General features: G+C 44.4%; 2 protein-coding genes across 7 annotated transcripts; one reads left to right on the top strand and one right to left on the bottom strand.

The window, feature by feature from the left end:
- Nucleotides 1-4804: 4804 nt before the first annotated feature.
- LOC139172110 (testis-expressed protein 47-like) lies at nt 4805-21869 on the top strand. Its single transcript, XM_070760875.1, has 7 exons — nt 4805-4882; nt 8544-8613; nt 11033-11136; nt 12271-12335; nt 14268-14463; nt 17405-17564; nt 21772-21869. Exons 1-7 carry the CDS (start codon nt 4805-4807, stop codon nt 21807-21809), a joined length of 711 nt encoding a protein of 236 aa, XP_070616976.1. The 3' UTR covers nt 21810-21869.
- Nucleotides 21870-22261: 392 nt separating this feature from the next.
- On the bottom strand, nt 22262-123240 carry ARHGAP17 (Rho GTPase activating protein 17). Of its 6 annotated transcripts, none has more exons than XM_070760870.1 (21): nt 123025-123240; nt 78498-78537; nt 62903-63007; nt 61489-61565; nt 58558-58669; nt 58326-58402; nt 56422-56533; nt 54227-54295; nt 54012-54093; nt 49523-49650; nt 47956-48067; nt 45342-45423; nt 44742-44822; nt 41637-41750; nt 39352-39443; nt 37200-37353; nt 33163-33405; nt 30026-30174; nt 28372-28968; nt 26370-26412; nt 22262-23212 (listed from the first exon to the last, which is right to left on the bottom strand). In XM_070760870.1, the coding sequence occupies exons 1-20, from the start codon at nt 123075-123077 to the stop codon at nt 26405-26407; spliced, it is 2487 nt and encodes an 828-aa protein (XP_070616971.1). In that variant the 5' UTR covers nt 123078-123240; the 3' UTR covers nt 22262-23212; nt 26370-26404. The 6 variants fall into 6 exon arrangements, with proteins under 6 accessions (XP_070616971.1, XP_070616974.1, XP_070616970.1 ...); XM_070760873.1 differs by having other exon boundaries at nt 123033-123203; XM_070760869.1 differs by lacking the exon at nt 26370-26412 and having other exon boundaries at nt 123025-123237.
- Nucleotides 123241-124171: the final 931 nt, after the last annotated feature.

Genomic DNA, 124171 nt, shown 5'->3' with positions numbered 1-124171 from the left:
AAAGGGGGGGGGGGGGGCGAGCTGCCTTCTCTTTGGGCTTCAGCCTCTGCTGCGCTGCTTTCACCGCATTGCCTTCTTTGCAGCCCTTCACACCTGCAGCCCCTTCCACAGGAAGGCCCCCCCTCAGCCTCTGTCCTCCCGGCTGCCGCGTGGTCATTGCCAGGGAGGGAGGGAAGAGGCTACTCCATGGCTGCTGCCCTGGTTGGCAAGACGTTCGCGCAGAGGGAGGAGAGGGCAGGCAGCACGTGCTCAGTCGGTGCCACCACCTGTCCCTCCTCCACCTGGCAGAGCAGCTGGGCAGTGGAGCTCATTGCCCACCTACTTTTTAAGCAGAGGTCTCGCAAGCCAAGGCTGCCTGGAGGGAGGGAACGAGAGGAGACCAAGGCGCCTCCAATTGGGAAGAGGAGAAAGCAGGGGTACGCAGAGAGCCTTCCGTGCCTACTGGAATCCCAGCGCGCCCCTTTGCAAGAGGGAACTTGGAAAAAAGAAGAAAAGAAAATTCGCTCATTTACAGATATCCCATCTTTAATATTTTCCCATCTCTTCTCCCGCGTTAGTCTTCAAAAATAATTTTTTTTGCTGTGAGCCGCCCAAGTCTTCGGAGAGGAGCAGCATACAAATCTAATAAACAAACATAAACAAACAAAAATAAAACATCAGGCCAGGCACTCCAGATGTTTACTCGGGATGCTTTTTCTGGTAGATGGGAGCAAGGAAATCCTAAAGCATACCTGGAGAAAGTGAAGTTCCAACTTCTTTAGGAGTTTCCACTTGTGGGCAACTCTGGCTCCTTTGTGACCTGTGGACTTCAATTCCCAGAATTCCTGAGCTAGCATGGCTGGCTTAGGAATTCGGGGAGTTGAAGTCCATGGGTCGTAAAGTTGCAATCCATAACAGTAGCCAAACTACAGTCGTGAAGTAGCAATGAAAATAATTTTATGTCACAACACGAGGAACTGTATTAAGGGGTCACGGGCTCATGGCATTAAAAAAAAAAGCTTTACAGACAATCGATAGAACTGCCCAGAATATCACCGGGCTCCAGCTACTAAACTTGGATGATATCTTCACATCTCACTGTTTTAGAAAGGTGCACAACTTTCTCAGAGACTCTTCTCATCCTGCTTACAATCTTCTGCCTTCGGACCACACATTTTCTGAACAGTTTTTATCCCAGAGCTATAATTGCACTTAACAATGTACTAGAGAACTGATGGCAAACCTATGGCATAGGTGCCATAGGTGGCACATGGAGCCATATCTGTTGCCCTAGCTCAGCTCCAACGTACATGTGTATGCTGTCCAGCTGATTTTTGGCTTGCACAAAGGCTCTGGAAGGACATTTTTGGCTTCCAGAGAGCCTCCAGGGGGATGGGGGGGAGGGCGTTTTTACCTTCCCCCAGCTCCAGGGAAGCCTTTGGAGCCTGGGGGGTGGTGGTGAAACACGAGCCTACTGGGCCCATCAGAAGTTGGGAAACAGGCCATTTACAGCTTCCAGAGGTCTTCCGAGGGGTCGGGGGAGCTGTCTTCCCCCTTTCCAGGCATTGAATTATTTATTTATTTATTTATTGGATTTGTATGCCACCCCTCTCCGTAGATGGATGTGGGCACTCTCGCATGTGCAACACACAGTCCCCACAGCACCCACAGGTTCGCCGTCACTGTACTAGGGGGGGTCACCCTCAATGAACTGCTGGACAATACTACTTGGTTTGTTCTGTGGGTGTTGGATGGTTCAGGTGGAAATTGTGGCGGGTTGAGCACTTTCTTTCGGATTGTTATGTATCTTGAGATTGGTCTTTGACTCTATATGTATTTTGTTGCATGGGTATACTGTGTACAGTATATACATACAATGACAATAAAGTATGTATGCATGTATTTATATATGTATTTATTTGAAAGACTTTTTCTTTTCAGGAGGGCATAACCAAATCACTGCTGCATTCATACATCGTTTTTTAAAAAAATTTCCAAGAAGACTTTGGCAGCCCTAAAAATGAAGCTAATTTTCAGTGCTGCAACTTTGTCTTGCAGTACTTTTGTTTAAGTTTTGTCTAATGATAAATACAGTGATACCTTGTCTTACAAACTTAATTGGTTCCGGGACGAGGTTCTTAAGGTGAAAACTTTGTAAGATGAAACAGTGTTTCCCATAGGAATCAGTGGAAAAGCGATTAATGCGTGCAAGCCCAGAATTCACCCCTTTTGCCAGCCAAAGTGTCCATTTCTGTGCTGCTGGGATTCCCCTGAGGCTACCCTCCATGGGAAACCCCACCTCCAGACTTCCGTTGCCAGCGAAGCGCCCGTTTTGCGCTGCTGGGATTCCCCTGCAGCATCACAAAAACACGGAAGTCCAGAGGTGGGGTTTCCCATGGAGGGGAGCCTCAGGGGAATCCCAGCAGCGCAAAAACGGGTGCTTCACTGGCAACGGAAGTCCAGAGGTGGGGCATCCAAGCGGCAGCGGTGGGTTTGTAAGGTGAAAATAGTTTGTAAGAAGAGGCAAAAAAATCTTAAACCCCGGGTTTGTATCTTGAAAAGTTTGTATGACAAGGCGTTTGTAAGACGAGGTACCACTGTACATCTTATTTTAAGATGAATAACCCAGGTAGGTCTGATCATCTGGACACCAAGGAAAGTAGATTAAGGAGTTTGAAATTTATGATCCCACCCCCAAGATTGCGCAATCCTGAATTTGAGAGCCTTTTTTTTTTTGCAAAGGGGTTGCTTTCCCCACCTCAAAATACAAATCATTCAGGCAAAGCAAAAATCATTTATTAAAAGTGGCAGTGGTTGTCTTTTTATAGGGTACAGAAACAAGCAATACATACATTTAGTGTATGTGCTATGTCAGAAGGCAAGAAATAAAACAATAAAAATATTGCCTATCTATCTATCATATCTAATCTACCTACCTACCTATTATCTATCTATCTATCTATCTATCTATCTATCTATCTATCTATCTATCTATCTATCTATGTATCTATCTATCTATCTATCTATCTATCTATCATCTATCTATCTATCTATCTATCTATCTATCTATCTCTATCTATCTATCTATCTATCTATCTATCTATCTATCTATCTATCTATCTATCTATCGGATTTCTATGCCGCCCCTCTCCGAAGACTCAAGGCGGCTATAATAAAAAACAATAAAATACAATGGTAAATCCAATTAATTAGCTAAATATCTAACCTAAAATCCCTAATATTTTAAAAATAAATTACTGTATTTAGATGTCTTAATTGTTTAAACAATAGAAAACATTGATCCTAGATAACACCCCATAAGTGGCAAATTGAGGAGTTATCCCAGCTACAGATGAAAGATCGGATGGAAAAATGGGGCCTTCTCCCAACTGGCACTATTCAAATCACTGTCCATCTTTTACAATGCCCCCTTGGACCGACATGCACACAGAATGACTTGCTGGTTGAACCTAGCCCTGTAATCAATGTGCCCCAGCACTGGGCTAGAGTTATATAAACTTAGGTTTTTATTTAAAAAATTAATCTTTTTAAAATTAATAATTTCCTCCTTCTAGTTCCTTTATTTCTGACGTGGGACAAGATGAGAGATTCCCCAGCTAGTTTCTATCTTTCTTAAAGCCTGCAAGGGCGTTCAAGGGCTTTCGGAATACATTGCCTCTGTCTTGAGTAGTTGTGGGAAAAGCCAGTTAGTAAATGAAAAGACAGGAGTCAGCGAGTTCAAGTCCCACCTTGGCCATTGAAAGCTGTAGGTGGACCTTGGGCCAGTTGCTCCCTCTCAGCCCAGTTCACCTCACAAGCGGATCGTTGTAGGGAAAGTAGGGGGTGGAAGGTGTGTTGGAGAAGTTTGTGATCTATTCTTACATCGGACCAGATTACCTCCGGAACCGCCTGCTACCGCACGAATCCCAGCGACCGATAAGGTCCCACAGAGTTGGCCTTCTCCGGGTCCCGTCGACTAAACAATGTCGTTTGGCGGGCCCCAGGGGAAGAGCCTTCTCTGTGGCGGCCCCGGCCCTCTGGAACCAACTCCCCCCGGAGATTAGAATTGCCCCCACCCTCCCTGTCTTTCGTAAACTACTCAAGACTCATTTATACCGCCAGTTGAGATATTCCTTCCCCCTAGGCCATTACAAGTTATGCATGGTATGTTTGTGTGTATGTTTGGTTTTATAATAAGGGGTTTTAGTTGTTTTATTATTGGATTGTCACATGCTGTTTTTATCATTGTTGTTAGCCGCCCCAAGTCTATGGAGAGGGGAGGCATACAAATGTAATAAATAAATAATAAAGAAAGAAAGAAAGAAAGAAAGAAAGAAGGAAAGAAAGAAATCAAAATAGAATAGAATAGAATAGAATTCTTTATTCAGACTTCAGAGGAGAGGCAGAACTGCAGAATCTGAGGACCTGTATACTGCACAAGTCAAAAAGAGGGCTGGGAAAATATTGTTTCAACTCCTACCCTCAAAACATCGCTAGAGCATTGCACACCAAGACAACTAGACACGAGGACAGTTTTTTCTCCGAACGCCATCACTCTGCTAAACAAATAATTCCTTCAACACTGTTAAGCTTTTTACTAAGTCTGCACTTCTATTTCTACTAGTTTTTTCTCATCATGGTGTTATTTTCTCATTTATGACGTGGTTGGTAAATCCACAGGATTCTATGTTTCTATGTTTCTAAGCCGCCCAGGCAAGATAGAAGCTCCCAACTGCCAGTTCCAAGGAAGTGCTTAGAGGGAAACTGCCAGGTCAGGCTGGCAGGTTGGCTCCTTGAATGTTCTGGAACAGTCTGCCACAGCAAGATGGCTGACGTGATGCCCACAGTGGCCAGAAACACCCTGCTTAGCGCTCTGGAGGAGAGGCGGCGGCAGCAGATGAAGGTACGAGGGGGCCAGTGGCCTTGGGGTGGGGCCTTCTGGGCATCAGGGGTTGGGTGGGTTTCGGTTTGGCATCTTGCTGAGTCAGTTAGTCACAGTTATTGAATCCCACAGCTTGGTGGGCTATCAAAACCTCACCAGTAGGTTATCTGCCTAACCCTAACCCTAACGTCCAAAGATACTTCACCAGAAGAGCCCTTCACTCCTCCTCTCGAAACAGAATACCTTACGAAAATAGACTAACAATCCTGGATCTAGAAAGCTTAGAACTACGACGCCTAAAACACGATTTAAGTATTGCCCACAAGATCATATGCTGCAACGTCCTGCCTGTCAATGACTACTTCAGCTTCAACCGCAACAACACAAGAGCACGCCACAGATTCAAACTTAATATTAATCGCTCCAAACTTGACTGTAAAAAATATGACTTTAGCAATCAATCAAGTTGTCGAAGCGTGGAACTCATTACTGGACTCAGTAGTGTCAACCCCTAACCTCCATCATTTCTCCCTTAGACTATCCACGATTGACCTCTCCAGGTTCCTAAGAGGTCAGTAAGGGGCGTACATAAGTGCACTAGTGTGCCTTTCATCCCCTGTCCAATTGTCTCTCCTTATCTTATATATCATATATCTTTTCTTCCTTTCATATGTCTTCGGAGAGGGGCGGCATACAAATCTAATAAATAATAATAATAATAATAATAATAATAATAATAATAATAATAATAAATCTTCTCCTCTATTTTTATATCTTTTCTTCTATCCTTTTCTTTATATACAATACTTCATGTCTATTCTCTTCAATATGTATTGTGTATTGGACAAAATAAATAAATAAAAATAAATGTTGTGGCTGCGAGAGTTGCCCCACAGAGTCTGTGGATGGGGTACCACTCGGAGATCCCAAGATTCTTGGCTAGACTGGAGATCCAATCCTGGAGGAAGGCCATGCCTGGATGTGTCTGGAAGTCAGGTTTCTTCTGGCTACCTCGCTCCCTGTTTTACTGCCACCTTGAAGGTTTTTTTCTGACCTCCTAAGGTTTGGATGGGTTTTTCTCTCTATTTGGAGGTTTCCGGGGAACCTTTTCTGCTGGTCAGGGGCCATCAGAAAGGCCGTTTGTTCCTTTTCGTTTCCTCTGCTCTGGCTCAAAACACAGATGGGTCTGACTACTTCTGCGCATGGGGGCTGTAATGTTTCCTGAGCATCTCTGGTTTGGTCTCCAGGCTCAAGTTAGAAGATGTTAGAGCAGGGATCTCCAAACTTGGCAAATTTAAGACTTGTGGACTTCAACTCCCAGAATTCCCCAGCCAGCCGCTTTAATGCCACAAGTCTTAAAAGTTGTCAGGTTTAGAGACTCCTGCATTAGAGCATGTAAAACTATATGTATAGAGCATGGTTTATAGCCTAGCACAGTGATGGCAAACATTTTTGGGTGTCAAAAGGGTGTGCGTACATATGCTAGTGAACATGCACTCAGGTCCCCACACTCATTCCTTCCCCCTTCACGCATGCGCACCTGCCCGTGCTGCCCATGAGCATGTGCACAATCGCCCCCATCCCTGTGCATGCGCACAGGCCTCACTGAAGCCTGAGATGGAGGATAAACAGTCAAACGAGCAAACAGGAAGTTCAGAAAAATGGACTTCCGTTTTGTCTGTTGTGCTGTTTCTCAAACTCCGGAGTCTCCATGGAAGCTTCCTGCGTAAAACAGCACAACAGGCAAACCGGAAGTCTCTATTTCCAAACTTCCTGTTGGGCAGTTTTTTGCACTCTTCTCTGAAGCCTCTGGAGCAGTGTTTCTCAACCTTGGCAACTTGAAGATATTTGGACTTCACCTCCCAGAATTCCCCAGCCAGCAAATGCTGGCTGGGGAATTCTGGAAGTTTAAGTCCAAATATCTTCAAGTTGCCAAGGTTGGGAAACACTGCTCTGGAGGGCGAAACAACCTTCCCCAAGGCCGAAAATCAACTGGCTAGCACACGTGTGCTGGAGGTTGACAAAGAGCAATGCCTCGCATGTCTTCACATATGGCTCCGTGTGCCACCTATGCACGCGTGCCATAGGTTCGCCATCATGGGCCTAGCATTTTGTCTGGATTCAGCCACTGGCTGAGTTTGACTCAGGTTAATCAGGGCACAGCCATCTACTCCAGTGTACAGGGACATCTGCAGAACATGAATCCTCCCACGCCCAAGATTATGGCTGCCATCTCTTGGGGCTTCATCCATGTGGTAGCAACCACCATCTTGAGTTTTTGGGCCCTCTCCTACTTAGACATGTCTGCCATTTGCTTGGATTTGCAGGATACACGGACCTAGAAACTCACCACAGATTGCTGTAATGTTAGGCTAAAATCCAACTGCTTTCTTGTTGATTCAGTGTTCTGAGGACAGAGGGATGAATCTCCAGACTCTGTCTCCCAAGCTGTTTGAGCACCCTTTTGAGCACCCTTTCTAGAGTTTTCTCTTTTGAGCACCCAAATTTTCTAGAGTTTTGCTTTAGTTTTTCTGTATCCTGTATCTTGATGGATTTTGGGGAGACCTACCAAAATACACTGCTCAAAAAAACAGAATATAACTCCCAAGTAAATCAAACTTCTGTGAAATCAAACTGTCCACTTAAGAAGCAACCCTGATTGACAGTCAATTTCACATGCTGTTGTGCAAATGGAATAGTTGTACAAATGAAATATTGAATGGGAATATTTCATTTATTCAGATCTAGGATGTGTCATTTTAGTGTTCCCTTTGTTTTTGTGAGCAGTATATTTATAAAGATAAATTTATAAAGATATTATTTATGTATGGTACGAGTGTACTAGAGGTATACTAGAGGTATAACAAGCAGGAAGATGGAGATTATGATCCCGCTATATAGAGTGCTGGTGAGACCCCATTTGGAATACTGTGTTCAGTTCTGGAGACCTCACCTACAAAAAGAGATTGATAAAATCAAACAGGTCCAAAGACGGGCTACAAGAATGGTGGAAGGTCTTAAGCATAAAACGTATCAGGAAAGACTTAATGAACTCAATCTGTATAGTCTGGAGGACAGAAGGAAAAGGGGGGACATGATCGAAACATTTAAATATGGTAAAGGGTTAAATAAGGTTCAGGAGGAAAGTGTTTTTAATAGGAAAGTGAACACAAGAACAAGGGGACACAATCTGAAGTTAGTTGGGGGAAAGATCAAAAGCAACATGAGAAAATATTATTTTACTGAAAGAGTAGTAGATGCTTGGAACAAACTTCCAGCAGACGTGGTTGGTAAATCCACAGTAACTGAATTTAAACATGCCTGGGATAAACATAGATCCACCCTAAGATAAAATACAGAAAATAGTATAAGGGCAGACTAGATGGACCATGAGGTCTTTTTCTGCCGTCAGTCTTCTATGTTTCTATGTGTGTTGTATGGTTTCTAAATAATGGGTTTTAGACTTCTTTTAATGTATTAGATTTGTTACATTGTTGTTATTGTTGTGAGCCGCCCCGAGTCTTCGGAGAGGGGCAGCATACAAATCTAATAAATAATAATAATAAAATAAAATGACAGATTATTTCTGCAACATTTATTGCACTGTTGACAGAGCTTCACATAGTGAAGGAAAAGCCCTGAAGCGCAGAGGCTAAATCTTCTGGTTGCTTTCCCCCCACAGAAGTATCTGCTTCAGCGGATGATCGTTGTTGCGATACTGCAAGAAAATGCCAGTGAGGATGAAATCACAGGTATCGCAGTCAGTCTCACCACGACCTCCGAAAGTCTGAGCTTCCTTGTGAAGGGCCACGAAGTCCCTGGATGCTCTCCCTGAGGGAAAGGTTCTAAGGTCTCCCTGAAATCTTTGCTTGCCCTGGGATGGTCCTCTTCCATGGCTCTCTGAAGCTTCCCAGCTGGTGAGATTTCCCCAAATGGGAGGGCTTTCACGAGCCTTGTCTGTAGGGCCGAGGTCTGCCTATCTCACTCTCACTCGCTCGGTGTTGGTCACCATGAAGACAATGCAGGTATTAACCTCAGTTTTGAATCCAGCCCAAACATGTAGACCAGATTAAGAAACAGACACCATGTAGACCTAATATTACTCGTATCAGAACAACTGTAGTAACGCCGCCTTGCAAGGTTGAAGTGTTTCTACAACACTCCGTGGCCTGCACTGGCTGCCGATCGGTTTCCGGTCACAATTCAAAGTGTTGGTAATGACCTTTAAAGCCCTTCATGGCATCGGACCAGAATACCTCCGGAACTGCCTTCTACCGCACGAATCCCAGCGGCCGATAAGGTCCCACAGAGTTGGCCTTCTCCGGGTCCCGGCGACCAAACAATGTCGTTTGGCGGGCCCCAGGGGAATAGCCTTCTCTGTGGCGGCCCCGGCCCTCTGGAATCAACTCTCCCCAGAGATTAGAATGGCCCCCACCCTCCTTGTCTTTCGCAAGTTACTCAAGACCCACCTATATCGCCAGGCATGGGGGAATTAAGACATCTCCCCCAGGCTTTCTTATATTTTATGTTTGGTATGTATGTGTTGTATGGTTTTGAAATTGTTGGGGTTTTTTAATGTAATTTTATTATTAGATTTGTTCCATTGTTATACTGTTTTTATTGTTGTTGTGAGCCGCCCCGAGTCTTCGGAGAGGGGCGGCATACAAATCTAATAAATTGAATTGAATTGAAGGGACTCTCTTTTTTATCTCCATAGGAATTGGAGTGGGTGGCTGTCCTAGGCATTTTTGTGATTCCCTTTTTGGCCTGGGCTCATCTTAGCCTTGCTGGTGGATCCTCCCTTTGTCCTTCAAGCCAATCCTCTCTCTTCTCTACAGGTGGCTTTTAGTCCAGATTTATCACGGGGTTAAAAAAAACCCATTTAAACCAATACTTAAGGTTTGCCACATCTATTTGTTCCAGTGCAGAGGTGGGGAACAATTGCTTGATCACAATGCCCAGAAGTCACTGCCAGCATTGCCCTTCTACTTCAGCAAGCTTACCTAATTCATAACTGGCCTTTTGCATCACATGCTCAATTGGGAAATTGTTTTTTGAGACAGGTTAATAATCCATTAGTATGATGGTGTATCTCTGAATCATCAGGCATGACACCCTGTCTCCTCCACAGCCTACAGGCCAGTGATGGCGAACCTATGGCATGGATGCCACAGGTGGCACACAGAGCCATATCTGCTGGCATGCGAGCCGTTGTCCTAGCTCAGCTCCAATGTGCATTGGTGTTCCAGCCAGCTGATTTTTGGCTCACACAGAGGCTCTGGGAGGGGTTTTTTGGCTTCCAGGGAGCTTCCAGGGGAATGGGGGAGGGCATTTTACCCTTCCCCAGCTGCAGGGTAGCCTTTGGCGCCTGGGGAGGGTGAAACATGAGCCTACTGGACCCATCAGAACTTGGGAAACAGAAGGCCTCCAGGGGGTGAGGGAAGTTGTTTTTGCCCTCCCCAGGCATTGAATTATGGGTGTGGGAACCCACGAATGCACGATAGCACGCACACACACTCTTTCAGCACCTGAGGAAAAAAAAGGTTCGCCATCACTGTTATAGGCAAATTTATTTATTTAATTGGATTTGTATGCTGCCCCTCTCCAAGGACTCGGGGCGGCTCACAGCATATACAAAAACAGAACAATAATATAAATCCAATTAATACTACATTAAAAACAACCATTAAATTCAATTAAAAGAAAGTAAAACCTATCAAACCAATCATTCAACACTCATACTGAAAATATTCATTGGTCAGGGGGAAGATCTAAAAGTCCCCAGCCTGGCGGCAAAGATGAGTTTTTAAGCTCTTTAGGAAGGCGAGGAGGGTGGGGGCAGTGCGAATCTCTGGGGGGAGCTAATTCCAGAGGGTCGGGGCTCCCACAGAGAAGGCTCTTCCCCTTGGTCCCATCAGCCAACATTGTTTTGTCGACAGGACCCTAAGGAGGCCAACTCTGTGGAACCTCACTGGTCGCTGGGATTCATGGGGCAGAAGGCGGTCTCGAAAATGAGGCAGGTCCCGCTGACACCAGTGAGAAAGCTGGGAACAAGCCCCATCCAGCAGGAACTGGCCTCCTACCCTTCCTCCTGCTCCCTCTGTTTTTTTTTTAGGGGGGGGGGATTCTGAGCTGATCTCTCTGTTGATCTTTCCCGCTTCCTTTTACAAGACTACCACGAACAGCTTTTCCAGAAGATTTCACGATCCCATTTGGGGGAAGGCGCCTCGGGGATCCTTCTCATCTACTCCCAGTGCATACTCCACATTCTGGAGGTAGGTCAAGCAACTATTTAAGAGCATCAGAAGAAAATGAAAAATCCTTTCGTTAAATTGCGGAGGGATTTATAACAAACGGTGACAAAACCTACATCCAATTTAAGCACCAGTCCGTAATCATACATACCGGTATTACGAGCCGCACAACGTAGTTTGGTCGCTTGCAGAATTAAGAAAACTCCCCAGCAGAAGTTTCTGAACACTTCCAATCAGGGGTGGGCTGCTAGCCAGAATGTTAAATTTTATTTATTTATTTATTTGTTTGTTTGTTTGTTTGTTTATTTATTTAATTTATTGGATTTGTATGCCGCCCCTCTCCGTAGACTCGGGGCGGCTAACAACAACAATAAAAAACAGCATGTAAATCCAATACTAAAACAACTAAAAAAACCTTATTGTAAAACTAATCATACATACAAACAAACAAACATAGCATGCGTAAATTGTAAAGGCCTAGGGGGAAAGAGTATCTCAGTTCCCCCATACTTGACGGCAGAAGTGAATTTTAAGAAGCTTAAGAAAGGCGAGGAGGGTGGGGGCAATTCTAATCTCCGGGGGGGGGGGGAGTTGGTTCCAGAGGGCCGGGGCCGCCACAGAGAAGGCTCTTCCCCTGGGCCCCACCAAACGACATTGTTTAGTTGAGGGGAGCCGGAGAAGGCCCACTCTGTGGGACCTAACTGGTCGCTGGGATTTGTGCAGCAGAAGGCGGTCTCTGAGATAATCTGGTCCGGTGCCATGGAGGACTTTATAGGTCATAACCAACATAACCAACCAAATTGTGCTCGCTGCGGCGGCTCGTGAGTGCTTGCAGGGCCAGCGCGATTTTGCCTCTGCGCCTGTGGAGGTAGCAAAATTGTGCACGGCGCCGCAGGGGCACTCGTGTTTCAGCAAGGCTTTTTTGCTTCCGTGCATGCCGAAACACGGGTGCACCTGCAGCTCCGTGCACGATTTTGCTACCTCCACAGGTGCAGAAGCAAAATCCGCTGGCCCCGCCAGCACTTGCAAGCCGTGGTGGCGAGCGCAATTTAGCGTTCCGGCTAGCAGCCCACCCCTGCTTCCAATGCAGAATAACAGAACTGAGTGAAAACGCTTGCAGAACTTCATATCCTGATGCTCTCCCCTTCCCCTCAGGCCTCCAGCGGCACCCTCTACAACATCCTCATGGACCTGAGCCTCTTTGAAAATCAGGGAACAGCGTAAGTCAAGCATTCCCTCCAGGGAAGAGAGCTGTGGGGAAGCAAGAGGGAGGCATCTCAGATTTATTTATTTATATTTATTTATTAGATTTGTATGCCGCCCCTCTCCGTAAACTTGGGGCGGCTCACAACAATAACAAAGACAATGTAAGAACAAATCTAATAATTTAAAAAACACTAAAAGCTCCATTATTAAAAGCAAACATACACACAAACATACCATGTATAAACTGTGTAGGCCCGGGGGAGATGTCTCAGTTCCACCATGCCTGACGGCAGAGATGGGTCTTAAGAACTTTACGAAAGGCAAGGAGGGTGGGGGCAGTTCTGATCTCCGGGGGGGAGCCGGTTCCAGAGGGTCGGGGCCGCCACAGAGAAGGCTCTTCTCCTGGGTCCCGCCAAACAACATTGTTTAGTCGATGGGACCCGGAGAAGGCCAACTCTGATCGTGCAGAATGCAGCTGCGAGAGCAATCATGGGCTTCCCTAAATATGCCCATGTCACACCAACACTCGGCAGTCTGCATTGGTTGCTGATCAGTTTCCGGTCACAATTTAAAGTGTTGGTTATGACCTATAAAGCCCTTCATGGCACCGGGCCAGGTTATCTCCGGGACCGCCTTCTGCCGCATGAATCCCAGCGACCAATTAGGTCCTACAGAGTTGGCCTTCTCCGGGTCCCGTCAACTAAACAATGTCGCTTGGCGGGGCCCAGGGGAAGAGCCTTCTCTGTGGCGGCCCCGGCCCTCTGGAACCAACTCCCCCCAGAGATTAGAATAGCCCCCACCCTTCTTGCCTTTCGTAAGCTTCTTAAAACCCACCTCTGTCATCAGGCATGGGGGAACTGAGATATTCTTTCCCCCTAGGCTTCTACAATTTATGTATGGTATGTTTGTATGTATGTATGATTGGTTTTAAAATAAGGGTTTTAAGCTGTTTTAGTATTGGATTGTCGCATGTTGTTTTTACCACTGTTGTTAGCCGCCCTGAGTCTATGGAGAGGGGCGGCATACAAATTCAATAAAACTAAACTAAACTAAACTAAACTCTGTGGGACCTAACCGGTCGCTGGGATTCGTGCGGCAGAAGGCAGTCCCGGAGATATGCCCAAGTTTCTCTGCACGGTTCCGTTGGAAAGGGGCTGTCTGAATATGATGCCCTTGGCTGAAAGACTGCACCTAATGATCTTGTACTATATTTGGTCTGTAACTTGGGTGTCTAATCCTGCGTTGAAGCTATCAAGGCTGACAGCTGTCACAACCTCTTCTGGAAGTGAATTCCATCAACCAAGGACCCTCTGGGTGAAGAAATATTTCCCTTTATTTGTCCTCACTTATGCAGGATGCCCTGCATTTTCTTTCAACATCTTCCAGTGCAAATTGGGTGCTCTGGGGTGGAGCTCCATTTTCTCTACCCCACTGCGTCGTCGTCCCCATCCGGGCAATAGCCCACCCCTGCTTGCAGAGGCCCATTAGATCGCACAGAATCGGCCTCCTCCAGATCCTGTCGATTACATTACATTATTTATATATTTTACCTGTGCTTTTGCTATTAAAAAAATGCAAGGTAAAAAGTTTAAAAAATACATCTGTATAGTAAGTTAAATGTAAGGTACAAATTGATAAACAGAACATCAGGTGTTTACACTTACCGTAGTTTTTTCTCCAGCTTTTACCTTGTTTTCATAATTATTGTAAACCCCCTCAGGGGTTTTAGAACAGGAAGCGCTATAAAAATACTTGGAAGGAAGGGAGGCAACCTCCCATGTCCATGGGCAATGTAACTAGTGCCTCTGATGTGAGTCATGTGACCCCTTCATTGGTAGGTAGCTGCAAGCCTTAAACATCTTGATTTGGATAGAACATGGATGCAAGTGTATGCATAATGGGCGTGCAGAGACCTATGGGTTTAATAGTTTCTCTCTTCCTTTTAGGGCTTTACTACAAGATATTAAGATATTGGTAATGTCTCATAACATCCCCACCAGACTTTTTCCTCAATGGAATGCCACCAAACTGGAAGTGCCTGTAACTTTGGAAGACGTTACCCAGACTCAGACCATAGAAGAGGTTATTAACGAGTGTCTTACACTCATTCTCAAGATGGGGGTGTATCTTGTAACCCTCAAGGTGAGTGAGAGCAGATTCCTTCAGCAGTTCTCTCGCTGGCATCAGGTTCATTTCCCCAGGACCAGCATCTGGTCCAAAATAGACATTATTATTATTATTATTATTATTATTATTATTATTATTATTATTATTGTGTTCCCTCTAATTTTTTTTGGGGGTGGGCGGAAAAGCATAGTGTCTGAGCGGCAGTCCCTTCGGGACTGGGCGGCACAGAAATAACAAACAAACAAACAAACAAACAAACAAACAAACAACCCACCCTGTTTTGCCTCAGAGAATTTCAAAATAAAATACTGTACTGTGTGTCTATAACAGTGAGCTCATAATAGGGCAACTCTATCAATATCAAAATGCCACTTAAATAGTTGAGCTAGTTTCAAACTAGATTTTGATTTTCTTTCTCTCTTCCTTACTCCCATTCTTTTTCTTTCTCTTTTCCTTCCTCTCTTTTTTCTATCTGTTTCTCTCTCTTCCTCTCTCTCTCCTTCCCTCTCATTCTTTCCCTCTCGGCTTCTGGGCAGGTTTGGAAAACTCTTGAGTTGATGATGATTTTTAAGTGAGCGATTGCTCACTGCTCAGCTTAGAGGGAACTATGATTATTATTATTATTATTATTATTATTATTATTATTATTATTATTATTATGTCAGTACAACACAGCAAACGAGATCACTATGCTGGATTTCGTATTTCATCACCAGTCGGGCGCTTCCCAAGCACCTAGGACTGTGTGATGTAGCGGTGAATTATGTTTGCCGATCCCAGTAAAGCGGCCTTTTGCAATTGACAGATGGAGATTTTGTCAATTCCGATGGTTTTCAAATGTCCGCTGAGATCCTTTGGCACTGCGCCCAGCGTGCCAAGTACCACTGGGACCACTTTCACTGGTTTATGCCAGAGTCATTGCAGCTCGATTTTTAGATCTTCGTATTTCACTAATTTCTCTAGCTGCTTCTCCACAATTCTGCTGTCGCCTGGAATTGCGATGTCGATGATCCATACTTTCTTTTTCTCCACGATCACAATGTCTGGTGTGTTATGCTTCAGAATTCGGTCAGTCTGAAGTCGGAAGTCCCACAGTAGTTTTGCTTGCTCATTTTCGACCACTTTTTCGGGCTTATGATCCCACCAGTTCTTTGCCACTGGTAAATGGTAGTTCCGGCACAAGTTCCAGTGGATCATCTGTGCCACAGCATCATGTCTATGCTTGTAATCAGTCTGTGCGATCTTTTTGCAGCATCGCACAGACTGACTACAAGCATAGACAAGCATATTATTATTATTATTATTATTATTATTATTATTATTATTATATTTTGTCCAATACATAATACACATTGAAGAGAATAGATATGTAATAATATAAAGAAAAGAATAGAAGAAAAGATATAAAAGTATAGATGAACACATTTGAAAGGAAGAAAAGATAAATGAGATAAGGAGAGACAATTGGACAGGGGACGGAAGGCACACTGGTGCACTTATGCACACCCCTTACTGACCTCTAAGGAACCTGGAGAGGTCAATCATGGATAGTCTAAGGGAAAAATGTTGGGAGTTAGGGGTTGACACTACTGAGTCAGGTAATTACTGTAGTTCCATGCTTTGACAACTCGGTTGCTGAAGTCATATTTTTTACAGTCAAGACTTGGCTGCATCTAAGGATAATACACTGCTCAAAAAAAATAAAAAATAAAGGGAACACTTAAACAACACCAAATAACTCCAAGTCAATCAAACTTCTGTGAAATCAAACTGTCCACTTAGGAAGCAACACTGATTGACAATCAATTTCACATGTTGTCAGCACATTCAACTTTGTACACAACAAAGTCCAGTATTCAATGAGAATATTTCCTTCATTCAGATCTAGGATGTATTATTTGAGTGTTACCTTTATTTATTTTTTAGCAGTATACATTTCAACCATGGATCTCCTTCATTTGGGACAAAGTTGGTAGAAATGTACACTTCTGTAGCCAGAACATTTCTCCAGTTTTTTGCTCAAGACTCTTAGATGTCTTCAGATAGCATAAGTATACCAAATCCTGATAGATCAAAAAATCTGGCATTTCAGTCGCTTACACCTCCTTACTTTGGTCACGATACTACTAAGTGTCTCCTCCATTTCTTCAGAAGTCTGTTCTTTCCTGGTCTTATGTCCAGGTAGGGGCTTACATTGTTTTGACATATTCTAGGTTAACAATGCCAGCATGTAGGGAACAATTTGGGGAGCCAGTGCTAAGGGCATGATGGGCTTCTAATGCATGAATGTGATTTACGTGAACATAACTAATGAAAAACAATTACTGATTCATTTATTTTTTAAGAGCAGTATCCTGGTCACGGAAATAAAGAATCTGGTTTCTCTTGGGTTAGAGTTCGGATTATTTTTAAAAATATATAAACAGAGGTACCTCTACTTATGAACTTAATGTATTCCAGGTTCTTGTGACCAGTAGAACAGCTTGTAAGAAGAAGCAAATTTTCCCATAGGAATCAATGTAAAAGCAAATAATGCGTGCGATTGGGGGAAACCACAGGGAGGGTGGAGGCCTTGTTTCCTCTCAGATTCCTAGAGAGGCCCCACAGAGGCTTCTCCCCGTCTTTTCCAGTTATAGTTTCGGAGGCTCAGGTTTGTAAGTGGAAAATGGTTCTTGAGAAGAGGCAAAAAAATCTTGAACATCCATTTATCTAGAAAAGTTCATAAGTAGAGGTGTTCTTAGGTAGAGGTATCACTGCATTGATGACTCATCTTATGTCAATTCTGCACAATCCGAATTGGGAGCTTCCTTTCAGCTCCCAGTCCCCAAGCTTTGAAAAGTCAGTTGCCTGAGCAGCATTGGCGGAAGTAGAAAAGCCTGACCAAGTCAACGTATACACTAAATCCAGAACAAACGCCACGGGATTAAATCCACCAGGCTTCCTTTCTCCTCTCAAGGTGGGCAACAAAGGCCTGGGCGAATGCCTCCAGACGGCTGTGCCGGAGCTGCTGATCCCAGCGGAAACCATACAGTATTTGTGCAGGAGCCAAGAATGTTTGAGCCCGGGGAAATTCCTGAAGATGTACAACAATCCTGTGCAGCCACAAATGGACGCAGGTACCTCTTTTGCTCAGAGAGGAACTCTCCCCCCAAGGCTGACCAGACAATTCGCAGCCCGAAAGGAAAGTCTCCCTCCTCAACCGGGCTCTAAGCCAGTGTTTCCCAACCGTGGCAACTTGAAGTCCAGATATCTTCAAGTTGCCAAGGTTGGGAAACACTGCTCTAAGCCACAGCCCCTGGTCCAATGGGAGCTTTTACAGGATTCCCCTGGAACCAAGCAAAACATTTTAAAAACGTTTTAAAATGTTTTTAGTAAAATTTCATATTTTATAGTTATTAAATTTCATATATATTGTCATATTTAATGTTGTACGCCCCACTGAGTCGCCTCGAGAAGGGCGGCATAGAAATCTAATAAATAAATAGATAAATAAAACCATTTTGGTAGAAAGCTGTAGGTTCTACTTGAAACGGAAAATGATTATAAACAGACCGTAGACATAGCTGCTTACGAAGCTGGTGCTACAAAATAGGTAACATTAAGGCTTGTGGACTTCAGCTCCCAGAATTCCTCACCCAGGATGAGTTTTCTTAATGGCTGGCTAAGGAATTCTGGGAATTGAAGTCCACAAGCCTTAAAGTTGTCAAGTTTGGAGATCTGTACTTTCAGCGGGGATGCAGTGGTTCAGTGGCTAAGATGCTGAGATTTATGATCAGAAAGGTCGGCAGGTCAGCGGTTTGAATCCCTAGCACCGCTTAACAGAGCAACCTCCTGTTAGTTGTCCCAGGTTCAGTGCCAAAATGTGGTTATGTGCTTATGTTCAAAAGCACATAAAATGCAAGTAGAAAAATAAGGACCACCTTTGGTGGGAAGGTAACAGCCTTCCACGTGCCTTCAGTGTTTAGTGATGGTCACACTAAACCACATGACCACGGACAGTGCTGGCTCTTCAGCTTTGAAGCGGAGATGAGCACTGCCTCCTAGAGTCGGGAACGACTAGCACATATGTGCAAGGGAAAGTTTACCTTCACTTTTTGTGAAATTAGATGACCTTGGCAATATATTCGATTTATCCTACCATCCCTACCCCATCTTGTTTTTAACACCCCAACACCTTTCGGTTAAAAGAGGTAGGTGAGTGGGGAACAGGGAGCCCCCAAAGAAATTGTTTGATGCAAAGAAAATGTCTGCATTGGTTGCCGATCAGTTTCCGGTCACAATTCAGTGTTGGTTATGACCTATAAAGCCCTTCATGGCACCGGACCGGAATATCTCCGGGACCACCTTCTGCCGCACAAATCCCAGCGACCGGTTAGGTCCCACAGAGTGGGTCTTCTCCGGGTCCCGTCAACTAAACAATGTCATTTGGCGGGAGCCAGGGGAAGAGCCTTCTCTGTGGCGGCCCCGACCCTTTGGAACCAACTCCCCCCAGATATCAGAGTTGCCCTCACCCTCCTTGCCTTTCATAAGCTCCTTAAAACCCACCTCTGTCATCAGGCATGGGGGAATTGAGACTTTCCCTCCCCCTAGGCTTATAAAATTTATGCATGGTATGTTAGTATGTATGATTGGTTTCTAAATTGGGGTTTTAAATTAACTTAAATATTAGATTTGTTTACATAGTATTATTATTGCTGTTAGCCACCCCGAGTCTGCGAAGAGGGGCGGCATACAAATCTTATTAATAAATAAATAAATAAATAAATAAATAAATAAATGAATGAATGAATGAATGAATGAATGAATAAATAAATAAAGGAGCGTATTGAAATAGTTAGCAAGAGTACTGATAGTTCTTGAGGGAGCACAGGTTGCTTAACAGTTACAAGAGATGCCCACAAATTACACGACCATTTCAAACTATGAGAGTTATCTGGAAATAGGTTACAAGGCATGTAGCTCTCATGGCGAATGTTCGCGGGGGAAGTTGGCATTACTATTGTGTAGTGGGAAGTGAGAGGAAGAGAACGAGCCGTGCCAGTGGTCAGTAGGTCATTGACTGGCGTTGTGGTGAAGGTAAGAGATGAGCGTCCTCATTCCGTTTCCCTCCAAGTGCGAACTGCAAAATGGGTATGGAATTTCAATTTCGGAAGGACGGAAATACACAATGAAGACAGAAGTGGATGGTCATCCACTGTGACTGATGATATGCTACAGAAAACTGACCTATTTTGTCACATTGCTGTCTTGACATTACATCCTCTCCATAAGCTGAAACTATTTCAAGATGATTCACAGTAGCATTCATGCCCTTAGCATTTGAGTAGTTGGTCATCACCTATAAAGCCCTTCATGGCACCGGACTAGGGTATCTATGAGACCGCCTTCTGCCACACGAATCCCAGCGACCGGTTAGGTCCCACAGAATTGGCCTTCTCCGGGTCCCGTCAACAAAACAATGTCGCTTGGCGGGGCCCAGGGGAAAAGCCTTCTCTGTGGCGGCCCCGGCCCTCTGGAACCAACTCTCCCCGGAGATTAGAATTGCCCCCACCCTCCTCGCCTTTCATAAGCTGCTTAAAACCCACCTCTGCCGTCAGGCATGGGGGAACTGAGATATTCTTTCTCCCTAGGCCTTTACAATTTATGCATGGTATGTTTGTTTGTATGGATGTTTAGTTTTACAATAAGGGTTTTTTAGTTGTTTTTAGTATTGGATTTACATGATGTTTTTTATTACTGCTGTTAGCCGCCCCGAGTCTACGGAGAGGGGCGGCATACAAATCCAATAAATAAATAAATAAATAAATTACAGCGCACACTTCACACTTGGTGGAAAACGGCGGGAAACGGAATGAGGATGCTCATCTCTAACCACAACGCCAGTTGATGATCTCCTGACCGCTGGCACTGCCCACTGCCTTCCTGCTACATGAGTCATACCAACCTCCCCCACGAACATTCCCCACAAAAGCTACATGCCTTGTAACCTTACTTTCCGGATAACCCTCACAGAATGGCTTCAGCAGCCCTGTGGCCATTTACCCTTCAGACCCACTACAGGGTCACTACAGCACCTCCCGTCCCCATCGCATTCCGCTTGGGCCTCCTCCAAATATGCCAATTGTGCCCCACCCTTGACTTCTTCACGCTGGGGGAGGAGGACGGGACAAAATGGCCGTCACTTCTGGAATTGTTCCCTCACGACCAGCTACAGGGGTGCTGCAGGGCTGCTCTCCCCCATTCCTATCCCATCTCACCAGGACTCCAGAGCGCTTGGCTCTCCTCCCCACACTCACCTTTCGAAGCTCTCCAGACCTTACGTCGTGGAAGGAGGGCAGCCCACGACCATACAGAGGAGATCCAAACGTGGCAGCCATTTTGTGCTGCCTGCTTATGGGTGGGGACAAAATGGCAGCTGCCAGAAAAACTGAATCTTTTTGCTGCCTTAACGACGCCTCCACAGCGGTGCCGAGGTTTCTGAACAAGCCTTGTGTAGACTTTGTAAAGGCAGTGAAACTAAGCAGTGTCCCCAGCCATACAGCCGGGACCCAAACACAGCTGCCATTCTGTCGCTGGGACAAAATGGCAGCCACTTCTAGAACTCTATCATGCAGCTTGCTTATTTATTTTATTTATTGGATTTATATGCAACTGTAATGGGCAGGCTCCATGAGCCTTACCTTGAAAGTAGAAACCTTGAAACCTATAATTAAGAAAGCTGATAAGCAAACCTTTAGCCCAACTATGTTGAAAAAAAAAAGCTGTGTGTAATACTGGTAATCCCCGCTTTAGGACCAGTCGCTCAGCAACCATTCAAAGCTAGGGTGGGCTTCCCAAAAGATCCTTATGACCCAGTTCCAAATTTTCAACATCTACTCCTCCTCCCTCAGTCATATGGCCAAATTTTGGGCACTCAGCAACCAGCTTGCATTTACGGCCAGCTGCAATATCCCACAGGTACATGACTGAAATTTATATTTCTGCTGAAAACAGGCATTTACGTCTTGGTTTTGGCATCCATGGCTTTGGGCAGGGACCAGGAAGCTTGGAGAGGCTCTACTCTCAGCCTCCTGGTCACATATGGCACACTACTAGAGTGTGCATGCACACTTGACATGCACATGAGACAACTCCATTTTAGCCAGCCCAAGATACAAAGGCAACATGTAAGCATTCTCTGATTATCCTTTGGGATAGATTGTACATGTACACACACAACATGGGTGCATGAAAGAAAATACAGATGCTCTTCTGGTTATTGCTTGTAAAAGCGTTGGAAAAATGATGTTTCCTTTTTCTTCCACTTTTCTCTCTCCTCCCCAGAAACAGTATGGCCTACTCCTATTCATATGTCTACATGAAACCCTACAGACAAGCTATCTACCAATGTGTCTACAGATGCATTTACAACTCCCAAAGCCCTGGGATAGAGTTGGCTTGAGAACTTTAATGTCCACCTCTTCACTCCTGCAAAAGGGGAAACAAAGCAAGCAATAAAGTTGTCAGGAAGACGAGAGAATGGTGTGCTAGCGTTCTTTCAAACCAGAACTAAGGGATTAGTGACTCTTTAGAAGTTGTTGAACTTCTCATTCGTTGGGACTTGACCCCTTGTGACTAAAAGTAGCTGGGAAGGGGATAAATTGGGGGCAAATGCTTATTGGTGGACTGCACAATCTAGCATTTTCCAGGTTCTTGCCAAACTATTCCCTTTTTCTATCTGGGGTGACTCTGCTTCAATTCTCAAGCAATTTTGTTCACTAGTGGATTAGGGGAAAAATACAGCTCTTTGGGTAAGAAAATTACAATAAATTGGTTTTACAGTGACAAAAAGAGAGAATAATTTTACTCGTAGATGAACCCAACACGATATCCAAAATAACTTTTCAAAGTTTAACTCATTTATAGCAATACACGTTTTCCAGAGTTCAGCTTGACAGCAGCTCCCTATGGAAGTTACAGAAACCAGAGCAGAAGGGTTAATACAAATATCTATGAAAAATAAAGGGGTAAAGAACCATATTTTAAAAAAGAATAGCACTGAAATGGTTATAGAGAGACAGTACGTTTCCTTCTACAGTGTCAAGTCCATCAAGGCACAAGAATACATCCACCGTTGAGAAAAGTGACCGATAACCAGCAGTCATCTTCTGCACCTGTAGCAATTTTTTGGTTCATACTTTTAACGAAGTCTGCAGCATGTCAGAGATAGCATGTCTCTTGCACACCTCTCTTTGATACGGACGACGAAGAAGAAGAGCTCCACAGAGGTCTTGAAAGGGTTATGATTTCCATTACACATGCATTGCTTTGGATTCTTCTCGGAACGCTCCGGCAAAGGCCGTCATGGTTAACAGCAGCAATCAAGCTTCTCATATAAGGTTTAGCAACAGCCAGAACACCCCAATGTTAGCTTAGGCAGCTTTGTCAGGATACAGGTCATCAAACTCTCCTTTCAAAGTTCACGTGTCTTCTCAGAAGACATGAGGCAGGCAGTGGTACCATTCCTACTTTGTCGTCTTCTTTGTTTTAAAGCTCCTCACTGAATCCTGGACTGGTTAGGTTTTCATTGGGATGGAACGGGCTGCTTTGGAGTGATTTTATTCTTTTGTTTTTATATTTTACAAAGCAGTGCTTTCAGTATCATGATCGAGATCAAGCACAAGGTGGTTGTGTGAATTCTGATTCGGCGAAGTCACCGATTCTGTGGCAGGCAGTTCCACGCCAGGGTTGCCCCGTGTTTGCTCTTTAACTTCGGAACTGGTATCTGTGCAGAAAAGACATCAAACACACACAATACAAATGCTGAAAGATGAACTCAGGGATGGCTGCTGATCCACAAGACTCCCTCTGTTGCCAATACTACGCTAAAATGTCTTACCCAAAATTTTTTAGGTGTTTCGTTTATTCATAGATTTATATCATTTCATCTTTGGTAGGGCATGAATTCTAGAACCAATTCTCCAAGGAGAGCAGGAATTATAATTCAGCGTTGGACTTCAGAATCCCCTACACAACGTACTTTATTCAGTCTATCATGTGAGCCAAAATGGCTAATAACTTTGTTGTGGAAGGAGCCTGACCTCCTCAGAGGTGACAGGATATGCTTTCACCTTAAAATTTGAAATTTGAGCAGCATACTGTGTTTCCCCAAAAATAAGACACTGTCTTATATTAATTTTTGCTCCAAAAGTTGTGCTAAGTCTTATTTTCGGGGGGTGCCTTATATTTCTCAAATAAGACAAATTCACAGGCAGAAAAGCTGACACCCCCAAAGAAAGTGTACCGTACGGTACACTGATTACGGTACGGTACCTGTCAGTATGGCACACGCACACACAAACGATGGCACTTATATGGTACAACAGTATACTCCCGCTATTGCAGCTTCCGGCCACCAGAGGAACTACAGTCTACGCACTGTAGTGGAGACTGTAATGGCGGTGAGACAGCAGCAGACTGTGTCTGCTGTACTGGACAGTACAAAGTGATGGTAGGGGCCAGCAGGGGACGCCACACTATTACCGTACCGCTATGAACAGCTTTGAATGGTACCGTATGTTTTTCCACCCTACCGTATGTAAACTTGACTACGCCTTATTTTCGGGGGGTGCCTTATATTAGCAAATTCTGCAAAACCTCTGACATGCCTTACTTTTGGGGTACGTCTTATTTTCGGGGAAACAGGGTAGCTCCTGAAAAACATGGAGAGTTATTCTCAGCCAAAGTTTCTCCATGTCATTCAGAGAAACTGATTTTGGCACAAGCTAGAAGTCCAACGGTCAGGACCCAGCTAGTGTAAGGTAATTCTGGAAAAGCACAAACTGCTTTAGTAAGAGAGCATAATTTGAAGAAACAGAATTTTCTTCGTTTGTCTGAACTTGCCACATTCTGGGCAAAGCAGATTGGGCCTGGGGCTTTAGTGCACCTGCAAAAGAGTAAAACTCCATGGTACCTGGAAGTGGGCAGAGAACCCATTAGCACAAACAATTATGTTGTAACTATTTGGGAGACTGGGAATTGCCTGTCGTGGCTACCTAGCTGTCTTCCCCATTTCAAAATCCAAAAAACATGAGATGCATGAGCTAGGCTGTTTCTACACTGGCAACCACACTCTCCTCCCCCCCCCCCCTTCCGATGAAAAGGTGAAAAGACACCTGACATGCAGGTGGGACTTCATTTCCACAGATGTGCAGCCCTGGTGGGATGGCTCAAACGTATCCTTTTCCTTTCAATGCAGAAGGACTGCAAAATGGAGCTGCACCTGCTCTTGGACATTTCCTCACCACTAGAGATGCAAATCTAGTCATGGCCCTCTGTACAGTGGTACCTCTACTTACGAACTGAATTCGTTCCGTGAGTAGAAAAGTTTGTAAGAAGAAGCAATTTTCCCCATAGGAATCAATGTAAAAGCAAATAATGCGTGCGATTGGGGAAACCACAGGGAGGATGGAGGCCCTGTTTCCTCCCAGGAGATTCCTAAAGAGGCCCCAGGGAGGCTTCTCCCCACCTTTTCCAGCCCTATTTCTTCCCAGGAGATGATGATGATGATGATTATTATTATTATTATTATTTATTAGACTTGTAGGCCGCCCCTCTACGAAGACTCGGAGGGAGGCCCCAAGGAGGCTTCTCCCTGCCTTTTCCGGTTAGTTTCAGAGGCTCGGGTTTGTAAGTGGAAAATGGTTCTTGAGAAGAGGCAAAAAAATCTTGAACATCCGGTTCTTATCTAGAAAAGTTCATAAGTAGAGGCACCACTGTACTACGTTCTGATCCTGTCTGACAATCACACACACAAAAGTTTAGATGGGCACTGGACAGGCCATCACTTGGCTCTAATGGTCCCAAACTTCCATAGGGTTGGATGAGGGTTGCTGCTAACGCACAATGGAGAATAAAGCAGAGCAGGAGATGGACCAGATTGCCTGCTTTTTAGCCTCTGTGGGTGTGGTGGAATGTTGTCTGGATCCCCAGGAGGGAGAGGCTGCAGGCCGGAGGACCAAGGGACAGGGACTATGTTTAGATACTCTGGTTGGGAGGAAGAGGACCAAGGCAGCTCCTCCCTAGATGTTCTCGAGTAGATCTTACATGATGCCAGCAGCTGCTTCAGTTTGGCAAGATTTCTGTCTGCAGGTGAGGAATGACAAAGTCTCCAGTCTGCTCTTCACCAGAAAGATGCTTTGGCTGCTGTATCTTCTAAGTCAAGGTCACCTCTAGCAAATTAGGCAAAATTTGGAGCTGAGTCTCTACCCATAAATTATTAGACATTGCTAGGCCAACAATACTGCAAAACTAGGGCAGAAGAATGCACAGCAACTTGCTTGGGGCAACGGCTGCTTATTCCAAGATTACGTACACTACCTTATATCAAGAATTCATATAATTCACGTGAGCTTCCAATCCATACAAGAGGCCTTTCTCTCAGATTCTTCTTACCCTGCATGTTAAAGCCCCATGCAGCAATGGGGGAGCCTTGTTCACACTATAAGGGAACAGCAACCAGTGCCAGGACCTGTAAGGTTGCCCTTAGCTCTCTGTGTGAGAGAACACAGGCTGCAAGTTCGTCAGCACAAGGATGGAGGGAAGAACACTTGTGACTCTCTATCTATGTGCACCTTTTACTTCTATCTGGACATGCTATGGAGCTCTGAAGATTTTGAAAAGCAGAAATTCATTCCAGTGTCTGCTGATGGAAGGTTGACAAGTATGGATCAGGGAGGGGCAGTAGACCAGAAGGCATTAAAATGGAGATCAAGATTACAAACGGTGACAAGAAAAGCATTGCTCCTTTCACATGCAGGGTTAGTCCAAGTGCAAGCAAGCCAGGTTAAGGTGCCCAGTTAGTAAGAAACAAAAGCAGCATCCATGATTATGCAACATTTGCAACATATCCGGCCAATCGGAAGGCCTCAATTTCCTCTTACCATTTCCAATTTCAGTTCCTATTGAATAAGGCAGCTCAAACATCTAGATTATTTAATAAAATTCCCAATTAGAATATTATTTGTAGGTACATTACAACCTAAAGATTCAAAGGGTTCTTTGGGCAGCTGAAACCTGCTTTGTTCCAGCAGCCGTTACAAATCTTCAAAGGTTCTGTGGATCAATATGTTAGAATCTGCTAAAATTAAGAGATGGGGGCATGCGCTATTTCATTCTGCCAGAAGTCAAGACTCCGTCCTGATATGCGGCTTAAAATTAACGTTAAGCGTTATTATAAAGCACCCAATCCAGATTAAGAAATAAAAAGAGCTTGTCAATATTGATGCAATCTGCAATAAATGAGGCATGTACACTGCACCAACAGGGAAATTACTTTGTTAGCTAGCAAGGGCTGAGGTTTAAATCAGAGAACAAATGGCTATTCCCCCTCTCTGCCATCTACAATAGGAGTAGGATAAAATTAAGCCAGTCTTCCCATCATCTAACGCAGTGTTTCCCAACCTTGGCAACTTGAAGATATTTGGACTTCAACTCCCAGAATTCCCCAGCCAGCATTCGCTGGCTGGGGAATTCTGGGAGTTGAAGTCCAAATATCTTCAAGTTGCCAAGGTTGGGAAACACTGATCTAACGAACAAGAGCACTGAGATTTTCTCAACGTTTCTGGATGCAGCCTGCGTGAAAAGGCCACCGGCACCCCGTCTGGGCAGCAAGAAAAGAAGAAAGCCCAGAGCGAAAGAGCTAAAACCTGCCTTTCCTCATTGGGCCTTTTATGATCATTGGCTGTGCCGCTACAACAGCCCAGGAAGGAAACCTGACATCTTGGAATATTCTTCAGTGTGAAGGAAAATCAGTTTGATGGCTGAAGAAAATCAGAAAGGAGGCTGTACTGCCACCATTGGTGCGAAGCAGAGGTGGGGTGCTAAGCTGGAACGGTGACGTGTGCTCGCCCCCGTGGCCCTGAGTCCTAGCGGAGTCCAGTGCAATTACGCTACTGCACCTGGACAAGTAGCAAAACTGCACGTGTAAATGAAGGGCCCTGCATTTCCGTGTGCAATTTTGCTACCTGCCCAGGTGGCCGTAGCGTAATTGCACTGGACTCCGCACACATCACCGTTCCACCTTAGCAGCCCCACCTCTGGTGGGAAGGAATGGGGAGTAGCAAAGGACGAGACCCAATAGCCCAGAACCCAAAATTAGGATTGCTGCGGTCCGACTCTCGAGGATGCCTTTGTTCTTCACCTAAAGGAAGCCAAAACCTTGATGTGAACACTGAAATGGGCTCACGTATTCCACATTGATCCCAGTGACCGGTTAGGTCCCACAGAGTTGGCCTTCTCCAGGTCCCGTAAGCCAGACAATGTCTGGAGGCGTCTAGGGGAAGAGCCTTCTCTGTGGCGGCCCCAGCCCTCTGGAATGAACTCCCTCCGGAGATATGTACTGCCCCACCCCTCCTGGTCTTTCGTAAAGTTTTGAAGACCCACCTCTGTCGGTGGGTGTTCAAAACTTTACAAGATTGTCCCCGGCCGACATGAATGATTAAATTAGATGAATGTGGATGATTGCGTAAGGGGTTTTAGATTTTTATTAGCTTTGTATATGTCTTGTAAAACAATTAGATTTCTCATGTATATTATGTTGTATGCCGCCCTGAGTCGCTTCGATAAGGGTGGCATAGAAATCTAATAAATGAATAAATAACAAATAAATTTGCTCCAATAAACGATGTGCTACGCTCCTACCTAGACTAGCTGCTGCTATGTATCCAGTTCATCTGCCTTCATCATCTCCTCCGCAGACTTTGCTAATCTCAAGGGGCAGAAACTGGGCCTTGCAATCTCCCACGGAGGGCTGGCCGACACCTGTACCTGGCTTGCCTGGGGAGGGGGGGGAGCTCCCTTTGCCGCCCCTGCTGGGAGAGAGAGCATTCCTCCACCCAAGCCCAGGCTCCAAGACAGGCCTGGGGAGGCCAAGAGCGTTCTTACCTGTCACAATATGGGATGCCGTTGCCGGAGAGCCCAGCAGAGAGCCGTTGGCAGACAGGTGAGGAGCAGGCGGGTGAGGCGGAGGAGGCACCGTGGGACGGTTGCGAGGTCTGGGCACTGGCCGGGGCCTCGGTAGCGTGCCGGACGAAGGAGGCGATTGAACCGGTGGAATGTCCTGGGCCGACGGCTGAGCGGATGGGGAGGTGGTGCTGTGCTTCTCCAGGGGGGGCGTGTCAGGCGGGGTAGGGGTGTGCGGAGGGGTAGGCGACAGTGGCTCTGAACCCCCCTCTGGGCCGGGCGGAGAGGCTCCAGCACTGCCAGCCTTGGTCTGTGGAGGTGGCGTGACGGACTGCATCGGGGGCTGGGGGGGCGGGTGGCTGGGGGCCTGAATCGTGGAGAGGCTGCTCGAGTATCTCCGGGGCGCAGAAATCTGGGGCAGGGCAGCAGAAGGCTGAGTGCCCCCTTGGTTGGATGGCTGGCTGGGAGGAGAAGGGCTCCTGGTGGGAGGCTTGGGGGCTGGAATGGGACTTGGGGTCCCTGGCTGTCCCGGTGGTGGGTTGGCTGGCTTTGGAGGGGCCGGCGCAGGTTTTTTGACAGCTGGAAGAGAGAGCAAAAGGAAGAAAAAGAAGTAAGATACCTAGTTATACATATACTAACAGCTGCCAGAATAGTATATGCCCAACAGTGGAAAACAGATAAAATACCGGAAGAAAACATAATAATTAAAAAAAATACTAGACTGTGCGGAGATGGACAGGCTATCCAAAAGATTAGAGGGAAAAGAAGAATCAGATTACTATAAAACATGGGCAAAATTTTATGATTGGCTAAAAGAAATAAATAAATAAAAACCTATGCAAAGCAACACGTCAAATAAAAGAATTCAAAAATTAATATTATGTAAAAGAAGTGTAATTCTCTGATCAAATATCCAAAAAAAAATAGTGGGGAAACTTTCATTTCCCAAATGTTGTATATATATATATATATATATATATATATATATATATATATATGTTTTTATGTATGTCTTTTTCCTTTGTCTTGTATATCACATTTGTAAAATTAAAAAAAATATTAAAAAGAAAAAAGAAAAAAAGGAAGACACGTGGCTGAGACTGTGATCAATATAACACAATATAACTCCAAGTGAATCAAACTTCTGTGAAATCAAACTGTCCACTTAGGAAGTGACACTGATGAATAATCAATTTCACATGCTGTTGTGCACATTCAACTTTGTACAGAACAAAGGATTCAATGAGAATGTTTCATTCATTCAGATCTAGTGTGTGTTCTTTGAGTGCTCCCTTTATTTTTTTGAGCGATATATTTTATCCCCCAGAGAACTGATCACAGGCAAATTTAACTGTCTGATTTCAGAGCAAGTTCTGGATTCTCTTGGAGGTGTGGAATAGCCAAAGTAGCCAATGCCGTGCCAAACATGCTCTCTGGCCCTCCTCATGGTGACCTAAACTGAAAAATGAGGCCAGTGTTGAAATCCCTTCCTCCCTGGTCTCTCTGCTGACCCAAAAGTGTTGAAAGGTTGTTCCCCAGGAAAGACCTGACGGCTTTCGTCTTGACTGACACCTCTCCCTCTCCCTCCCCCCACCCAAGCCCACCAGGCTGCCAATGTAGCTCCTGAAGGACCAACCTCGCCTGAGGGCGTGTGGGCTGGGCCCGGCGGTGCTCTGGGGCTGCACAACTGAGTACTGGCTGGCGCTGCTGACAGGCTGAGTAGGTCCACCATTCCTGGGGGGTGGCGGTGTGGTTGAGGGCACCGAGTCCTTTGGCTTGGAAGAGCTGCAAGGAGAGAAAGACCTGCATCAAATGCTCTGGATGGGCGACAGAAGCTGCTTCTCCCGATGGCATCTCGTGCATTAAACAGGTGCTATGTGCAGGCAGAGCCCTCGCCCCTCTCCCCTTTGGCACCTAGCCCACTGCTGGCCTGCTTGACCCAGCTGTCTGGGGCCCAGAGAATTCCCCACATCTTAGGAATAAAACCCAGAGGTGCTTAAAGCAGCAGAGCACCAAGGTTAGCCATACCAGTTAGCAGAGGTGGGCTGCTAGGGTGGAACGGTGATGTGTGCTCGCACGTCGGGGCTCGGAGTGCTAGCGAAGTCGAGCGCACTTACGCTACTGCACCTGGGCAGGGAGCGAAACCTTGCGTGGACACACAGGGCCGCCCGTGTTTCGGCACAGTCGCCCCCGTGGCTCAGAGGGCTAGTGGAGTCCAGCGCAATTCTGCTACTGCATGCGTGACCGTGCATGATTTTGCTACCTGCCCAGGTGCAGTAGCAGAACTGTGCTGGACCCCGCTAGCACTCACAGCCACGGGGGCGACCACAGGTCTTCGTTCCACCTTAGCAGCCCACCTCTGCCCGTTAGGAGTGGGATCTTAAAGCTGCAAGAGCGACATCCCTCTAGTTCCTCTGAGATGTACCATCAAGCTTCTAGGCCAAAGACTGCAATTCCCCAGAGACCCCAATGGGTTTCTCTTCAGCTACTCACCAGTCACTCAGGTCCCTTTAACAAGCAACCTTTCTTGCTTTGCCCGTTCGTGTAACCTGGCCTTTGGCTCAACCTGTTTTGGGGAGCTTGTTCGGCAGAGCAAGGCTTTTCTGAGCAGCTGCTTTCGGATCTTCTCCCCAAAGTTAGGCTCTTAGACCAGTGATGGCGAACCTATGGCATGGGTGCCGCAGGTGGCATGCGGAGCCATATATGCCGGCACGCAAGGTGTTTCCCTAGCTCAGCTCTAACATGCATGTGTGTGCCGGCCAGCTGATTTTGGATTCACCCAGAGGCTCTGGGAGGGCGTTTTTGGCTTCCAGAGAGCCTCCAGGGGAATGGGGGAGGGTGTTTTTATTCTTCCCCTGCTCCAAAGAAGTCTTTGGAGCCTGGGGAGGGCGAAACACGAGCCTACTGGGCCAACCAGAAGTTGGGAAACAGGCCTTTTCTGGCCTCCAGAGAGCCTCCAGGAGGCAGGGGAAGCTGCTTTCGCCCTCCCCAGGCATTGAATTATGGCTGTGGGCATTCGCATATGCACAATATTGCATGCACACACTGTTTCGGCACCCGAGTGAAAAAAAGGTTCACCATCCCTGTCCTAGGCTGTCCAGCAAGGGCCGTTGGGCCCAGAGACTGTGGAGACAGAATACTATCAAGTCTATCACTGGCAAACCACAATAAGACAAGGACGTGATATTCTATAGGCACCAGACGTGACAATCCACAAAACCACCTTTTCTAAACAGACAGACTTCCTCCTTGATCAGCCCTGGAGAGAAGAGTTACCCCAATAGCTGCACGTAGGCAATGAATAACATGAATCATGCATTGAACTAGCCATTAAGGTTCTGTATTCTCCAATACCCCAATGAGATGTAACTTGATGGCTAATGGATGACAATAAAAAGAGGTGCAGGGCCTTGTCCAGGACAATATGTGCCTTCCCCAACAACATGCATTCTTGCCTCCTGTCTCTTTGATTGTCATCAGAGACAAATTGGTGGAAGGCTCTGGAGGAGGAGCAAATCTCTCTTTTCCTCCAAAGGAGCATGCACCGCCAGCCAGCCCCACTTTCACACCCCCTGCTATCCCTGTGGAAGGAAAAGCTAAAGCCCAGGAACACTGTGGCACACTGACCGGGGTGGGTGCACAGCCTACGAAGACGAGACAAACAGGGTCTAGCTAGTGGGTTAGAAGGACAAGCCACCATCTCTCCAGGTCAGGCAGGAGGGAGGACCCCGACCTTTGAGGGGTGCAGCTGGGCTCTGCATTTTCCCTGACTTGGGGGGACGGGGACTCTGGCGTGACCTCTGAGCAACACCTTGGGAGGGAGGCGGGAGGGCGACTTTGCCTGCTTTAAGGCAGGAGGATCGTGATGATTCTGCTTCCGTGGGCGGGGTGTCCTGGGGGAAAAGCATTTTTGAAATTCCCTGATATTCCCCTGACGTTTCCCTGTAACTTGCGACCTAGTTAAGGCGTGTTCATAGATGACGTCACACCAAACGGCTAAGCCATGGAGAAAGTTGTTGCCACAGTTATGCTCCTTTTTGCTTGACTCTTCCAGGCAGAGAATTAATTTTTACAAAGTGGAACAGGAGCAACTTAGATAAATTAATAGGTCCCATGAAAGGGACTATGGAAATTTGGAAAAAATGGCAGGGGAAAATAGGATTATATAAATCTAAACTGTCATCACTTTATGTAATAAATAGAGATAATGAAGCGCGATCCTTTTTTTTAACATGATTTTTCCCTGGCTTTTAAACATTTTAATAGTTTGGTTTCCCCCCTGATTTATTCCATTTTTTTCACAAATTCCCTGATAAGAGCCGGGGTGGCACAGCAGGTAGAGTGCTGTACTGCAGGCCACTGAAACTGACTGTAGATCTCTGAAGGTCAGCGGTTCAAATCTCACCACCGGCTCCAGGTTGACTCAGCCTTCCATCCTTCCCAGGTGGGTCAAATGAGGACCTGGATTGTGGGGGCGATAGGCTGGCTCTGTTAAAAAGTGCTCTTGCTAACATGTTGTAAGCCGCCCTGAGTCTAAGGAGAAGGGCGGCATTAAAAAAAATGAATAAATAAATAAATATTTCCCAAACCATCGATTTCCCTGATAATTCCCTGATTTCCCTTCTCCAGGATTGCTGGACACCCTGCATGGGGCAACAAAACAGACCAGCCTTGCAAAGCGCCTCCCTTTCGCTTTGGGGACTGATGACAGGGAGAGAAGAGCAGGGCGCTGGCCCCCCCTGAGCCTGCCTCTCTGAGCCCCCCCCGTCTTACCTGCTGTCCTCCGTGCCTTGGCCGTGAGAATGCTCTGCTGAGCCAGGCAGGCAGGCAGAGGAAGCACCCGCCAGGCTGGGCTCAGCCCCGGGGACCTGTGGGTGCTGTTCTGCCGTGGCCAGGGCCAGCGGGCCAGCCTCCGTGGGCGGAAGCGGTGGCTGGAAAGCTGGGGCTGTGTGCTTTCTATTCACAGTGCCAACTCTCCGGGGGTTTGCCTGGAAGTCCATAACCTTGACACCAAAGCTACAGAGGAGAGAGAGAGTAAATACTCCATGCAGGCGGGCTACACGTAAACACAAAAAAGAGTCAGTATAACTACTCGGGGAGACTTGGGAGAGTGGGTCCCTGCTGCTGGCCATGCAGAGAAGCAGCAAGGAACACACAGACTTTGCCAGCCAGAGTTTGAAAAGTGCAACACATTCTGGCTCAGCTAGGAAGAGTGTGACAGGCATTGAGGACCGGCAACATTGATTATTCAACATCCACTTTGCTTTGTGTGTGACAGAGATAGAGAGTGGAAGATACAGTATATCCATATGGGACAATTCTTATCTTTGGGCAAACTAATATGTGCCCACTTTATCCCAGGAATTTTGTAGTGGTTTGAAAAAATTTCCCTTCCCTGGAAATCTTGGAGAATTTGTTGGCTGCCAGGCAATGCCATCTGCAGAGCCTTTTTGGTATCATCCCCTCTGGTCCAAATGCCTGGGACACTCCAGCCGAGAACATCCCTGGTTAAGTCACAGACATCCCTCGGTACCTCTTTAAATATTAATGGCAGGGCTGTGTGTATTCAGTGGTCATCTCGGCAATCACAACGGCAGCCACAACAACAGCAGGAAGCTGCCCAGAGTCACTTGACTGTTTGATGGGCAGCAGATACATTTAATAAATCAATAATCAATCCACTTCGTCAGCACCTCAATCACAGGGGGGGGGCATAAACTGCCCCTCGGACCTTGGTGCTCTGAAGAATCTGTTTGCCTTTCCCAGATAGACTGGCGGCAAAATGATTTAAAACAGGTCAAGGTAAACAATATGCGCGGCTTAATTATTCATTTTCTTGTTTTAGATGTCTGAATTTGTAAACGTCCGGAATACACACAACCCTAGTTAATGTGCACAAACTAAAACATGAAAACTGAGTTACTGATGAATCCAACGCAGACCATGTAGAACAAACGTTTGTCTAGCTCAGGGACCTCAAACTCAGATTGGCATCGAAGCCTTTGCATACTTTGCATTTAAAAAAAGGCTTTCATGAAGAAAGAGGGCCACATATAGGGGTGGGCTGCTGCCTGGACCCGGGGGGGACGGGGACGCAGTGGGGTAGTGAAAATGGAGCTCCACTCCAGAGCACCCAATTTGCACTGAAAAGATGTTGAAAGAAAATGCAGGGCGTCCTGCATAAGTGAGGACAAATCAAGGGAAATATTTCTTCACCCAGAGGGTCGTTGGTTTATGGAATTCACTTCCAGAAGAGGTCGTGACAGCTGTCAGCCTTGATAGCTTCAAGGCAGGATTAGACAGATTCATGAATGCCAAGTGTATCGGTGGTTATTGAAATCAATGTCCATATGCCGCCTCTATGTTGGTTGAAGCAGGCAGGATTCCCATTTGTTGGGGGTCCAGGGAAAGGGAGGGTCTTGCCTTGTCTTTCTGCTCAAGATCCCCATGGACAATTGGTGGGCCACTGTGGGACACAGAATGCTGGACTCGATGGGCTTTGGCCTGATTCAGCAGGGCTCTACTTAGGTTCTTATAAGCCACGGCCACAGTGTGGTAGTAAAAAATTTGGTAGCCCTTCACTGGCCACATATGCCATTAAAAGATAATTACACACACCCTCTTTTTATTTTAACCAATAGGCTGATCGGCAGCTGTGGGCTGTGCAGTGGCTGCTGAGGTTGCTATTAAAGGTGCAGTGATGGGATTGTGCCGGGAGCCTGGCCAGGAGGCAGGGGAAAAAGTAGCATTGGGCCACTGAAACCCCAGGCAGCATTTCAAAGAGCCGGCACAGCTCCCTTCCTTGCCAGGGCCCCTCCCTGGAGAGATCTTGCCAACCGTGTCCTGGGGTACCTTTTTCCATTCTGGATACCTGTGCAGGTCATGGCAGCGGTGAGGCCTGGAAGCAGAAGACCAACCCTTCTCACCCCAGAGCCAACATACTGGCCCTCTGCAATGAATGTGGGCAGAGCCATCTCTGTGAGGTCAGGCCTTCTCAACCTTGGCAACTTTAGGATACCTGGACTTCAACCAGGCTGTGAGTTTGAGATCCCTGGTCTAGCTGCTAGGAAGGCAAGGAGAAGCCACCTGACTCACACTGGAAGTCAGGATACAACAGCGTTCAGGGAAGCCCCAAAGCACACAGGTAAATAACCTGTGCTAACTACTCTTCAAACTAAAGTCGCAACAAATTTCCATACTGAAATTTGGTGTTCCAGAGACATGGTAGAATTTCTGGGAAGCCGACTGGCGTAACAAACGAGCTTTGGATAGTTGTGGATTATTTTAAAAAAAGGGGGTGGGTGCAGGAGACCAGGAGCTCGTAGCCGTTTATTGTGAGGGCTGCCAGCAGGGACCCCCTTCTTGCGGGCCCTACGCGGATCCCGAGGGGCGCCTGCTCCTACCGCTTCCACAGCGTGAGCTCTCGCTCGGGCTTCTATCATGCATGGAACACGGCGTGAAAGAGAGAACGGCACGTACGTTACCTTTGGATCTTCCTGAGGCTGCAGTAAGGGGGGGAAAGGCACCACTCAGGGCTGGCTGGCCACGGCCCCAGGCATGCCCAGCTCCCCTCGGACGGAGGCTTCCAGAAAGCCTCTCAACCCACGCGATGCCCTTCTGCAGAATCCCTTAGAGAAACTTCCAGGTTTCCTGGAATGAGGCCTTTGGGCCTGACACAATGAGCACCTTGATACATTGGTGCCTTCCAGTCTTGCTGCTTGAAAGATTGTTTACACAGGTGGGCCGCTAAGGTGAAACACTGACGTGTGCTCGCCCCCATGGCTCTGAGTGCTAGCAGAGTCTAGCGCAATTACGCTACACCTGGGCAGGTAGTGAAATCACGCACGGACACACAGGTGCGGCCGTGGCCCAGGCACAGTAGCGTAATTGTGCTGGACTCTGCTAGGGGGCGGAGCACACATCACATTTCAACCTTAGCAGCCCACCTCTGTGTGTATATTTGTACTATATATTTCATCTTGTTTTTAAAAAATCATTTAATAAAGATAATTTTTTTTTAAAAAAAAGGTGTTTTAGAAAAGAAAGGAACACCATTGATGTTTTTAATACACTGCTCAAAAAAAATAAAGGGAACACTTAAACAACACACTATAACTCCAAGTGATGCAAACTTTTGTGAAATCAAACTGTCCACTTAGGAAGCAACACTGACGGACAAACCATTTCACCTGCTGTTGCGCACATTCAACTTTGTACAGAACAAAGGATTCAATGAGAATATTTCATTCATTCAGATCTAGGATGTGTTCTTTGAGTGTTCCCTTTATTTTTTTTGAGCAGTATACTTTAAACCAGGGTCTCCAACCTTGCCAATTTTAAGATTTTGGGGACCTCCAACTCCCAGAATTCAAGTTTGCCAGGGATCTCAAGTTGGAGATCCCTGCTCTAAACCACTTTGGATGGAGCCTCTTTGATTGGCTGCTAATTTATAGCAGGAAAGTAATCATTCTCAGAGGCACAAGACTGTGCTAAGTGCCAACTAACTTAGAAATGAGTGCCAACTTCTGTCACAATACAAACTTCATTCACTATGCAACATTCGTGGGGCGGGGGGTGTTGAAAGAGCCAAGAGGACTCTTTCATAATAACAATCTGATCTGTTTTCCTTCTTTGGACAAATAAATCTTGATTCCTTATTTGCCAAGGAAGGGACTGTTGATTCAACCCAAGCGTGTGACCTCTGAATGAGCTTGAAGCACCTTTAACTTAACTTAGACAGCAACCAATAGTGCTGCCTACACGGCTAACCCAGGAATAGGACGGAGGAAGGGAAGGAGCGCTCCTTTTACCTTTCCTTTCTCAGGAGCTCCCCTTCCATCACAGCCATGCTGACCGGCCTCTTCCGCTCCAGGGTCCCTGAGTCATAGTCACCCCCAGCTGGAAGGTGGTTGGAGTTCACGGCCGGCTGCCCCACAAACGCTCCGGACACGTTGAAATCCAGCTCTGCAAATTCAGAGAATAAAAATGAAAATCCAAGCGGTTCGGAGGAACACCGCCTTGGGGTCAAGAACTTAATTTCAGAGGACAGAAATACCTTATGGCTTCTGCTTGCAAGCATTAAGGTAAACTCATTTTTATTTCCCTTTCCAGATTAAAACAGTCAGATAAAGCAACGCAACACAATGAGAATGCAGTGGCACGCACAGTCCCGGAGTCGCTGGCGTTGGGTATATAACAATGTGCAAGCTGCATCAGTTACAGCAGTGATGACGAACCTATGGTACAGGTGCCACAGGTGGCACGCGGAGTCATATCTGCTGGCACGTGAGCCATTGCCCTAGCTCAGCTTCAACATGCATGTGTGTGCCGGCCAGCTGATTTTTGGCTTGCACAGAGGCTCCGGGAGGACATTTTTGGCTTCCAGAGAGCCTCCAGGGGGATGGGGGGAGGTGTCTTTACCCTCCCCAGATTCCAGGGAAGCTTTTGGAGCCTGGAGAGGGTGAAACACGAGCCTACTGGGCCCACTAGATGTTGGGAAAGAGGCCTTTCCTGGCCTCCAGAGGGCCTCTGGAGGCAGAGGAAGCTGTTTTCGCCCTCCCCAAGCATCAAATTATGGGTGTGGGCACTCGCGCATGAATGATAGCACGTGTACACACTCTTTTGTCACCCGAGGAAAAAAAGGTTCGCCATCATTGGGTTACAGGTTTGGATCCAATTCAAGATGTTCGTTGTTACCTTAAAGTCCTACACGGCATGGCTCCGGGGGTATCTGAGGAGCCGTCTTTCCCCAATGGGAGAAGCCTGCCTCACTCGCACCGCCAGAAGAGACCTGCTACACATTCCGTCTGCTAAGGGACTCCAGCAGCAGGTTCAAGAAGAGACTTTTCTGCTGTGGCCCCATCCTTGTGGAACACTCCACCACCAAAGATTGCGAACCTTTTTTTCCTTGGGTGACAAAAGAGCGTGTGCACATGCTATCATTCATGCGCGAGTGCCCCCTCCCTTTTGCTCTTCCGGAAGGAATTAAAACTTGTTTTGCTGGTTGGCCTGGGGCCACTCGGGGATGTGTGTGGATTGATTGATTGATTGATTTTGACTTCTATGCCACCCAATCCTGAAGGACTCAGGGCGGCTGTTCACAGCTGGAGGTGCCTGACAGGGTAAGAAGATCTTTGTTCTGGTTTCAGTTTATAATCATAATCTCTATAGTTTTAATGCTTTAATTATTTTTCTGCTTGTTTCAAACCTTGTAAGCCACCCAGTCACCTTACAGCCTTGGTGGCGTAGTGGTTAAAACGCAGTATTGAATGCTGACTCTGCCCATAGCCAGGAGTTTGATCCTGGCCAGCTCAAGATTGATTCAGCCTTCCGAAGAGGTACGTAGGTAAAATGAGGACCCAGATTGTCGGCGGCAAGAAACTGACTGTGTAAACTACTCACAGAGAACTGTAAAGCAATGTAGAGTGCTATATGTCTAAGTGTTATTGTTCTAGTGGAGATGAGTGGCATAAAAATTAATAAACAAACAGAACCTGCAAGTTGAAAAATTACAGTGGCACTCAAAACTTGTAATAAAAGCTGTAAGTTCAATGTTTTGTTAGAATGAATGCTCAAAAAAATAAAGGGAACACTCAAAAACACATCCTAGATATGAATGAATGAAATATTCTCATTGAATATTTCATTTGCACAACTATTCCATTTGCACAACAGCACGTGAAATTCACTGTCAATCAGTGCTGCTTCTTAAGTGGACAGTTTGATTTCACAGAAGTTTGATTTACTTGAAGTTATATTCCGTTTTTTAAGTGTTCCCTTTATTTTTTTTGGAGCAGTGTATATTTAAAAACAAAAGATGTTTCCAGCTCTTTCTTTTCAGTCCTTTACAAGGATGCAAAAATATCATAAGTAAACAGCACAGCAGTCTCACCATTAGCCTACCATCTCTCCTCGGAAGAACAATTGAGATTATATGCTGAGAAGAAAAAGCATTTTGTTTACCTTCGGGGAAGAACCAGGAAGCGTGCTGGATGATGGGTTCAACTACGGCCACCACGTGGACTGAGGTTGCCGCTGCCATTTCTGCAAGGGAGCTGGGGAGAGAAGAGCAGGAGCTTTAAAGATGTTCTCAGCATTCAAGGAAGCTGAGGAGACCGAATCAATCCTGCTCACGGGGGGCAAAATGCAGGGATCGAAAGGCAGAGGTGACATTCAAATTTCCCTCTTACCAATTCTGTGGGTGTGGCTTGATGGGGCCACGTGATTCAGTGGGCAAGGCCAATGTGATGTCACTCACGGCAAAGGGGGGTGGCACCACACCACTAAGCCACACCCACGGCCAAGTCTTCTAGCCTTCAATCTGGCTGCTTCTTGCCTCCTTCTCATGTTTGCTCTGTGTGTACAAGCCAGAGAAGGAGGAGAGAAGGAGTGAGTGGGAGAGGCGGGGAGGGGGCGGGGCCAGTCAGTTGTTGCGATTTATCGGTTCTCTGAACTGCGCATAATCGCTGTCATTGCTGCCAGGAGCAAAAAAGGGCCACAAGAATGATAAAGGAAATGGAGCACCTCCCTTATGAATCCAGATTGCAACGCCTTGGTCTCCTCAGCCTTGAAAGACGGCGTTTAAGGGGTGACTTGATAGAAGGGTATAAAATCATGCATGGGATAGAAAAGGTGGAGACAGAACAATTCTTTTCTCTATCACACAATACTAGGATGAGGGGGCCCTCCCTAAAGCTCATAGGTAAGAAAGTGAGGACAAATCAAGGGAAATATTTCTTCACCCAGAGAGTCCTTGGTTGATGGAATTCCCTTCCAGAAGAGGTCGTGACAGCTGTCAGCCTTGATAGCTTCAAGGCAGGATTAAACAGATTCATGGATGTCAAGTGTATCATAGGTGGTTATTGAAATGGATGTCCATGTGCCGCCTCTATGTTGGTTGAGGCAGGCAGGATTCCCTTGAGTACCATTTATTGGGGGTTAAAGGAAAGGGAGGGTCTTGCCTTCTCTTTCTGCTCAAGATCCCCAAGGACAATTGGTGGGCCACTGTGTGACACAGAATGCTGGACTCATTGGGCTTTGGCCTGATCCAGCATGGCTCTTATGTTCTTATCTACATCAATTCTATAGAACTTGTCTGAACCTGCAGAATTTCACCCCTGGGTCAAGGGATGCCTGGTGGAATGTCTAGGTTTCTGCCAACTATTTACTGGACACAAATGAGAGGCTTAAAGTCCACTCCTTCTGAGGGCTTCTTCTCTTGCCTAGCTTTCAGGGGTAGCTCTTCTGAAGATGCTGCCTGAAGCTTCCAGAGACCAACAGGACAGAGTCTTCTCCTATCTTGCTCTTAGGTGACATCCTCAAGTATTGCCTTTGACCCCTCCATTCTTCCTGTGTTCTGAAAATCTGTGGAGAAGGGTTGCCTCGACAATCTTAGTGTAGTATTCCTTGTGTAGGTCAAAGGTCATATGGATGGGCATGCCCAGATATCACCTGAAGCTGCACAGGAGTGCTTGGTTCACATTATGCTGTTAGCATAAGTTAGCATGTGGTTTGCTCAGGCTTTGCAATTACAGATTTCTGGGTAGGCCTGGAAAGCTCAGGGAAAGTTCATGTTCTCTGGAATAGAGAGTGTTGCATGAGATCATGAGAAGGGATGGGAGTACTAGCTGGTACCATTAGACAAATTCCTTTGCCTGGCTTTCTCACAGGTTTCCTGTAAACCCCTATCATATACCTGCAGCGTTATCTTTAATATTGGCATGCTTATGAATTACAGCTTCATGTAAAACTGCACATGTGTATTAACTGCATAGAGAATAGATTATTATAAAAAGTGTTCTGTGAAATTAGTTAGGATAAGTTAGGATTAGTTAGAATAAGTTGCTGCTTTTAGCTCTTTTGGCTTTCTTCACTAATAAAGTAAGGCCTTTGGCTTTTTTTCACCCTGCAATGATCTTCATCTGTCTTTGAATTCTCCGCAACAACACAACATCTTAGGACTTGCAGAACTGAATAATAAAAATATCCTTTGTGATGCCATAAATTTCTCTTGCACAAAAACAAACAAATGGCACATAAATACTCCGTACTGATTTCTTATGCAATGATTTAGTTTGCGCTGGATCTTTTCTGTTAAAGAACTTGGCAAAAATCTAACCCTACAAATATTGGTTCCTTGGCCAAAGGCCCCCTAGCTGCAGTTCAAAGAAGAGCGGCCAAAGACCAGTGGTGATTTGCCTGAGGATTCTGATGGTTGGGCAATTCCAAGTATTAGAATTAACACTTACCCTTCATTCTTGGCCCATAACAAATTTGGGCCCAGCACAATGGCAATGTTGCTAGGAGTCATCTTGTTAACGTCACTATACTGTGCGAGTTTTGCAAGGAATTTGATCAAATACCTGCAAGGGATAATCAGCGTTAGGCTCTATGGGGAATCAAAGGTGTTGTGAGTGCTCCTTGTCCACCTCAAGTCATGTCAGATTCTGAGGAGGATGAGCCAGGCCCCTCTGGGTACCCTGGGCCAGTGGGGTTGCCAGCTGATGCAGAGAGCAAGAGTGAGGCAGAGAGTGACTTGAGTAAGCCTGATGAACCACTAGAGGGGGCTGATGTGACAGTGGAGGAATGGTCCCAGTCAGAGAGTGAGGAAGACATGAGAGTGGAAAGCAATTGGACCAACTCTTGCTATAGAAGATTGCTTTCAAGGCGAGAGGAGTTACAGAGTAAAAGGTATTAGCTTACAGCCTTAGCCTCTTTGAGGTGTGATGTCACTTCCAGGCTGTATAAAGGAAAAGAATTGTGAGAAATGGGGCGTGGAGAATCAATGCCGCTTTATGGAAGAGACGTGAAATTGGGGGTGTGCTTGAACGAAGCTTTAAAACTATGATTTCTGCTTCAAAAAAGACAATCCTTGTTGGAAGCTGCGCTAGGGAAAACTTTGGTGAGCCGATGCATATGTTTAAGTAAATGAATGGGCTTTATCTCAGGAACGCAGAATAGAATAAGTTTCTGGTGCTCTTCCCATGGCGGCTAACAACAATATAAAAAGACAATGTAAACAAATCTAATATTAAAAACAATCTAAAAAACCCCAATTTAAAGAACCACTCATACATACAAGCATACCATGTATAAATTCTATAAGCCTAGGGGGAAGGGAAATTTCAATTCCCCCATGCCTGACGACAGAGGTGGGTTTTAAGGGCGCTTGCGAAAGGCAAGTAGGGTGGGGGCAACTCTGATATCTGGGGGGAGCGGGTTACATAATATAGATTATGTAGATTACAGCTAGCTCTAAAGAGATAATTAATTGCTTCTGTGCTGTTTTAAAACCTGCGTTTCATTCATGTATGCTTGATTTCGAATAAAGAGTGGGATTTTATCATAAAAAGTGATTTCTGAGTTAGGGTTTGCTCCGGAGGCCTTTGCCCAGAACAAATGATATTACTGATCACAGGAAAACTGAAGCCCTACTATACTCAGCTCAGGCTATCCTAGACGGAAATAAGGTACAAAAATCACACAAAACCATTGTGAGTTTCAATTCTTGCTTGGACAGGAGCACACATACAAGAGTGGGAAACTCTTAGGGGGGCTTACTCATGGTACTTCAGAGCCCAATGGAAAACAGAATCCACTGGGGTCCTTGTTGAAATTTCCTAAGTGACAGTTCCATAGATGGAGGTTTTGAGTTCCCCGTCTCTGTAGGGTTTTATGAAAAGGCTTGGCATCCCCCTTTCATGAGTGAACGAAATGGTTTTCCTTCATATTGGACATGGTAGGACTATCTTTACATTTGTATGATTCCTCTATATTCCACTGGGGATTGAGCCAAACAGAGACTGTGTGGCAGCTCAGGAACAGCCCTGCATCCAGAAGATGGGTGTTCAACCATGACAACTTTAAGACCTGGTTGGCTAGGGAATTCTGGGAGTTGAAGTCCACAGGCCTTAAAGTTGCCATTCCTCTTTTGGGACATTATAAACAGAGTGTCAGGTACCTCCAGGTCAAACCCTTGCTTCATGTCCCAGAACTTAACTGCCAATGGGTAGATCTGGCTCCTAGGATTTTCATTCTCTAGACCAGTGTTTCCCAACCTTGGCAACTCGAAGATATTTGGACTTCAACTCCCAGAATTCCCCAGCCAGTGAATGGGAATTGAAATCCAGATATCTTCAAGTTGCCAAGGTTGGGAAACACTGCTCTAGACTAGCATTTGTACTGCAAACTGAAAAGTGGCAAACAACGCAGAACCCTCCATTTCCAAGGGAGGTCATAATACAGTGGTACCTCGAGATACGAGTTTAATTCGTTCCGGACCTGGGCTCTTAAGTCGAGCAGCTCTTATCTCGAACGACTTTTCCCCATAGGAATTAATGTAAATAATTTTAATTGGTTCCAGCCCTCAAAAAACTCACAAAGTTAGTCTAAATTATGCAGAAAGACATGTTTTTAATGAAGAAATGTACATGTACATATAAATGAATAATGAAGTTTCTTTCACTTAACTTGTAAACTTTCTTAAACTTTTAAATTTACATATGTTCAACTTCTTTGCCACCCAATCCTGTAGGACAGAGGTCCCCAACCCTTTTTGCACCAGGGACCGGCTTTAAGCGATCAAGAGAGGAATGGGTGAATGAATGGACGGAGGGTGGGAAGGAAGGAAGGAAAGAGGGAAGGGACAGGAACAGAGGAAGGAAGCAAGGAAACTTATGAAAGGGGAGAGTAAGAGAGGAATGAGTGAAGGGAGGGAGGGAGGGAAGAAGGTGGGAAGGAGAAAGAAAAGAAGAAATAGAGGAAGGGAAGGTAAAAGAGAGAAAGAAAAAGAGCAAGAAAGAAAGAAAGAAAGAAAGAAAGAAAGAAAGAAAGAAAGAAAGAAAGAAAGGGGGAAGGGACAGGAACAGAGGAAGGAAGCAAGGAAACTTATGAAAGGGGAGAGTAAGAGAGGAATGAGTGAAGGGAGGGAGGGAGGGAAGAAGGTGGGAAGGAGAAAGAAAAGAAGAAATAGAGGAAGGGAAGGTAAAAGAGAGAAAGAAAAAGAGAAAGAAAGAAAGCTGCAAGCACCCCCCCGAGCCCCCCAGGCCGGCTGCAACCTTTTAAAACACGCGCGCCGCTTCGCAGCTGTCTCCTGAAGCCGAACGCGGAAGTTAGCGTTTGGCTTCAGGAGACAGCTCCTTGGCGCTTGTATCTCGAATTTGGGCTTGTAAGTAGAACAAAAATATCTCTCCCCTCCCAGCTCTTATCTCGAGTTGCTCTTAAGTAGAGCAGCTCTTATGTCGGGGTTCCACTGTATTACAATGAATACATTCTTTGAGTTTCTGCATCCTGGGATTTTAAAGTCAAGGAAGAAAGGCAAATCCATTTGGAAAGCCTTCGAGTGCTTGACTTACCTGAAGTTAGCCAGATTAGGCTTTGGCAATTTCTGGCAAATCCTCCACAGGTCTTGTAGTTTCTTATCCTGGTCCTGGATGCTAAGGGAAAACAAAATGTTCTCTTGAGACTCACCTAAAAGGCGAGACTCACCTTTTATTCCCATGTGCAAAAGAGCTTTACTTGCAAAGCTGCTATTAGCTGTTGCTGAAGAAAAATCTAAAATGGGCAGATCCTACATTATCTGCTTAGAAATATTAACCAGTTTGCAGGAAAATAATGCAACAGTAGTCTTTATTTTTGTTATTGTTATCATTATTAAATTAATTTGCTGCTCACAAAATACCAATTGGTCAATGTAGACTTGTCAGAAGTCTTATCATTGTTTATTATTTAATTTTAAATTTATTTGCCACCCATCTCTTTGTGGGGCTACTCTGTGCAGCTTACAACAGTAAGCCAGAAAAAAATGATAAAACAAAATGAAAACATAACATCACTGCTTTAAAAAGAACAGCGAAAGAAATGCAAGGAGTAAATCAAGAAAGTGATGTTCAAGCACAACTTTTTTCAAGTGTTGATAAGGCAAAACCAGAGATCCCAGAAGACACCATCCTTACTTTGCAACCTGTGTCCACTCTTCATACAGGGTATAGGTCATCAGTGGCTCCGGCAGCTCCCTCAGGTAGGACTTCAGGGCCCCTTAAGCAAAAAGGAGGAAGGAGAGTCAAAGGGAACCAGGTTGGCTGCTGCCACTGGACATGCCCTAGCTAGGCTACAAAGGGATACAAGCAGCTCTTACAACAGGAAGATCGGTGCAGCTACCCAGGAGGGCCCCCTATCTCCTGCCCAGAGGCGTTGAAGTGAAACCCCTTCTTTTAAACTCACACCAATTATTTAAAAAAGCATGTTTAAAAATATATTTTTTTATCATTTGCTCCTACACTTGATTTTTAAATGGCAGGAAACTAAGTTTTAAATAATAATAATAATAATAATAATAATAATAATAATAATAATAATAATAATTTATTGGATTTGTATGCCGCCCCTCTCCGTAGACTCGGGGCGCTTGGCTCCACAGAAATAAGAATGTGGGCAATCACTTAAATGTGAGCCAGCCATGAGCTGCAGCTGCTAAAAAAAGCCAATGCCATCGTGGGCCTCATCAACAGAGGGAGAGTGTCAAGATCATGTGAAGAGATAGTACTGCTTCATACTGCACTAGTAAAAAAACACTGGGTATATTGTATCAGGATTTGGTCATCATGATATTAAAAAGATGTTGAGACTCTAGAAAGAGGGCAGAGAAAGGCAACAAAAATGATTAGGGGAACGGTGGCTAAAACATACGATGAACGGTTGCAGGTATGTTTCGTCTAACAAAGAGGAGGACTAGGAGCCATATGATAGTTATTGCTATTAATTGGATTTCTAGGCCGCCCCTCTCTGAAGACTTGGGGCAGCTTACAACATATTAAAACAACAGTACATCACAATAAAATCAATCCCATTAAATTAAAATTACAAAGCAATCTAAAATCCCTAATTAAATTAAAAATCAATCACACCCACTCGTACAGCAATCATACAATCATTCGTTGGCCAGGGGCTAAGATCTAATTGCCCCAAACCTGATGACATAAATGAGTCTTAAGACTCTTACGAAAGGCGAGGAGGGTGAGGGCAGTATGAATCTCTGGGGGGGAGCTGATTCCAGAGGGCCGGGGCCCCCACAGAGAAGGCTCTCCCCATAGGTCCCACCAAGCTACATTGTCTAGTTGACGGGACCTGTCAACTGGATAGTGTTCCAATATTTGAAGGGCTGTCACAAATAAAGTGGTGGCAGGGGGTGGGGATTTAACCTATTCACCAAAACACCTGAAAGCAAGGCGAGAGGTAACAGATGGAAACTACCAAGGAGATCCAACTAGAATGAAAGGCATTTTCTGAGAATTATAACAATTAACCAGCTTGCCTCCAGAAGCTGTGGGTGCTCCATCAGTGGACATTATAAAGAAGAGATCTGATAGCCATTTATCTGGAATGGTATAGGATCTCCTGCTTGAACAGGGGGTTGGACTAGAAGGCCCCCAAGGTCCCTTCCAATTCTATTATTCTATACCTCTTTTGTAAATGCGAGTACACTACAATAAAATCGATCCAGTTAAATTAAAATTACAAACCAATCTAAAAATGCTCCTCTTTTTTTGTTAGCTGCCTTTCTACCAGGTGGTTCAAGGTGGGTGCAGACATTTTAAATCAACATAATATTTACATGGTTTAAAGGGAAAGTCAACATGGCTTTGAAGATTTTGCACTCGGAAAGCAGCTGACAACCAGAAGTCCTGTCAACACGGCATAGCTGGGTCAGCTAGAAGGGAAACCGGTCACCATCTGCTGTGAGCCAGCCATATCTTAGCGGCTTTGCAAGGGCTGCCTATGATCAGTGTCTCCTTGACCCAGAGTCATGTTTCAGGTCACACATTTAATACATTTAATAGTATGAAAGACCCAAAGGGGCCTCCTAGAATATTAATCTTAGTATGTTAAACCCCTCGCATCCTGAACATAATTGTTTCAACTCCTACCCTCAAAACGTCACTACAGAGCACTGCACACCAAGACAACTAGACACAAGAACAGATTTTCCCCGAACGACATCACTCTGCTAAACAAATAATTCCCCCAGCACTGTCAAACTATTTACTAAGTCTGCACTACAATTACTACTAGTTTTTTCTCATCATTCCTATCACCCATTTCCTCCCACTTATGTCCTTATGACTGTAACCTGTTGCTTGTATCCTTACAATTTTATTGATTGTTTCTTCATTGCTTATTTGACCCCTGTGACAATCATTAAGTGTTGTATCTCATGATTCTTGACAAATGTATGTTTTCTTTTATGGACACTGAGAGCATCTGCACCAAGACAAATTCCTTCTGTGTCCAATCACACTTGGCTAATGAAGAATTCTATTCTATTCTATTCTGACTTTTGGGGGAAGAAGCAAAATATTCTGGAACAAACTCAGCAAGTGGAACAGAATCTAATGGAGAAAAACTGAGGACCTCAGTTGTGGCCAATTTCAAAACCAGCAAACAGGTACGGCCACCAGTGGTCTCTCTCTCTCTCTCTCTCCCCACCGCACCCCAAGAAGATTCAGAACCCCTCCAAGCCTGGTGCAGTGCCATGAAGAAGAGGCGTCTCTTATTTTGGGGTCCACCTACCGGCCACAGCATGAGGGTCTGAGTAAAACTCATCCAGGTGCGAGGAGGAACAGTCCAGCGCTGCCTTCAGCTTCTTTAGCTTGGAGGCTCCAGCAGCAATGCGGAATAAGCCCTGGGGAGGACAGAAAACACACCTTTCCCTTAGCCAAGGTCTCTCTGGGATCTACAATGCTTAACTACCCATTTCAAGAAAAAAAGATCTCCCTTGCGAGATGCTGATGGTGCAAGACATCTGGGAGGGAACCAGAGTCAGTTTGGCTGAGCTCATGCACCAATTGGGGACACGCTGAGCAGGGGTTCGGATGGAACGTGACGCCATTTCTTTCAGCAAATCAGGCAAAGGAGGTTCAGCTGTGAGAAAGTTCTGTCTGGCTTAGGCCATTGTGGCAAAAGATGGTTTGGAAACTCATTTCAGCTAAATGACTCTTCCTTATTTCTCTTTGGAATATTCTGTGAGCAGAACTTGCGCTTCAAAACAGGAGCATGTTTTCCCCCCAGAACAAATGGATGACTACCGTGTTTCCCCGAAAATAAGACACTGTCTTATATTAATTTTTGCTCCAAAAGTTGTGCTACGTCTTATTTTCAGGGGGGTGCCTTATATTTCTCAAATAAGACAAATTCACAGGCAGAAAAGCTGACACCCCAAAGAAATTGTACCGTACGGCACACTGATTACGGTACGGTACCTGTCGGTATGGCACCCACACACACAAACGACGGCACTTATATGGTACAACAGTACAGTAGTCCCTCGCTATACCGCGCTTCACCTTCACTTCATCGCGGGTTTTCAAGAAATATTAATGAGAAAAATCATTCGCGGATCTTTGCTGGTTCGCGGGTTTCTGAGGAAGTCGATTGGCAGATTTAAACAGCCCGCCGAACTCCATCGGCAGGTTTTTCAAAAAAAATATATCTAGAATTGTAAATACTGTATTTAAATACTGTATCTAAAATAAATACTGTGTGGGAAGGGTTTATAAACACTTAAAACAATGAAAACTTACCAAACAATTACAATATAATTACTTAAATAAGTACTATCAGTCGATAAATTCCCCATCGCGGATTTCACCTATAGCGGCCGGGTCTGGAACGTAACACCAGCGATAGGTGAGGGACTACTGTATACTCCTGCTATTGCAGCTTCCGGCCACCAGAGGAACTACAGTCTACGCACTGTAGTGGAGACTGTAATGGCGGTGAGACAGCAGCAGACTGTGTCTGCAGTACTGGACGGTACAAAGCGATGGAAGGGGCCAGCAGGGGACGCCACATTATTACAGTACCGCTATGAACACCTTTGAATGGTACCGTATGTTTTTCCACCGTACCGTATGTAAACTTGACTACGCCTTATTTTTTGGGGGTGCCTTATATTAGCAAATTCTGCAAAACCTCTGACATGCCTTACTTTCGGGGTACGTCTTATTTTCGGGGAAACAGGGTGATACTACCACCAGACATGGCCCATCTTGTATGTGGAGGAGAGGACCCCCCCAGGTTCTTCCAGCCCAGCAGTTAAGCCCACCTCACACAGGAAAAATGTGGACCCCTCGCTCACCTCCTCCTTCATCCCTGTTTCTAAGAGCATCATCACACAGGCTTCAATGGGGACGGCGATTTCTCGGCCGCTACGCTTGAGGTGCTCCTCCAGGAGAGTCCCGAAAGCTGGTTTTTCAGTCCACTTGTCTAGTTAGAGAAGCAGAATTAAAAGTCAGCCACACAACTGGGAAACCACCATCCGTGGTGGGTGGGTGAGAGAGAGATCTGCCCAAGGTCATTAGGCATCACACAAGACGATCTGAACCATTTAATGGCAGGACCCTTTAAATTTTGTCCCCGGGAAGAACCAGAAGCCAAGTCTGCAGCCTGGGAGCGGTCAGTCCAGAAGGACACAGCCTGAGAGGGCTGGATTGGCCAGGGCTCTCAGCTCACAGAGGCTTGACCGCTATGTGGAGCTGGACTTTTCCAACAAAACCGCTTGGGGTGAGTGCCAGAATGCCGCCACAGCCACCATGCCACGAGTCCCCGGAGAGGGGCAGCATATAAGTCCAATAAATAAATAATGCTTAGGGAGCAAAATCGGATGACAGATAATCAACCCAGGCAGATGTTTTGCAGTTCTTCAGAAACATTTGATCACACCCCTGTAACACAGTTGCTAGAAAACATGTGATTTGGGACCAGGAACTAAAACAAGATAGTGATGTTGGTTGCAACAACGATTGAGGAATGCTGTCAATTATCAGGTAATTTAATTAAGCAGTAAACCTTCCTCTGTTTTTCTTGTTGGGGTTCCCAGTCCTTGAGGTCTTTATGGCAAGGATGCTAAAAGCAGGTTGGGTTGCCACGGGGGTGAGAGGAGATCACTAAGGCAGGAAGATCCACTCCTCGTTGAATTACGTGGCATGGGGTGAGCTGTCCTTGAGATGAAAGATGATTTCTCAGTGGTCACACTTTTCTCCCAAGAAAAGAGATGGTGACAATTCTGTCCAATGAGGAATAGCAATAGCTCTTAGACTTATATACCACTCCAGTGTGCATTACAGCACTTCCTGAGCAGTTTACAGTGTAAACGTGTTGCTCCCAATAATCTGGATCCTCATGTTACCCACCTTGGAGGGATGGAAGGCTGAGTCAACTTTGAGATGGTCAGGATCGAACTCCTGGCAGTGGGCAGAGTCTGCCTGCAATACTGCACTCTTACCACTGAGCTACCAGGGCTCCTAGAAAGCTGTTCAACAGCTTTTTTTTCATTGCAATATTTTATAATCCAACTGCTGGCAATCCAGCCACCCCCAATTATGGATGACCTCAACTTAGCTGGTCTTTCCCAAAGCTCTGAAACCGGGTCTTCTTCTAAGGCTCTGGGTCAGTATTATGTGTGTGTGTGTGTGTCCGTACCCACCTGGTTGGACTACTTTTGAGTGAAGCTTCTTGGAAGTTCCCAGGGTGCAATTTAATATATATATATCCATTTTTAATTGCATAGGTTACCCTGAACTTCATGCCGATTGGGCAGCTATACACAGAGTAAATAAATAAATATCCTTTCTCAATTAAACTATCTGGAGAGTGACATGAGTTTTGCCAAATGGCCCACACAAATAATTTTAATTCTCTCCAGTCTGCTAAGTACATTTAAGACCATTTCAATTCTCTACTATTCCAAATCACAAGATTAAGATAGAGCAGATTGTTAGTTATTCAGGAAGGACGTAGAAAAGAGAAGTCTGAAAGCTCTCCGACACTGGTGAGGCTTCCCCAAAGCTGCAGACAAAAAGGGTGAATACTTGATGGCCCACTCCGAAGCAGAGTTGGAAGATGCCACCATCTGGCTCCATGTAGCACTGAGTTAAACCTCTCCAACAGCCTGAGATGGAACAGATTGGATGACTTGAGAGAAACTATACCCTGAAGTCCTGCTTTCTGCAAGGCTGTGCTTGTATCACAACCGTCAGCATTGGCGCCCAGCAAGGCCAAAACAACCCGTGCCCTTCTAATGTTGCTGAACTACAAAGGCCAGGAGCCCCAACCGTAAGGTCAGAGGGTGGGAGTTGTTGCTTGGCAGTATCCAAAGGACCACAAAGTCCATCCCTGGAAGGCAGAACCTGCCACTGTCTAGGGTAACTTCCCTCTCTCATTATGCTGCTTCACATAATGAAATCATGAATCCCGCATCAGTGACTTGTAAAAGGTGTTTCATTTTTTTTAAGGTTTAGAACATTAGCAGTACACATGTCATTTCAGGGCTAATTATCCACAACCACGACTAATTTACCTTGAGAAGCTATATACTGTATATTATACAGTAGTATCTCTAGATACGAGCTGCTCCACATGCGAGTATGAGCCACGAGGGGAGAGAAATTTCTTTTTGAGACCCGAGCTCAAATTTGGGATACGAGCCGAGCGTCCACTAGGTGGCGCAAGAATCCTTGCTTCTGGTTATCTCGGAGGGGAAAAACAAAGTCTAAAGCCATTTGTTCCAGATACAAGTTGTTCGAAGTACAAGCTCCCTTCTGGAACGAATTAAACTCGTATCTAGAGGTACTACAATACTTGATTTTTACAGGATTTCATATTTGTTGCCATTTTTATTGTTAGCTGCCTTTAGCACATTTTATGTGATGACAAAGTTGCTTCTCAGAGTGTGTTGGGTGGCATATAAATTTAAAAAACAAACAGACAAAGCAGACAGCAAAACGATTCAGCCTCCCTAGGGCAACGTAGCTCAGCTAACCAGCTGTTTACATATTAAGAGTTGGAAGAAACCTTTGCAGGTCATCTAGTCCAACCCCCTGCCCAAGCAGGAGACCCTACATCTGCCTCTACCTAGGATCGAACTCACAACCTCCTGGTTGTGAGGCAAGAGCTCCACCTCTAGACCGTAGCAGCTCAGAAATAGCAACAGCACTTAGACTTATATACTGCTTCACAGTGCTTTTACAGCCCTCTCTAAGTGGTTCGCAGAATCAGCCTCTTGCCCCCAACAATCTAGGTCCTCATTTGACCCACCTCAAAAGGATGGAAGGCTGAGTCAACCTTGAGCCGGTGGTGAGATTCGAACTGCTGGACTACAACTAGCAGTTAGCTGAAGGAGCCTGCAGTGCTGCACTCTAATCACCGCGCCACCCCGGCTCTTGTACTGGGATACTTGTGGGATTCCTCCATCACTGAAAGGCGCTTCCTTCCCAGCAGCCATGTTTAAAGAAGGCTATTTTGCATGTGCATTCATGCACAATCTTTAAGGACAGAGCTCCGCACAAAAACCTTTGCAGGCAGGAGGCTACAATCCAACTTACCTCCCAGAGACCAATAAGAACACACAGAGTTGGCCTCCCCCAGGTCCCATCGACAAAGAAATGCAAGTTGGCGGGACCAAGGGGGAGGGCCTTCTCTGTGGCCGCCCCGGCTCTATGGAACCAACTCCCCCCCCGGTTGTCCGTACTGCTCCCACCCTACTGGCTTTCCGTAAGGCCACGAAGACCGGGCTCTGTCGGCAGACCTGGGGGGCCATGAACTAACAACTGACAGGGCCACACTGTATGAATGGTATATATGTATGGGATTATGGCTGCTTTATGTTAATTGGGTTTCTTTTAATATGGGGTTTTACATAGTTCAGATTATCCCAGTGACCAGTGAGGTCCCACAGAGTCGGTCTCCTTAGGGTCCCGTCGACCAAACAATGTTGGCTGGCGGGACCTTCTCTGTGGGGGCCCTGGCCCTCTGGAATCAGCTCCCCCTGGAGATTTGTACTGCCCCCCACCCTCCTCGTATTCCGAAAAAGTTTAAAAACTCATCTTTGCCGCCAGGCCTGGGGTTCCTTAGATCTTCCCCCCTGAATGCTTTGGTTTGACTATTGAATGAATGATATTGATAGTTTTTAATTAGAATTTTAAGATTGTTTTTTTAAGGTATAAATTGGATTGTTATTATTGTTTCCTGCTTTCTGTACATGCTGTGAGCTGCCCCGAGTCCTCGGGGCGGCATACAAATCCAATTAAATCTAAATATTCGACTTCTTTTTATTGCTCTGTATCTACTGTATATTTTATTTATATTATTATTGTAAGCCGCCCTGAGTCCTTCAGGATTGGGCGGCATAGAAGTTGAATAAATAATAACAACTTTGGGAAGAGATGCTGATCAGAGCAGACTTCACCAAGAACTTCACTTGTTCCCAAATAAATGATTGAGGAAAAGCGCCAGGTATTGGGAGAGAGATAACGGCTCTGCAACTGGCCAAGGAGTGGGCTGCCATGCCTCACCTGTCCAAGGAATGGTCATGCTTTGGGGGAGCTTCAGACAAGTACCTAAGGGTTTTGTTAGTGGATTAAGAGGGAGCTGGGAGGGTTTCAGGGATGCAACTGCAAAAGGGAAGGGATAATTTAAAGCACCATTAAGAAAACGCCCAGGTTTTCATTCAAGGAGGACAGCATGCGGAAAGGGGGCGAAGAAAACTGGGAGGGGGAGGAAGAGGAGGAGGAGGAAGAGTGCAGAGATGGCACAGGCAAAGCAGGAGGCAGAGCATGGAGTTACTTTACCTTGATGGGCCTGGATTTCAGGGAGCACCTTTTCTAAGACTGCTAATGATTTTCTATGGTAATCTGCTTGGGCTTCTAATAACTGAGAACAAAACCCATATTTTAAAACAAAAGTTAGCACTGAATGAACAGAACAGCACACAGACAGAAGGATTAAGCAGGTCAAATGCATGTCCCAGAACAAGATAATGCGACCCAAGGAGCAGTTTACTCACCGAGACGAAGTGCCTTGCATAGTCACCTTCTTTGGAAATGAAGTTATACATATCTGCAGCAAGTTGGTCCTGGAGATTTTGGGAAGGGGTGTAGAAAAAAGAGGAGGTAAATTTGTAACACAAGACACTGCCTCTGGTGAAGCAAACAGAGGGTTAAAAAGTTATGATATTTATGTAGTTGCTTAACAAGCACTTTTAAATTATATTAAACTAACCGAAATATCTTTATAATCTCCAAGGCATGTCACCCCTAATGTTTTGAAATTGAAAGTTGAAGAATTTGACACACCCTACCACTGCCTCACAAAGCAGCCCTCTGGGATGGGCAGAGAACTCTGGCAGAGTTAATTAAACAGGCAGACAGATCCTGAAGGCAGACTTGAAAAGAAGCCCATTGGATCCTTTGTATTCTTGGTGAAAATGACCACATCCTGCCTAAGGATGAGCATAAGGTCCAGGAATCTATGGCCTCATCTAAGCTTCACTTTCAGAAAAAAACGAATCCTGTATCTCACATCATTGCCTCATGTGCCTGTTTTAAAATGTGCATAATCACAGTTCGTTGCCTCCAATGCGATTAATACAGGAAAACTGATTCAAACTGTCTACCATTTTTACATCATCCAAATAATTTGTGCAAAAAGTATAAACCAAGCTAAACCATATACTTCATTAAAAATCAGATAAAAGTAAGCATGCGGTGATGCTTAAATGTTGGTGAACCCCTTTGAATTTTCAATATTTCTGTAATATAAAACAGGGAATCTGCCCTCCACACAATTTCTATAAGATGATGGTTGAGACCTTGACTCGGAAGGAAGTTAAGAGGAGAATTGAGCACCGGCCCTCTGGAACCAACTCCCCCCAGAGATTAGAATTGCCCCCACCCTCCTTGCCTTTTGTAAGCTGCTTAAAACCCACCTCTGCCGCCAGGCATGGGGGAATTGAGATACGCTTTCCCCCTAGGCCTTTACAATTTTATGCATGGTATGTCTGTACGTATGGTTTTATAATAAGGTTTTTTAACTGTTTTAGTATTGGATTATTATTATATGCTGTTTTATTGCTGTTGTTAGCCGCCCCGAGTCTGCGGAGAGGGGCGGCATACAAATAAAATAAAATAAAATCAATCAATCAATCAATCAATCAATCAATCAATCAATCAATCAATCCAATTCCAGCAATTCAAATATAACTCTGGACAGCAAACCTAAACAAGCAAAAGGGCTAATGGGAGTATTTTTGTTTATTTATTTTTCATTCTTTCCAAACTGCCCATCGGCGTGGGCAGTATAATTCAGCTTGATTGAAAAGCCGCTTCCTACTAGTTCTAGAGCAGGGATTATCAACTTCAGCGGCTTTAAGATGTGTGGACTTTTATCTTAGAATAAATAATTGATTAAGATGCGTGTGGACTTTTATGAATTCAAGTCTTAAAATTGCTGAGATTGAGGAACGGCGTTCTCAGGAGACCAAGAACATTATCCATTTGAAGTTAAGTTAAGCTGGGGTGGCGCAGCAGGTAGAGTGCTGTACTGCAGGCCACTGAAGCTGACTGTAGATCTGTAGGTCAGCGGTTCAAATCTCATCACCGGCTCAAGGTTGACTCAGCCTTCCATCCTTCCAAGGTGGGTAAAATGAGGACCCGGATTGTGGGGGCAATAGGCTGGCTCTGTTAAAAAGTGCTATTGCTAACATGTTGTAAGTCGCCTTGAGTCTAAGGAGAAGGGCGGCATAAAAATCAATCAATCAAACAAACAAACAAATAAGGAAGGAACCTCTTCCTCTGTCCTGAATGAAATCCACCCGTGAGGCTGCTGTGAGAGGCATAAAAGGCATCAATAAATAAGCTCCAGATGCAAAATCCTCTTGGTGACCTTTTCCCTGAAAACCAAGAATATGACCTTGTGTCCTGGATGTTTTTACTAGGAAGTCCCAAAGGTGCTTTATCCCAAAGGCAACTGGACATTCTTTCTCCCTTAGAAAATGTTTCCAAGAAGCTCCTTCATTTCCTTTGAAACGTTTTTCAAAGGAAAAAAAAACAAACCTCAAGATAGTCCAGCTGCTTTTTGGAACAACCATGACTTGGATGATTCAGAATCTCCATTTTAACTAGGCAGGGAAACGTCAAACTTCTCCAAGCATCCACCAATTCTCCATCAGAGACTGAAGCCAGAATCCACTTAGGAACATACCTTGCATTGCTCTACTTTATTTCCAGCTTCGTCCATCTCCTCCTTGAGGGAATCTATCTTAGAGGGGAGCCCTTGGAAGTTAGTCGCTGAGGTTTTGTGGGCCTGGTTCCACCTGTGCGAGAGGAAGCAAACATCCAGAAAGAGTTCCAGGGGAGAAACCCTCGTGAAGGATCAAGGGTCTTTCCTAACCACCCTGCCCGAGTCCTGTTCTTCCATAGTGACTCCTTGTTCTCCATGCAGAGGCATTTTTTTGCAGAACAAGATCTTCCCATGAAACTACAAGGCAAGCAGGAAGTGAAAAAATAGAGTCCAGGAGCTGAATATAAACTCGAGACAGCACTTACAGGAAGTGGTCTGGTCCGTAACTCCAACTAAATAAAGATGCCATGCCAACTGCATGCATCCTATTCCTGACGGACATGGGCTCCTATTCAAAGCATGCCAACGTGGCTGAAGGTAGAGGATCCATTCTATTGCATCCTGGCACAGAAGTGGTGTGGCTGATGTGCGAGGGTTTGTGGGAATGGGAATACAGTTGGGAGCCCATTTGGATATTTGAGCAGAAAGCGGTCTTCTGTGCCAGATTACATTATGGGAGAGTTAATGCTGTCCGAGTGAGCAACAAATCCATCCCACTCGCACACCTTCTTTTACTCATTGCTCAAGCAGGCCTATAGGTACTTCGACTTTAGATGGGAACTTATAATCTCCAGGGCAGCTGAGCTAAGTGAGGAGACACAGCAGACCCTCTCTCCTCCCAGGGTACTGAGTGGAGGACAAAATCTGGAAGGCTGCATGTGGCCTGAAGATCAACTATAGTACCAATAAATGAGAATATTTGTAGCTCCGGGTTGAAATGAGTGGGGTCCTTGAGGGTCCCTGGGTTTGGTTCCTTTCTTGCAGATGTTTCCTTACCCAAATTAGGTGCATTGGTGATGTTACCTAGTTTGGGTAATGAACAGGGTGGATAAAAATCATGGTTTTTTTTTAATTTAAAATTTGATTTTTAAAATTTAAATTTGATTTTTAATCAAATTTATTTAATAATAATAATGATAATGATGATAACAACAACAACAACAACAACAGAGTCCAACTCCCTGCATAGGCAGGAAAGCCTACACTACTTCAGACAGATGGTTATGGGTTGAATGTGTACGATTGTGTAGTTGGGGATTTTATAATACTGGTTATGTTTATTAATGTTTTAAAATTGATTTTTACATTTTATTATTAGATTTGTAATGTATTGTGTTATTGTGTTGTGAGCCGCCCCGAGTCTTCGGAGAGGGGAGGCATACAAATCTAATAAATAATAATAATAATATCCAACATCTGCTTAAAAACTTCTAGCGTTGGGGCATTTACAACTTCTGGAGGCAACTTCTGTTCCACTGATCAACCGTTCTATCAGGAAATTCCTCCTTAGTTCTAAGTTGCTTCTCTCCTTGTTCAATTTCCACTCATTGCTTCTTGTTCTACACTCAGGTGCTATTTTAATAAAATGCTTTTGGTATAAAAATCTACCTACAGATATTTTTCTATTTAAGATACATTAAATGTACATGAATTGGAGCTTAGTTATGTAGCATGAGGCTGTACATTCTGCAATATTGGGACTGTCGGTGAATCGACAGCAGGTCAGAGGAAGAGCTGCTGTGGGACGGAGATGAAGCTCTTTAAAAAATATGATTAAAACAGAGTTGATTTAAATCAAGCTATTTTTCCTAGCGATTTAAATCAACTTGATTTAAATCACGTCCAGCCTGGCAATGAAACATCTGCAATCCCCCCCCCCCCCCAAAACCCAAAACAACCAACTAAGCTCTGGAGCACATGTGCTTGCAAGGAAGATAGACTGATACTTCCTGGGCATAAAAAGGAAGAGGAGAGTTGTACTTTACCGAGCTCTTGCAGAATCCCAGTCTAGGACCAGCTTAGCAAGCTGCTTCCTCTGTTTCTGAATATTGGGGATTTCCGTCTGCAAGGCGAGACAACAGGAAACCGACATTTGACAGTAACTATACAACCATTACATTCATCCCAAGCCCCACAACCTCAATGTTGCTGTTTTTATTACTCTTCCTGGTAAGACAGACAGGGTCAGGATCAAGGGTGACAGCTGGAGCCGCTCACCTCGCTGAGTTGATTCAGTGGTTCCAAAACATCCTTTTCAACCTGCATCTCGTGGTGAGAGAGTTCCATTGCAAGTTTATTCTCCGCTTCTCCACAAGTCTCCAGCATTTTCCTACAAACAAAGGAAACCATCGCTGGATGAATTCGGTGTGCTTGAGGCAGCGGAAGGAGCCATTCCCCCAGCAAAATAAAGCACGTGAACTTGTTATAATTCTACAACCATTTCTCAAGAAGCTCAGGAAGGTGTGAATGGAATTTTCATGTATATGTTCTGGGAGTGTGTAGAAATACAGAAATTTTGGAACGAAGTGCAGAACGAAATAAATAAAATGTTACATATTAATTGGACAATTACAAAAGAAATAGCGATTTTAATTAAACAAAGAGAACTAAGAGATTTTAAAGAAATAAAAATTGCAGCACTGGAAAGTGCTCAAGCGGTAGTGGTATTAAGTTGGAAAGAGTCTATAAAATGGACACTACAGAACTGGTACTGGTACATGGTGGATCACATACATTTTGAAATCATGGAAATAAGATTAAACAATTTTGATGAAAATAAACTGGAGAAGCTGATGGCACGATGGAATAAGGTGAAAGGTTATATGCAGAGTAGAATCTGTGATGTAAATGTGAAAAATAAACTCCAATCACTCTTTCAATAATAACAAATGCAAAGTAGAGCCAAGGAAATATATATATATGAACTAGTAAATATTTGAAAACCCCGCAATTGGTGGTGGTGGTGATGGGTTTGTTTGTTTTTTTGTCGGTCGGGTGATGGGCACACGCACTGTGCACTGTTTAATGTTTGTTTTTTATGTAACCATATTTAAAAAATCAATAAAAATATATTTTTTTTAAAAAAAAGGAAGGTGTGAATGGATGGGAGAGCCTTTATTCTCACAGGGGCCTGTGGAAAAAGGAGACTATGGGAGGGTTAAAGGCAGAGGTGGGCTGCTAAAATGCAATGGTGACGTGTGCTCGTCTCCCTGGCTCTGAGCGCTAGGGGAGTCCAGCCCAATTCTGCTACTGCACCTGGGCAGGTAGCGAAATCACGCGTGGACATGCATGTCCGTGCATAATTGATATCTATCATGGCCAAATTGTATCAATGGTATGCATGTATGCTGATTGGATAGTTTAACTATGGGTTTAATTAGGGTTTTATAGTTTTAGACTGTGTATTTGACTTCTTTTTATTGTATCTGTAATTTTATATTGTTGTAAGCCGCTCTGAGTCCTTTGGGATTGGGCGGCATAGAAGTCAGTCAGTCAGTCAGTCAGTCAGTCAGTCAGAATGAATGAATGAATGAATGAATGTGGCTTTAAGTTGAGGACTCCCTGTACAAGGACAAGAGAAAACAAGGCTGCTCTTTAGCAAAGAGAAAGACCTCTTCACCCACCATATGAAAGACAGAGCATGAACCATTTAGAAATGTATATATGCTATTCTTTTTTTATTTTCAAAATCAGTATTTTTTTAAAAAAAGAAAGACAGCCTTGAGGCATTTCGTATTATGTACGTACATATGTACGTACGTACGTATGTATGTATGTATGTATGTATGTATGTGTGTGTGTGTGTGTATGTACAGTGATACCTCATCTTATGAACTTAATTGGTTCCAGGATGAGGTTTGTAAGGTGAAAAGTTTGTAAGACAAAACCGTGTTTCCCATAGGAATCAATGGAAAAGCGATTAATGCGTGCAAGCCCAAAACTCACCCCTTTTGCCAGCCAAAGCGCCCGTTTTTGCGCTGCTGGGATTCCCATGAGGCTCCCCCCCATGGGAAACACTAACTCCGGACTTCCATGTTTTTGTGATGCTGCAATTTTGCTGAGGCTCCCCTCACTGGGAAATCCCACCTCCGGACTTCCGTGGCTAGCAAAGTGCCCATTTTTGCACTGCTGGGATTCCCCTGCAGCATTGCAAAAACACGGAAGTCCGGAGGTGGTGTTTCCCATGGAGGGGAGCCTCAGGAGAATCCCAGCAGCGCAAAGACGGGTGCTTTGCTGGCAACAGAGTCTGGAGGCGGGGCATCCCAGTGGCGGCGGCTTGGGTTTGTAAGGTGAAAATAATTTGGAAGAAAAGGCAAAAAAATCTTAAACCCCGGGTTTGTATCTCGAAAAGTTTGCATGATGAGGGGTTTGTAAGACGAGGTATCACTGTATTTTCATTTATCTACTTGGAGAGGCACCTTGTCTTTAGGACATGCAAGGCTTAGAGCCAGTTGCCATTTTGCTAAACCCCAGGAAGAAACAGCTTCCTCCTCTAAGAATCCGTGGCGATAAGATGGATTCCTCAGCAGTTCGTACTTTTAAAAAAAGAAATGGTGTTTTGCGAGGTGACAGCTTACATGGCAGAAAGGGGAAAGCGAGCCGGACGCTCAGAGACTGCGCTGTCACCAGTGTTCCCTCTAATTTTTTTTTGGGGTGGGCGGAAAAGTATAGTGTCTAAGCGGCAGCCCCTTCGGGACTGGGCGGCACAGAAATAATAAATAAATAAACAAACAAACAAACAAACAAAAAAACCACCCTGTTTTGCCTCAGAGAATTTCAAAATAAAATACTGTACTGTGTGTCTATAACAGTGAGCTCATAATACGGCAACTCTATCAATATCAAAATGCCACTTAAATAGTTGAGCTAGTTTCAAACTAGATTTTGATTTTCTTTCTCTCTTCCTTACTCCCATTCTTTTTCTTTCTCTTTTCCTTCCTCTCTTTTTCCTATCTGTTTCTCTCTCTTCCTCTCTCTCTCCTTCCCTCTCACTCTTTCCCTCTCGGCTTCTGGGCAGGTTTGGAAAACTCTGAGTTGATGATGATTTTTAAGTGAGCGATTGCTCACTGCTCAGCTGAGAGGGAACTATGGCTGTCACAATTTGGCCAAGGGTGATGGGGAGATCAGGAAAGGGGATTCAGCTCTTACCCTAGTAGCGTTTCCTCGCTGAGCTGCTGGCCGCCTTCCTGCATGTTCTGAGCGAGCGTTGTGAGGGCAAGCTTCTTCTGCAAAGAAAAAGAAAGGCAGCTCCTAGCAAGGTAAATACGTGAAAATATTGACTGACCCCTCGCACCCTGGACACAAACTGTTTCAACTCCTACCCTCAAAACGTCGCTACAGAATACTGCACACCAGAACAACTAGACACAAGAAGAGTTTTTTCTCCGAACGCCATCACTCTGCTAAACAAATAGTTCCCTCAACACTGTCAAACTTTTTACTAAATCCCCACTACTATTACTACCAGTTTTTTCTCATCATTCCTATCCCCCATCTCCTCCCACTTATGACTGTAACTTGTTGCTTGTATCCTTAAGATTTTTATTAATATTGATTGTTTCCTCATTGCTTATTTGACCCCTATGACAATCATGAAGTGTTGTTCCTCATGATTCTTGACAAATGTCTCTTTTTCTTTTATGTACCGTGAGAGCATCTGCACCAAAGACAAATTCCTTGTGCGTCCAGTCACACTTGGTCAATAAAGAATTCTATCCTATTCTATTCTATTCACCAGGATGAGACATGGCACCTGCCAGCTCACACTGACAACCTAAGGAAGAAATCAGGGGACAATCGCAGGAGGGAGGAAGGGAGGGAAGGATGGATAGATAGATAGATAGATAGATAGATAGATAGATAGATGATGGAAGGGGAGGTAGGAAAGAAGGAAGGAAAAAAGGGAGGGAGGGTGGATGGATGGATGGATAGATAGATAGATGATGGAAGGGGAGGTAGGAAAGAAGGAAGGAAGGAAGGAATGGAGGGAGGGAGGATGGATGGATAGATGATGGAAGGGGAGGTAGGAAAGAAGGAAGGAAGGAAGGGAGGAAGGGAGGGAGGGAGGGAGGAAAGCCAGCTCTGATGGCTGCATAGAGACTTTAAGAAACGTCAACACAAGGAAGGCAGGTATGACTATCAACATGGGACATGCAAAGAACACGCTCTGCAAGCCTCTTCCGGGGAAGCCCTGGGTTGTCCTGCAAATGAAAGCAGGCCTTTCTCTTGGGCTTCCAAAGCTGCCCTGTGAATGGGAAAGGGCCAGGACAGCCCTCCGGTGGGAAAGAAGCCGCCCTGCGGAGAAGCTGTGCTGGGGGAGGGTCGGTGGGGCTCACCTGGCCCACGCAAAGCACCTGGGAAATGGTGGAAGCTTTCTTCGCGGTGGTTTCTTTCTCTAGTTGTTATTTTGGGCTTTGTGTTTTTTGATTGCTTCTTTTTCTTTCTGGCATGTTAGAGCAATTCAAAGAGGTAAATAATATATATTTTTTAAAAATGCCAAGGATGATCCTGCCATCCTGGGAAGGGACTGGAGAGGGGAAAACTGCAGGCAAGTGCTACTCACGTGTCTCTTTTCAGCCTCAGTTCCATACTGTCCTTGCAAACACATCACGAGCCGCTTATAGGAATTGTGGCAAACCGACCTCACATTGTCCAGACGCCGCTCAATCTAGCCAGAGAGAAAACAGGATAAATCAAGGCATGTCATTAAATGAACAATTGTAAGTCGAGGACTACTGTACGCCAAAGGGATAACCAGGATAGAACAGTTATACGAGAAGGATGGGAGGCCAAGTACAAATCGTATAGAATGGTGGCTGGGCCAGGAAAGATGGCTACAAATAAATGTGATATGTAAATATTTGAATGAAGGGGAAAATAAAGAAGCACTACAAAGGGAGGAGACAGAGTTAGAGAAAATAATAAGAGGAAAAAAGTGATGGCACCAAGGCCCAAGGAGGTAATATATACAAGATGTTATTGCAAGCAGACGGGTGTGGGATCCAAGGATTGACTAGATGGTGGCAAATGAATTACAAGTAGATGTGCAAGAGATGAAGAATACAGTGGAGAGTATAAGGAAAATTAAGAATACAAGGGTTAGAGAAGTGAGAAGGAAAATATTACTTAAGTGGTATCACACACCTGCCCAACTTGCATATTTTCAGCAGAATATTAAGAATACTTGTTGGCATGGGTGTCAAGATAAGGGGGTGTTTATGAATATGATCTGGGAATGCCCGGTAGCGCAGAAAGTTTGGAAAGAAGTGTAAGAGGATAGCCCTTCTCTGTGGCGGCCCCGGCCCTCTGGAACCAACTCCCCCCAGAGATTAGAATAGCCCCCACCCTCCTTGCCTTTCGTAAGCTCCTCAAAACCCACCTCTGTCATCAGGCATGGGGGAACTGAGATATTCTTTCCCCCTAGGCTTCTACAATTTATGCATGGTATGTTTGTTTGTATGTATGATTGGTTTTATAACAAGGGTTTTTAGCTGTTTTAGTATTGGATTTCTACATGCTGTTTTTATCACTGTTGTTAGCTGCCCCGAGTCCACGGAGAGGGGCGGCATACAAATCCAATAAATAAACAAACAAATAAACAAATAAACAAATAAACAAACAAACAAACAAATGTTAAATATACGATGGACAATTACAAAGGAAATGGCGGTATTAGTTAAAAGGAACGAGATGGAAGAATTTAGAGAAATAAAAGAAGCAGCGATAGTAAGTGCTCAGGCAGTAATAGTCCTAGGTTGGAAGGATGCGACAAAATGGACAATACATGGTGGATCACATTCAGTTTGAGATTATGGATAAGAGAATGAATTCAGTCAATGAAACTAATCTGAAGGAACTGATGGGACGATGGGACAAGATAAAAGGATATGTGGTCAGCAGAATTCGAGACCAAGGTACAAATGATAAATTGGAATTACTTTTTAATATGTAAATAGATATATTGCTCTTAAATTAAAATGGTATATAGAAAATATGTCCTCATCTTGGTGGAGGGGTATGAATGATGTTTAGTGATGGGCAGTCTGAGCACTGAGCATATTGTTGTTGTGTGAATGTTCTATTATTACTATAAAAATCAATAAAAAATTCTATTTAAAAAAAGAGGACTATTGTATACCCAAATTTACCTGACCTTTTAGCTGTCCTTTCGGTCTGCTCCCTTTCATCCCCAAGCTATGCAGCTACATAATGCTGCTTCCTCAGTTCTATGTGCTTGGAAGCCAGCTGGGTGACTTAGGGCTCCTCACTGTCTTAGACTGTTGTAGCCCAACCTGCAGCCAGAGCCTTCGGAACCTCCAGCACCCCTTGGCAGCGATGGGAAAGGATGGCCAATTAGCCTGCAGCTCTACTCTCGAGGAGACCTCCTTCCGAATAAACCTCCTTGCCTTTTGGCAGCCCTGCGTTCTCTTGCAAGGAGAAGCCCCTCCTTTCCTGAATGCAAGAGAATGGAGGGCTGCCAGAAGTCAAGTCGATAAATTCTTATTACGGTCACAGACCAGCAAATTGTCAATCCAAAAAGTGCATCCCGCACCTGTGGGAATAATGCTAAAGAAGATGATGATAATAATAATAATTCCTTCCCTGTTATGGGCTAGCCACCGAAAGAGACACACAATTCCAACAGTTGTTGCTGTCAGGAACCGTCAAAGAACAAGAAGGGAAGCCCAGTCGGCCTGGGGAAAACTCCGAAGGCCTTTGAGTCAGAGCTGTTGGCAGAGATTATGTTTGAGAGCCATAAGCCATTTAACTGTATTTACGGAAACAGATGACATACTTCCTTCTGTTGGAAAGGACTCTGGAAATGATGAACATGCTTGGGAGAATTTGCCAAAGAACAGAAGCATTTGGCAAAAGGCACAGCGCAGAAAGTTGGGCATAAGACAAAAGTTGGAAGTTTCTGTCCAGCAAGTGGATGAATAAGCAATTCCGCCTGGGCATCACAGAACCAACAAAGCCATGCCTGCAAAAAATGTTTGCCAATAGTTGGAGAGAAGAATTCCTGGCTTCCCTCCATCTCCACGCCTCCAAATATTTCTTTGGATTACCAAGGCAACAAAATAGGAGAATGCAGGGAAGACTTGAGGAAAAAAATATGCAGATATTTAAACAGGAATACAGTGGTACCTCTACTACACGAACTTAATTCGTTCGGTGATCAGGTTCTTAAGTAGAAAAATTTGTAAGAAGAAGCAATTTTTCCCATAGGAATCAATGTAAAAGCAAATAATGCATGCGATGAGGGAGGGTGGAGGCCCTGTTTCCTCCCAGGAGATTCGTAGAGAGGCCCTATGGAGGCTTCTCCCCACCTTTTCCAGCCCTGTTTCCTCCCAGGAGATTCCTAGACAGGCCCCACGGAGGCTTCTCCCTGCCTTTTCCGGTTACAGTTTTGGAGGCTCGGGTTTCTCCGTACTGAAGGAGCGGGTCCAGCAGTCACATGGGTTGCTCATGTCCAATCCGGTGGAACTGAGCCTAGTGTTAAAAAAGCTTGCCGGATCCGCCCCTTCCCCAGAATTCGCTCAGTTCGCATATCCTGCGGTTGTATTGTGATAGCTCGTTCAACATTCTAACACCTTCCCTTCGATCTTTTCCTTCAAAAGTAGTAAGAATTGTTTTACCATTATTATTTACTTGCACTATAGCGCCAGCCGTTTGTGGCTCGGCTTTTTTCCTTTGGAGAAGTTGCGGTTTCGTTTTCCCCCGGCGGTTTTGCCGTGTACGATCCCCGCTGCCGCTTGTGGATTCCTTTAATCCTTTGGCCTGGAGGTCTTGGTGCAAGTATTGATTTATTGATTTATTGATTCATTATTGTGTATTATTAAAGGGCTTAAGAAATACCTCCTGCGGAGTGAGACGTCTTGCTAGTCTCCTGGACTTAGTCGATCGCTTCCCCTTTAAAAAATATTACGGAGCGATTTTTCGGCGCGAAGGCCTTCGCGCCCTTTTTAAATTTAGGCCTCTCGTGTTGGCCTCCTGCCAGCCGCGTAGGCCTCAGTCCACCGCGTGGATCCCGGAGCGGGCCTTGGGACGCCCAGGCTTAATTCTCCACCGGCTAAGCCTCCAACCAGAGTGCCTTGGTTTACTTAATTATAAAGTTTAGGGAGGCTGGCCCCGCTGGATTTGGGGACACGAACTCTGGGTTTGCCCAGATTGCCCTCAAGTCTCAGCAGCTTCGAGGCCTCGAAGCAGGATCCATTCCTCTTGGGAAGTCCTTGAAATTCTTCTCCTTAATTATTCAGTTATTGGCTCAGCCTTGTCTTCTGTTAATTGTCAGACTATGGCTACTTTTCCCAAGAGAGGCACAACTAAAGGTCCCAGAGAGGCCAGGCCTACAGGCGATGAGATTACTAGTATCCCCCAGGCCTCTTCCTCCTCTTCTCCAGGGGCCCGCCCCTCGACCAAGGTCACCAGGGCCGAGAAGAGAAGGGACCTAGCCCTACAAAGAATCCATGACAAATCAGCAAAACGTTTGAAAGTACAGGCCCAAGTACTCAGTAGTCAAGACCCCCCAGAGGCTTCTAGTCTACCTCCTTCTGGGGTCCCTGTGTTATCTCTGGATGAGCCTAACCTAGACAGACCCCAACCTAACCTATGGGGCATAGGTCCAGAGGAACCAGATATTATTGAAGATTCCCCCCAGCCAGGATCCTCCCAGGCCTTTAGGGATTCTTCTGCCATTCCTGCTGATATTTCTAGTTTACCTCCTGAGTTCCAATCTATTTTTGCTGTGTTGTCCAAGGCCATTGATGCCAAACTCTCCACCATCAATGAGCTTCCCTTACCTCCTCCTCCTCCTCGTCCCTCCCGCCCCTTGGGTTCTTCCCCAGCGGTTAGAGCTCCTATTCAGGATGATTCAGATTCCTCTCAGGACGAATATGAGGATATGGAGGATGATGAGGATCCCTTTCAAGGCCTCTCAGATGATGAGGAATCCCAAATAAAGGTTCCTTCTCCAATTACTATTTTTCCTTCTCAATTATTCAAATCTCTCCTCCTCAAAGCTAGAATTTCTACGGGATTAGCGGCCCAGGAGAAACAAGCCCCCACTTCCACTGATCCCCCGGAGGAGAATTTACCTTACTTCACAGAGGAACAGGAGGATAACGAGGTAATTCCTATGCCTAAATTGTTTAAAGATGCTTTACTCAAACAGTGGGATTTCCCAGCCTCTGGCCTTAATCCCTCCACCAAGGACAGAAAGTTGTACAAACTTTCCTCTTCCTATGAAGAGCTTCTATCTTTCCCCAAACCGGATGAACCTGTCAAGATCCTTCACTCGGCAGCGGCTGTGCCAGGCGAAGCGGAGGAAGTCCTCCGCCCAGAGGACAAGCGGATTGAACAAATGCTCAAAAGAGGATTCACCGCAGATTCCTGGGCCATTAAAAGTTCTGCAGCAGCTTCCTTTTTCTCCAGAGCCATGCTTCTGTGGCTTCGTCAACTTCAACAGCATATTCCTCCCGATGACTTGAGAGGTCAACAAGACTTCAACAAGGTCTTTGCAGCTGCCCAGTACGTGGCTGATGCCACCTTGCAATCTACTAGATTTTCTGCTAAGTCTATTGCAGCTTCTACAACGGCAAGAAGACTCCTATGGATTCGCCCTTGGCAAGCGGGAGTACGCCAGAAGTGGCAGTTATCCCAGGGACCCTTATAGCGCGACCTTCTTTTCGGTGATCTTCTGGATCCACTCCTCACGGAAACCACGGACAAGAAGAAAGTTTTGGGTCCAACCACAAAAAAGGCTACCAAAACGCAGTCCTTTCGTCGCCCAGGGCGCCAGCAAGATCAAGCGGCTTCCTATCAGAGATCTCCAGGTCAGTATTCCCCCCGCTTTCGTTCCCAAGGTAGGAACTCCAGGGGCAGAGGTTTTCGCTTCCAAAGGGGAGCGTCCTCTAACAGGGCTTCAAAAAAACCTAGATGGTAATCTTTCCTCAATTCCCATAGGGGGTCGCCTAGCCCATTTCGCCTCTAATTGGCGTCTCACCTCCAAGGACCCCTGGGTCATTGACACTGTTCAAACAGGCCTTCTTTTAGAATTTATTTCTCCTCCCCCGAAACGTTTTATTTCCTGCCCTTCTCCCAGGTCCTCCTCAGATTGTAACCGTATGGAGGAGGCCATTTCTCATTTATTGTCCATCAGAGCCATTCAACCGGTTCCTTCCGGTCAGAAGGGCCTAGGTTTTTACTCCATCCTATTTATGGTTCCAAAGTCCTCCGGAGGTTGGAGAGCTATTTTGGATTTAAAGAAGCTAAACCTATTCATCAAATATAGGAAGTTTAAGATGCACTCCTTATCTTCTATTTTGGCCGCCATCCACACGGGAGATTTCATGGTCTCCTTAGACCTCACTGAGGCCTACCTCCACATTCCTATAGCCAAATGCCACAGAAAATTTTTACGTTTTTCCTTTCAAGGCAGGCATTTCCAGTATAGGGCGATGCCATTTGGCCTTTCCTCGGCCCCTCGGGTCTTTACAAAGCTCTTGGGGTCCCTGGCGGCCTATATCCGGGCGTCTCCCATCCACATTTTATGTTATCTTGATGATATTTTGATTCATGGGAACTCCCTAGAGAAAGTGAAAACAGACCTTTCTGTCACCATGTCAGTCCTTCAGGACCATGGATTTTCCATCAACTTTGATAAAAGTCACCTCCAACCTTCCACATCCATCTTACACCTGGGATCCATTATTAATTCAGAATCCTCCCAGGTTTTTCTCTCTCCCGAGAGAAAACTCAGTATAGGGGAGTTAATTTCTAACATTTTATCTAATTCTTCAGTATCCATAGTAACTCTGTCATCCCTTTTGGGGAAGATGGTGTCATGCATAGGCATCATTCCCTGGGCTCGCCTTCATGCTAGGGAACTCCAGTGGCTCCTATTACCCTTTCAGAGATCGGGGCACAGCAACTCAAATCGTCGCATTGTCATCCCACCAAGTGTTCGCAGATCCTTCAAGTGGTGGAAGTCTCCGGCCATGGACAAAGGATCCCCGTTCAGGTGCCCGGATCAATTTGTCATCACCACAGATGCCAGTCTATCGGGATGGGGCGCCCACGCCCAGGGGATGATAGCCCAGGGCACGTGGTCCCCGGAGGAAGCTTCCAGGCCAATCAATTGGCTAGAGTTAAGAGCCGTTTCCCTGGCTCTGAAGCATTTCTCTCCTCGCATTCCCAACCGGCACGTTCTCATTCTCACCGACAACATTGCCACAAAAAGCCATATCTGCAGACAGGGGGGCACGAGATCCAAGGCCCTCATGAGGGAGGCCCTCAAGTTAGGCCTTTGGGCGGAAAAACATCTTCGGTCGCTCCTAGCCGACCACATCTCGGGGAGCCTCAACGTCCAGGCGGATTGGCTATCTCGAGCAACGATAGACCCAGGAGAGTGGAACCTCCATCAAGACCTGTTCCATCAAATCAGCCTCAGATTCGGCCTACCAATCCTGGATCTCTTCGCGACCAATGCGAACGCCCAACTCCCTCGCTTCTTTTCCAGATTTCCATCCCCGGGAGCGGAAGCAATCAATGCCCTCCGGAGTCCATGGCCTCCAGGCCTACTCTACGCATTTCCTCCAATTCCAATTCTCCCGGACGTGATTCACAAGGTCCTCACCGAGAGGGCCCGAGTAATCTTAATCGCCCCTCATTGGCCCCGCCGGCCCTGGTTCGCGGATCTCCAACAGCTGTCCGTCCAGGACCCTTGGCGACTCCCCGTTTCGGGGGATATGCTGCGGCAGGGGGCCTCATTCCATCCAGACCCGGAGTGGTTCCACCTCACCGCCTGGCTGTTATCAGGAGAGACTTAGAACTGCGTGGTCATGACCCCGATTCAGTGGAGGTCATTTTAAAGGCCAGAAGGGGTTCGACCAATCGAATCTACGACCACACGTGGTCCAAGTTTCACCAGTGGTGTCTACAGGAAGGTCTCTCTCCTCTGTGCATCCCCTTACACAGAATCATTTCCTTCCTTATGCAAGGCTTCCATAAAGGACTTTCCACCAGCACCCTCCGGCGTCATCTGGCAGCCATTTCATCTGTCCTAGGGGGTCCCCGCAGACAGCCTCTCCGATCCTTCCCTGAAGTTCAGGAATTCCTCAAGGGCATAGCCAACCTCAGACCTTCCAAGGTCCACAGGTATCCATCCTGGGATTTGCCACGGGTTCTCCATTCCCTCACGCAGGCACCATACGAACCCCTAAAATCGGCGTCCCTCAGGTACCTATCCTTTAAGGTAGCATTCCTGGTGGCTATTACCTCTGCACGACGCATTTCGGAGTTGGCTGCCCTCTCAATCAGGCAGGACCTTTGTCAATTTCATCAGGACAAGGTAGTCTTGCGACTGGACCCCACCTTCTTACCCAAGGTCAGTTCCATGTTCCACAGAACTCAGGATATTGTCCTACCATCCTTCTGCCTCCAACGAGACCATCCCTTGGCAATTAGATGGCACACCCTGGATCTTATTAGAGCGCTGAGAATCTATATCCAACGCACTGGACCCTTTCGGAGGTCAGAAGCACTGTTTATAGCCTATCACCCCAGAGTCATGGGTGCCAAAGTGTCTTCAACAGTAATAGGCCGTTGGATCAGAGGGACTATATCTAAGGCCTATGAATCGGCCTCCCTCTCAGTCCCAAGGAACATCACAGCGCATTCCACCAGGAGCGCAGCCACCTCGGCCGCTTGGGCGACTCAAGCCCCGTTGGAGGAGGTCTGCAAAGCAGCCACTTGGGCCTCGCCAAATTCCTTCATCAGGCACTACAAGATTGATGCTTACGCTTCAGCGGACGCTGCCTTCGGCAGAAGGGTACTCCAATCCGTTATCTCACACGATAGCAATCTAATCCCTCCCTAGGGACCATCTATTGGGTATGTCCCATGTGACTGCTGGACCCGCTCCTTCAGTACGGAGAATAGGCGTTGATTGCTTACCTGAACGCCTCTTCTCGTACGGTGAGCGGGTACAGCAGTCACTTCCCGCCCTTGTATGTGTCTTCTTTACCTTCTATAATCCTTTTTCCTCTAACAATAAGAGTTGAACACTACAGAGCTTCACAGCTGAGCCTAGTCTATGGATTCGCGAATTCTGGGGAAGGGGCGGATCCGGCAAGCTTTTTTAACACTAGGCTCAGTTCCACCGGATTGGACATGAGCAACCCATGTGACTGCTGTACCCGCTCACCGTACGAGAAGAGGCGTTCAGGTAAGCAATCAACGCCTATTTTAAGTAGAAAATGGTTCTTGAGAAGAGGCAAAAAAAATCTTGAACCCCCGGTTGTTATCTAGAAAAGTTCTTAAGTAGAGGCGTTCTTAGGTAGAGGTACCACTGTATTGATAAATCTGTTATCCTTTCCCTGCTCCTCTGATTTGGGTAGAACATGACCTAACTTAAATGCCTGAAGAAAAGCTGAATTGTAACATTAGTCGAAGAAAAAAAGCTTAACACTTTCACTTCATGCTTATAAAGTGAACATCCCCAAATTTGTAAGGTGGTATCTAGTAAGCACAGAATAAACAGGAGAGAATTGATGGTATGGGACCTGATGATCTTGGGGAGTCTTCAAAGAAGCTTGTCTTCTTCTTTTTCTGCTTCATGGAAGGAAATACTTAAGAACTATAACAGAAGTGATTAATGCTTTAATCTTACCAAATATATGTCTCAGCCTCTCAGAATATTTGGTACTACAGTAATACCTCATGATACGAACTTAATTGGTGCAAGGAGGAGGTTTGTAAGACGAAAGGTTCGTAAGACGAAAGGTTCGTAAGACGAAACATTGTTTCCCATAGGAAACAATGTAAAGTCAATTAATCCGTGCAACCAAAAAAACCCCCGCAAAAAAACGGCTTTTGGCGACTGCTGGGAAGCCGCGCGGCTGTTTTAAAAGGTCGCAGCCGGCCTGGGGGGCTTCCCAGCACCCCCCTGAACCCTGAACCCGGGTTCGGGGGGGTGCTGGGAAGCCCCCCAGGCTGGCTGCGACCTTTTAAAACAGCCGCGCGGCTTCCCAGCTGTCTCCTGAAGCCGAACGCCAAAGCCGAACTTCCGTGTTCGGCTTCGGGAGACAGCTGGGAAGCCGCGCAGCTGTTTTAAAAGGTGACAGCCGGGCTGGGGGGCTTCCCAGCAACATCCCGAACCGAACCCGGGGTTCAGAAAAATTTTGCCCCTTCTTACGAACTTTGTTCGAGTTACGAACCGGCGTTCGGGAGGCTTCTGGGAAGCCCCGCCGCCCGCTGTCACCTTTTAAAACAGCCGCGTGGCTTCCCAGCAGTCTCCGAACGCCGGTTCGTAACTCGAAAAAAGTTCGTAAGAAGAGGCAAATTTTTTCTGAACCCCGGGTTCGTATCACGAGTTGTTCGTAAGACGAGGGGTTCGTATCTTGAGGTACCACTGTACTTCTGGAACAGTTTCTAGTGTCAATTTTATTTGGGTAATATGCAAAACGTCAATGCATACATTCACATTTCTGGTTATGGGCACCAGATTGTTAAGTTCTTGGCAGGTTTTCCAGAGTGAAAATCCTGAGTGCCAGCAAAGACAATATCCAGAATCTGCAGCAATAGCTGAAGGATGGGAAAAGAAGTCACTCTCTACATGCAACTACAATTGGCGGGACTATAAAGGGAGCTTTGCTCATCAACTCTTCCTTTCCAAAGTTCAAATAGATTTAGCTGAAGGTTGTGAGCATAACCTTAGAGGCATCTTGGCGACTTTGGTGTGCGTGAAAGGGACCCCATGGAAGTTTGAATATGATAAAGGTTTCTGCACTTCCTGAATCTCAGCTCGTGTTTATATTTTATTCGAATCTGCACAGCTGCAAGGTTAGACGTGGAATAATATCCCAGACTGATGTATCTAATCATAAGGTTATGAGAGGGATTGAAACAGGAAAGGTGTAAGAATGTTGTGCCTCTTTCTTTCTTTCTTTCTTTCTTTCTTTCTTTCTTCCTTCCTTCCTTCGCGTTATATGCCACTCTTCTCCAAGGACTCAGGGCAGTTTGCGTTAGTGCTATATACATAACTGGTTGGGTTTGGCAATATATAAACAAACTAACAATGCATGTTTAAATGTATTGAAACACTATTGCTTTTACAGTTAGCGTTGCGGGTTGCCATAAGAGGGAGCCAGAAGTGTTATTCTCTCTATGATTATTTCTCTGATTATGAATGAGCCGGGGTGGCGCAGCAGGTAGAGTGCTGTACTGCAGGCCACTGAAGCTGACTATAGATCTGAAGGTCAGCGGTTCAAATCTCATCACCGGCTCAAGGTTGACTCAGCCTTCCATCCTTCCGAGGTGGGTAAAATGAGGACCCGGATTGTGGGGGCAATAGCCTATCTCTGTTAAAAAAAGTGCTATTGCTAACATGTTGTAAGCCGCCCTGAGTCTAAGGAGAAGGGCAGCATAAAAATCGAATGAATGAATGAATGAATGAATGAATGAATGAATAATTCTCTGTAACTGCTGTGTGTTATATGCTGGTTTATGTATTTGTAAGCTGAACAAGTAAGACTTATAGTATTGTATATGTATTGCCTTATTTAACTGTGTATGACTAGTTCTCGACTAAGATGTTTGCCAAAGCAAATAATATTTTATACACTTAATGTATCTGTGGTTTGTCTGACTGAACCATTACTCGCATCTCTGGACTATCAGTTGGATATGTGCTAGAACTTTACATTTCCTCTGCGCATGTGCATCCTTGATAACTCAGGGGTGACTCTGCTTACTCCTTAACACTTTATGAGCAACATTTGGAAAGAATATTGTGGATTTTTGCTCTTCAGTGAGTTGCTGAGAAAAGCGCCAGTATGTGGGAAAAAAGCCACTGGACCTTTCCTGACTTAGAGACAGCATATAATAAATTGAATGTGCTTCAGTTATATAATACTTCAAACAAATATACAGTTGAAACATTTGCTGAATGGAGAAAGAATGGAATGTGATGGAAAGAAAATGTGTGTGGGAATCAGTGGAATGTTTCAAAAATAGTTCAGCACCGAGCAAGGAATAAGGCAAAAATCCCTGGTGGTTGTTTAATTTATTTACAGGTTTATAATAAATTCTACATGCTTATGGTGACACTAGAAATACATTGATTGGGAATGCAAATGTATGGGTACTCTTATATGCAGCTGATTCCATGCTATGGTTGAGGACCTAAATCCAAGGTATCAAAGTCATGCCCCCCCTCCCCGGGCCAGATGTGTCATGCGCTGGCCACCCCTATCCCCATTTTAGTGAAGGGGGGAAAAGTCATAATATGTCATGTGATGCCAGGCTACTGCGAGTTTGACACCCATGATCTAAATCAGGGGTCTCCAACCTTGGCAACTTTAAGACTTGTGGACTTCAACTCCCAGCTTTGCTGGCTGAGGAATTCTGGGAATTGAAGTCCGCAAGTCTTAAAGTTGCCAAGGTTGGAGACTCCTAATCTAAATGATTTGCAAGTAATTATTAGATAGAATAAGGACTATGAATCTGAGAATTAATGTATGCAAAACCAATACCGCTGAGTTTGACATGAAAAATGAACAAAGGCAACTCATATAATAATAATGATAAACTAGAGCAATTAGGTAATTTTGAAATAACAGAAAATATTTATAGCTCAGGTTTTAGATTTTGGGCATGGTTTGCTCTCCAAGCTTGCTTCAATGTAGTTTCCGAATGTTTCGTTACCAAACTAGGTAACAGCATCAGCAGGATTTTCTGGTCCTATTCTCCTTAGTTTATAAATGTCTTGTGTGCCAGTGTGATTAGTTGGTTGTTTGGTTGGTGGTTCGTTTGAAGCTACATTTAAATTCTGAACAACTGATTGGTTCTCTTATTGATTGGTCATTTAAATGGTCTGGTTTCTTACGTAGTCATACTCTGGATCTAAATCAATATGTTTGTTAATTGCTCCTTTGGTAGAATACCAGCTTTCCATAAATTCACCTGTGTGGCAGGTGCTGGAATGAGTTTGGTTCCTGGGACATGCTTGGGATAAACATATATCCATCCTAAAATAAAATACTGTATAGGTAATAGCTTAAGGGCAGACTAGATGGACCAGGAGGTCTTTTTCTGCCATCAATCTTCTATGTTTCTATGTTTCCTTCCCAATCAAACTGGTGTTGTTTATTATCAATGATGTTTGAGATCAAGGATTTTTGGTCCTGTTGCTTAACTGCTAATTGATGTTCGTGAACTCTTGTTTTCAATTACCTTTCTGTTCGTCCCACATAGAACTGGTTACAATGATTGCAATCAAATGTGTATACTACCTTGCTGGTGTCTTCCTTCTGTAGTTTGTCTTTGACTTTAGAAAGCTCTTTTCTGAGTGTAAATGTGGATTGTGAGCTATCATTATTCCTAAAACCTGCAGTATTGTGGTAGCTATTTCAGAAGTTCCTTTGATGGAGTATGGCAGAACCTGTTTTTGTGTTGAGGTTGGCTGTGTATTTTGTCAGGGTTTGGATGACAAAGATTGCTTTATGAAATTTTTGGGATAGCCACTGTGAAGAAAAACATCAAAAATGTGTTTCTCTTCTGCATTTCTTAGTGGCTCGGTGCTTCACTGTGTTCTGGCATTTTTGAAAAGGGTCTGGATGCAGCTTGTCTTGTGTGCAATGGGGTGGCTGCTTGTGAAATTTAGAATCTGCTCTGTATGTATGTATTTTTGGTACACAGGTTGTTAAATAGGCGATTGTTCTGTATCTTGGCAGGAGGTTTATTATGGTGAGAAAATAAATGAATAGCATTAGCATTTAGACTTACTGTATATACCGCTTCTTAGTGCTTTTGCAGCCCTCTCTAAGTGGTTTACAGAATCAGCCTCTTTCCCCCAACTATCTGGGTCCTCATTTTACCCACCTCGGAAGGATGGAAGGCTGAATAAACTTTGAGCCAGTAGTGAGACTTGAACTGCTGAACTGCAGCTAGCAGTTAGCTGAAGTAGCCTACAGTGCTGTCCTCTAACCACTGTGCCACTTCAGAAGAATTCTGAAGACATGCAAGTGCCTCCAAAAGGTACTTTGCTCTATTCTGTGAAATAAATGTTGTTAAAATAAGCAAAAATAGCTGCCTACAAAGATGCGCTTCTACCTGGTTATGATGAAAGTCAGAGTTGGGCTTTCAAGAAAAACCAATGAAGAGATAAAGAATAAATGAGTGCCAAATGAGTGTGGACTGAAAACGAAAATTAGAAGAAAGAACCATTTGCTACCTCCTGCTGGCTTACTCTTTGATTTTGTTGGAAGCCAGTAAATGGAAGCAGAATGTTGTAGAGCAGTGTTTTTCAACCAGTGTGCCGTGGCACACTAGTGTGCCGCGAGACATGGTCAGGTGTGCCGCGAAGCTCAGAGATAAAGAAAGCAAAAGAGAGAGAAAGAAAGAAAGCAAGAGAGAGAGAAAGAGTGAGAGAGAGAGAAAGAGAACAAGAGAGAAAGAAAGCAAGAGAGAGAAAGAGGGAGAGAGAGAGAAAGAGAACAAGAGAGAAAGCAAGAGAGAGAAAGAAAGAAAAAGAGAACAAGAGAGAAAGAAAGCAAGAGAGAGAGAAAAGATCAAGAGAGAAAGAAAGAAAGAGAGAGAGAAAGAGAACAAGAGAGAAAGAAAGCAAGAGAGAGAAAGAAAGAAAAATAAAGAGAATAAGCGAGAAAGAAAGCAAGAGAGAGAGAAAGAGAACAAGAGAGAAAGAAAGCAAGAGAGAAAGAGAACAAGAGAAAGAAAGAGAGAGAGAAAGAGAGGGAGGGAAGGAGAGAGAGACATAGAGGGAGGGAGAGAGAAAGAGAGCAAAACAGAGAGGAAGGAAGGAAGAGAAAGAAAGAGGGCTGGAGAGAGAGAGAAAGAAAGAGGAAGGACAGGAGGGAAAGGAGGGAGAAAGAAATCGAAGGGGAGGAAGAGAGAGAATTTTTTTGTTCACACTTTTTTTAACACACCCCCCCCCCGCTCAATGTGCCCCAGGGTTTCATAAATGTAAAAAATGTGCCGCGGATCAAAAAAGGTTGAAAATCACTGTTGTAGAGAACATGTTACTGCAGAGAAATTAGAATAGCTGTATATACCAGGACAAGTCATAACTTCCACTCATTCAGTGCTGTTGTTAAGTTCGAGCAAGTGACTGTTAAACCACCTATAATTTATTTGGTTCATTGTTATTTATTTATTTTATTTATTAGATATGTGTGTAGATTTATGGTACTTGTTCTTTTCTAAATATAAAATAATGTTGTTTATCCACAAAAAGGAATATTGTAATAAGTTTACAGATGTGTACATCTTAAATGCCAGTTTATTATCCTGGTGCAGCTTAACAGAAGACATAAATGAGAGGATAAAAAGAAAGGAAGAACAATATCTATGATACAACTGTCCTCTGGGGAACATACAAATACATTTTTTGAAAAAAACAAACATTGCAACGTACATCTGCAAATGCATTTTTTTCCACATGGGTAGACACAGCTTCATGCTCCAACACCACCAAAACATTTTACTCTGCAATAAGCCAATAAGATTCAAAACAGTTATTTCTCACTTTCTCACCAGCTTTAGACGAAGCTAACGTTTTTGAACTTTGTTTCAGCTGGTGTGCAATTTGAAAAAAAAAAGCCTCTTCTGTCTTTAAATGACATAACTTGCTTTCCCCACTCAACATTTCAAAAAAGCAGCAATAAAAATCCCAAAGGATATAAAAATATTCCCAAAGAGGAAGAGGTTATTAAGAAAATATTAGATTGCGCTGAAATGGATATGATGACAAGACGGTTAAATAACCAAGAAGAATCAGAATTTTATGTGATTTGGAATAAAGTGTATATATGGATAGATAAGAAGAAGAAGTAAAAGTTAAAATTAAGCAAGAATTGTAGTAGTATTGTTATGATTTAAATTTTGAGTTTTTATCTTGTTTATATATGAAGGTTTTTTATATAAGGTTAAAAAAATTTCTTCTTTTCACTTAAATTAATATGTTGATCTAAGGTATTAATAATGTATTCTTTTTTCTGTATGGCAATTTGACTTCTAGAATAAGAGGGGTAATTGCAACCCAAACTTTATGTTAAATGTGTGTTTGTGTGTATGTTTATGAAAAAAAAATTCCCAAAGGCAGCCTTATTTCAGGAAAGTGAGTAGAACCATTAATCAATTACCTGTAGCAGGTCATCACTGAGCACTTCAGTTTTCTCAGCTCTGTAAAAGAAGAAAAAACAGCCATTGAGGTTTTTTGTAAACACATATTAAGCATAAGGTAAGGAGGGTAGGCCAAGCATGGATTTTATTTAGAAATAGTAACCATGTTGACTATGAAAGCAGTGTGCTTCTATCACAGGCAGAGGTGGGCTGCTAAGTTGGAACAGTGATGTGCGCTTGTCCCGTGGCTCTGAGTGCTAGTGGAGTCCAGCGCAATTCTGCTACCGCACCTGGGCAGGTAGCAAAATAGCGCGCGGACAAGCAGGTGTGCCCGTGGCCCAGGTGCAGTAGCAGAATTGTGCTGGACTCTGCAGGCACTCAGAGCCATGGGGGCAAGTACACGTCACCGCTCCACCTTAGCAGCCCACCTCTGATCACCGGTGATACATAAGCAACAGACACTATAAGAACTTTTATTTTGTGGGACTTAATCAAGAGAGTGAGGACAATATTTTTCTTCCTATTAACTTTCCAGATGGTTCCAACTAAAGTTGTTTATGTTCAGACTTTGCAATTTCCCTGGGAACCAACAGAAGCCTCTGAACTCCACTTGTGCTCCTTGTTTCCAGCCAGAGTGTATTTTTATCTCTCTTCCACTGTCCATTATGGAGATTTAAATTTAAAAATGCAGCCATATCAGCACTTTTTTCAGTATTTCCATCTTTCTGCCATTTAAAATTGGGAACAGGGTGCTTCCAGCAAAGTATTTCTGACTCAGGGGAATGTTTTAAAATGTCAGCATCCTGTCCTTAAAATGATATATATCAAACACAGCAAAATGTCTTCCTTTACTTGAGTTCAGTTTCACGTTTATATTAAAACACATCAAACTGATGTCTGTATGGTGCCCATAAAAGGTTTCAGGTTTCCAACTGTTTAATATCGACTGCTTCACTAACATTCACTTTCAGCTTGGAGAAGAACCAAAGGTGGATATTCCTGGTGGAAGGAAGGACCCATTGTCCCAGCTTTGTGTTCAAAGGCACTGTATTCCTAATTTCCTGCACATGGTAGTAAAAAGATGATGGTGGAAGAACACCTGTGAACAAACTCTTGTGGAAGAGAGTTTCATTCAGCTAGTCCACAAGGCCTTGGCTATAACTCTCACTTGTTGCTTGAATGGGAGCCACAAAACGAACAAGACCCCGAGTCATGAATCAACCCCCCCACCCCAATCTAGAGTAACTCCAGGGAATGAGGTTATCAGTTTGCCCAAATGTTTGTTGATACATAGCAGTTCCATTCAGACTCTGACAATCTCCAGTTGGGGATTTCTCAGATCCAGTTGGACCTGGACTGGCCATGCACAGCTGGACACCATCAGCATACTAGTGATACCTCACTCCATATAAACAGCAATAGCACTTAGAAACATAGAAGATTGACAGCAGAAAAAGACCTCCTGGTCCATTTAGTCTGCCCTTATACTATTTCCTGTATTTTATCTTAGGATGGGTCTATGTTTATCCCAGGCATGTTTAAATTTGGTTCCTGTGGATTTACCAACCATGTCTGCTGGAAGTTTGTTCCAAGCATCTACTCCTCTTTCAGCAAAATAATATTTTCTCACGTGGCTTCTGATCTTTCCCCCAACTAACCTCCGATTGTGCCCCCTTGTTCTTCTGTTCACTTTCCTATTAAAACAGTTCCCTCCGGAACCTCATTTAACCCTTTAACATATTTAAATGTTTCGATCACGTCCCCCCTTTCCCTTCTGTCCTCCAGACTATACAGATTGAGTTCATTGAGTCTTTCCTCATAAGTTTTATGCTTAAGACCTTCCACCATTCTTGTAGCCCGTCTTTGGACCCTTACAATTTGATCAATATCTTAGATTTATATACCATCCCTACTGCTTTACAATGTCTGCGTGGTCTTGGCATTATTTGCATATTGTCCCCAACAATCTGGCTCCTCATTTTACTGATCTCGGAAAGATGGAAGACTGCCGAGTCAACCTTGAGCCCTGTCAGGATTGAACCCCAGGCTGTGGGCAGAGTTTGTCTGTGATACTGCGTTCTAACTGCTGTGCCCCAAGATGACCCCTCCCAACAGGTTTCGTGCAGGTGTTCAATTAGAAGGGGGAGCACTGAGTCCTATGGAACTCCTCCCATACCCTTCTGGAGAAATCAAAGATTATAGTCTATCCTTCCTGAAACTACCTGCTCAGGTCGGCATGGAACCACCATAACTTAGTGCTTCCAGCCTCCAGTCATTGCAGGTGACCTAGAAGGCTACTACAGTTGATGGTTATGAATATTGCTCAGAAGTGTAATAGGACCAGGTGTTGCACACAACTCAAAATTGAGATGCTGATAAAAAATAATTGCTTAGAGCTATCCTGTCGTTTTAATGCCCTGATCATGCCTGAATCCAGGCTGATAGGAATCCACGCAATACACCTGTTGTAGCATCCTTTGTGGCTGATGCCGTTACCTGTATGACAATCACCCATAAAAAGGGAAGATTGAAGATTGGGAGAAAGTAGCCAGATCATGGGTGGGTTTCTTCAGGACTGGGGACAACAGACCTCCCCTTAAGGTAGGCACTATGCTACCCTCCCTTAAAATAGTGTTAACTGTCTGCCATATTCAGTTACTTACAGAGTAAGAAGTGAGGAGCTTCCCACCTGATTCCTTCACTAACTCTATGGAACCAACTACCACCCGATGTCCATACTGCTCCCACCCTGCTGGCCTTTCGTAAGGCCACGAAGACCTGGCTTTGCCGGCAGGCCTGGGGGCCACAAATTTACATCTTTGATGGCCAACTGTATGAATGGCGCGCATGTATATGATTGTGACTGTCCTTTTCATAATAACTTTTTTCATGGGGTTTTAGTTTTAGATAATGTTTTAGTCTTAGATATGTTCGACTTCTTTCTATCATTTTTGTTTCTGTTTATATTGTATTTATATTGTTGTAAGCTGCCCTGAGTCCTTCGGGATTGGGTGGCATAGAAGTCAAATAAGTAAGTAAGTAAGTAAGTAAGTAAGTAAGTAAGTAAGTAAGTAAGTAAGTAAGTAAGTAAGTAAGTAAGTAAGTAAGTAAGAAAGAAAGTAAGAAAGAAAGTAAACAAACAAACAAACAACCCTAATTCACTGCTGCATCTGTCAGTTATCAGGCCTGCTAGATTTTATGACCCCCACACTACTTTCCCCCTCCCCCTCAAAAGCATTGGTTAGCAAATATCCTACAATGCAAAATTAGACCACAGAAAGTGTATATCTCAAAAGGGAAGCAAACCTCTTAAAAGATTCTTATCAAATAATACAATGCCGCCATTGAATTACAACACTGGCCGGACTGCGATGGAACGAAATACAGCTATTGTAACTTTTCTGGAAAGTAAGTTAGGTCTCTTCAGAGCTCAATACAAGAAGACAACCCTTGGCTTGGCTTTGAGGACATCCCCCGTTCTCCTTTTCCCCAGAAGGATTAACCCCAATTTAAATTCCTCACAAATAATCTCTCAGATTCTGGCACAAGAGGCACTTGGAATGTGAGTTAAATAACCTTTTTCAAAAATATGTAAAACCTGTTTTGGAGCAAAAATGTTTATAAGAACATTGACATGCAGATGTCAAATTGCTTCCATCGTCATGACAGCAAGAGAACATCTCAACAACCTCACTCTGGCAGTCCATTAAAAACAAGTTTTTCTAGTGGCCAAGCTCTTTAGATTAATCTCACAAAGCAATGCAGAGTTTTCTGGCGATTCCGAAAGCAACACCATTCTTTAAAAAAAAACCCATTTTGCACGACATACAAGTTAGGAGCTTCATTGAAGCCAACAGATCTAATTTTGTGTGTAGGAAGCACCCTTTGAAGTGTTTTCCAAGGATACAATCACAAGCCCAGAGTCCTGAAAGCATCCCACTGAAACCCAGGAGAATGTATCTGAACAAACAAGCTGAGAAAAAGAGCAGAGGCTCCATTGCAATGGGAAAACAGGGTATTCTCTCCCTCTAAAGAATGACTAACCAGAAAAGCATGTAACTTTCTCAAAATCATGCAAGTAGTTGACTTGTACAAGCATTCATAATATGCTGTTTTGGAAACAAACAAAATTGTTGAAGCACCAAGGAAGTTCCCTGCATACTTTTGTAATTGCTACAAGTACAAATAAGGTGTGTGTCTATTGCCAGATCAAAAGAGAAGCATCACAAGCCGAGAACTCTTCTGCAAATATGAAGAGGCCTTCCCCACCGACTACAGAAAAGCCCACTGATCAGCTGCTTACATGTTTAAGAAACTACCCAGCTGCTAGACTGGTAGAATTCCAGAATGTCAGCAAGCAACTGGGAAAGGGAAAAAACAACTAAGCTGCCAAATAGATGCATGTGCCAGAATTGATTCAATGCTAAAAGAGTGAAAATATCAATCCGTTTCACCCAGTCATGCCTTCTGCATCTCTCCAGAAATCAGTCCTGGAAAAAATAGATGCTTAACTCAAGAGTTTACAGACTTAACCTAAGTTGAGTTAGGCTTTTACATCAGAGGTGGCTTTATCCAAATGTAGGAAATTACGTGTGGCCAATTTCTCTTATTTATTTATTAGATTTGTATGCTGCCCCTCTCCGGAGACTCGGATCGGCTCTTACATATAATCAATGATGGTATTGCAATTCAAGAATCACTTTGATAAAACTAATGTTGTGATTACTGATACTTAACAAAGAGTTTATCAGGAACCACCTATAATAATAGCAATCAGATAAGCAGTCAGAAAGCTAATACTAGATCAAGCAGTGAACAAGACCCCAGTCAAGGAGCTACCAACTCAGACAAGCTATCAAACAGCAGCTTAATCAAGGAACCACCAGGAAAAATCCTACCCACACTGACAGTTCTTTCTTTCTTTCTTTCTTTCTTTCTTTCTTTCTTTCTTTCTTTCTTTCTCTTTCTTTTATATGCTGCCCCTCCCCAAGCACTCAGGGTAGCTTACAACATATACAAGACAATAAAAAATATCCTAAATCCAATTAAATATAAAACCAGCTAATCTAAAATCCAAACTCCAAGTCCACAGAGAGGGGCGGCATACAAGTCCAATAAATAAAATAATAATTAATAATAAAGTTACTTAAAAATCAATCATTCCCATTCAAACAAGCAAACATAAATTTTCATATATCAGCCAGGGGGCTAGAATCTCATGGTCTAAAAAATGACGGCACAAATAAGTCTTCAAACTCTTGTGGAAGGGGAGGAGGGTGAGGGCGATGCGAATCTCTGGAGGGAGCCGATTCCAGAGCACCAGAGCCTCCACAAAGAAGGCTCTTCCCCTGGGCCCCACCAGATGACATTGTCTGGTTGACGGGATCTGGAGAAGGTCGATCCCGAGGGACCTGACTGGTTGCTGGGGCTCATGTGGCAGGCTCATTAGCACTGACCATGTTACCTAGTTGGGTAATGAAACAACCGCAACCAAGTAACCATCTGGTCGGGGACCAAAGAACCAACAGTCATCGTCTTCCTCCCTTCTAGCACAGAAGTTGGCTCAAGGGAGGGAATAAGGGCTTGTAACCCTGAATGAATGAATGAATGAATGAATGAATGACCAAAACCCCAAATAGAAGACCTATGATCAAAAACAGTGATTGTGAAACCTTCACACAGCCATATATCCCCTTTCCTCTCCCTCCATCTCTCTGTATGTGTGAAGCTACTAGGTGGGAGTCTTCGGAGAGGGGCGGCATACAAATCTAATAAATTGAATTGAATTGAATTGAATTCTGCCCAGAAAGCCCTCTCGCCCGAGGAAGGCCAGGCTTCAGGGGAGAAAGTGCCCTCCTCTCCACAGTACAATGACTTGGTTTTCTGCCAAGGTCAGGGAGGAGACGCAGGAAGGGATGGAAAGTCCTGAAGCTTTGTGCAGAAACCAAGATACACAGGCCACAAAGCTACGCAAATGGCAGGTCTAAGAAAAAGGGAGCCTCTCCTTCCAAACAGCTGGCCGTTCCCTGCAGGGCTTCAAAAGTCCTATTTGGCGATTTTATTATCTTCAATGAAAGTGAATGTGTTCAGTTCTGGGAGGCCCAATTTAAAAAAGACATTGATAAACTAGAGTAAGTTCAAAGGAGAGTTACAAGGATGGTGAGTGGTCTGGAAACCAGGTCCTATGAGGAATGGTTAAAGGATCCAGGGATGTTTAGTCTGCAAAGGAGAAGACTGACAGGAGAGTTGATAGCTGTCGACAAATATCTGAAGGGCTGTCACAGAGCAGAGGGATCAGCATTGTTCTCATTAGCACATGGAAGGACTAAAAACAATGGAATGAAACTGCAAGGGAGTAGATTTAGATGAGATATCAGAAAAAACTTTCTAGCAGTGAGGGTGATAAACCAGTGGAACAGTTTGGCACATAAGGTGGTGGGCTCGCCTTCACTGGAGGTCTTCAAACAGAGACTGGACAGTTATCTTTCTGGGATGGTTTAATGAATCCTGCATTGAGCAGGAGGCCGGACACGATGACCCTAGAGGTCCCTTCCAACTCTATGATTCTATGACACGTGACTGGCCCCTTCTTAGTATTTCAGGTATTTCACCCACTGCATTTTCTGAACAACAAATTGGCAAGTCTTTTCTTTACACACCAAATAACCCAAAGGTTGAATTGAGAATTAAGAGCATTTTGAACATTGGGCATTCCCTTGATTTAAAATCATTCCCCCTTATAGAATCCACTGAGTAACTGCAGGAAATACATCAGCTAAGCAGGGCATAGAAATGACACAGAAACATCGTGGGGAAAATAGGATTTTTGACTTGACTTGACCCAGGCTTTCAAAATATACTCAGAGTACTTCCAAGAGGAACCTTTCCAAATCTCAATTGCAATGGAGAAGGCCTCTAGTTGGGGACAATCCACTCCAGTGGCCAATGTTCAACTTATCATTCTGAAAATAGCAAAAACTGAAAAAGGCCAGTGAAAAGTCTCTGGTGAGGGGAAAAATCATATTAAAACAAAGATCATGCAGGACTCTTAAGTATCTACAATTTGATTTGTATAAAAAAACAAATGTAATACAATATTTTGGATGTAGTATTTACAATCAGTGGTCTATGAATATTGCTTTTAAGGACACTCTGCATACATATAGTAACTTACCAGAATTTCCCTAACATGTTTGTTCCCCATTATCTTCTTCCAAGAGGAAGGTCAATCAAGACAACATTAAAAAGCACTTCATAGTATGGAAGACCCCTAAGAAACTTCAGAAGCAGAGCTCGATCTAGATATTTCCATGCCTTCACTTTTTGAAATGAATGCAATTTTTCTAACCAGTTCTGTATGGTATATTTATTTATTTATTAGATTTGTATGATGCCCCTCTCCGTAGACTCGGGGCGGCTCACAACAGCAATAGAACAATTCATAATAAATCTAATAATTTAAAAACATTTTAAAAAACCCATTATTAATCAGACATACATACAAAAATATCATACATAGATTGTATAGGCCCAGGGGAGAAATCTCAATTCCCCCATGCCTGGCAGCAAAGGTGGGTTTTAAGGAGTTTACGGAAGGCAAGGAGGGTGGGGGCAGTTCTAATCTCCGGGGGGAGCTGGTTCCAGAGTCGGGGCTGCCACAGAGAAGGCTCTTCCCCTGGGACCCACCAAATTACATTGTTTAGTCGACGGGACCCGGAGAAGGTCAACTCTGTGGGACCTAATCGGTCACTGGGATTCGTGTGGCAGAAGGCGGTCCCAGAGATATTCTGGTCCGATGCCATGAAGGGCTTTATACCTGACATAGAGGGCTGTTTATGAATTTGGAGAGAAAGGCTATTAATGCTGTAAAACTGGTGGGTTGAGTGATACCTAGAAAACAGAATTCAAATTAAAAATCACTGCATGTTTTTGCAAATAGAGTACTGAGTCAGCGGATGTGCCTGAGAAAAAGTAAATGTGAAAGTGTAATTTCACAAAGCCTGTTGAAATCTGGGAAAAAGTAATTTTTTTTAAAAAAAAAAAGTATCTTGGGCTAGAGAAAAAAATCCCAAATTGTATATTAAGTCACTCAAAGGTCATAAAATTGAGCAAGAACAGAATCTGATGGCACTGGATAAGCAAGGCATATCATCCTTTTCACAGCGCTAACTTTTTTCAGGGCTGGGGAGGAACGTGGCGAATAAAAGGAGCCATCAAGAAACAGCCTCCTAAATTAAGAGTTGCGCATGGGAAAAAGTTGAGGACACAAGCGGGAAGGTTGCTGTCTTATTTCAGGAAGCAACTCTCATCTTAAGTAAATTAGAGAGGAACTAGGTAATATTAGTTTAAAAATATCAGCAGGGCTCAGGAAGCTGAGTGCAAAGCGAAACCATCACAATGGCGGATAGCAGCCAATCTGAACACCCTGAACCAGCTGTTTGGCCTTTTGGCTGCTGCTCCCCCACAACAGCTTCTTCTTTTATCCATTCTGCTTTTTGCAACATCTGGCACTGTGCCTAACAGAACATAGAATGACAGGGTGGGAACTTTAGAGATCTTCTAATCCAGTGTTTCCCAACCTTGGCAACTTGAAGACATTTGGACTTCAACTCCCAGAATTCCCCAGCCAGCATTCGCTGGCTGGGGAATTCTGGGAGTTGAAGTCCAAATATCTTCAAGCTGCCAAGGTTGGGAAACACTGTTCTAATCTAACCCCCTTCTCAACTCTGCCAATGGCCATCTCCAAAGGTGGGCTGCTAAGGTGGAACGGTGACGTGTGCTCACCCCCGTGGCTCTGAGTGCTAGCGGAGTCCAGCGCAATTCTGCCACTGCACCTGGTCAGGAAGCGAAATCGCACGCGGACACGCAGGGACACATCCTGGAATACCATACATAGGTGGCTATTAGAAATCTCACAGAAGGAGATTAGGTTTACTGCAGAAGATATATTATTAGGAATTTGGGGTAAAAAATACTATAAAGAAACTCTCCATCTAGTGATGCACATAACAATGGCAGCCAGAATAACATACGCCCAAATATGGAAAAATCAAAAAGTCCCATTGGAAAATAATATTATTGACAAAATGTACAAATGTGTAGGGATGGACGAGAAGATGAATGAAATTACAAAAAATCTAATAAGATATGGAAAAAGTGGTATGAATGGATCCAAGATAGAGTAATACAATGTGTCAGGGAATATAATAAACAGAAATACACACAATACAGATTCAGGCAACAATAACAGATGAAATAATTACTCATAAACATACTTTTTATTTTATCTGTTAGATTGACACTTTCATTTATTCATACTTTTTTACGTCTTAACTATTACAAATGCACACACACACACATATATATAAATACTTATTTTTTTTCTTTTCTCTATCTTTACTCTATTGAAATGAACATAGTGCATATCGAACTGTAAACATAAATTGCAATGGAAACGGTCATGATCTGTAAAAGACCATGAAGATGTATTTTCTATTTTGTGGAAATCAATACACAAACTTTTAAAAAAAGAAAAAAATTGCGCTGGACTCCGCTAGCACCCAGAGCGAACACATGTCACCATCCCACCTTAGCAGCCCACCTTTGGTCATCTCCCACCGAGGATGCAGATAGGTTGCCTTGAGCAGTCAGTTCTCTCCTTTGGGCTCCTCCCTTTTTTTAAAATCTCTTGCTTTTCTCTAAAGCAGTGTTTCCCATCCTTGGCAACTTGAAGACATTTGGACTTCAACTCCCAGAATTCCCCAGCCAGCATTCGCTGGCTGAGGAATTCTGGGAGTTGAAGTCCAGATATCTTCAAGTTGCCACGGTTGGGAAACACTGCTCTAAGGCAGTGTTTTTCAACCAGTGTGCCGCGCACACTAGTGTGCCGTGAGACATGGCCAGGTGTGCCGTGAATCTCAGCAAGAGAGAGAAAGAGAGAGAGAGAAAGAAAGAGAAAGAAAGCAAGAGAGAGAAAGAAAGAGAAAGAAAGAAAGCAAGAGAAAGAGAGAAAGAGAGAGAGAGAGAGAAAGGCAGGGAAGGAGGGAGAGATAGAAAGAGCAAAAAAGAGAGGAAGGAAGGAAGAGAGAAAGAGGGATGGAGAGAGAGAGGAAGAAAGAGAGAGAAAGAGGGAGAGAAATAGAGCAAAAGGGAGGAAGAGAGAGAGAGAATTTTTTTGTCCAAACTTTTTTTAGCCCCCCCACTCCCTCCCCCGCTCAAGGTGCCCCATTATTTTGTATATGTAAAAAATGTGCCGCAGCTCAAAAAAGGTTGAAAATCACTGCTCTAAGGCATACAGGTAGTCCTTGATGTATGGCCGCAATTGAGTCTGTTGTTAAACGAGAAATTCATTAAGTGAGTTTTGTCCCATTTTATGGCCTTTCTTGCCACAGGTGTTAAGTTCATCCCTGAAGTTGTTAAATCAGTAACAGAGATGTTAAGTGAATCTGGCTTCCCTGTTGATTCCGCTTATTAGCAGGTCGCAAAAGGTGATCACATGGCCCAGGTGCTCTGCAACCGTCATACGAACCAATGGTGCCGTAATTGAACTGTTGTACGTAAAGGATCACCTCTATTCATTGCACTAGCATCTGCATGCCTGACTCTAGCTCCAGACATTTGGTCGAGCTGGTTCAGGACTGCAGGAAGGCATAAAAGTCATACAGCCTTATTTCCCAAGAGTTTCAAATATTACTGCTTTTATGCCTTGTAGATTGACAGTCTGCGTTTACTAGCATTTTACTAGCATTAGCCCATACAATCATCTGCTACAACGTCCTTCCTGTCAATGACGACTTCAGCTTCAACCACAACAGATACAAACTTAATGTAAACCGCTCTAAGCTCAACTGCAGGAAATACAATTTTAGTAACCAAGTAGTTGATGCATGGAACTCACTAGCAGAATCTGTAGTAACCCCTCAAAACTTTACCCTTAGATTATCCGCTGAGTGTTGATCTCTCCCGATTTCTAAGAGGTCAGTAAGGGGCGTGCATAAGTGCATCAGAGTGCCTTCCAACCCCTGTCCTAATGTTTCTCTTTTACTAATATCATGAATACAAATATTATATCTTTGTATACCACCGATATGCATGTGACAAAATCAACAAATCAACAAACAAACAAATAAATGTATTTCTTGCATTTGTAAGTTGCCTTTCAGTAGAAACATGGCTATTAGGAAATTATAGATTTTGCTAAGTTAATTTTTAGTAGCACCAGTTTTACAAATGAGAACATATAGACATGACCAGGAAGCATCACAGAGTGTTGGAGGCGGCAGTAATCTGGCTTCAATTCAATCAACGTCCCTTTATGCTGAGATAAGCAGCAAGAATGCAAAGGTCCCAGCTGCTTGTCTTCCGAGCAGAGCTTCTGCCAGGACTGGGGAATCTGATTCACAACATCCCCTTTCATCTGGCCTGCTCCGTGAGGCTCTGCACTCTGCATCTCCAAGATCCGGTCTGTTTTTTGGGTGGCTAAGCAAGAGGGATACACACAAGGTCACAACTTATGGACAGGCTGTCAGCAAAACACACATCCCTGAGCTCTCAGAAACCCATCATTCTGGGTATCTTTTTTAAATAAGAGGTATAAAAAAAGAAGTCTAGTGTTTGATTATCCATATAATCATATATGCCTAGCATTGGAAAAGTGAAAAAATACCAGAAGAGGAGATAGATTGTGGTGATGGATTGTGATGGATATGTTGTCAAGAAAATTAGAAGGGAAGGAGAATTCAGGTTATTACAAAATATGGGAGAACTTTTACAATTGGTTAAAAGAAAGAAAGAAAGAAAGAAAGAAAGAAAGAAAGAAAGAAAGAAAGAAAGAAAGTGTTGTGGTTAGCTCTGGCCCTGCTCCTGCCCCAAGGACTGTGGATGTGAGGGAGACATCCACATGCTGCAGGCCTGATTTGCTCCCCCCCCAGTGGAATCTGCTGATGAAGGCTCCTCTGACTGAGAAGACATGAGTGACAGGGAGGAGGAGAGTGGGGCAGACAGCTCAGAAGGAGATCAATTCTCTAGCTTCTCCTTGGATTCAGAACAAGAGTTAATGATACAGCCACGCATGAGGAGAGCGATGCATAGGCAACAACAACTGAGAGATTATTATCAAAGAAAATGAGGCCACCTATGGTTGGGTGGGGCTATGGTAATTAGCGAGGCTGCTATAAATAGCAGCCTGTGGGTTTGGCCATTGTGGAGGATTATCTGATCGTTGTGTTTTGTGACTGCTTTACTGACTTTGACCTTTTGTGTGCTGATTTTTCCCCGCTTTGAAACGAAACCAGAGCAAAGTGTGTGTCACTTTGTGAAAAAAGAAGGACTGTGAATTGCCTCACAGCTGCAAGCTAAGTATCACAGGACTGATAAGGGACTTGTACAAATTACCAGTCTGTTTGGAGACGAGTGCTCTTTGCTATACCAAAAGAGGGCTTAGGTTAAGTGAATTTCCATTATAAAGAGCATTGTTTTGAATTTTCAAACGTGTGTGTGTCTGAAATTTGTACCTGTGAATTTTTGGGAGGATTCTACCAGAGAGCCCGACAGAACAGAACAGAACAGAACGAAAGGATAAAAGAAAAGAAACTATATAGAAAGACAACCCAAGAGATTATAATCCAAGTTTATAGAAAAGTATGCAAGTATGGAAATATGCAAAGCAACAAGTTAACAAAAACAAAGTAAAAATGTACATATCTCCGATCGAATCCTGAATGAGAAGGGGATGTAAATATGCCAAATGTAGGTTTTATTTATGTTTTTCCTCTTTTTTTGTTTTTTCATTTTGTTAGTTTCTATTATGTCTCTGCAAATTTATTAACACGTTTTGTGTTGTATTTCTGTTTTTAAAGTTCAATTATTTTTTTTTTTTAAAAAATAAATCCATCATTTTAACTGGATTAAAACTCCCCAAAGTGAAGTGCAGAGCTCATGATGCTACTTTAATTCCCACAGCGACGCCAACCCTACATTGAGCTGCTGCCACCTGCATTGAAGAACTAGTCTGTGACCAGGAACTGCACCAGCCAAGTAACTGCATTTGGCAGAAGATGGACAGAGGGCTTATTCTTCCTATATTCCTAGCATAGAAAAGTTACATATTTTTGTTGTTGTTGTTCAGTACTGAAGGAAAAGTCACTTGGCATTTTCAAACTTGGCATTCCAAAGGTCTCTAATAACTTTAAAATAGTTAATAATCAATTTCTGGTATTGAATAGCAGGGGAGATTAGCAAACTTAAGTGCCCTTTAAAAGATGTTGTGAGCAAGATGACTATTTTATTGTGGAAATGAAAACAAAACTGGAAATATAGTTTTAAAAAAACGAAGTCTGCAGAGTTAAGAGATGCAGAAAGAATTGAAAGGGAGATTTGGAAATGTCTTATTGGACATTTTTAAACTGCAATAAACTAACATCTCTGTTGAACGAAAAATGTGTACATTTATTCCCAGGATTAGGAATAAGGACCGGATCTGAAACTAGATTGTAAAGCAGTGGATTTCAACCTGGGGTTTGGGACCCCTTTGGGGGTCGAACGACCCTTTCACAGGGGTCACCTAAGACCCTGGGGGGAAAAGACAAATTTCCCCTGGTGTTAGGAACTAAAGCTTCTATTCTGGCACCTTCAAACCTATTTTTACAATCCGACCAATCAGGCGTTTAAAGTGGGGACGTTCCTCTGACCTTCCTGCCAATCAGCTTAAAGCTCTGTTGGAAGAATTGGTGCTAGACTTATGGTTGGGGGTCACTACAACATGAGGAACTCCATTAAGGAGTCGCGGCATTAGAAAGGTTGAGAACCACTGCTGTAAAGAAAAGGGCAGTAGGGGAGATCAATCTGGTGGAGCCAAGGAAAGACCTGCTCACCAAAGTCTGCAAGATTTCCAGAAAGGGAGGGAAGAAAAAGCAAATTTCTGGATGCCTTTCAGAGCCCGCTTGAGAAAGCTCCTCCTACAGCAGCAAGCATTTTTCCTGGAACCTCCTTTTTCGCGAAGAACGAAGCCTCCCCTAGAGCCCGCGGACGCCAACTTGAGACAAGCTACACTTTCAAGAGAAAAACCCTCGGGGGACCAAAGGAAGGGGCTTTTCCTGAAGCTGCAAGGAAGGTCACAGCACCAGCCCTTTCAGGCGGTGATGGAACACTCTGAGAAAAGGCCATTCTGGGCTCTTCCCAAATTCAAATGACCAACTTAAGAACTAATGCCAGAGTTCGAGTTTTTTTTTTTCCATAAGAACCTAAGAACCTAAAAAGAGCCATGCTGAATCAGGCCAAAGCCCACCGAGTCCAGTATTCTGTGTCCCACCAATTGTACATGGGGAACTTGAGCAGAAAGTGAAGGCAAAACCCTCCCTTTCCCTTGACCCCCACAAATGGGACCCAAGGGAACTCTGCCTGCTTCAACCAACATAGAGGCGGCACATGGACCTCCGTTTCAATAACCACCGATACACTAGGCATCCATGAATCTGTCTGATCCTGCCTTGAAGCTCTCCAGGCTGACAGCTGTCACGACCTCTTCTGGAAGGGAATTCCATCAACCAAGGACCCTCTATTTCCCTTTATTTGTCCCCGCTTTCTTACCTGTGAGCTTTAGAGAGTGCCCCCTCATCCTAGTATTGTGTGGTAGAGACAAGAATTTTTCTCTATCCTCCTTTTCTGTCCCATGCACGAATTTATACACTTCAATCAAGTCACCCCTTAAATGCAATCTTTCAAAGCTGAAGAGACCAAGGCATTGCAACCTGGTTTCATAAGGGAGGTCTTCCATTTCCTTGATCATTTTTGTTGCCCTTTTTTGCATCTTTCCCAGTTCCATTATACCCTTCTTGAGGTGCGGTGACCAGAACTGTACACAGTACTCCAAGTGTGGTCCCACCATTTGATTTTCTTCCCCTCACATCCTCCTTTATACATTTAATTTTATTTATATTGAAGCTGCTCCAAGAATTCAAGGCAGCTTTCATGGGAATCCTCCTTCATGATATCCCTACTTATTAGTTAAAACACTGTTTTTCAAATCTGCTGTCTTTAAGATGGGATGACTTCAATTCCTAGAATTCCTTCCCCAGCATGCTTTCCCTCCGAGAGCTCCCAGGGGTTCAACGGCATCCCTTCTACCAACTTTCTCAAACAAAATGGGAATTTGTGAGGTAAGCAAAACTCACATTTTTGCAAAGGTTGGGAAAGCAAGTAGAGACATAGAAACATAGAAGACTGACGGCAGAAAAAGACCTCATGATCCATCTAGTCTGCCCTTATACTATTTCCTGTGTTTTATCTTAGGATGAATATATGTTTATCCCAGGCATGTTTAAATTCAGTGACTGTGGATTTACCAACCACGTCTGCTGGAAGTTTGTTCCAAGGATCTACTACTCTTTCAGTAAAATAATATTTTCTTATGTTGCTTTTGATCGTTCCCCCAACTAACCTGTTCTTGTGTTCACTTTCCTATTAAAAACACTTCCCTCCTGAACCTTATTTAACCCTTTGACATATTTAAATGTTTCGATCATGTTCCCCCTTTTCCTTCTGTCCTCCAGACTATACAGATTGAGTTCATTAAGTCTTTCCTGATACGTTTTATGCTTAAGACCATGCTTTATGCCTCTAGCTATGCAGCCAAGTAGAATGTTTGGCTGCATAGCTAGAGGCCTAACAATCAGGAAGAGGGAGTATAGAGCACTGGTGAGACCACATTTGGAATAATACTGTCTTCAGTTCTGGAGACCTCACCTACAAAAACATATGGATAAAATTGAACAGATCCAAAGATGGTTCTACAAAAATGGTGGAAGGTCTTAAGCATAAGACTGATCAGGAAAGACTTCATGAACTCCATCTGTATAGTCTGGAGGACGGAAGGGAAAGGGGGGACATGATCAAAACATTTAAATATGTTAAAGGGTTAAATAAGGTTCAGGAGGGAAGTGTTTTTAATAGGAAAGTGAACACAAGAACAAGGGGGCACAATCTGAGGTTAGTTGGGGGAAAGATCAGAAGCAATGTGACAAAATATTATTTTACTGAAAGAGTAGTAGATACTTGGAACAAACGTCCAACAGACGTGGTTGGTAAATCCATAGTAACTGAATTTAAACATATATCCATCCTAAGATAAAATACAGGAAATAGTATAAAGCAGTGTTTCCCACCCTTGGCAACTTGGAGATATCTGGACTTCAACTCCCAGAATTCCCTAGCCAGCATTCGCTGGCTGGGGAATTCTGGGAGTCAAAGTCCAAATATCTTCAAGTTGCCAAGGTTGGGAAACACTGGTATAAAGGCAGACTAGATGGACCAGGAGGTCTTTTTCTGCCGTCAATCTTCTATGTTTCTATGAATGTGAGAGAAAAGCAAACAGCTTCATGTCAGAGCTGGTTTATGTCATCACATAGCACCTCAGAACACGTGCAATTGTATGCTCTACTCCCAGTTCCCAAACAACAGAGATTGTGCCTTGGATTGCCCAGGCTGGCTAGCGAGTGAATGAACGATCCTAGAATCAAAGGACTTGAACAATCACTATAGAGGAAAGCAGCAAACATTTAATTTTTAAACAAGGGGTGCAGCATGCATTTCGCTTACAATATAGTGCCTTCATTACTGTAACCAGCTTCCCAATTATGTGAAAAGTGTGTACACGTATACACACTTTTACATACAACATACAATCACAATTGAGCCCAAAATTTCTGTGGATAAGCGAGGCAATTGTTAATTCCGTTCTACCCCATTTTAAAGCTTTTTTGGGGGGGGGGCACAGCTGCTAAGTGAATTACTGCAGTTGTTAAGTGAGACTGCCCCTCCCCCACTTTTGCCAAAGCTGGCTAGAAAAGTCACAAATGGGGATAACATGAGCTTGGGACTGTGCAAATGTCATATAATACATGCCAGCTGGCAAGCATCTGAATTTTGATCATGTGATCTCAGGATTGCAGCAACATTTGTAAGTGTGAAAAATGGTAATTAAATTGTGGTTTTTTAAATGCCTCTTTAAACATTTGCTAAACCAATGGTTGTATGTCAAGGGCTACTTGCAGAGGTGGCCAGCTAAGGTGGCATGGTGATGTGTGCTCGCCCCCGTGGCTCTGAGTGCTGGCGGAGTCCAGCGCAATTCTGCTACTGCACCTGGGCAGGTAGGGAAATCGTGCGCAGACACGCAGGGGCGCCACAGGCTCCCGCCATAGTCACAATGAAGCCAAGTGCTACATACGCTTCATCATATTCATCATATTTCTCATCTTAGCTTTCGGGAGACTTACATGGCATAGGACCAGACTATCTCCAAGACCGTCTTCTGCCGCACGAATCCCAGCAACTGGTGAGGTCCCACAGAGTTGGTCTCCTTAGGGTCCCGTCGACCAAGCAATGTCGGCTATTGGGACCTAGTGGAAGAGCCTTCTCTGTGGGGGCCCCGGCCCTCTGGAACCAGCTCTCCCCAGAGATTCATACTGCCCCCACCCTCCTCGCCTTCTGGAAGAGTTTAAAAACTCATCTTTGCTGCCAGGCATGGGGCTCCTTAGACCTTCCCCCCTGACCAATGAATGCATTAGTTTGATTGTTGAATAAATGGTATTGATAGATTTTTAAAATTAGAATTTTAAAGATTGGTTTTTTTAATGTATTATTAATTAGATTGTCATTACTGTTTCTTGTTTTTCCGTACATGCTGTGAGCCACCCCGAGTCCTTGGAGAGGGGCGGCATACAAATCCAATTAAATCTTAAATCTTAAATTATCTCCATCTCTCTCCTCCTTTCTTTGGATTAAGCCATCATCATCTGGCATCCCTTGCCCAAAAGGAAGGAACTGCTCTTGTTTTCTGACTGAGCAGAGGCCACTTTGGGCAAGTGGAAGCAGCACTGGACTTATGGCGTTAGGAGGCTGAAATGTGGCACTGCGCAAAGTTACCAAGCATCAGCTCAGGAGAGAGCAAGTCTAGCTGACTGTGGAATTCTGGGAGTTGAAGTCCACAAGGCTTAAAGTTGCCAAGGTAGGACGCCCCTGATATACAAGACTGTATGTAAAGCCCAGGGCGAACAAATTTTGTCTGGTTCACCTTGGGGAAAAGAAAATCACCCACTTGATTTTAGCCCCCTTTTAAAAATGGTACATAGGTTTCAGCCTCCCCAGAAAATAGGCGTTGATTGCTTACCTGAACGCCTCTTCTCGTACGGTGAGCGGGTACAGCAGTCACATGGGTTGCTCATGTCCAATCCGGTGGAACTGAGCCTAGTATTAAAAAAGCTTGCCGGATCCGCCCCTTCCCCAGAATTCGCGAATCCATAGACTAGGCTCAGCTGTGAAGCTCTGTAGTGTTCAACTCTCATTGTTAGAGAAAGAAGGTATAGAAAGGTAAAGAAGACACATACAAGGGCGGGAAGTGACTGCTGTACCCGCTCACCGTACGAGAAGAGGCGTTCAGGTAAGCAATCAACGCCTATTCTCCGTACTGAAGGAGCGGGTCCAGCAGTCACATGGGACATACCCAATAGATGGTCCCTAGGGTGGGATTAGATTGCTATCGTGTGAGATAACGGATTGGAGTACCCTTCTGCCGAAGGCAGCGTCCGCTGAAGCGTAAGAATCAATCTTGTAGTGCCTGATGAAGGAATTTGGCGAGGCCCAAGTGGCTGCTTTGCAGACCTCCTCCAACGGGGCTTGAGTCGCCCAAGCGGCCGAGGTGGCTGCGCTCCTGGTGGAATGCGCTGTGATGTTCCTTGGAACTGAGAGGGAGGCCGACTCATAGGCCTTAGATATAGTCCCTCTGATCCAACGGCCTATTACTGTTGAAGACACTTTGGCCCCCATGACTCTGGGGTGATAGGCTATAAAAAGTGCTTCTGACCTCCGAAAGGGTCCTGTACGTTGGATATAGATTCTCAGCGCTCTGATGAGATCCAGGGTGTGCCATCTAATTGCCAAGGGATGGTCTCGTTGGAGGCAGAAGGAAGGTAGGACAATATCCTGAGATCTGTGGAACATGGAACTGACCTTGGGTAAGAAGGTGGGGTCCAGTCGCAAGACTACCTTGTCCTGATGGAATTGACAAAGGTCCTGCCTGATTGAGAGGGCAGCCAGCTCCGAAATGCGTCGGGCAGAGGTAATAGCCACCAGGAATGCTACCTTAAAGGATAGGTACCTGAGGGACGCCGATTTTAGGGGTTCGTATGGTGCCTGCGTGAGGGAATGGAGAACCCGTGGCAAATCCCAGGATGGATACCTGTGGACCTTGGAAGGTCTGAGGTTGGCTATGCCCTTGAGGAATTCCTGGACTTCAGGTAAGGATCGGAGAGGCTGTCTGCGGGGACCCCCTAGGACAGATGAGATGGCTGCCAGATGACGCCGGAGGGTGCTGGTGGAAAGTCCCTTATGGAAGCCTTGCATAAGGAAGGAAATAATTCTGTGTATGGGGATGCACAGAGGGGAGAGACCTTCCTGTAGACACCACTGGTGAAACTTGGACCACGTGTGGTCGTAGATTCGATTGGTCGAACCCCTTCTGGCCTTTAAGATGACCTCCACTGAATCGGGGTCATGGCCACGCAGTTCTAAGTCTCTCCTGATAACAGCCAGGCGGTGAGGTGGAACCACTCCGGGTCTGGATGGAATGAGGCCCCCTGCCGCAGCATATCCCCCGAAACGGGGAGTCGCCAAGGGTCCTGGACGGACAGCTGTTGGAGATCCGCGAACCAGGGGCGGCGGGGCCAATGAGGGGCGATTAAGATTACTCGGGCCCTCTCGGTGAGGACCTTGTGAATCACGTCCGGGAGAATTGGAATTGGAGGAAAAGCGTAGAGTAGGCCTGGGGGCCATGGACTCCGGAGGGCATTGATTGCTTCCGCTCCCGGGGATGGAAATCTGGAAAAGAAGCGAGGGAGTTGGGCGTTTGCATTGGTCGCGAAGAGATCCAGGACTGGTAGGCCGAATCTGAGGCTGATTTGATGGAACAGATCCTGATGGAGGTTCCACTCTCCTGGGTCTATCGTTGCTCGAGATAGCCAGTCCGCCTGGACGTTGAGGCTCCCCGAGATGTGGTCGGCTAGGAGCGACCGAAGATGTTTTTCCGCCCAAAGGCCTAACTTGAGGGCCTCCCTCATGAGAGCCTTGGATCTCGTGCCCCCCTGTCTGCAAATATGGCTTTTTGTGGCAATGTTGTCGGTGAGAATGAGAACGTGCCGGTTGGGAATGCGAGGAGAGAAATGCTTCAGAGCCAGGGAAACGGCTCTTAACTCTAGCCAATTGATTGGCCTGGAAGCTTCCTCCGGGGACCACGTGCCCTGGGCTATCATCCCCTGGGCGTGGGCGCCCCATCCCGATAGACTGGCATCTGTGGTGATGACAAATTGATCCGGGCACCTGAACGGGGATCCTTTGTCCATGGCCGGAGACTTCCACCACTTGAAGGATCTGCGAACACTTGGCGGGATGACAATGCGCCGATTTGAGTTGCTGTGCCCCGATCTCTGAAAGGGTAATAGGAGCCACTGGAGTTCCCTAGCATGAAGGCGAGCCCAGGGAATAATGCCTATGCATGACACCATCTTCCCCAAAAGGGAAGACAGAGTTACTATGGATACTGAAGAATTAGATAAAATGTTAGAAATTAACTCCCCTATACTGAGTTTTCTCTCGGGAGAGAGAAAAACCTGGGAGGATTCTGAATCGATAATAGAACCCAGGTGAGAAATGGATGTGGAAGGTTGGAGGTGGCTTTTTTCAAAGTTGATGGAAAAACCATGGTCCTGAAGGACTGACATGGTGATAGAAAGGTCTGTTTTTACTTTCTCTAGGGAGTTCCCATGAATCAAAATATCATCAAGATAACATAAAATGTGGATGGGAGACGCCCGGATATAGGCCGCCAGGGACCCCAAGAGCTTTGTAAAGACCCGAGGGGCCGAGGAAAGGCCAAATGGCATCGCCCTATACTGGAAATGCCTGCCTTGAAAGGAAAAACGTAAAAATTTTCTGTGGCATTTGGCTATAGGAATGTGAAGGTAGGCCTCAGTGAGGTCTAAGGAGACCATGAAATCTCCCGTGTGAATGGCGGCCAGAATAGAAGATAAGGAGTGCATCTTAAACTTCCTATATTTGATGAATAGGTTTAGTTTCTTTAAATCCAAAATAGCTCTCCAACCTCCAGATGACTTTGGAACCATAAATAGGATGGAGTAAAAACCTTGGCCCTTCTGACCGGAAGGAACCGGTTGAATGGCTCTGATGGACAATAGATGAGAAATGGCCTCCTCCATACGATTACAATCTGAGGAGGACCTGGGAGAAGGGCAGGAAATAAAACGTTTAGGGGGAGGAGAAATAAATTCTAAAAGAAGGCCTGTTTGAACAGTGTCAATGACCCAGGGGTCCTTGGAGGTGAGACGCCAATTAGAGGCGAAATGGGCTAGGCGACCCCCTATGGGAATAGAGGAGAGATTACCATCTAGGTTTTTTTGAAGCCCTGTTAGAGGAAGCTCCCCTTTGGAAGCGAAAACCTCTACCCCTGGAGTTCCTACCTTGGGAACGAAAGCGGGGGGAATACTGACCTGGAGATCTCTGATAGGAAGCCGTTTGATCTTGTTGGCGCCCTGGGCGACGAAAGGACTGCGTTTTGGTAACCTTTTTTGTGGTTGGACCCAAAACCTTCTTCTTGTCCGTGGTTTCCGTGAGGAGTGGATCCAGAAGATCACCGAAGAGAAGGTCGCGCTTTAAGGGTCCCTGGGATAACTGCCACTTCTGGCGTACTCCCGCTTGCCAAGGGCGAATCCATAGGAGTCTTCTTGCCGTTGTAGAAGCTGCAATAGACTTAGCAGAAAATCTAGTAGATTGCAAGGTGGCATCAGCCACGTACTGGGCAGCTGCAAAGACCTTGTTGAAGTCTTGTTGACCTCTCAAGTCATCGGGAGGAATATGCTGTTGAAGTTGGCGAAGCCACAGCAGCATGGCTCTGGAGAAAAAGGAAGCCGCTGCAGAACTTTTAATGGCCCAGGAATCTGCAGTGAATCCTCTTTTGAGCATTTGTTCAATGCGCTTGTCCTCTGGGCGGAGGACTTCCTCCGCCTCGCCTGGCACAGCCGCTGCCGAGTGAAGGATTTTGACAGGTTCATCTGGTTTGGGAAAGGATAGAAGCTCTTCATAAGAAGAGGAAAGTTTGTACAACTTTCTGTCCTTGGTGGAGGGATTGAGGCCAGAGGCTGGGAAATCCCACTGTTTGAGTAAAGCATCTTTAAACAATTTAGGCATAGGAATTACCTCGTTATCCTCCTGTTCCTCTGTGAAGTAAGGTAAATTCTCCTCCGGGGGATCAGTGGAAGTGGAGGCTTGTTTCTCCTGGGCCGCTAATCCCGTAGAAATCCTAGCTTTGAGGAGGAGAGATTTGAATAATTGAGAAGGAAAAATGGTAATTGGAGAAGGAACCTTTATTTGGGATTCCTCATCATCTGATAGGCCTTGAAAAGGATCCTCATCATCCTCCATATCCTCATATTCGTCCTGAGAGGAATCTGAATCATCCTGAATAGGAGCTCTAACCGCTGGGGAAGAACCCAAGGGGCGGGAGGGACGAGAAGGAGGAGGAGGTAAGGGAAGCTCATTGATGGTGGAGAGTTTGGCATCAATGGCCTTAGACAACACAGCAAAAATAGATTGGAACTCAGGAGGTAAACTGGAAATATCAGCAGGGATGGCAGAAGAATCCCTAAAGGCCTGGGAGGATCCTGGCTGGGGGGAATCTTCAATAATATCTGGTTCCTCTGGACCTATGCCCCATAGGTTAGGTTGGGGTCTGTCTAGGTTAGGCTCATCCAGAGATAACACAGGGACCCCAGAAGGAGGTAGACTAGCAGCCTCTGGGGGGTCTTGACTACTGATTACTTGGGCCTGCACTTTCAAACGTTTAGCTGATTTGTCATGGATTCTTTGTAGGGCTAGGTCCCTTCTCTTCTCGGCCCTGGTGACCTTGGTCGAGGGGCGGGCCCCTGGAGAAGAGGAGGAAGAGGCCTGGGGGATACTAGTAATCTCATCGCCTGTAGGCCTGGCCTCTCTGGGACCTTTAGTTGTGCCTCTCTTGGGAAAGGTAGCCATAGTCTGACAATTAACAGAAGACAAGGCTGAGCCAATAAGTGAATAAATAAGGAGAAGAATTTCAAGGACTTCCCAAGAGGAATGGATCCTGCTTCGAGGCCTCGAAGCTGCTGAGACTTGAGGACAATCTGGGCAAACCCAGAGTTCGTGCCCCCAGATCCAGCGGGGCCAGCCTCCCTAAACTTATTAATTAAGTAAACCAAGGCACTCTGGTTGGAGGCTTAGCCGGTGGAGAATTTAGCCTGGGACCCCCAAGGCCCGCTCCGGGATCCACGCGGTGGACTGAGGCCTACGCGGCTGGCAGGAGGCCAACACGAGAGGCCTAGATTTAAAAAGGGAGCGAAGGCCTTCGCGCCGAAAAATCGCTCCGTAAAATTTCTTAAAGGGGAAGCGATCGACTAAGTCCAGGAGACTATAGAGGCGTCTCACTCCGCAGGAGGTATTTTTAAGCCCTTTAATATTTATATATACAATAAAGAATCAATAAATCAATAGATTAATACTTGCACCAGAACCTCCAGGCCAAAGGATTAAAAGAATCCACAAGCGGCCGCGGGGATCGTACACGGCAAAACCGCCGGGGGAAAACGAAACCGCAACTTCTCCAAAGGAAAAAAGCTGAGCCGCAAACGGCTGGCGCTATTAGTGCAAGTAAATAATAATGATAAAACAATTCTTACTACTTTTGAAGGAAAAGATCGAAGGGAAGGTGTTAGAATGTTGAACGAGCTATCACAATACAACCGCAGGATATGCGAACTGAGCGAATTCTGGGGAAGGGGCGGATCCGGCAAGCTTTTTTAATACTAGGCTCAGTTCCACCGGATTGGACATGAGCAACCCATGTGACTGCTGGACCCGCTCCTTCAGTACGGAGAAGAATTTGGTAACTGGTGTTATTCAATCCAGGGAAAGAAAAGCATCTTAATTCATGTAAACCTCCGGCCGAGTGGCTCTTCTGCTATTTGCTTGCTCTGTTACTAAACCTAAGAAAGTAAGGGATCGCTACTCTTAGTTCCCTAAAGAAAGCCTGCTCGATGAAGTATCGCTTGGTTGTGTAATTCTTAATGACAGACAAACCTCTCAGTGATACCAAGAAAGAGTCCACCTGCCCCATCTGCCCACATCAGCATGAAACTGCTGTGGGAGGCAGAGCTGTAAACACCAATTTCAGAGGTCAGCATAAGCGTAATGCATTACCCCAATGCAGTGTTTCCCAACCTTGGCCATTTGAAGATATCTGGACTTCAACTCCCAGGATTCCCCAGCCAGCGAATGCTGGCTGGGGAATCCTGGGAGTTGAAGTCCAGATATCTTCAAGTTGCCAAGGTTGGGAAACACTGCCCCAATGGGTCCCTGAATGGGTAAGTAAACCCAACAGCCTTCAGCTGATTATCCAAGCAACCTTCTCTGCCTTTAGACCAAAGTCTATCACAAGCTCTAGTAAGGGGTCATTGGTGGTGTCAGAGCTTGACCCTCGTTTCAACCCTCAGCTACAGATATTCTCCTTTATTAATCTCCATTAAATGTAATAGAAGTTGATAAGTAAAGGTGTTAACCTAATCTTTCTTTTCCTGACTGATTTAATTCCTATCTCCCCATCTGAATCTTTGTACACTACCTTTTTATTAAAAAAAATTAAAAATTGTAACTGATTGGCCTAATAAAATTTCATAAAGAAAAAATACCATATCCTCCCATTAGTATACACAATTTTTTTTCATTCCTAGATCCTTCGCCATATTCCTTCCCCATTTGTATGCCGCCCCAAGTCTGCGGAGAGGGGTGGCATACAAATCTAATAAATTATTATTATTATTATTATTATTATTAAATTATTATTATTATACTTTTTTTTCAATTTTGCTTTGTTGTCTGTTCAGCTCCAACAGGACAACATATTAAAACGATACGTTTAGTGTCATAGTTAAGGCACTAGAGTAGAAACTGGGAGACCTTGAACACAAGCCAAACCTTGGGCCAGTCACTCTCTCAGCCCCAGGAAGGAGTCAATGGCAAGCTGCTAAAAAAACTTTGTCAAGAAAACTGCAGGGACTTATTCAGGCAATCTCTGAGAATCAGAAACAGTTGAACAGAAAAAAATACAAGTAGTCCTCGATTTACAACCAGAATTGAGCCTAAATTTCTGTTGTTAAGTGAGTTTTGCCGCATTTTATGATCTTTCTTGCCACAGTTGTTAAATAAATTACTAGGGTTGTTAAGTTAGTCACCTGTTGTTAAGTGAATCTGGATGCCCTGTTGACTTTGCTTGTCAGAAGTGTTCTGGCTTCTGGTAGAAATTTAGCAATTACAAATAACTCTTATTAAATGCATCATTTCATGAATAAAGAAACTCCATTTATTGCTCTGATCTCCTTTTAATCAAACACATTCCATACAGCACTCGTCTGTTATCTCTCTCTTAGCTGCATTTCTCAAATTCCTCCTTCTGCTTCACTTAAACAAGATTTATTTTCCTAACAGCATAACTTTAAAGAAACATTAGCACTGACTGATAACAATATAAAATACTTTGGCTTACTTACCATTGCAAAAACACATCCATTTTTCCTTTCGGCAAGGTTGAAACTCCACCCTTCTTCTCCACTGACCCCCTGATGTGCCAAATACCTCACTACAATATTTAAGCCATTCCTCTCCTTAATATCTTCTTCCAGATCTCTGCTCTCTACGTTTTTGGGCCCTTCTGAATTTAGGGTTAACCCAGCGAGTGTCTGATTCTCCCTCACTAGATCCTGAACTCATAGCCCCATCCTGTGGCTGGCCTCCCACCTGTTCTACTACCTGTAATCCCGGGCCCCCACTAATTCATAAACACTATCTGAATCCGAGTCCTCAATATCTTCATCATCCTCCAACTGATCAGGAGTATGTACAACAAGAAGGAGATCACATGACCTTGGGACAAAGCAATGGTCATAAGGATGAATCAGTTGTCAAGCATCGGAAGGTTGGTCACATGACCATGGGGATGATACAAAGGTGGTAAGAAGACTGGAGAAGAGGAATGCCACCCAATATTCAAGAATGAGGACCAGGAAATTACAGCCCTTCAGGTTGATGTTTTTACTAGGCAAGTTCCTTCTTTAGATTATCAATTGGTTATAGCTTGTGAACATTCTCCAATTTTATTAATCATTTCTCCAAAGTGCTAGAAGGAGAGGTCCTGAGCAAAAGGAATGTTTGCTTCACTGATACTAATCCTATAATAAGGAATTTTTGGAGAGTGGTTTTTAAGAAATTAAATATAATTATTCACTAGAAAAACAGTAATACTCCTTAGGACTATTAAACAGCTTGCCTCCTGAAACATAACATAGTGCATGGGAGTGGGTGACTAGAATAGATATAAGTATCAATAATAAATGTTAGCAAAATTAGAATATATAGACAAATATATTGCATTGGTTGCCGATCAATTTCCGGTCACAATTCAAAGTGTTGGTTATGACCTTTAAAGCCCTTCATGGCATCGGACCAGAATATCTCCGAGACCGCCTCCTGCCGCACGAATCCCAGCGACCGATTAGGTCCCACAGAGTGGGCCTTCTCCGGGTCCCGTCAACTAAACAATGTCGGTTGGCGGGCCCCAGGGGAAGAGCCTTCTCTGTGGCGGCCCCGGCCCTCTGGAACCAACTCCCCCCGGAGATTAGAACTGCCCCTACTCTTCCTGCCTTCCGTAAACTCCTTAAAACCCACCTTTGCCGTCAGGCATGGGGGAACTGAAACATCTCCCCCTGGGCACGTTTAATTTATGCATGGTATGTCTGTGTGTGTGACTGTTAGCATATGGGTTTTTTTAAATATTTAAATATTTTAAATTTGTCTGATTGCTTATGATTTGTTTTTACATGTTGTGAGCCGCCCCGAGTCTTCGGAGAGGGGCGGCATACAAATCTAAGTAATAAATAAATAAAATAAATAAATAAATAAATATAAATTTTCATAAATTTTTCAGCTCAAATAACAGTAAAAACCTCCCTCTCAAACGTTCCATAATTATGGAAACAATTTCACTTTTATTGTAAAATTGCATAACTGAGTGTATACTGAATCAGTGTTTACCTTTCATTGTTTTCAATAATTAAATAGATTTTTTTTTTAAAAAATCATTTTGTTCCTTGGCAGCAATAGGATTTGTGGTAAAATCATGACTTAAACAAAATGGATGTTTTTCTGGGCTTGGCACTTGCATCACTCTTTGAATAGTAGGAGAAATAGAGTTGTTAAAATTAGCAAGGATCAACCAGGTGGCCTCTGGATACGGCAAGGGCAAACCTGCATTCAGGACTAAACAACCTAAGTAGTTCTGCAAACACATCCAGCCCCAGGACTTAATTAACACATAGTGTACTTTTGCTGCTCGGTATCTTTAAATAATAATGGCCTTGATATTCTCAAATGTTTTATTAAATCCAATGATACAGTAGGTCTACACAATCTAGGATGGTGCGATGGCTCAGGGGTTAAGATGCTGGGCTGGTCAGCTGCAAAGCTGGCAGAGCAGGTTTGAGACCCAAATGTCCCTCGACCGAGTGAGCTCCTGTCCTCACCTGCCAAGCTAGCAGTTCGAAAGCGCGCAAATGCAACTAGATAAATAGGTACCACTATAGTGGGAAGATAACAGCGCTCCGTAACGTTATGCTGGCCACATGACTGCGGAAATATCTTCTGACAGCGCTGGAACAACGGCCTTGAAACAGAGATCAGCCCCACGCCTTAGTCAGCAACTTTCAGCAAAACCTTTTTTTACTTACAGAATATATAGAATAGAATAGAATAGAATTTTCATTGGCCAAGTGTGATTGGACACACAAGGAATTTGTCTTGGTGCATATGTTCTCAGTGTACATAAAATAAAATATACATTTGTCAAGAATCATGTGGTACGACACTTAATATCAGTACAAAATACACAGAAAGGCAATGTTTAGAATTTATGGGCATGTTTTCATTATCATCATGCATGATAAACTAGCCCTAGTGCAGTGATGGCTAACATTTTTCTCATTACAGTGGACCCTTGACTTTCGCGGGTCCGACATTCGCAAAAAACGTCTATACCACGGTTTTTCAAAAAAATTAATAAAAAAAATACTTCATGGGTTTTTCCCCTATACCACCGTTTTTCCTTCCTGTGATGTCATACATCATCGCCAAATTATTGTTAATAAATAATTATGTTAATAAATATCAGGATCATTAAGTATCTTCTTCAATGGTGAGTACCAGCAATAATGGTGAGTAATAATCTAAAGGTTGTTAAAGGAATGGGAAATTGTAATTTAGGGGTTTAAAGTGTTAGGGCAGTGTTTCCCAACCCTGGCAACTTGAAGATATTTGGACTTCAACTCCCAGAATTCCCCAGCCAGCATTCGCTGGGGAATTCTGGGAGTTGAAGTCCAAATATCTTCAAGTTGCCAAGGTTGGGAAACACTGTGTTAGGGGATGTCCTGCGATACTGTTCCTAGCCAAAAATAGTGTAATTACTTCCGCATCTCTACTTCGCGGAAATTTGACTTTCGCGGGGGGTCTTGGAACGCATCCCCCACAAAAGTGAAGGGAACACTGTACTTGCTGAAAGCATGTGAGTGCATGACAGTGTGTCTGTGCCGGCACCCATAATGCAATGCACGTGGAACACCCCCCCCACTCCCTCCCACATGCGAGTGTCACTCCGTGCTCCCCCCTGCCTCATTTTGGGTCTAGCAGGCCTCCCCGCAGCTTCTTGGGACCAAAAATGGCCCATGGGTGTATGTGGTGGCACAATCCCCACTTTCCCCATGCACGCATGTGTTTCTCCTGCCCTCTGCGCTTGCACAACAGAGTCCCAAAAAACAGCTGTCTGGCAGGAGGTGCGTGTGCATATGCGGTGGTGCTGACCTGGGTGACGGCTCGCGTGCCACACATGCCCTAGGTTTGCCATCATGGCCTTAGTCCATTATTTAAAATGCAGAAGCAAATTTGATCATCATGGTTTACTTAAGAATTGGATCATTCTTTGTCAAGTGGACAAGGTGTCCCCACTCGACCACCTTCAATTTCAAGGAAATTTTGCGCATATATTCCTTATGGTATACAACTGAGGTGTGAAAAATTTTAGGTCCATAGTCCAAACATTCAAGGTGCAAACAAGTGCAAAGTTTCATTGAAATTGAAAGTGGTCGAGTGGGGAAGATTCTGAAAATTGGTCCACTTGACAAAGAATGACCCAATTGTTTATTCAAAGGACCAGAATTTAACTAAGATCACACAAACTGTTAAAATTCCACTAGGACTCCGGGAAACTCATGAATTTTCTAGCCGCTACATTGATAGCTGCTTCAAAGAGAGAGAGACGGGGTGGTGCAGCAGATAGAGTGCAGTACTGCAGGCCACTGAAGCTGACTGTAGATCTGAAGGTCAGCGGTTCAAATCTCATCACCGGCTCAAGGTTGACTCAGCCTTCCATCCTTTCGAGGTGGGTAAAGTGAGGACCCAGATTGTGGGGACAATATGCTGGCTTTGTTAAAAAGTGCTATTGCTAACATGTTGTAAGCCGCCCTGAGTCTAAGGAGAAGGGCGGCATAAAAATTGAATAAATAAATAATAAATAATAAATAAATATATCAGACCTACCAAAATAGCCAACTTTAAAAAAAAACCATATACTGTATTGAGAAGATAAACAATGGAATTAATCATCAGGCAAACTATTTCCATTTTTTCTCTGAATACACAACAATAATTTATTAGCAAGCTGATAAAGAAATTATTGCTAATTAGCTGTGCAATCTTTCCTATTATGGACAAAAATGATAAATTATCTTCAGAAAAGGGAAGTACCATGGAGAAGCTGGCTGAGCAAGATTGACACAGTAATCCTCTTTTGCTCTACTCCAAGATAACTTCGACTGCAGGGGTCTGCAAACTACAATTTTAAGACTTGGGGACTTCAAGGACTTTCGGTTTGGACCGGGACTGCTGCGGAGGCTCCGGGACAGGGCTCTGTCCCCGAGGCCCCTTCGCCCCTCCAAAGGTCGCCCCCAGTGATCGGATCGGCCCCGGATGGACCGGTCCTAGAATAGGGGGTTTTCCTGCACCCGAGGAGCCGTCGCCGAGGTTCCGGAGGGAAAGGACCACCCCGCGGCTTTGGGGAGCGGAGAACCGAGCCTCTTCCTTAGAGGTATCGGCCATTGCAGCCCGACCTCACCAGTGGGAAGCGAAGAAGACGAGAAGAAGAAGAACTAAATCTGAAATAATCTCAGCACTGCAGAAAAAGATGACAATAGAAAAGAAGAATCCAAGGTACAAATTTTTCTACATATTTTTTTTTGGAAGAAAGAGCAAGACACACTATTAAAATAAAAGACATGGGGACTTCAGTTCCCAGAATTCTCAAGGATTACAGTGGCCAGGTTTGGAGGCTCCTGCTCTACTTCAACCAACAGGGCTTATTCCTGTTGCAGAGAAGCAGAGCGGTACAACTTTTCTTTGGCAGAAAACCTTGAGAAGCCAGAGCTCCCATGTTATGGCTGGTCATTTGCCTCCACTGTGTTCCCCACAGGTAAGACTTACAACAAATTCTGCCTTAAGAGAGGCTTCTTTTCAGTGGTCACTCAGTCCAGGACATCCTTCATCCCACTCATCCTCTTCCCTGCCCAGCCAGTTCTCCACACCCCACACCCTTCCCATGGTCAGCTGCTTTCCTTGGAAACAGAGCAAGCTTATCGGAGTCTCATCGCCAGAGCATTTTTCCACACAAAGGTTTCTTCTGACTAAGCTGGGAATTGCTGAACTGACTTTGCTGGGGTATACCCTGCTCAAAAGAAATAAAGGGGACACTTAAACAACACAATATGTTGTGATTCAGCCTGAGGCTCCTCAGGGACCGGCTGGATCTCTGCCGGATCCATGCCCAGAGGAGGAGGACAGTGAACAGGAGGGGGAGGACCAGGCAGACGGGGGAGAGGAACGTCAGGAAGAGGAGGAGGGAGAGCAGCCTGAGACCCCCGGGGGGGGGGGCCTCTCCCCAGCTAGTAGCCTGGATTCATTGGATGAAGACACACAGGCTATAATAGACATGAGGCAGCGACGAGCAGCTCAAAGACGGGGCCAATTAGAAAGGTATTTCCATCCCTGAATTGGCAACAGCTGGTTTTGGGTGTGGTTCTCCTCAGCAGGGTTGAAAAGGCAGGCCCGCCCTTACAGTCTTGTGGAGAGTTATCAACTGGGAGTCCTGTGACCTTGCTTCGATTCTCGGCGTCTCTGATCTTGGCTTGTGGCCTAGAAGTCTGGATGACTTGGGGGAGGCGTGGGTTTTATTATCTCCAGCGTTGTTTTTGCCAGCAAGAATCCTGTTTTATTGCCTGGCCTTTGTGAAACCTCTGTGAAGCTTCATAGTGTTCCTGTCTGTAAGAACAGTTTTTGTTACCTGTGTTTGCTTTGAATTATATAAACTGCCTTTGCTTTTTACCAGTGTGTCTGGCTACTCTTTTTGGTTGGTGTTGGCATCTGGGGGGACCCAGACAGAACACAATATAACTCCAAGTAAATCAAACTTTTGTGAAATCAAACTGTCCACTCAGGAGGCAACACTGACTGACAATCAATTTCCTTTTGTTGTCAGCACATTCAACTTTGTACAGAACAAAGTATTCAGTGAGAATATTTCATTCGTTCAGTCAGATCTAGGATGTGTTCTTTGAGTGTTCCCTTTATTTTTTTTGAGCAGTATATTAAAATCAACAATTCATCACTTAACTTCACAAAGGTTACACATTAGTCCAAGTTAAATGAAAAAGATATACTAATATCTAGGTGAAATTAATAGAATAGGCTTTTATGTTTGAAGCTGAAGTGAATAACTTGGACTGTCATTTGCTGCAAAAAACGATCCAGTCCCCCTTCAAAATCCAAGGGTGCATCGTAACTCACAGAAGGAAAAGTAGATTCTCTTTTGATGTAGCTAAGTGGGAAGGATAAAAGCCCCAAAGCTGAAATCAACTCCAACACTCCGCAGTCTGCTTTGGCTGCCAATTGTTGTCCGGACGCAATTCAAAGTGTTGGTTATGACCTATAAAGCCCTACATGGCATGGGACCAGAATACCTCCAAGACCGCCTTCTGCCGCATGAATCCCAGCGACCGGTGAGGTCCCATAGAGTCGGCCTTCTCCAGGTCCCGTCAACTAGACAATGTCGCTTGGTGGAGCCTAGGGGAAGAGCCTTCTCTGTGGGGGGCCCAGCCCTCTGGAATCAGCTCCCCCGGGAGATTCACACTGCCCCCAGCCTCCTCACCTTCTGTAAGAGTCTGAACACTCATCTATGCCGTCAGGCCTGGGGACATTAGATCTTTGCTCCCTGGCCAATGAATGTGTTGAGAGAATGTGGAGTGAATAGAATGATTGGGGTTTTTTCATGGTTTTGAGGGGTTTTAAATTTTTAATTAGTTAACTGGATTCAATTAGTTAATTGGATACAATTGGATTCATTGTATACTGTGTATTTTATATGTTGTGAGCCGCCCAGAGTCCTCAGAGAGGGGCGACATAGAAATCCAATAAATAAATAAAATAAACTGTGATTGTTCCACTTTCAATTGCCAAAATGCCACCTAATAAAAGCTAGTTTTCTTCTTCCAGTTGAGATTCAGACTGCCCTCCTCTCTCTGTGCTACACACACACACACACACACACACACACACACACACACACACAGAGCTAAAAATAAGGAAAGAACACAAATGTCAGAGGTCTTCAAACTTGGCAACTTTAAGTCTTGTGGACTTCAATTCCCAGAATTCTCCACCCGGCACAGCTCGGAGTTGAAGTCCACAAGTCTTAAAGTTGCCAAGACCTCTGACATGTGCAGCCTGATTCTAGCATCAACCGACTGCCAAATCCTACCCCTTAAAGATTCTTCTAGAAGCAAATTCAAAACTAGACACGTTCAGCTTTGTTTCCATTTCCTTCTGCCCTGCGGAAGCTTTAAACAAGTCACAGTCCGTCAATTCAGAACGTGGATGGTGGCATCTCATCTCGAAAGAGGAAGATCATGAAAAATAGACAAGACAAGTGAAGTGCAACGAAATAATTCAAGTAGAAACAGAAGCTCAACACAGTTTTTTTAATTCATGAAGGGATGGGATAAAAGCATATCTCGAAAACAATATATTTGCCCAGAGTGAAAATGTGTCATTACGTTATCAGGTATGAATCTTGAAAAACAATGCCTGGCAAGCCGAATCAGGTCTTGGCCCAATGACAAACAGAACTGTCAGATCACACACAAAATGGGGAAGGAAAACTAGAGTCGAGTAGCTGACACCGGGCCAAATCTGATAACTTGGCATCTGAAGTGTTTTAAAGCTTTAAATAAAACAGTGACCAGCTCTTCATCTTGGTACACAAATACCTAACTTCCAGCCTAGCTTACTTGAATATTCGGACATGCAATCTTTAAATTCATAAGAAACAGCTACTGTAAGTGATGAAGGTAAAGATGTTTTTGTTTCCTGTTCTTTGCATTTACTCCTAATGGAGAAATAGCCCACAAAACTTTTTGTAATGGCTGCATTTATATCCAAACTTTCAAGGATTTAGGGGTAGTGATTTCTGACAGTCTCAAAATGGGTGAGCAGTGTGGTCGGGCAGTAGGAAAAGCAAGCAGGATGCTTGGCTGCATAGCTAGAGGTATAACAAGCAGGAAGAGGGAGACTGTGATCCCCTTATATAGAGCGCTGGTGAGACCACATTTGGAATACTGTGTTCAGTTCTGGAGACCTCACCTACAAAAAGATATTGACAAAAGTGAACGGGTCCAGACACAGGCTACAAGAATGGTGGAAGGTCTTAAGCATAAAACTGATCAGGAAAGACTTCATGAACTCAATCTGTATAGTCTGGAGGACAGAAGGAAAAGGGGGGACATGATCGAAACATTTAAATATGTTAAAGGGTTAAATAAGGTTCAGGAGGGAAGTGTTTTTAATAGGAAAGTGAACACAAGAACAAGGGCACACAATCTGAAGTTAGTTGGGGGAAAGATCAAAAGCAACGTGAGGAAATATTATTTCACTGAAAGAGTAGTAGATGCTTGGAACAAACTTCCAGCAGACGTGGTTGGTAAATCCACAGTAACTGAATTTAAACATGCCTGGGATAAACATAGATCCATCCTAAGATAAAACACAGGAAATAGTATAAGGGCAGACTAGAGGGACCATCTTTTTCTGCCGTCAGTCTTCTATGTTTCTATGTTTCTATGCAAGGTGTTCAAACCTGTGCACATGGCCCCTTTAAATCTCATTAACTGTATTAAACTAGAAAGCTTACATTAAGAGTGTGATTAGTACAATGTCACCCAATAAATGTTCTTGCAGGGGAAAATTCAGCCCAACAGCTGAATACCCAACAATGCTTTTACTGAAATGTGCAGAGCAAGAGGGGTAATTTTATCTGGGAAAACAGCATGGAAGAAAGAAAGATCTTGCTAATCTCAGGACTTCTATCCAGTGATTTCTGGTTCTGAGTTAGATGTGTCTATACTTTTTACAAAAAAGAAGAAAAAAAGAGAGAAAAATAGGTTGAATCTGGTGAGCTTTCTAATTCCAAATCCTAATGACATACTATTTGCATATGTAGAGAAATCTTGTTTCATTAAAACTTCACTCCTACTAAATTAATTTACTTAGGTCCTCAGGGTGGTACAATCATTTTTTTAAATCACAGATAAAAGCCAAGGGGTCAGTAAGTTTTGCCTTCACTCTCTAAACTTGTTTCAGTCAAAACCAAATGCATTACAGGGGTTTGCCAGGTTGCCGCACTGCACAAAAATCAACAGAAATTGTTCCAAGAGCTGAGACGTCTCTGCCTGTTCAGGATTAAGTCCAATGAAGTTAATCAAGCCTGTGTGCGGGAAAACCTGCAGCTTTTTAAGCCACAACAAATGAGCTGCTGTCCGTGGAAAAAACTGGCTCAGCATTTCTCACCCATGGCAATTTCCCAAGGCAGCGTGGGGAATACTGGGAGTTGAAGTACACACATCTTCAGGTTGCCAGGCTTGAGAAAGACTGATCCAGGCCATTAAAGCCTTGATAAACACAAGAGCTCCTGATTCCACTGCTACCAACTGTGAGGGATGCCAGCAGCCAACAACCGCTCCAAGTCTCCAGAGAGGGCTGACATACAAATCTAATAAATTATTATTATTATTATTATTATTATTATTATTATTATTATTATTATTATTATTATTTAGTCTCTCCTCTCATGGGTGCCCCTGTGGGTCCGTGTGCAATTTTGCTACCTGCCCAGGTGCAGTAGCAGAATTTATTTATTTATTTATTTATTCATTCATTCATTCATTCATCCATTCATTCATTGATTCATCCATTCATTCATTCATTCATTTATTCATTCATTCATTTGATTTTTATGCCGCCCTTCTCCTTAGACTCAGGGCGGTTTACAACATGTTAGCAATAGCACTTTTTTAACAGAGCTAGGCTATTGCCCCCACAATCTGGGTCCTCATTTTACCCACCTCGGAAGGATGGAAGGCTGAGTCAACCTTGAGCCGGTGATGAGAATTACGCTGGACTCCGCTAGCACTCAGAGCCACGGGGGCGAGCACACGTCACCGTGCCACCTTAGCAGGCCACCTCTACTGGGAAGAGATGGGCCTAGGAAGGGCTTTCTTTAGGGCAACTAGTGTTTTGAACCATATCTGCAAGCCTACTTGGGAGCCAGTGCAGCTTACAAAGGAGGATGAAATATGGGTGTACCAAGGCACACCCATAATTGCTTGTGTGGTCACATTCTGGGCCAAGTTCTTCAGAGACGGCCCACAGTAATCCATGTGGCTGTAACACACACGGTGGCTGAACTCACAGCCCTAGAATACTCTCCAACTCCTCGGGAGTATCAGAACAAATCTCAGGTAGCCCTCTGGGACTGTGCTTTGGTCAACTCCAGAAGACCTACTTCAAAGCCAGAGTCCATCCTGCCTGTGGGGGTGCAGTGGTTAGAATGCACTAATGCAGGCTAACTGGCAGCTCACTCCAGGAGTTCGATCCTGACCAGCTCAAGGCTGACACAGCCTTCCACCCTTCCAAGGTCAGTAAAATGAGAACCCAGATTGTTTGGGGCATGGGTAAGCAAAGTTGGCTCTTCTTTGACTTATAGACTTCAACTCCCAGAATTCTTGAGCCAATCAGGCTAGCTTAGGAATTCTGGGAGTTGAAGTCCACATGTCATAAAAGAGCCAACTTTGCCTACCCCTGGTTTGGGGCAATATGCTGACTCTGTAAACTGCCTAGAGAGGGCTGTAAAGCACTGTGAAACAGTATATAAATCTAAGTGCTATTGCTATCCTGGAACAAATCCAAGCAACTTTCTCCAATAGATACATAATGCATTCCTAATGGCCCTACAAATGAGTCTCTGGCTCCCCTTTCCAAGGAGAAACCTGGGTCAATTGAAAGAGGGCTGCTGGATACCTATCGGCAGATGCGATATAGATGGAATAGCAGCAACAGATATCACCACAAGGGAGGCCTCAAGAGCGGGTCGACCTTGGGCTTAGTTGCCTTCACTCCTTCCAAGCATCTCTTAGCCTATTTCATCTCTCAGTCCCTCCATCAACCAACAATCAAATAAACCTGACCTTGAAGGCAACCAAAAAGTGATCTGACCATAATAGGGAAAGGATAACAGTCTCCTCAGCTCTAGATTATGTCTTCCCTGTCCTGACAGGAGGACCAAGGCCAAACTTTCACCATCATTGTGTGTGGTGCCCTCAAAGTCCTTGGCCCGTTCCATGACCGTCATGGGTGGCCGTAATACTTATTTATTTATTTATTTATTGGATGTGTATGCCGCCCCTCTCCGGAGACTCGGGGCGGCTAACAGCAATAATAAGACAGCGTATAACAATAATCCAATACTAAAAATTATTAAAACCCATTATAATAAAAAACCAAACATACATACAGACATACCATGCATAAAATTGTAAAGGCTTAGGGGGAAAGGGTATCTCAATTCCCCCATGCCTGGCGGCACAGGTGGGTTTTAAGTAGCTTACGAAAGGCAAGGAGGGTGGGGGCAATTCTAATCTCTGGGGGGAGTTTGTTCCAGAGGACCTGCACCACTTCCAACTCTACCAGAGAAGGCAGACTGAAGTCACCCAGACCATAAGCCTAGGGAACTCTACCCTGGAGTTGAGGAGCGCAGGTAGGGCAGATGTTATGCAGGGAAAAAACAGTTATAGCAGCAACAATCCCAACAGGATTCTTCAGACCAATTTCACATCCAGCTATTAAAAGGGCAGCATCTCTGGGCACCCCTCCAACATCTTCATACGAACAAAAACTGTTAGCTCCAACTTCTGATGCTATGTTGGGGGGGGGAAAACTCTCAATGTGGTTAATAAATAAAACAAATTAGATAGCAATACTCATAAGTTCAAAAAATTCAATAGGGACAATTATAAATAAAACGTTCTGTGGAGTAAATTATTTTTATAGTTTTCTTATAAGGTATTAAAGTATTAACTAAACATTGGAGGGAAACTATTCCAAAGTGAAGTGGCTGCTACAGAGAAATGCCACCTCCACCCCCTGAGCAGCTCAAATAGGAGACCTTGTTCTTCCTGAAGTAAATGGAGCTAAAAACAGCACTTTATCGATCAAATAAATGCATGTATACAAACAATAAATCTTAAATAACAATAAAAACAATAAAATATAAATAAAATAATGGGAGACTGCACCAAACTCTCACATACAATGCAACTATCTTATGGGCTCTTCGTTCCCAAGGGATCCCTAAGGCTGTTGAAAAAAATACATTTTAAAGGATTTCCAGAAGGTCAAGAAAGTCAAAGCTAATTCACTTCAGAGGGAAATGATGTTCCTTAGGTAGGGTATGACAGAAAAGCCTTATCACCTGAGTCATCCCATCAAATGCATTTTTTTAAACAAGTGGAACCCATAATATGCCAGAACTGATATGTGTAACCATCAAGAGGTAGCCCTTCAAATAACCTGGCCTCAAGGCAGGTAGGGCTTTAAAGGTTAAAAAACAACACCTTGTAATGGAATGTGTGCCTGGTTTGGGGAAACAGGGAAAGATGCTGCCTAAGAGACAATAGAAGAGAGAGGCAGGAGCCCCCAGACGCTTACGGGTGGAAGAAAGAAACTAAGGAAGGATCCACCCTAAAGGATCGGCTTGTGAAAAACGGAGGTGAGAAGTTCAGGCTTGCAAGATTGTGCTAATGCTTCATTCCTTCATCTAGCCGTGTTTCTGCCTGGGAAGACTGACACCACGAATTGGACCCATCTGTAAGCAAACTGGCGACCGGTGCAGATTGCGGAGCAAAGGCGCAACCTGATCTTGTCCAAAACGGACACACAACTGCCCCCAGCTGCCTTATTTGCACATGTCGAAGATTCCATTCGGTCAGATTCACTACTAGGCTTCCTCCACTAGCACACCAGCCATTTTCCCTGTTGATCCGTTGAGGTAAATTGTTGGTAACTTTGATCTCAGGTACTTTTGGTCAGTTGCAGATTTATTTATTTATTTATTGGATTTGTATGCCGCCCCTCTCCGTAGACTCAGGGCAGCTAACAACAATGATAAAAACAGCATGTGACAATCCAATTCAATAGTAAAATAATTAAAAAAAACCTTATTATAAAAACCAAACATACATACAGACATACCATGCGTAAAGGCCTAGGGGGAAAGAATATCTCCGTTCCCCCATGCCTGACGGCAGAGGTGGGTTTTAAGAAGTTTACGAAAGGCAAGGATCATTTTAATAAAACTGCATTTATACAGAGTTTGATCAATGACAAGTGAAGGGATGTAGTTCACTGAAGAACTTCCAGGACCTTGTTCAGCAGCAATCACATGGTCTCTGGCTGCCTCTGAATTCCAAAGTTTGGCCAAGAACCTGATAGGACTTGTCTACCAGATTGGTGGGAAAATCTACACAGCCCCATCCAAGTTCATCCACTTCCACAAAGAGTCTGATGTGGATCGAGGTAATCAATCACCAGTCTGGAAGCAGAAAGCCTCCCTGGGACCAGGAAGTGACCTGTCTAAAGCAAAAGATGAATAGCAACACCCTTTGCCTTGAGATCACACGTCAGTTATTACAAGGTAAAACGAGTCAAGCCAGAGATTATATGGAGGAAAAGCAAATGAAGGCCAAGAATGCCAGGTCCTCCACAGCAGTGTTTCCCAACCTTGGCAACTTGAAGAGATCTGGACTTCAACTCCCAGAATTCCCCAGCCAGCATTTGCTGGCTGGGGAATTCTGGGAGTTGAAGTCCAGATCTCTTCAAGTTGCCAAGGTTGGGAAACACTGCTCCACAGATCTTGAAATCTGTATCGGAAGGATGGCAAATACCTATTCAATAATGAAAACTACATGGTCGTAGTGGGATCTTCTAGATAGCAAGCTGGGCAGTTCAAAGAATTCCCAACATGTTCTTATACAACAACACCTCTAAAGTAGAGTCCTGGGTGAAAGCCAACATTCCTGAGAATCATCCCACCCATCTCTTTCTCACACACAGGAACCTTAAGAGTTGTAGCTGCTAAAAGACCCAAAACACACAAGAAAGCATTTCAGAGAGCATCCTGTCTACACCACATAATCAATCTATGGTTCTACATATGAGGCCCACTTCTATGTCTATGACCAAATGGTGTGTATTAGGTATATTATCCGGTACTGACCAAAAGTACCCCAAGACTAAAGTGACCAGCAGACCAGCTTCCTAGATGCAAACATGGGGTTGAAGAACTGGAGGGGTCGGCAAGACATTCCTCCAGACAGTTCTCCCTTTTCCCACCATTTAACAGGTCCAGATTTTCTCTTTCATCTTCTGTGGTAACAACAAAGACATTACCAACTTCCAGGACCTCTTTGCAGGACCCAAGGAAGCTGTGAAACAGGTTCTGCAAAATTGTCCTGCAGTCTGCCCTCATTCATTTTGTTCCAAATTTTTATGAACCCTGCATTTTCCACACCCTGTTAGCAACAAAGTCATTACAGATGGTAGGGAGAGATACTGTCGGGTACATCATTGTCAACTTATTTCAAGCAGCTTAATTTGAGAAGAAACAATGGGATCTCTTGATAATCTTGTCAGCACAATAGCTAAGTAGAAATAAGCGTCATTTAAAAATAAACAATGTTTACAAATGGATAGATAAGAAAAAATAAGATATATCTCTAGTTGTTGTTTTTTTTTAATCTTTTTTTGTATTAGTTTTTACCTAGGTGATAATAATATTAATATTAGTTTAAAAGGACTTTTTGATGATTATGATATAGTAATGTATGTATAAGTATAAGCAACATACTAAGATTTTCGAAGTATAATAGTTGAATTTAGTTTTACTGTTTGGACTGAAGGTTTGATACTACTTTACTATAGTAATTAGGATTATATTAAAGGTATTTTTTCTTTGGTAATTATGTTATACTAACCCTACCTAACACCCATATTAAGATTTGTAAACTTTAACTCAAATTTATTAATTTTCTTTCTATATAATAGTTAACATATATTTAATTATGTATTCTTTTTCTATATTTGAATGTATACTTTCATAAGAAGCGGGGGAAACACACCCCCACTTTATGTTCATTGTTTGTATGTATTTGTTTGTTTTTTATGAAAAATAATAAAAAAAATTGAAAAAAAAATAAAAATAAATTATCCAGCTCATTCTAAGGTATTCCAGGCTCATCAAGTTTGGCACATTAAGAGTTGGTTTATTTGAAGATGCTTCTCCTAATGAGTGGGAGGGCAAGGGAGAATGGATAGTGCTTCTTCCTGTTGTAATCAAACAGACACTAATAAAAACCCCTCCTTAATTTCTTATTTAAAGCTGAAATAAATTTTTGTAAGTCTTCTTTAAGCTTGAATATGCTTACTTACAAATTCATAAGAATATTTGAAGATATTTAAGCGCATACTATTCTCCAGTCCCAGATATGTAAATACCAATGAATGCAAAGTGATACTTCTTACTTAACGTCTTCAATAAATTAAAGCCCAAACAGAAGTGTTTTATGACTGCAGGCAAAAGTTCCCAACCCTACCTTAATTACGGTACATAAGGCTGTAATAATCAAAGGTTACTTTGTTAAGTTATATACATTTCACTGTTTCCTACATTCATTTAAGGTTTCCACCACTTTTGCACAAATAGAATACTGTCTCTGTAGTATTTGTGTTTTCAAAATTTACTCAATTTAAATTTCATTTCATTTATTCAATATTTATTTATTTATTTATTTATTTATTTATTTGTTTGTTTGTTTATTTATTTATTTATTTATTCAATCTCCGGGTAGATTCTGAGTTAAGACAATAGACCTTGTAAAATACAAAAACAACTGGCAGGAGGCAGACAGTAACATTAGTCTTTCCACTAAATGGAAAGTGACCGAGAGAATGGAGCAAGATGTCCCTGCCTCAAAGCTCCTCCTCTCGTCAGCAAACATTTTATTGAGTTGTAAAATAAAATAAGACACAAAATACAAGAGTGAATAGGAAAGTAGCGGGGGAAAGTGAGGGGAAGAGAAGTGAGGAAGGGTTGGGAAAAAGAAAAAGAAGCATTGCAGTAGTAACATAGAAACATAGAAGTCTGACGGCAGAAAAAGACCTCATGGTCTATGTAGTCTGCCCTTATACCATTTCCTGTATTTTATCTTAGGATGGATCTATGTTTATCCCAGGCATGTTTAAATTCAGTTACTGTGGATTTAATAAAGCATTCAAACCACACCTTTTTGGTGTTTTTCATAATACTGTAATACAAACTATAAGCATATATCAATCTGATTGGTAAAACCCAAAATCAAAGTTTTATTCTTTCCACCCTCAAGCACAAAGTTCCAAAGCAGCCTCCATGGGTAAAAAAAGCACTAACATTCTTTTCTTTAGTCAAAATAGTCCATTTTGCCATTTCAGGCAACCCCATCAACTCCTGTAGCCACCTGTCCCCATTGTCGGAACGGAAGTGTCCTTCCATTTTTGTGCGTATAACAATTTTGCTGCTCTCCTCCACCCCTTTTCAACAGGGCTATCAATATCAGCTCTTTTATCTGCAGTAAGGTTATACAGCTACAGGTAATCTTTGACTTATGGCCACAATTGATCTCGTTACTAAGTGAGGGAGTTAAGTGAATTTTGCCCCAATTTAAAACCTTTTTTGCCACAGTTGTTAGAAGAATCACTACAATGGTTGTTATGTGAATCTGGTTTCCCCACTGGCTTTGTTTGCCAAGAGGGTTGCAAAAGGGGATCATGTAATTTTGGGACACAGCAATGGTCATAAGTATGAACCAGAGTTTGAATTTTGACCACAAGACCATGGAGATGCTATAGTGGTCATAAGTGTGAAAAACAGTCATGTCGCTTTTTTCAGTGCTCTTGTAATTCCAAATGGTCACTAAATAAACTGTTATATGTTGAGGACTATCTACACTATTTGGCAACTCTTTAAATTGCTATATTAATAGCCTTTTACAATTTTTTAAAAAAAAGTCTTTTCAATTAGACTGCGGTTGTTGAAATACTTTTAATTAACTAGAACACCAATTGTAAATATTTATTTAGGAACTCCTAGCACTGAAATTATTTCATACAGTAATATGATACAGTAATACAGTAACACTTTATAAGCTATTTAGGCCAAGGATCTGCTTATCTGTGGGGTCACTTCTCCCCAACACCATCTGCTTGCCTTTATGCTTTAATATATAGTGGACAAATGTTGGGCCCCTTCCTTGAGACCTTGAGGACAGTGTGCCTTTTCTGTAGAGGCACCTGTCCTTTGGAAGGATTCTCCCCATCTCCCTTTCCTGCTCTTGGTTTATCTTGGTTTTCCTCTTGGGAGCAGCCCAGAGTCCCATTATTTGAGTCAGGGAGCCATATAAATTCTTTACACGTTATCTTTGATTTGGCTGAGAAAGAAAAGGCTTATCTAAAAGCAATTAGAGCAGTGGAAAGTCGATTATTTTCAACAGGAGATTTGCATGCAATTGTCTCAGTAGTCTTACAGAAAGAGATGGACATTGTTTTGCTTATTTGCTAAGTTTAAAATGCTGCTCAGCTCTCTAAAATCTCCTCTTTCTGTAGGTTTCCAACCCAGCCTGGTTTCCCTTGCAAGCACTAAGCAGGCCTGATTCTTTCAAACTTAACCACTACAGGCTCACAATGTAGCCGAAGATGTCCCCATTTAAGAGAGGACAAATGCATTTAAAGTCTTAAAAGACCTTGGAGACAATTTAGCTGAGCAACTGCTTTCCCTTCTAACTTCTTTTCCCCAAGTGAACAAGGACCAAGAAAAGACCTTTTTCAGCCAGAATCATCACCTGCTTGACACACAAGCTGAAGGCAGATAAACTAAGGACACAATGGTAGACACCACCACCATCAGAGCATTCCCTTCCAACCTCTCTGCACAGCACACCAACCCCCAGTCAAGCTGTCCCATTCGAAGGCCAGCCAGGAATTCCCACTTCACTCCCCATGGCAGGGGAAGGCAAAGTTTGTTTGTTTGTTTATTATTTATTTATTTATTAGATTTCTATGCCGCCCTTCTCACAGCGACTCAGGGCAGCGTGCAATATTATAAATACAACAATATATAAAATAAATCTAATTTATTTTAAAAGACTGATAGAAATTGCTAAAAGTGTTAAAAACCCCATATACAGACATAAACATTCATCAAATTCAATCATTCATAATATCCGCCGGAGACAATCATGACCCCCGCCCGCTGGTAGAGGTGGGTCTTCAGAGCTTGACGAAAGACCAGGAGGGAGGGGGCAGTACGTATCTCCAGAGGGAGTTCGTTCCAAAGAGCTGGGGCCGCCACAGAGAAGGCTCTTCCCCTATGACCGGCCAGTCAACATTGTCTGGCCGACGGGACACGGAGAAAGCTGACTTTGTGGGCCCTGACCAGCCGCTGGGATACCTGAGGCAGAAGATGGTCCCGAAGATAATCTGGTCCTAAGCCATGCAGGGCTCTATAGGTCATAACCAACACTTTGAATTGGGCCCGGAGACCAGTTGGCAACTAGTGCAGCTCACGCAGTGTTGTTGAAAAGTTGGCTCTTCTATGAATGGTGGACTTTAACTCCCAGAATTCCTGATCCAATGGTGCTAGCTCAGAAATTCTGGGAGTTGAAGTCCATCTGTCATAAAAGAGCCACCTTTGCCTACCCCTGCCCCACGGTCAACGCCGCCCGAGGGGCGCCCACGAACCGGCCTCTCTGCAGGGACCGCCGGAACTCGGGTTTCCCATAGCACGAGGAAGCCCTCCGCCCGGGCCTGGTGTCGGAACCGGGGCCGTCCCCCCCACAACAGCCCAGCCAGGGAGAGAGGGGCGGGGCTCGGCCCAGGCGGCGCCCTCACCTGCCCACCGTCTGGTTGGCCAGCTGCTTCATGCGGTTGAATTGCTTCTTCATGGTGGCGGCGGCGCCCTCGCTTCCCCGCTCTTCCCGGCGCCTCTCCCCACCGCGCGCGCCCGACACCCGGCCCGCCTCGCCAGCGGCAGACCCGGCTTCCACCTCACGGCCTCACCGGAAGGCGCCGCGACTTCCGGCTGCCGGCGCGCGCGTCCCCCCCCCCCCCGCCTGTCTGCTCCGGAGTTACAGGGCGGCGCCCGGAAATACCGTCAAGGCCATAGAGAGCTAGAGGGATAGAAAGGCCGCGTCCGGTGGTGTGTTTTTTTTTTGGAGTCTAGAGCTACGAAATTGGAGAGGAGTGCGCGGGGCGGTAAAGTCCTCCCACGCCCCGAAGGCGCTTTTTCCTGGGGTGGGGGAGTTGTGTTGCTGCTCTGTGGATGGGAAGCCCGCTCAGGGGGTCGAGGTGGCGGACGAGCCTTGGCTGCCCAAGCGGCACCTGCTCCTCCGACCGTTTCTTAATAATAACAATCAGGGTTGGAAGGGACCCTGGAGGTCTTCTAGTCCATCCTCCTGCTTAGGCAGGAAACCCTACACTGCTTTAGACAGATGGTTATCCAACATCTGCTTAGAAGCTTCCAATGTTGGGGCATCCACAACTTCTGGAGGCAAGCTATTCCACGGATTAATTGTTCTAACTGTCAGGAAATTTTTCTAAGTTCTAAGTTGCTTCTCTCCTTGTTTAGGAGAGGACCTTGTTCATTGAGGACCTGTATACTGCATGAGTCAAAAAAAGGGCGGGAAAAATATTTACTGACCCCTCGCATCCTGGACATCCTGGAGTCTTCGGAGAGAGGCGGCATACAAATCTAATATATTATTATTATTATTATTATTATTATTATTATTATTATTATTATTATCTGTTTCAACTCCTACCCTCAAAACGTTGCTACAGAGCACTGCACACGAAGACAACTAGACACAAGAACAGTTTTTTCCCGAGCGCCATCACTCCACTAAACAAATAATTCCCTCAACACTGTCAGACTTTTTACTAAATCTGCACTTCTATTTCTACTAGTTTTTCTCATCATTCCTATCATCCTTTTCCTCCCACTTAGGACTGTATGACTGTAACTTGTTGCTTGTATCCT

This window comes from Erythrolamprus reginae, chromosome 9, assembly GCF_031021105.1.
Source record: "Erythrolamprus reginae isolate rEryReg1 chromosome 9, rEryReg1.hap1, whole genome shotgun sequence".
Lineage (NCBI taxonomy): Eukaryota > Metazoa > Chordata > Lepidosauria > Squamata > Dipsadidae > Erythrolamprus > Erythrolamprus reginae.
Note: the sequence above shows the minus strand (reverse complement) of the source record. Positions and strands in the feature narration are given on the sequence as shown.

What these genes read in the sequence shown, in the direction of transcription:
- LOC139172110 (XM_070760875.1), top strand. Translation starts at nt 4,805, where the DNA reads ATGGCTGACGTGATGCCCACAGTGGCCAGAAACACCCTGCTTAGCGCT. An exon ending in GGCGGCGGCAGCAGATGAAG is followed by an intron (nt 4,883 to 8,543) that starts GTACGAGGGGGC and finishes TTCCCCCCACAG; the next exon opens with AAGTATCTGCTTCAGCGGAT. An exon ending in GCAGCCACAAATGGACGCAG is followed by an intron (nt 17,565 to 21,771) that starts GTACCTCTTTTG and finishes TCTCCTCCCCAG; the next exon opens with AAACAGTATGGCCTACTCCT.
- ARHGAP17 (XM_070760869.1), bottom strand. Translation starts at nt 123,077, where the DNA reads ATGAAGAAGCAATTCAACCGCATGAAGCAGCTGGCCAACCAGACGGTG. An exon ending in CAAGGCACGGAGGACAGCAG is followed by an intron (nt 30,175 to 33,162) that starts GTAAGACGGGGG and finishes CTCTCCTTGCAG; the next exon opens with CTCTTCCAAGCCAAAGGACT. An exon ending in GGCATCCCATATTGTGACAG is followed by an intron (nt 23,213 to 28,371) that starts GTAAGAACGCTC and finishes TTTTCTGCACAG; the next exon opens with ATACCAGTTCCGAAGTTAAA.